Source organism: Mangifera indica, chromosome 8 (genome assembly GCF_011075055.1).
Source record: "Mangifera indica cultivar Alphonso chromosome 8, CATAS_Mindica_2.1, whole genome shotgun sequence".
Taxonomy (NCBI): Eukaryota; Viridiplantae; Streptophyta; class Magnoliopsida; order Sapindales; family Anacardiaceae; genus Mangifera; species Mangifera indica.
In genome coordinates this window covers 8,132,460-8,268,624 of record NC_058144.1, presented here as the reverse complement: position 1 = coordinate 8,268,624, position 136,165 = coordinate 8,132,460, and the positions used below count along the sequence as shown (strand labels likewise).

Here is a 136,165-nt window from a genome sequence, read left to right as displayed (position 1 = left end):
TTTGATGAAGGACACTTCCTCAACCTTGATCTCCTCTTCGAACCATTCTCTTGGACTAAAAGTTATACAGTTGTTTTAGAAATTTGGGATTTTTAGTTTTATGTGTAATCAAGATAAGACACAAAATTAAGTTGTTCTTTTTCATTAGAGTTTTGATTTGATAAATCGTTAAAAAACCATACATTTTTTTAGGCCAAAAGACTTATTGTCATTTATGTTTATTTTATTACTAAACTCTTATTATTTAATTTTAAAAATTTAATTACTTATTTATCAATTATTATAATTAATACAATTTATTAATTTTAAATATATAATAAAATCATTTAATTAATTTATTATTTAAAAAATAAATTTTATCATTTTTTTTTTTACTCCCCCACTCCACTCCCACATAGAGCTTCAATTTTTTTCTTCTGTTTTTTCTGCAACGGCTGACTTTGTCTTCCCACCCATCTTTTTCTCTGTCGTTCTCTCCCCTTTCTGAAGAATAGCAGCCAAGTTTGATTGGATGAAGATGATGAGAGTCAGCCATTGTTTAAATAATGCTGATAAGGTCAACCCTAGTTGTCTTGTTTGTTAGTATTAATCAAATTTCTTTCAAGGGTTTTAAATAGAGTAATGTAATGTGTATCTATTTTTTGTATATATTTTATATATATAATGATATATCATAATGTAATTAGGTAATTTTAAAATATGTGTTATCATATGATAAAAAATATCTAATCATATGATAATATCTTATCTGTGTATATAAATTATATACCAAAAATGGGTTTATATAGTTTTATTGTTTTAAATATATTTAACTTGAAGACTCCTAATCAAATAAGCTATAACTGTCATTCGTGTTTAATAAACCAAACTAAGCTTCAACTTCGTGGTTTACAAAACTTGGCTGTTGGCCTAACGTTTACCAGTCATTGCAAATTGACATCCTAAAAAACAAATAAAAAATAACCAATTCAATCCATCAAAATCATCAAAACCTCTCGAGGGTTTAGATGAAATTTTTTAATACATTTTGACTAATCTTAATCAAAATTAAATAACCTTGGTATCAAACAAGCTATGACTATCACATCTAGACACACCAAGTCAATTAAAGGCCGAAAGACTTGTTTTCACCCAAGGTATAACTAAATTTTTGTTAAAAATTTTATTTTTAAAAATTTTAGTTAAAATTATAATATAAAACCGTTATTTATTGAAAAATTTAAAGTTTTATCATTTTTTTTTTCAAGTTTTAAAAAACTTATAAGTTCTCTCAAACTCAAAGTTTGAAACAAATAAATATCTCCTAGGGTTTGTTCTTCTTCTCTCTGACACTGATTCGTCGTCTTGAATGTTGGTCATTCTTCTTCTAGTTTTATCTCTCTCTTCTCTTTTAGACTGTCTTTGAAAATATAAAAATGACGCATGACCTAAAATCGAAGATTAAAGATGGTTTATGTGTTAATATTTTGATAAGATTGAGAAGAGATGAGATTCGCAAAGAGAGAAAATTAAAGTGGGAAACAAATTCTTCCAACTCCACTGGTATCTTTTAGATTGCCAAATATTTAAAAACTACGCCATTATAATTCTAGAAAATGAGTATTTATTCGAAGAGAAATTATTCTAAAATTCCCCTGTTTACTTATTTCTCTAGGTAGATTCGAACAAAATAAATAAATTATTATCAACATCTTTGACAAAAGAGATTCAAATCCAATGAGATTAGTTTAGATATGATTGTAGTTAATTTAAGTCTAATTAAGTCTAGTTAATTAAGTCAAATGATATTAGACAAAGTAACCGGGCTAGTATTATTAGAGGGAATCACTTTTCCCACCCAAGGTTTAGCCTTAAAACCCTTTTTCACTTTTAATTTGCATAAATAACATTTTTACCCAAAAATCAAAGTATAAATAACAATTTTTCATCTAAAATTAAACTCTATAAGTGAAATTATAGTATTAATAAGTGAAATTATCATTTTATCTTTATTATTTTATTTTTAAATTATTATATAACTATAAATTAACAAAAGTTAAAATAACTTTTTAAATATGTAAATTTATAAGAAGCTGTTTATCTTATTTTTTTGTCTTATTATTTCTTTTATCTCTTTTTATAAATATGAGTGTTTTTTTTCTTGAAATTATATGTTTAAAAAGTAAATATAATTTTTAAAAATATTAAGAGTCTTTATGAAATTTTTAGAGGGTTATTAGAAATTTTTAAAAAGTTTGGAAGTCTTTCAGATATTTTTGAAATGTTATTGTACCGCTTAATAATTTTAAAAATAACATTTACACTCCCAAATAATGAAATAAAATACAATAGTGTTTTTTAAATATTAAATTATTATATTTAAAACATTTGACTCAAATAAAAAATTTTTTTATTTTTTATTTTAAAATTAATAAATATAATTATTATTTTACTCTTACACCATAAGTTTTTTAAATAGAGTTTGAGTTTACGTAAAATTGTTATTATTTGTACAGCTAAGGGTGTAAAAGGGTTGTAGACCAAACCTTGGGAGGGAAAAAATGTCATTTACTCTTATTAAGCAAGCGTTAGTCGTCCGTCCATCAACAATCGCGGGGTCCACCACCTCCCACGTAAGCCAGCCATCGCTTTGTCGTTATTACAGGTTAATCGGTACACGCTCTTCCAGATGGCTTTTGGAGTGCAGCGGAGTATCATGTGATTCTCCGGTTTCCCGCGTCCAAACCGTGGGAGGTGTAGCACACTGCCCTGAATTGGTATAAAAAAATTAAATTACCAAATATAACCATCATTTTCTCCTAAGTCTTTAATTATTTTGAAATTTGATTATAATTATTTAATTAAGATTTTTTTTATTAATTACTGGATTAACGCTCATAATTATTATTCTATCAATAATAGAAGAGTAATCGGAGTAATTAGTCTATTTAAACATGATTAGCGGATCCCATTACAAATTTAAATTTACCCTATGATAATAATAATATAATAAAATATTTAATTCATTATCCGAGACGCGTCTATGTCGCGTGAGTTACTCACGATGCACGAACTATATTAAGCATATCAACAGAACAGCACCAGCCCGTTGAGGGGAGCATGGAAAGTAGGTGTTGGCTGGCTGCGCCAATTTCTATAAATGGAATGGACCGGTTTAGATTTTAAGAGATAATTTCGGATTTAAATTTTGCTTAAAACTTGGGGGAGAGAGAGTGCTCAGGTTCTGATTCTCTCTATGGAGCCGGAATCTGGAATTTTAACTCCTCCTCGAAGCTCTTCTCAGGTTTTTTTTTTTTTTGGTTTCATTTTCGGTTACTTGAATTTTTGCTGAAGCTGTTAATTCGATTTTTGATGCTAGACTACTGGACTTTTACGTTTGTGATTATTATTATTTGATTGTTTCAATCAATTCATCTTAGTTACTCCTGTCTGAGTTAGTCTCATTAATCTTTTTGTAGTATTTTTTTTTTCTAATTTCTTCTTTGGAATTTTGGATTATTGGTCTGAGGTGAGTTGTATGTTTGAGTCTCTGTTCTTGCTTGAAGTTTCGCATAATTCCTCTGTTTTAATCGTATCGAGTGTGAGGTGTCATTCTTTACCAGAAAGTTTCATGTAGGTCTATAATCTATTAGCATGGAGCGAAACCTGAGTTTTAGATTAACATATGTAGAGTTTAAACTTTTATGAGAGGGCCTGGTATTTTTATAGGGTTATTGATACCAACAGACATCAAAATTCAAAGTTCATGACTTTAATTTAGTGAAATATAATATGTTAGCTTAGTCAATCTTTTGATGCTATCCTTCCTTGCATATGCTCAAGTTCATAAAGAAATTAAGAATCAGTCTCATCTGGTACTATTCATATATCATGTCTTGGAGTTTGGTGATATTTTTCTTTATTATTATGTCTAAATTCTGACTTGGTTTAGACTTTTTTGGTGTCCTGTATTTGAGGACTTTGTTTAAACTTTCTGTTGCATGGACAAAGAGTTGACTCTTCTTTCTTTGGTGCTTTTTTTCCCTTCTGTAAATAGTACTTTATTTGTATGAGTAAGAGAGTGCTTAAGTAACTGTTTTGATATGGATCCATACTTTAGACTGAAGATTTTTCATCTCAAGCTATTTTTTGGTTAATTATATTTTATAAGATTAATGATGGACTGTACTTTTGGTTATGGTGCATTTTTTGTTTTGATTTAATATGATACAGATTGAGCTTTGTGCATAGTGTGGACATGGTTATGATTGTTTACATTTTTTAAAAAATCTCTCCTGAAACTGCAGTTTCATAAGTGTCTGATTTGTGGAACCTTTCAATGGGTTTGTGTGGCCTTGCAGCTTTCCTGGGTGAATCTCTCCAGGAACCTAATATTAGCATACCAAAGTCTTGGTGTAGTATATGGAGATCTGAGCATTTCACCTCTCTATGTTTATTCCAGTGCGTTCATAGGGAAGCTGGATGACAATTGGCATGAGGAAGCAATATTTGGTGCATTTTCCTTGATTTTTTGGACCCTTACTTTAATACCCTTACTCAAGTATGTGTGTATTGTACTGACCGCAGATGATAATGGTGAAGGTCTGGTGATATTTAAACTTTTATAATTGGATTCTTTATTCGCTAATATGCTAGAGCTTATACATTCCTAATTCATTTCAGGTGGTACATTTGCTCTCTATTCACTGCTTTGTAGGCATGCAAAGTTTAGCTTACTTCCCAATCAACAAGCAGCCGATGAGGAGCTCTCAACCTACAAATATGGCCATCCAATGCAGTCTGCTACCTCTTCTGCTCTTAAGAGATATTTGGAGAAACATAAAAAGCTAAGAACAGCTCTACTTGTGGTGGTACTTTTTGGTGCTTGTATGCTCATAGGTGATGGTGTGCTCACTCCACCAATGTCAGGTAAGATCCTAAGATGGTGTTCTTAAAGTTTGATCTGACAAAACTCCCAGATGTGTCAAATTTATACATGCTGCAGTTATTAGTTGTTGAACTGAAATAGGAATCTATAGATGTATATTGCATCACTTTCTTATGATCATTTAAGGAACAAGCAATCTACTCTTCCAGCTTTTACTGTATAATTTGTTTTGCATGCAGGGCTTGCAATGAACTTGAGGGACCTGTTCTTATGTTATTGAATACAGTATTTTTTTTAACTAGTTTGTGAAATTTTTAGAGCCTTCTACCACCCTGGGCTGTCCAGGTTTTTTTTTTCCTTAAATGAGGTGTAATTTATAATTTATTATTAATTTGCATTTTTAGCTTGTTTGGTATTCCATCTTGGAAATTCTTCTTTCACTCCCTCAGATATGTGCGGTTTAATATATGACACGTTTTTATTTGCAGTTCTGTCATCGGTTTCAGGGCTGCAGGTTACAGAAGATAAATTAACTAATGGTAATTCGGTTCTCTTCTCCCTCTCTCTGTCACCCTGATACTTATGTTAAGTTTTTGATTCATGGTTTTGATGCTTTTTGATACTTTAATGTTCTTCTGGGCCGTCATACCTGTTTTTGACACAGTAGGCTCCCTTTTTTGTAGGTGAACTGCTCTTGCTTGCCTGTGTAATATTGGTGGGCCTGTTTGCTTTGCAGCATTTTGGCACTCGCAAAGTAGCTTTTATGTTTGCGCCAATTGTAATCATCTGGTTGGTTTCAATATTTTCTGTTGGTTTGTACAACGTCATAAATTGGAATCCAAAGATTGTTCGTGCAATCTCTCCACATTATATTGTCACATACTTTAAAGAGTGTGGCAGAGAAGGCTGGATTTCTCTTGGGGGGATCCTTCTTTGCATAACTGGTAGGTTGCATCTGTTAGAAATTATGTATTGTTAAATTTCTTTATGTTGTATAACTTATTGCTAGATTGTTTTGCAATTCATTTTATGAATGTGGTTGAGTTGAAGTTAGGGCTAGATTCGAATCGAGCTTGTTTGAGCTTGAGCTCGAACGAGCTAGCCCTAGATGAGCTTGAACGAGCTAGCCCTAGATGAGCTCGAGCCCGAGCCTACAACTTCGAGCTCGAACCACTTGTCAAATTCGTGAATGAATTAAAATTTTGATACAAAATGACGTCGTTTTGACCAATATGTATTAAAACGATGTTGTTTTAATAATAAGTTAGTTAAAGCTCAAGCTCCATTTCTACAAATCGAGCCAAACTCGAGCTCGGTTTGGCTCAAATCCAGCCCTAGTTGAAGTTATCTCTTGGTTGGTTAAGAAATTATTCAAGTTCTTTAGCTATCAGATTCCTCATTAAATCTTATATGTTGCCACTTTTGTGAGACTGACAACAGAGCATTTATGGTTCTCACCAGGTACTGAAGCTATGTTTGCAGACATTGGTCACTTCACTGCCTTTTCAATTAGAGTGAGTTGGACCCATCCTTTAGGAAACAAAGACCTGTCATTAATGTTTGTGCGGCATAAGTTTGAATGATCTTCTCATGTTTGCAGATTGCATTTGCCTTTGTTGTATACCCTTGTTTGGTAGTACAATACATGGGTCAGGCTGCTTTCTTGTCCAAAAACCCCAAGAAGATTCCGTACAGTTTTTATGACTCTATACCTGGTCAGTTCATTTTGAGATGAAGTGATTGTTTCAAAATTTCTTCTCAATTTTGGGTTGGTCTAATTTTGCTTTCTGTTGCTATGTTACAGATCCTGTATTTTGGCCTGTCTTTGTCATTGCCACCCTTGCAGCTATTGTTGGGAGTCAGGCTATTATCACTGCTACCTTCTCTATCATCAAACAGTGCCATGCCCTTGGTTGCTTTCCCCGGGTGAAGGTTGTCCACACCTCTAAGAATATATATGGGCAGATATATATTCCAGAGATAAACTGGATCCTAATGATCCTTACTCTTGCTATTACTATTGGGTTTCAGGACACAACCTTAATAGGAAATGCTTATGGTATGTTATCCTTCAAAGAAACCTCTCTTTCTCTCTCTGTATTAGTATGTATCTGTGTTCATTGTCCCAATGTTTGCATTATTTGTGTCTGCTCCTTGCCACAACCAGTTAAGTGGAATTTGTTTGATGCACATGTGCTTGCATGTATGTTTTATTTGCATGTGATTATGAAGTTGCATTTTTTTTTTCCTGGTACCAGGACTGGCTTGCATGACGGTGATGTTCATCACAACGTTTCTCATGGCACTTGTCATAATTTTTGTCTGGGAGAAAAGTATTTTTCTGGCTGCAATGTTCCTTCTATTCTTCTTGTCCATTGAAGGTACCTACTTGTCAGCGGCATTTACTAAAGTACCTCAGGGAGGGTGGGTTCCTCTTGTGCTCTCATTCATCTTTATGGTGGTTATGTACATCTGGCATTATGGGACTAGCAAAAAGTACAACTTTGATCTGCATAACAAAGTTTCATTAAAATGGTTACTTGGTTTAGGCCCCAGCCTTGGTATTGTCCGTGTGCCTGGGATTGGGCTTATATACTCAGAGTTGGCAACAGGCGTCCCTGCCATCTTCTCTCATTTTGTAACAAACCTTCCCGCATTTCATAATGTGCTAGTCTTTGTTTGTGTTAAATCAGTTCGGTCCCATATGTTTCACCTGAAGAACGGTTTCTCATTGGCCGCGTTTGCCCTCGGCCGTATCGCATGTATAGGTGCATTGTGAGGTATGGTTACAAAGATATTCAATGTGATGGTGATGACTTTGAGAACCAGCTCATACAAAGCATAGCAGAGTTTATCCTGATGGAAGCAGTCGAACCACAGCCCTTTAGTTCTGAGTCTTCCCTGGATAGAAGGATGGCTGTCATATGCACTAGAAATATTGAATCAAGCTCGACGTTCATAATATCTGAGCAAGAAGATATTGAGACGATTGACTCAATCCAGAGCAGCAAATCTGTAGCCCTGCAGAATTTGCAATCTGTTTTTGATGATGAGGACCCACAGGTGAGGAGGCGTCGGGTGAGGTTTCAGTTATCACCAAATCCTTCAATGGACCCTGCGGTTAAGGATGAGCTGACGGATTTGATACAAGCAAAGGAAGCAGGGGTCGCTTACATATTGGGACACTCATATGTGAAGGCTAGGAGATCGTCTTCATTTTTAAAAAGGTTTGTGATCGATATTGGGTATTCATTTCTTCGCAAGAACTGTAGGGGACCAGCCGTGGCACTAAATATTCCTCATATCAGCCTAATTGAAGTTGGTATGATATACTATGTTTAGTTAAAAAATAAAATAAAATTCTATTATCTATGAGCCACAGGCCGTAGTGTTGATGTTTTTGTACGTGAATAAGGAGGCATCTTCTGTCACACTCAGTGGAGTTGGAGGGTGTGTTTGAAGTACACATGTTAAATAGATTGTCCGTGGAAGCTGGAAATTTATGAAGAAACTTCCTGTTTCCCTTTGTACAGATGACATTTACCATAATTATTTTTGTTTTATAGACTCTTATTTAGGTATTTTCACGTGGATGAAAATTCAATGTTAAGTCACGATCACCTATATTTTATTTCTGTGATGGATAATTACGTAAATAACCTATCATTAACACATACTAATGGGTTGTTTGGGAAGTCATAATTTTATCTTTTAGTGGTGAGAAATTTCATCGGAATCAGAATACATTTTAAAATTGAATTAATCATATTGAATAAATAAAACTTTGGATTTGGATTCAGGTAATCAATGGATTAAGTCAATTTAGAGTATGACATTGATATTTTGTCGTTAGACTTGAATCCAAGTTCCTTTGGCATTCTTCAAACACCAAAAACAAAGCAAATACCATTTAGGGTGGCCTTGAAGTCCTTTTGCTCTAAAAGCAAAAATACCCCCGTCCCCACCCCACCCCACCCTTCCCTTGGCACTTCAATTCTGCTCCTATGCTGTTCACCACTTTCTCCACTCATAAGGTAGACCAGAAAAATATTGTGAAAATAAAATCAATTTAAAGAGAAATTTAAGCTGATTGTACTTCAGCTAGGATTATCATTTTGAGGGAACAGACTCCTGGCCACAACAGCGTCGCTTATCAAAGTCACGTAAGGATCACTGAAGTTGAGCATACGCCTTGTAGCATTCCCGCTCGTCCTGGAAAATAAAGACTCTCAACAACTTTATGGATTGTCAAAATGTCTATAGAGTGTGGACTTGAATATTAACATACCTATTTAAGCTCTCGTTAATGGCATCAAGTTCTTTCGATGGGCTTTGGTATTCACTACTACTCTGTCCAATGAATGCGTAATAGCTTTTCCCAACATGTGAGTTCAATGCTTCCTTCTGTGCACATGATACAGAGACAACACATTATGAATTATTATTATAGCTAAATTGATGCATGTTTGGGTGGGCATGGCGTAATTTCTAAGTTTTGGTGGTTGCATTTTGAGGGCAGAATTTTGCTTGCCTTTGATGGATGCAAAGGGGAGCTATATACATTCAGCATTGGAGACACCTTCTTTGGAGAGATATCAGGAACCCTTGGAAATAGAGACGGCCGTGGAGAAAGATCTATCGCACCAAAACAAACTGAGATTGTTTGCAGAAGTAATGCAGAGAAATATAGAAATATAAGCAAAAGGTAAGAGTAAACAAACCAGTATTACCATTGTCAGAATCAGGAACTTGCTTGGATCCAATCTCCTCCAGTAAATATTTAACATTCGGAAGAAATATTTCATTGTAAAATTTAATTATACTCACGCGATTCTCCCCATCTTTCTGTTTCAATTAACATCATGGATTTGTAACGTCCCTGGAAAAGAGCTGAAAAAAAAATTATGAATGTATAAACATACCCTGTTGCAGTGAGATGACCAACTAACAAACACCCAACAAAAATCTTGAGATCTGCATTGGGTTTCCTTGACATAATTTTGGGCGATTTCTTGGAAGGTTAGCTGTAATGGAGAAAACTGCACAATTTCCTTTTTCAGAATAAATAGGTATAAAATGAGGAAATATTTGACAGTATCTTCCAGGGGAAGTAAAGCTCTTACCTTTCTTACTACTAAATAGAAGCAACAAAGAATTATCTGCTCAATACGCCGGTTAAAAAAGAGAGATACTTTTTGAGTAAGTATCTGTTGGAAAAGCAAATAGATTTTCTCCCGTAGTTGTGGTAGAAGTTTCAGCCTTTCAGCCATAGAATTGATTTTGACAGCAGCTAGCTTGCACATCTGCACTGAAGCATGAGGATTAGTGAAAGTGAGAGAAAATTCTGAGAGAAAAATGGCCTTGGTCATATTGAGATACCTTGTTAAATATCAGAGTGATTGCTGCATCCATGTGGGTACTTCCTTTATTTGGTGAATTTGATTGTGTAGGGCTGAAGATAAACAAGCATATTCTAAGATTTTCAACAGAAGAAAGAAGATAGTAGTTGAATTAAGATGTAGAAGAGAATCATGCCTGACAAATGCTGTTTGCAGAGATGGTGATGACAATGGTGGGGTTGCTGAAGCAGAAGAATTATATTTTACCAGCTTGTTGCCATACTCATCACAGGTTCTCTTTGCTCCTGAAATGGACAAAATCAAGTTAATTAAGATTGAAGTTTGATTGGCCAAACAATACCTGAAAAAATGAAAGCAAACAACTGCAACCTGAAAACTTCAGGAGTTGTTGGTGAAGGAAAACTCCAGAAGCCACATGATTATTCATAGCAATTTCATCCAGTGATGGCATAGGTTCAGCTAGCAGATTAAGCCTCTTTATTTCATCAGAAAGAGATGGTTTTGCAACAATCAGAGCACTGTAAAGAGAAGAGCCCTTTTCCCACATAATGCTTTCTAACAATTTCTCTTCCAAAGAATTCAAGTGCCGCTTCAATTCTCTGGGGAGTGAATCTTCATGTTTGATGAAACTCTCTATCACTTTGCTCATATCAAATGCTGTAATCCCAGTTCTCTGCATCGCCACTGTCAACACTACACCAACTTTAATATGCACTGCAGATATTAGCTCAGCTGCACAAGCAAGCATGCATCTGTGGAACTTTTCATTAGTCAACAAACCACTCAAATCTCCTCCTCCACTCAATTTTTTAGCCTCTGAATTACAGATGGATTCCAAAACCTTATAGTACAATTTCATGGCTTCTTTAGTTTCCTCTCCCGTCCATAAATTGTCCATCAAATTGACATGCAACAGGCTCCAATTAACAATCTTTTGTCTACTGGGAAACAAGGCCTCTAGTATTATATTTGCTCTATTTACCACCTGATTGAGTATACTGCCATTACCCAATTGAAGAAATTTCTCCAATTCTGCTGATGGCTTTGCAGGAAGTGGAGAAATCACAGTTTGGAGCCAGGTTGCAGCATCCAATCCTGTTCTCACTGGTGTTGATGTCAACTTTACCAAGCCATGAGAAAGTCTAAGACTACTTCTTACAGGTGCAGGAGACCTCGGTGGAGTAGCCAAATCCGTAATTTTCATTGATGAGTCCATCCCGCAATTAATCTTCTGCAAAATTCAGTCTATTACACGTTTCCATCAACAGGGAAAAAAAAAATTCAAAGATTGTCTCTTTGCTGAATATATGTATAATTAATACCTTCATGCCAACTCCATCAAAATTCACCGTAGCGATCAAAAGTGCAGATATCTATATCAAGGTTTCATACAGGTTACTAGACCGAGATTCAGATCAAGAAATTATAAGTAATTATGAAGGAAACAAAATTTGGACGCAAGGAATCAAAACAAAAGAAGGACTAAATCAAAACTTTTGAAAAAGAGAATCAAACAAAAGAATCTCAGCCGGTGGAGAGCATATGAAAAATAATATATAGCAAAAGAATGAAAAATCTTAAAATCAAAAAATCAAGATATAAGGTTGTCGTTCTAGTTTCATGGAGAAGGGCGAAGGGTTCGCGCGCCAAAGTATAACGACAGTGGCAACGTCTTCCCGTAACGTACAAGGATTTTCCTTTATTGTTAAACACGTTTCTCCAAGGACTTTAAAAGCATTTCAAATACCTGTTTTGAAACAGGAAACATAGGAGTAATTTAGTGGCAACCATGGGGGTGCCCAACCAAGAAAACTACGGATTCAAAATTCACTCATAACCTTGGTTGTGAGATCGATAACTAGGCTCGAGATTTCATCTACTTCATTATTTGTTAAACAAAAAAAGAAAGAATAATTAATATCAAGCTAGTACAATCATTACTCATAATAAAATAATAATATATTGTACCCTTGAAAAATAGTTTAAGTGATAAAAAAATAAGTTTTTATGTATTAAAAAGTATAAGTTCAAGTCTCTTTTGACGATATATCAAGATCAAACTTTTAACTTACCTAATTCAATGGTTGTGAGGTCTATCAATAAACTCAAAATTTATCCTGTTCAGTGTGGATGATTCCTGTGTTGAAAAAGTTGGGGGTTTACATACATTAATCGAAGAGGATTAATTGAGGACCGTAAGTGATTATTAATTCTTTTGGTGTCCTTAATTATATTATTCCACAATTAACTAACCTTATTTTGTTTATTTTTACATGAAAAATATATCAATTTGCCTTTAAAATAATCTATCAAATATGTGCAAAATACAACAATTAATTTGTTTCCTTTTGGAGTTAAATTATAGATTACAATAGAATATCTAAATACACATTCTTATATTGACAAATTATTTATTTATCGGCCTAATAATTATTTCCTACCTAAAGTTTAATGAAATATTGTAGTCTTACTTTTAATTTTGTTTGTTAAATTTTTTACATAATAATTAAAAAGGCAAAAAAAAAATCCTTAACACTTTATACCTAAAATTTTAGTAATTATAATTTTTATCCATAATTTACATTAATTTTGATTAAAAATAATAACAAATTAATTTTCACTAATGACATTCATCACCATATGACATTGGAAATTTGTAACATCTCTCCCTAGAAGTATTATCCACCAAAGAAGAAATATTACGAATTAATATTCGGAGTATCTATTTTTTTTTAAAATACTTTAAAATGAACGCATCACTAAAAGTGTTCAGAAATTATTCTAAGAAAACTGAAAATCTGGAAGTGAACAAAAGATGTATATATCCCATATGAAAACTCATATAAAACATCTAAGATCATGAAGTAATCATATACATGCCCCTAGATACAACTATACAACTATCTGAATAGGACCAAAAATCAACAGTATTATATGTATGTAACAAAATCCATAGGTAACCAGCCCCAACCTAGGTCTATCTTTGCTGACATGACCTTGACTTGCAGCTATCTCAATCACATGTACCTGCAATCATGAAAAAAAATGAAGTGAGAGATAAAAACACTCAGTAAGGGGAAAGAATTAAGTAAACTATCTCCTTTCCTGTTTTAACTCACTCTTAGGACTCAACCTCATATCAGAACCTTTATAAGAAATTGAGGGGATAATCTAGTTCATTCTTTGTCCCATCTGGTGTTTATTTGATACTTTCTAGAAGCTAACTATAAAGATTTGACACTTTTCTAAGGTCGAGCTCTCTTATTTTCTCTCACTACACCATTTTTTAATTTGAATTGTGTTTTATTATGAGCATGCTCTATTGCGAGCAAACTCTACTGTGGGTCTATGTCCTACTACAGATGTGACCTATTGCGGGCGGTGTAGTATAAAGTGCCCCTTTATAGTTTATAGCATGCGTGCGTGCCTTACATCTTAGTAATCTTACTTCTATATAAAACTATTCATAACTCACTAGACTATACTTTTAGGACGATCCCTGAATCTTGAGCCTCAAATTCCTTTTCTTGCTTTGTTTCTTTTCTTCTTCTTTTTCTTTTCTTTCTTTCTTCCTTTCCTTTTTCTCCTCCTTTTCTTTCTTTCTTTCTTTCCAAAAACTGTGAACTATTGTTCATGGGATTGTTCATTTGGTAGGATAATGTTTTTTGTTTATACAATTTAACAATCCAAATGGTCTCTAATTTATACAATCTATATATCCTTGAAAAGAGAATTCAAAGAGCTTTCCAACAAGCTATAATAGCTCTCATGATTTATCCGATAAGTTAGTTAAAACGTGAGATGAATTCAGTGGCAAAAACTTATATTTCCTATTTATTTGGGTAAAATAATCTTTTTGGTTCATATAATAGTTAATAGTCCAAACGGTCTCTAATTCATACAAGCTATATATCATTGAAAAGAGGATTCAAAAAAATTTTCAACAAGATATAATAGTACTCATGATTCATCAGATAAGACAGTCAAAACGTGGGACAAAATCAGTAGTAAAAACTGTATTTACTGTTTATTTGGTAAGACAGTCTTTTTGTTCGTATAATTTAACAATCCAAACTGTATCTAATTCATACAAGGCTATATATTGTTGAAAAGAGGATTCAAAGAGCTTTCCAACAAGCTATAATAGTACTCATGATGCATCTAATAAGGTAGTCAAAACGTAGGACGAAGTCAATGGTAAAATGGTAAATATCATCCAACTCTCTGCCGTGAACAAATTAATACACATAGATACTCCAAATGGCAAAATAACATTTCTCAACTTCAAAATAATCATTTATAACATAGAACTAAAAGCATAAAACATGAAACATACTAATGATAACATCTCTTACCTTATTTTAAGCCAATATTTGCTAAATTGACTCTTTTTTTTTTTTTTGTCTTCCTTTTTTTATCACCAAACTCACATTAAATCAACATCAAAACACACTAACATCTTTATAAAATATGCATCCAATATATATAAACATAGGAAAAGAGAAAAAGAAAGAGATTTTTTGGTTATCAAAGCTCTAAAAGTATTTCCTCTTCTTTTCTTTTCTTACTTTTCTTTCAAACCCTTCAAATCATCCACTTTTCTTCTAAAAACAAAGAAAAAAAAACATGAAGAGGGCTACTTTTTTTGAAAGAGACAGAGAAGATGATGGAAAAAGATAGAATTACATTTTTTTTTGACTTTTCTCTCTTTATATATATATATATCTTTGTTTTTTTTTTTTATAATTGTTTTGTATATAACACACACACATTTTAACATATACATTTAAAACTAGAAATATCTCAAATTAAGATCAAAAAATACAAATATTTCTGAAACGTACCTAAAGGTATTACAAAATCGTATTGATTGATGCAATTATTAATTGAATTTGTATTGATCGATAAAATTTTGACTAAAGTCACACTATCAATTTAGTGAGATTTCAGTTGATTATCGATTTTGTTGATGTTGAGTGTTGTCAACAACAATTAATTTTTCTTAATTTATTTAGAATGAAATGAAAATGGAGAGGAAAAAGAAAAAAAAATTGGAGTGGGCTTCAACTTCATACCACTGAAGAATAGAATGAAGCTTCTCTTGATTGAATTGACAGTGTTTTAGGTCCAAATACAACTACCATTACCTCAACTAAAGTTGGAATATATATATATTTATATATAAAAGTAATTAATCTCAAGCCAATATAATTATTAATTATAATCAATACCATAATACACTATCCCTTGTAAAATGTTTTAGTGTCATTAATTTGTTAAAACTCTATCAAATAGGAGATTGTTATTCATATATGACGACAATCGAAGAAGTTGGGGGCTTGTGTATGTTTAAGATTAACAAGAATAATAATCCAATTAGTTATATTGATTAGCATGTGGGCTACATTCTCAATATGGGTTATTGAAACGTTAAACAGAAATATGTAAAATAATAAAATTATGTGTATTTAATTTAAATACATAAATAAATAAATATTTAATATATGTTATCCTGTAATTGAAAATTTTGAATTAATAATAAAATAATACTTAATCATGTGATAACACATATAAATATGTATTCATTTATGTATATAAAGTGGGTAAGCGTAATATTACTCCATTTATTAATTTGTTTCCTTTCGGAGTTGGATTATAAATTAAAATTGTATATTTAAATGCACACATTATTTATTAAATAGGTTGAATAGTTATTCCCCCCTTCGGTTTGACGACATAACTTTTTAATTTTGGGAAAATTATTTTTTCGCTGCCTGTTGAATTTGATTAATTTTTTATAAAATTAGTGAGAAGACCAAAAAAAAAAACTTTTAAAATAAATAACATTTTACTATTAAGATTTATTAAATATATTTTTATTTTTAATTAAAATTACAACTATTACATAAGTCAAAGTTTCATAAATGTGACAGAGGTTTGAATTCAGATTGAATTTTAAAAGTTTTAATACTTCATCAATTTTGTTAACTTTTAAAGTTGGTGATGTTTGAAGTTCACCAACATCTTACGTGAACAAAAGGCGCCAAGGCTCTCAGTTATATGGCATGAACAAAGAACCTTATGATTAGAATAAGCTATAAGAAAAAATAACTTGAACATGTGTAAATGGGTTGATCTTGGATTGTGTTCGCTAGTTTGCCTGTGGTATGCAATATATGGAGCTGTCATGGAAACACATTCAGACAACCTGCAAACATAAATCTGATGAAATGGTTAGCCACTGTGTATTCTTACAGAAAATATCTCTTCCAGATGGATTTTACTTGTTGATCTATGGTAGTTGTACGTACCTCTTAGTTTATTTGGAAGAAGATGGCTCAGTTTTAATTCTAGTAGCTTCTGATGTTACATATGATGCACTTTTTTTATGCTATGTGCTTCTTATAGCAACATTCGAAGTAGCCTGAGGAAACCATGGAGAAAATTTCAGAAGGTGTTATTAAGATTCTTATATGCACAAGTATAGTCGAAAATGGGCGTTACGTTCGAAATGCAAACACTATCATGGTTCAGTATGTTCAACAGTTTGGCTTAACGCAGTTTACACCAGATCCTTCTCTTTTGCCCTTTCCATGCACCTCAATTTTATTGTTAAATCTAAGTGTGAAGGATCAATACAAAAAATTATTTATCCTGAAAATGCACTTGGCAGTCATTGTCTCTTTATACCCACCAAAACCAAACCCTCCTCTCCATCTCAGCAGTACTCTCTTTTCTCTGATTTACTCCTATATTATTATGCTGAAGTGGTGGATATTTTTTTGGGAACTACATGCTTTTTGTTCTATTACTTAAATTTCTTAGGTATTCGGATTTAGGTGCACCTCTTAGCTTGCTGTCATGATATTGAGGCATAAAGATAACTTAAGTCGTTTTGTAAGTTGTTTTTCTTTTGTGTTTGTTGACATTGCTAAGATCATTTGATGCCCATAATTGTGTGGAAGGGTTGGGTGGGCAGATAAAGAAGCTCATGCCTACTTGTTTTACCATGAAAAGTCGCTGCTATCTGACCAAGCACTGGCATTTATTTTGGTTACAGACTTTGTTGATTCTCAGATCTGCTAAAACACGGTTTGTTAAAATAGAGCATTCATTATCATGGTTGTGCCTATAGGAAAGGCTTGCAGCTCTTTAAGAATGCCATGAACTTGGCCAAGGTTTCCAATTTGCTGAGAGAGATATGGGGATAAGAGGTTTTGGTACTACTTTGGGGAGCAATAGACTGGCGATGTTGGAAATGTTGGGATTGATCTATTCTTTGAAATGCTTTTTGAAAGCTTGTTGAAGGTACTTTCTGGTTCATGAGCCATTTCATAATCCTTTGCTGAGGAATCAACATCAGGTTGTGATGTGTTGTGTGGATTTTTGCAGATCTCGACAATCCACCTTGATGCCTTTCTATGTTTTAGGCCCCCTTGCTTTTTGTTCACTTCAGTGCATAAAATATATGTTATCACAGCCTTCTTACTTTCTCTTATGCCTTAACCATTAAAATTTGAACCCAACTGTTATGCACGTGCGCACACACATGCACGCGCACGCGCAGCCACAGATTTACAGACCACTGTGCTGGCTGTGTATATGTTATTAGTTTCCCTTGTTTTTGTTGCACTTTTCTGATTTTACTCATGATCCCTCCTTTGAATACAGTTTGATGAACACTGTGTAATCACTGTTCCTTACCAGTCTGCGCAGGTGGCTTTTTCTCTCTGGACCTTTGTTTCCAAACAATAATGAATTGTATGATCTGATGTTGAATGCTTATACATATAGAAATTGACATGCTAAAAGAGTCAATTATGTGTTCCTACACAGTTTTTGCTATACACAGACTATTGCACTTCTCTTGTTATTGTAAGGCTGTGATATCATAGCTTTGTTTGTAGGAGCAATTTCCATTTCACTAAACAAAGGCTTAGTGCGATATTAACCAGAATAAGGTCAATGCATGCGGCCAAGTCTCAAAAAGTATGAGTCCTAAGAGGGATTCCAGGCTAGGGGTAAAAATGAGGTGGGCCAAGTTGAGTATTGCTTAACTCAAGCTCAATTCATTGGAGTAGACATAGGGCTCGAACTCGGACATTATCCACTTGAGCTAAAAGTGAAGACTCGAGAAATTACAGTTAAACCTTATAACTTATATATTTTTAATCACCTCTTATATTCAAAATGAGAAAATAAGATTTTATATAAATACATGATTTTAAATTTTTATGGGTTTATTGATATTATACTTTAGTTCAGTCACGAGTTTGATCCTATAACTTTTATATATATTAATCACCTCTCATATTTAAAGTGAGAGAGTAAGATTTATATAAATGTATAATATTAAATTTTCAAGGGTTTATTAAAATTGTACTCGAATTGAGATGTGACTTCGAGCTCAGTTTGACAATAACTAAACTGCAAGTAGCTCACAAGCAACTGGCTCATTTGTAGCTCTATTCCAGGCTATGTTTTTTCTTAGATGAAATAATAATAGTTCACTTGGGAGTTAAACGCCTCAAGTAGCATTCACATAATATAATGTAATGTATGACTAAGGGTGTGTTTTCTTGGGTTTGGTCTTGATATCTATGTGTAATCCAGTTTGTAACAATATGTTCTGTTCATAAACTAAATCAACAAATTCAGAAATTTATAGGGCCGGGGAAATGCTGCTGAAATTGGTATGTGGACATTGATGCAATTCACAGAGTCTTCGGTACCAGTATGGAAAAGAGCCCTTCTCCATGGAAATTTTATTGACGAAGCTTTATGTAAGGAGAATAGCGGCAGATCTTGGGATCCCTAGAATCTATGCTTCAGAAAAGACTGTAGGTATGGAAACAAACATGAATAAGAAGGTTTTCACACAGACGACAGATTCCATGACATCTGATATTTACCAAAATTCTTTAGCTTTCGACAGAGATCAAACAAAAGGTAACTATACAACCTTCTTGCATCGTTTGCCTTTCTCCTGGTTGTCCTTCTAGCACTCATGCCATGAGCAATAAGATGGCATTGCAAATCAATACCTTTGACTCCATTCTCTTGTTGAAGAAGTTTCAGAAAAAGAAACTTTGATCCTTCAAATATGAATTATTGTGGCATGTAAATATAAGATAATAAAGTCCATTCAAATAAGCCTCGGAAAACCATTGGACTTTCATAAAATTGCTCCAATGATTGGAAACAAAATCAATCAAGAAGACTCATATTTTAGCGACCGATGGAGGGCAGAGGCCACGTTAGAAATCCCACATGATTTTTACATTATAATAAAATTATGTACATAAACAATATACATAACTTTATACATAACAATAATATATCACCGTATGATTAAGTATTGTTATATCTCTAATTTAAAAGTATCCAATCATATAATGACATGTCATTATTTGTATATAAAATTATGTATATTATTTGTGTATACAATATTATTCTCGATTCAACTTCATGATTTTCTTCTTGCGCTTATAAAGTATTAGTTATCTTAACAGAATGAAGTATATTGTACCAATCATACTGAACAAGTAAATCCCAAGTCTAAAAAATTAAGGATCCAATCTTAGTATGATGCTAACAAATCTCAAATTCAAACCTTATCTTTCAAAGATTCCACATCTTTTACCATTCAAACTACCTTTGGGCAATGTTTGCCCTATTTTGCATCAAATAGAAGTGGTTCACTCTGCCAAACTAGGACTTGCCTCTTGTTCTGCTTGTCTTTCTGCCATTTAGCCTTCACACTGCTGTCTTAATTTGCATAAACTGGTTGGAAAGGGATTTTGTACTTATACAGAGGCTATTTGAAGTTACTATATTATTATCTAATTCTTGAAAAGAAGGATGGTTACAAGTAATTTTGCAGAGAAACATTTATGTGAATTGCAAAAACAATATAATTTTGGGTATAAATATTAATATATTATTATATAATTAGATATTTTTTATTTTTTTATTATTAATTATTTAATTATATAATAATATATTATTATTATTTATATATAAAATTATATATAAAAATTCTTTCTTTGATGAAAGAGACGCAGTTTCTCATATTGAATTCGTCACATCAAACAGCTATTAATCTGGAAGCAAAACCCCAAAAAGCTTTTGTGGAGGGGATCTATTTTTGACTGGTTGTTCAGTTGAGCTCATGGTTTCATGGGATACGTGGCGCCCACTTCACAGTAACCTGCCGGCCTCAGCTTCTCACTGATGCAACACAACTTTATCTTTTCGCAACTAGACCACCCACTTCTTTCCCCCTGTCATCTTTGCACCCGCATAATGTACAGTTTTCTTTTTCATTAATTTAATCATGAAATGCACTTGATGCTTTCCTACCTTTCCCCCTTTCTGTTTCCCGGAAAAAGAACAAGGAAAGGAAATGAGCTTTCAGGATATACAGAATGGCGGAAGGCCGGCATCATCGTCAAAATCGACAGTGTCAAAGAGCCCATCACAAGCTGTGGCAGCCGGGATTTTCCAGATCAGTACAGCTGTTTCAGCTTTTCGGCGTCTTGTTGATGCCATCGGAACTGCCAAAGACACTCTTGATCACCGCCAGAAACTGTTTGTTTTTTCACTTTCTCATCTTCAATTGTTTTAAAATCTTTCTTTATTCTCTTGTTTAATCGATTTTTTCGATGGGTTCTCTGTCAGGCATAATACAAGGCAAAGAATTCTGCAGTTAGTTAAGGAAACTTCTGCTAAGCTCAAAACCCTCAGCGAATCCGATCGAGATGCTAACGTCAATGTAATTCTCACTTTACCAACTTGTCTATGTGTATACATAATCTCCTTTTAATTGAGCTAATTTTGGAGGGTTTTCTTCTTCTTCAGCCGAGTAAAAAAATTGAAGATGCTAAGCTTGCAAGAGATTTTCAAGCCGTCTTGCAAGAATTTCAGAAAGTCCAACAGCTTGCCTCTGAGCGCGAGTCTACTTACTCCCCTTCTGTTCCTCAATCAACACAAATAACAATGTATTGATCTGCACACTTGCTGTTTCTCTGTCTCTCTCTCTCTTTTTTGTAAATTTTTACTTCAAAGTTATCTGTCAATAATTTTAAAATTCTAATGTTTGTTGGGTTTTCTTCCCTTTTTTTTTTTTTTTTTTCAGAGAAAGCTCTGGCTCAGGCGAATATGTGGCGTCTGAGAACCAGCCGTTTCTTATGGAACAAAAGAGGTAAATACTTGTATTTCCATCTAGGAGAATGTAAATTTGCTCTATAGATTTATGATTGGCATTTCAACTTTTTTCGTTTGTTCTATTCAACAATTTCAAGATTCATATTTGTGTTACTACTGATAATTCTAGTGCTTTTATGAAACTACGGTGTTATGTTTTCTCCTTATATCGGCAAGAAAGTTGTTGTCCTCTCTCAAAGTACTTGTATTTAGTATCTCATGGTAAAAATATGTTTCCATTTCAATTTAACTTTAGACATCACTTATTTACATTGTCATTACCTGTGTTGAAAAGTTTGGAATTTTTTCATTTTCTCTTTGCAATGAGTCTTCTCAAACATATATATGGGTGCAGGCAGGAGATACTTCTGCTGGATAATGAAATTGCCTTCAATGAGGCCATAATTGAAGAAAGGGAACAGGGTCTGAGAGAAATTGAAGAGCAAATTGGAGAAGCAAATGAAATATTCAAGGACCTTGCTGTTCTAGTTCACGAGCAGGGTGTGGTTATTGGTAAGATGTTAGATACCAAGTCAATTATTATTTTTGTTTCTTATAGCACCATTTTGCTTACCACTTCTGGAGCTTTCTGAAGTTTCTTATCACTATTTTGTTAACTTGTTTCATTCCAATAGATGACATTCACTCAAATATTGAATCTTCTGCTGCTGCAACAAGTAACGCAAAAGTTCAGCTAGCCAAGGCTTCCAAAAGTGTGAAATCCAGAGCATCATGGGTAAGCAGCAGACACTTCAAATTCTACTAAGTTTAAGCATAGATTTGTCCTATCACAATATTTGACAACTTGTGTTTCCAAATTTGAGATGGCTGCTATTGTGTTTAAAATTTTCACTCTGGCTAAAGTCATAAAATTGCTCCTTGTCAAATATCCTAAATCATCTTCAGTTACTTGCATTCACAATCCGCTAACAAAACCAAGCATCCTACTATCTAGACCAAGGTCTTCATCCTATCTTCCTATGCATGCACATAAGATAGAGCTTAACTCCGAACCCCAAGCTCTGACATTTCTCTGCCCTCAGTTTTGTTGTTGAGGACAGTAGCTGTGAAGTGATCTAGAGAGACTTCCATTAAGTATGTGGGACTTAGGTGGTTCATATCATGCTTGCCAAAACCAATTTTTACAGGTGGTGTTTCTTATGAATGCATATTGATTTTGAGGGAAATTTAGGAAGCCAAACATATTCAAGATTTAGCTACATCTATGAAGTTAGAATTCGGACTTATATGGTTGGTTTGATAAGTGATACAATGTTTTTTTTTTTAAAAAAAAACTAACAGTGTGTGTGTGTAATGTTGTTAACTTCCAGAATCATAAATGAGTTTTTGTCTCTGATTTGGGTTGGTTTTGTGGACAAGGAACTCATTATGTTACTGGTGCGCATTGTTTTGCAGTGTTGGTGGGTGCTGGCAATTGTTGTAGTGGCACTGATAGTATTTTTCCTGGTGCTGCTTCTATAATAAAGTGTGCAAGTTTTCAGTGTGGGTTTGCTGGATTGGATGAAAACATTTGCTGCCGGTGCTTGGTATTCTTTTATTTATCATCATAACAACTATGCAGAGAGATGGCTATTTACGCGAATTAATTAGTTCTAGGGTTTGATCTTGTGTGCAATCGATCTTGCTAGCAGATAAACAATATGGGTTTTGTTTTTATTGTTATCTTTTGTTTTGCCAAGTAGTTTTTGTATGTGGATTGAGATACTGGGATGGATGTTGTTGATGGCCAAAAGTCAAATAGTTTCTGTATGGATTGAGAGATGGATGTTGATGGCCAAAAGTCTCACTTATGAATTATCAAGCTTAAGTGTTAAGTAAATCTGACCTAGTCTGTGTAAAGAAAAGACAAAGAAATTACATGTATGCTACATTTTTTTGGCAGCCAAAGACTTATTCCCACCAAGGTTTGCTGTATTTTCAAACTGCTATATAAAAGAATTCAAACATTTAAATATTTATTTATCATTTAATTTTTGTTAAAATTTTTTTATTAGGATTAAAGGTAGAATTATTATTTTACTAGTAAAATTAAAAAAATATAATTTTATCTTATTTTTCTCCCTTAAATTTTAAAAATTGATAATTTTACGCTAATTTCGTTTCTTTGTTAACGGAGACAAAAACACGTCTTCATTTTTGTTTGTTGATGAGGGAGACAGTCAAAAGAGAAGAAAAAGATAGAGATTGTGGTGGTTTGTTATCATCAGAGATGATAGTCAGAGAGAAAAGAAAAAAACTTTAAAGATGTGAGGGAAAAAATTAATTTTCAAAAATAGAAAGTTGAGTTTAGGGTGACATTATCAGTTTTTAAAACTTTAGATAGAGGTAGGGTTGGACTCGAGCCGAGCCAGCTAGAGCTCGAGCTCGGCTCGGCTCGGTTCGAGCCCGAAACGAGTCGGGTTCTGCTCGGCTCGATCGAGCTCGAGCCGAGTCTGAACTGGTTCGGTATATTTTTTTATATAAAACGATGTCGTTTTGATCCATATATATACACAAAACAGTGCCGTTTTAATATGAAAAACGAGCCGAGTCGAGCCAAAAACGAGCCGAACTCGAGCCAGCCATTAAAAAACTGAGCCGAGCCCGAGCTCGGCTCGGTTCGAATCCAACCCTAGATAGAGGGGATAAAATTATATTTTTTTAATATTATTGATAAAATAACAATTTTATCTTAGTTTTAATTGAAAATTCTAATAGAAATTAGATGATATTTGAGTATTTGAATTTTTAAAAATTCACAAATGAAAGTTTAAGAATACGGCAAACTTTAGTGAGAATAAGTCTTTTGGCCTTTTTTGGAAAATAAACTTAAAAAATGAAGGTATTTATTTGGCAATTGTAAGTTTGTTAGAGGAAAATATTATCTTTAAATTGTTTTAGTTTTTTTTAACAGTAATAAATAAAAATATTGTAAATCAAAATTACCATTTAATGGTGTGTTTATTTTAAATAATTTTTAATTATGATTATGGTCAAAATATATTAGATTAAAGATTAATGAGTAAATTGGTATGTATGAATAATTATTGTATTTATTATTAAAATAATATTTTATATTAAATAAATCAAAAATGTAAAAGACAAGAAAAAATTATATCTAATCAAAGGTGAGAGAACAGAGAAAAATGATAAAATAAACAATAATAAAACAAAAGGTAGAGGTTGAATAAAAATATAAAAAGAGTTTGACAACGAGTGCTTAGAGATTATTGTTGATACTCCCAACACTCATCGCATTTGTGGTGGTAGTTAGAGTCTCTTCCTCTTCCACCCACAATTGATGTCGTGAGAGCAAAGGGTCAATGAATCTTTGAAAGTGAACATTTTTAAATTTTAAGTATTCTGATCTTATCTCAAATATATATCATTTTTTCATCTCGATCTCACATAGAAATCTAAGACAAAATTTACAAGATCTATCACAAATAAATGAGGATAGTGCGACAAACTTTTTCATCTCAATCTTACATGTTAACAAAACTAATCATTTAAAGAACATAGAATTGACAAGCATATACTCTAGACAAAATCAACATTTTCTATGAACAATCAACCAGGATAGTAATTTTAATTTTAAAAAAAAGGTATATTTATCTTAAAAATTGAATAAGTGAGGGTAAAATTGTCATAAGATTAAGATTATTTCAGTAATTTTGTTTAACCCAACTGTGATAAAGTAATCTCATGAGTCAATTTTAAACAAAAATTAATAAAACGAAATTCAGATTTCTGGCCCACAAATTAGTGGGCCGGGTATGAAGCCCAAATTGAAATTTACATCAGTTGAATTAGTGTGGCGTTTCTGGTCATCTTCTTGAGTTGATTCAGTCTCGGAAACAAAGCTCTTAATCAATCAGTCAATCCATCCATCGATCAACCAAAAATTTTTACAATCAATGGCAGGTCTATTGTACGAACTCTTCTCCTCCTCAGCTCTTCTCTCAATTGGGCTCTACCACACGATCTGCACGAGTCGCAACTATCTGAAATCCCCCCAATCTTACTCTGCCAAACCCTACCATCCCCTCCCTTTACCTCAGCACCACCACCGTCTCAAACACCTCCAACTCTACCTCCTCATTCTCTGTCTTCTCATCGCCTTCGCTCATCAATGCTTCATTTCTTCCGATTCCGACCCCCTCCTCAAGGGAAGCACCCCCTGTCCACCGTTTCGGCTCTCTTCAATCAGCCCTTGTTATCTTCCTCTTCCTCCTCCTTCCTTTTGTATGCTAATCTCCGAATCCACGTCATTCCTCCCCTTCCCCTCTGATCTTTTCTTTGCTCTTGCCGCCGCTGTTTTTTACCTCCAGTACTCTGTCTCTTCCGCTGCTGCCGCTGTCCAGACCTCCGATCTGCAGGCCAAATGCGACACCGTTTCTGGACGGATTTCCTTTCTCTTGTCTTTGCTCTGTTTGGTTCTCGCTTGTCAGCCACGGTTGTTTGTCGCTGATGTGGCTTTGGGTGGGACCTTGTGTTTGCACGGGCTGTGGGAGTTGCAGACGGGGCTTTCTTTGTACGTGGATGCTTTTATTCCGGAAGGGTGTCACAAGTTGTTGGATGTGGTCAAGGGCGTGGAAGGGTCCACGAAATGTGATGCGGAGGTGTCGAAGTTGAGAGCTATGGCTATTTTGGATCTTTTGTTCTTGGTTCACGTTATGTTTGTTTTTGTTATTGTTATGGTTACTTATGCTGTGGTTTCAAAGACTGTTGCTAATCGGAGAATGGGGTCGTACGAGGCCTTGCCTAATACTTCTGACGCTAATAATCATATTCAGATGAAGGCATTGACTGGCACGCAGGCCTGACATATCAACTTAATCGTGTTCAAACTTTTCAGGGATTTGAGTCTTGTATACAAAGTATGTGCTTTCATTTGATTCTGTGTGTTTTGGCTAATGTAATTGTTTTGAGGAATCATTTGCAGTTAGATAATTGGGGTTATCATAGTATCTTGTTTTGATATGTTTCTGTATTAGTTCAGTCCCCACATCTAATTGTATCAGGCATGTTGTTATATCAACTGACTTTGTGACATTCAGTAGCAGTGTGTTGTTTTCGTGTAAAGTAATGTGATGATAGCTGGAAATAGTTCTAGATGAGTGTATTCTTCATTTCAAGTAGGCAATGTTGGTTAGCTATATGCTTGTAGAAATTTTATGAAGTGATATTAGATTCTTCATGGTGAGGTCTCTGGTCTAGTGCCAGCAGCATTCCTTCAACACAGTGATAGACGGGATATTTTTAGAGAGGAATTGGTGGGATAGAATAATCAGCATTTCCAAGGGGTTTTACTTCGGTTGTTGATATATTGGTCTTGCAATTTATGATTGTTAGGGATGCTAGAATATGGTGCGTAAGTGACTAAGCTCTAAAAAATATTGTTTGTTTTTCTTTTAGGATGGTGATGCATGTTGAAGTCTTTTTGTTGTCTTTCAGTTGCTTGATCAGTTTTCAAGTGGAGATGTTTTATAAAAGATTATTTAACAATTATTATAGTATACAATTAACCGGTTTTTGTTGCTTCTATGCATTGGTTTTTTCCTTGTACTCAGTATCAGTTACTGTTTCTTCCCTTCATCTTCTTCCCTTACTTCCTAGGGTACTTTTTGTTGTTTTATTAGTTTATGATATTCCCATTTTGACTAATACTGGTATCGATATTTGCTGCTACATGTCTCTACTTATTTTGCCCCGTGTTCATAGTTGGTCAACCATCATTTCTATCAAATTTGTTTTCATCCCTCAACATATTTGGTCCAATCTTTAATCCATCAGACTAAACATCATCTATCATTTGGACATGTTATTTCCTATTGCCCTGAATTCTTTGCTAGGGTGCATGGTTGCTGGTTTTTTAGTAATTGATAATATCATGAAATATTGTCATGACTTTTAGTACAACACATGAAAATTTGTAGCCACATAACAGCCAAATTAGATCTCTCCCTTTTTATTGACTAGATCTTTCCTAGTTGCAGGTGTGATTGTAGATTGCCCAATTATGCATTGAACAACTTTTCTAAAGGTAGTTTGAGGTAGGGCTGGAAATGAGTCGAGCCCAGCTCATTTTGGACTGGGCTCGGTTTGGGTTCAGTTCAGGCTTGCTGAGCTTGCTTAATCACATGTTCGTGATTGGGTTCGTGTTCATTGTGTTACGGCTTATTCGAGCTAAATTCATTTCTAGTCTGAACAAACTGCTTTGAATCCAATCATATTTTTAGGTAGGATTGGAAACGACATCGTTTCTTAAGGGTTCAAGTGAGTCGTGCTTGACTCGCGAGTCAAGTACAGCTCTAGTTCGAGTTTGGACTTGGGCTCGGGTTCGTTGTCTTGGATTTGTATTTGAACTCGTTCAAGATATTCTCGTTTCAAATTTAAATAAACTTACTTCGAATCTAACTCTAATTTGAGATGTGGAAAGAGAAGAATATATAGGGGGTGTTTGGTTCTGGGAATATTTTATTACTAAAATTGAAAAAATTACCTTGAAGATAGATTACCTCAAAGATTACTGGATATAAATTATTACTATGTTAGTAAAAACAAGTAGGTATAAATAATTACTATGTTTAATTAGAGGTAATAAAAGAATATTAATATATTATTTTACTTAAATACTTTTTGATATAATTATTCTAAAATGTTTTTTATATTATTTGTTATATTAATTGAAAATATGATTATTTTTGCCCTAAAAAATTAACAAACAAATGATATATTATAATAAAATCAAGAGTATCTTGGTAATATTTTAATATCTAAGGTAAAAGTGATAATCAAATTACTTTTTATGTTATTTGTCACATCACTATTGGTAATAAAATATTACTAAAATATTTTATTACTTTTAAACCAAATAAAGTAATATAAGTAATAAAAGATAGATTACTAGAGTAATCTTTAATCCCCCTAAACCAAATGCACCCTAAGTGTAGATGGTAAATGTTAAGGTTTCATAACATTTATGCTGAGGGATTTAGGTCTCGTTAACATGTTTGCCCTATATTTTAAAGAATGAAAACATGTACTACATGGATATTGTGACACCCTTAAATAAATCTTACATCGTTAAAGCACGAAAGAGATATTGAGTTTGTGTGTGCATCATACATATTTTGGGAATGTTTAGTTTAGATTGATTAAATAGTTTGTGAACTTTTTAACCGTTATAGTGCATTTTAGGTTGCAGAACTCAAAAGCAAAACTATGATAGATTGTGTATTCAAAATGGATAATATGTTTTTGTTTTGACTTGAAATTAACGTTGACATATCTGTGGAGTGTAAAGTTTTTATACTCAGTCAACGGGCCAGTCCATAGGTTAATTGGTTCAATAGATGATGTCAACATTACATGGTTCAAATTTTACAACTAGTTTTAGTTATATTGACATTAGTATGAGATCATGTTGATATTAATATGATGGAAAACCAGTTTAACCCTACGGTTGAATCTCTTCCCAATATGATTTATCTAGTTCAATCTTGGGTGAATGGTTAAAGCTCGTTTTAACTATGATTTGGACAAGATTTGTCACCAGTATTCAGTTAGACTAGCCAGTTCAATAAACACGAGTGGAGTCTAGAGTTGGGGAAATTAGCTTTTGCTCTTATCTTGAGTTCTGTTGGAATCCTTTTCAATTTTTGCTAGGAATTTTTTTATCTCTGCATCATTTGTCATAGATGACAGATGGTTTTTCTCCGCCACAGTAGCCATAAGAAATTTAATCAACTTTGTTATGTAATTGTACGAGAAATTCTGCTCATAACAAAGTCGGGTGAATTCAAAATTTCATTGTTTACTGTCTCCCCTCTCTCATGATAAATTTTTATAGGTGATTATGTATTACACTTTTTTTGGCACTCGCCGGCTATTTATGAACAAATCAATTCATGGTTTTATGACTGCATGTTAGAAAATCTAAGCATGGGATCTGAATAGACAAGGTAACTGTATGTTCCTCTGCATTGGTGTAGTGTCGAAGAAGCCACAAGGTGAACTATTAAATCTCTGCTTTTTAGTCATGATTATGGCGATTTAGCCATGACAAATTTACAAACTTAAAACAGAAGCTTTTTATAATTTGCTAGTGCCACATTTGTTATTCGGCGCTTTTCACACATCATTCTGGAGAACCAATGTGGATTACCCAATTGAAGCCCCGTGTATGAACAGATAATTATGACTTGAAAAGAGGCTAGCAGCATCTTTTTTTTCTTTTGGCCTGTTGGTATGTATTGTATATACAACATTTTTTATAACAGAAGAAAATTTTAAATTAAGAGTATGATTTTGAAATGTTGCTGGGGAACTTGAACTCATGCTTTGAAGTTTGGTATACCACTCTTTTGTTACTTAAATTACGTTTGGGGGTTTATTATATATATAAGGCCAAACGACTATTTCCCACCCAAGGTATGCTGTAATGACAAGTTTCCCCCCTTTAACTATGGAAATACCAAACACCCACCCATGGCAGTTAAAAGTAACGGGGTTAAGGGTAAAATTGTCATTTTCTCTATAATATTAAAATAAACTAAAATATAATTTCCTTTTGCCCCCTAAAGTTTGAAACAAAATTTTTCCCCAGCCTAAGTTTAAGAAAATGGTAGTTTCACCTAGGGTTTGGTTTTGAAATCTCCGGCGACCTCTCCGGCTCGTTGCCGACGGCTTCTCCCTCCGAAGAATCCTCTCCTTCGGTGATCGGTTTCCTCCCATTTGGAGGCCGATCGTCGCCGGAATTGTCTTCTTCTGGAAGACGATCGTCTTCCCAGACGAAGACGACGGCTTCGTCTTGTCTGGAAGACGAAGAACTTCGTCCTTGTCTCCCACCGCTTTTTCGGCGACGATCGGCCTCCAAATGGGAGGAAACCGATCACCGGAAGGAGAGGACTCTTCGGGAGGGAGAAGCCGTCGGCAACGGAACGGAGAGGTCGCCGGGATTTCAAAACCAAACCCTAGGGTGAAACTGCCATTTTCTTAAACTTATGGGGGAAATTTTTGTTTTCAAACTTTAGGGGGGCAAAAGGAGATAAAATTTCAGGCGTTAGGGTTCTGTTAAATTTAACTGGCCATGGGTGGGTGTTTGGTATTTCCATAGTTAAAGGGGAAACTTGTCATTACAGCATACTTGGGTGGGAAATAGTCGTTTGGCCTATATATAATTGCCCATTAGAGATCAAATTCCATTGTTATTCTGACCAATCATTTATATGCTGATTATACTGGATCATGCCTGAGTCCCACATCCACTCTGCACGGTCCCTGGCTGGGACTAAAAGTGATAATAAAAGGACAGATGAATAAATCCGGAAGCCTCAACTCAATTAGCCGACGGGTTCATAGCTTTATCTGCCTTCTCAACATGGAATTCTACAACAGCATTAGTAGCTGATAATGAAATTAAGACTGCAGGGCAAGGTAAGGGGAGATCACTATAATACCCTAAATCTTAACGAGATTTCTTGTTTTCATTTGAACAAATAGTTCCGTCACCTTTATTTGATTGGCAATTAATTTTTTAGATTCCATCTATCACAATCTAACGAATGTGTAAAATTTACCCTTTACATACACACGACCCACTTCTTTTTCTTGCCAGCTGCTATTTGCATACATATCCCAATAATGAAGAAGGTGCTTTGCATTTTCACTTTTTAAACTTTTATCCTCAGTTTTGTTGTGCATTCCATGAAGGGTCAGTTTGCGTAGGGCGATGTAAACAATAGACTGGAGTACATTGTTGGTGCCACCAATTATTGAAAATTTTGAGCAAGTTTCTTCTTCTTTGTCCCGAAAATATGGTGACTATGACTTTTTGGCCTTTTATCAACTCTCAATCCTATATAAAACCCTTCCACTCTGTTGCATTTCTTCCTCCTCCCATCTCCTTCATTAATACGCATGACTGTTTAACGGTTGTGGAGGCTCAACTTCTTCTAAACTCTCTCCCTCATAGGCTTCCAATGCTAAGTCTCGTTTCAAGTTTGAACCATTTTTCAAAGCACAGGATAGGGTTGGTAACCCTATGAGGGAAGAGCTTAGAAGAATTTTGGAACTCTCCCCACTAGTCTTTTCTGGCTGAATGAATCTTGCTATCAATGCTTTCTCTGCAGGGTTTTCTTTGCCATACTACTCCAGAGACTAGTCTCAGGATCCTACTTTCAATTACGAAACTATTTTAAGTTTTATTTTTGTTGCTCACCACAAGCTCTTCTTTCTGTCTAACAAGCTAATCTCTCTCTTTCTTTGGCAGGTGAGTAGATCATATGGAGAGCATTATACCACCTATATTGTCCATTCTTCTTTCCAATCTGTAAAAAGCAGCTCAATCATACAAGTTTTTGTCATCATGCCTATATCCATTATATTAAGTCCCACCAAAATATATATATATATATATATATATATATATATATATATATATATATATATATATATATATATAAGCCCTTTTTTTTCTTTATATACGTGACAAATAGACGCCATTTTGATAGGCCAGAAGAAACTTGTCAGTTCACGGAGCAGGATTGGATTAGTCTCCTATCTGGTGAGGCAAAAGCATGTGGTTGTGACCGGCTTTTTGTATCCATTCCTTCTCGCACTCCCGTCAGTTAGAAGTTGATATGAACAACCAAAGCAGTGAATTCTCTAACGCCGACTTCCGCAAATTTGCAATATAGGCCATCAATAACACGTAGACAATCAACATATTGATAAGGCTCTCCTGAGCTTCTGAAACTGAGCTTGTCCTGTAACTCAATTGCGGTTTGAGAATAGTGATACAGCTTTACTTGAGAATTTGCAAACTGGTTCTATGAAGTATCCTGTCTTGCTTTTCACTTGATTCAAGTCCCAGCCAGAATCACTTGGTTAGAAGTTTAACCAGTAAGAAATATTTCCATCAGCTTGATAATTCTCAACTGATATGGGAGGAAAATAAGTATCCATCTTTTATCTGAATTCCCAAGAAATCTACTCGGTATCAAAGAATATCACAACTCAAAATATAAATTCATATATGAATCAATTATGAATATTACGGTTCTGTCAAAGATGCAGTGTACTTTTAGCATTTTAATTATTCTTCTTGGAATTAACGCCTATGGATAAAATTTTATACACTAAAATTGAAACAAATTAGCAGAAGTTAGTGCCAATGATCAGTCATTAGCTCCGCAACCATGGGCACTCACACAACACTCAAAAAAATCCTATGTTCAGGAATTTTGGCTTCTGAAAGCAAAAACTGTGTCTACATTGGCCAATCTTGGGAGGGGGTGGGTGGTGTGGAGATCCACAAATTTATCTACTTGTGCAAGAATTTAACCTTTAAGCCACTCTCTGAAACAGGATTGCAACTAGTCTCGTTAGCAGCATTCCCTGTCGGGCCTCAAAAACTGGGAAACGGTAGAAGTTCGTTCATGATCTGGTCAATGAATATGATAAATGTAGATGATTCATGCAAAATACCAGTTCCATAAAAATTGTTTTTCCAATATGTAGATATGAATCAGATCCATATGTTCAAGAGTCAGACCTGAACAAAATCTCACAGCTCTGTGAAACTTAGTGCTGCTTACTATATGGAACTCCTGCAAAGATAGCAAACAAGTTTTGATGATCCACCATGCTATAAACTATTATGGAACAACTAACAAGTACAGAATAAGTCATAATTTGCATCTCACACCTAACCTAACATCCAGGATCTCAAGCAAAAAGAAGCAAGAACCCATGATAAACCAGTTCCACCATATTCAAGTCTTAACTTAAGTTACACATCGAAATCATCTCACCATAAATTGTAATATTGCCTCTATAGATAGGCTTAATGAAACTGAGTTGGTTCCACATACTCTCTTATTAAGTCCAACCTGAAATAAGTCAGAGTTAAACAAAAAATAAATAAATTTCTAAATCTTTTGGGCAATTGTAGAATCAAAATTAAGAAAGTTGAAACAGCATATGCTACTCACCTATTGGCCAAAATGCCAATACTGCTGCATACTGATTTGTGTAGGTCTTCACGTAATCCTTCAGGATATAGAGAACAAAAAAACTTCAAGTTAGTAAAATTGGAGATCAATTAACATGGAAAATATGTCCCTGTAGAAAACAATAAGGGAAAAGGGAAAGATTCAAAATCTAACCTAAAATCACTATGCCTCAAGTTTGAGCTTGTGTCAAGAACCTTCCAAGTCAGTGAGCTGAAGCTCAAATTTTGCCTAAATACAATTGAGTCAAACAATACTCAACTCCACACAGCTAAGCACATCAAGTACAGAAGTGTTTCGCTGTGTACAGAGACTCCCAGAAAACTCATGCCAATCAAAGGACTGCAAAACCCTTCTCCGTGGAAAATTGCATATTTTAACCCAAAACATTGTGAATGATATTGTTTAGCAAAATTTAAACCAATCACATTCCCACTGACGATAAAAGTTACAAGAACCACTCTTATGAGTAGCAGTACAAAACCGAGAGGTGCATGTAAGTAAATGTATGTTGTGAAATCAGGACTCATCTACAAGATGCAGTTGGGAACAGTCTAAAATACATAGAAGAAATTATACTAAAAGGTGAACATAAATACCCCTAATGCCTAAGAAAAAGCAAGAAAAGACACATTCTTCCCCAATGCTATATGCACCAACAATAACAAGAGTTCTGGATTGTTTCCCAAGAAAGTTTTTAGTAACTTTGATAATGGAAACCAGAAACAAGGAAAATATTACACAAATTATTTAAAGAAATATACAGAAAGATAGCATAAAATCCACCACTTAACAAAGTTCTCATAAGAAGCTGCTTACTTTTATTTTTGCGTTGCAATATGTAGTATCCAAGCAAAGCACATTAACTCGATGGCATACAAGCAGAGGGTAAGTTTACATCAGCTTACACGCCCTGAAATCACCAGTGTGCAAAACGCATTGTCCATATTGGAGACGAAAATTAATTAGAGCTGCACCTGGGCAGTGATTAGCCTCTAGCAATTTCACTTCGCTCCTTCAATAACAGTTCGGCATTCAATTTTAAAGAATTATTACATACATACATTCATACATACATACATATATACATACATACATATATATATATATATATATATATATATATAACGCCTAAAAAAAAAAATGAGCAGCCCTCAATCAACAGTCACCCAACTCATATTAACAAGTTCATTGATGAATCTAGATATATAAGGCCCTTACGCGGACTGACAGAGAGACACACCTTAACAAGGCGAGCAGTCAGAGGACTGCGATAAAGAGGTCCATGTGACCGTCATTTGCTTAGACCAACAAATTGATCATAGTGAAAATGACTACGAAAATAAGCAAAAAAAAAAGACCTTCTATTCCCCAATAGCGAAATGCATCAACAGTGAAAGTGCTCCTGTATAACCAAAAGGGATTCATCATCATTCATCACAACAAAGCAATAAACTTTAGGCTTAAGAATGGACTCTGAAAGCAAACAACGAAGCGGGTAGCAAAAAAATCCAACCAGGAATCTTTTTTTATGAAGGGCAAGGGCGTTGAACCCGGTTCTTCAAACGGGTACTTATGGATTTTGTTGCAGTCTAGAGTTTCTACCGGAAGGTGAAACGGAGCCATTGGCATCTAAATCTGATTATGATTCTGTGTTTAACCCCCATAACCCATATCTAAAACAAATTAGCCTGTTTCAAATTCCTTTTTGTTTGCAACAAACAAGACCAGTCGTTTCCGCACTGATAAAAATCAGACGCAAAGCTCTTTGCTTTCTCTTCTTCATCATCTTGTTGTAAGGGCGGGAAGCCATTCTCATCGTGGAGAAGATCAGAGGATTCGTAAATATCATCATCAAAATAAAATTTATGTAATTCTGCTTCAGCCTTTTTGGAACTTTCCGTGGAGGTGGAGGGAAATGGAAGATAGATAGATTTGATCGTTTTTGTTATTTAAATTATTTTTATAAATGTAAAAAATAAAAACATAACAAACTGTCTGAGAAGCTTAACAGGTAGAGCTTACCAACTTTGTATTTAATATCACTAATATATACTTACTTATTTTATTTTATTTTAAGTATATAAATTAATATATATTTCTATATTTAATTAAATAATTATTTATTATTTTATTTTTAATTTAAAATCAATCAATTATACAATAATATATTTATATATTTAAAATTGAATAAATATAATTTTATTATTAGTTAAATTTTAGTCATAATTTGTAATTAAATAGAAAGAAAACAAAAAGTCTCAATATAATTAATGAATTATTTATATATCTGAATAGTTGACTGATAAAATTAAGATCTACTCATTTGGTTGCTGTTTAAAGGGCAAACGACTTATTCTCAACCATAGACTGTTGTTTTCTCACATTTTTGTCTTTTATTTTTGAAAAACTATTTTATCTAATTATGAGTTGTTAAAATTAATCAAATTTATTAATTTTAAAAATTTATCTTTTTTTTCTTTCAAAACACTAAAAACGAATAATTTTTTATCATCTAAAAGTTTAAAAAATTATATTTGTCTTCTATTAGGTTTTAATTTCTTCTCTTCTTTTTTGATGATTAGAGCTGACTAAGACTCTCAACAGCCCACCCTCTTCACCTACGATCGACAACCTTGATTGAAGGAAGACGAAAAGGCAAATAATTGATCAACAACCGAACACAAATCTTAAGCCCATGGCTAAATCACCCATGATTCAAAGGCCTTCCCACCTTTGAATCATGCCAAATCGGTCGTCTGTGACCTTAAGATTTTTGTTCGATTGTCGACCAATTTGTCGCCTTTTTGTCTTCCTTGGTCAAAGTCATTGATGACAAGTGAAGACAGTAGGCTATTAAAGATTTTAGTTGATTTGATTGTTGGAAAAGAAAAGAAAAAATTATAAACTTTATCAAAAAGTAAATATAACTTTTTGACTTTTAAGTGAGAGAAACTGCTAGTTTGTAGGGTTTTAAAAGAAAAAATTAGAAAAAATTTTAATTTATTTTTATTATTATAAGTGAATAACAATTTTACTTTTAAACTAATAAATTAATAATTTATGAGAGAGTATAAAAGTCTTTGAAAATTAAATGAAAAAAACTTTAAAAAAAAAAAAGTAATTTTGAATTGAGAATAAATCCTTTGGCTTTGTTTAAAAATTAATCTTCTTATTAACTTTTATCACAAAATAAAATAATATATAGCTTAAGAGTTAGGGGGCTTTCAATTGGAGGGATCTTTTCCTTATAAAAAATAAAAGATTATTATAAAAATAAAGAATAAAATTATATATAAACAAATTTTTATTAATTTAATATAATATTTTGATTTAAAAATAAAAAATAAAAAGGACAAGTGAGATTTTTGTATTATGAATTCGAGATAATAAAGTGTTTCCTTGGTGGGAAATTAATTAAGGAAATTAATAATATTAAAGACAAAACTCAAAAGACATGGACTCATGTCATATCATATCCATGACTCATGTTTAGATGAAGACCACGGAAATTAGGTTAGACAGGGCCTTACTAGATTGCCCCACCCACAGTTGAGTACGGAGGTAATAGCGGTCGGTAAAGTATCGCGTTTTGGCTATTGACCAGACAACCTCTTTTACTTGTCATTTCTTTCTCTCTCTTTCTCTTCTTTTCTGTTTTTTTTCTTCCTCCTTTGCCCCGCATAACATAATCTCTATTATTCGATTATATTGGGGTTATTCAAGTTAATTTTCAGCCTTGGATCCTCTGTGACCCTTCAAGCTTCCACCTTTACGGATTTCATACGGTAAAGTTTACAATTTTTTTTAGTTTCTTACTGGGCTTGTAGCTTTGTACCTTGATATGATTTGATCTCAATTTAACGATTCGAGCTTGTTTTATTGTTCATTAATTCTTTTTCTGATTCTGGGTGTGTAGATCTATTGTTTATTTATAGTGTTTTGATTGTTTGTTTCTTAATGTGGGAAGATTTTTTTTTCCTTTCCGTTTTAACTTATAGACCCATTTTTGATTTTATTCCAAAAACATGTGATCAACTTGTGCAGGTCTATTAGTGCATTTTTATCAAATTAATATGCATATGTTTCATTCAGGTGGGTTCTGGTGCCCTCCATTTGTATTACATCTGGGTTTGTATTAGAATTGGTGAACATTGAAGGGCAGCTTCAAATTTTGGGCTGCATGTGCGATCTATTTCCAGGCTTTAAAGTTGTTAAGCCATGGGAGAATGGATCATTGGAGCTATCATCAACTTGTTCGGTAGCATTGCCATCAACTTCGGAACTAACCTTCTTAAATTGGGTCACACTGAGGTATGTGAGAATGTGCTTAGCTCAATTTATGTGGTCATACATTTTAAAACCTTTGTTTCCTTCTATAGTTGCATTGGTGTATTTGCATGATCCCTATGTCCTGCACTATGGACATTCTGTACATGTTTGAAAAGTTCTGGTTCTTGTTACATTGCACTTCAATGTTAGTCTTTATTGCTGCTGGGGTGTGGATAAGTTTAATTTTAGACCAAACACTAGTATAAGTTTCTATGTACAATTCTGAGGTCTCAAATTCAGTTTATTAGATTGATGCCCTTATTCTTTAGGACTTGTTACTTGTTCATTTGATTTTGGTTCTAGCTTGTTTGTTCACTTCAACATAAGTATTTACTGCCCTTTAGTTTAGACTCATGTAAAGATTGGCTTATATTAGTATAAATTCCTCAATATGGAGCTATCTACTGTAGTCCTTGTTTTTACTCTGGCACAGAGCATCTAGAAATAATTCTATTTGATGACAGCATTATTTTCCTGTTGGCATCATGTTGTTGGTGTTCTGAGTCTTGCTGAAATTGTTTGCAGAGAGAAAGGCATGCTGTACTAGACAGCGATGGAACAAATGGAAAGCATTCATTGAAGCCTATTATATACTTCCATTCTTGGAGAGTTGGTAAAGTCTGGTCTTATGGAGATTTATTCATTTCAGGAGTTTCGAATTTGGTGTGACTGCTTATTTTCAGTCTTAAGTTTGTGGCTCTTAGTGCAGGTGTTGTAATTTTTATTCTTGGAAATTGCCTTAATTTCATATCTTTTGGATATGCTGCTCAGGTCAGTATGGATGCAATCTTGTCATTTTCCCAGCTTTGTGATATGAATAGATTAAGCGGTGTTAGATGTTTTTGAATTTCAAATTTACAAGTGTGACTTTTATGAGGTTGAACAACATCATTGCTTTGGAGCAAGACTTGTTTTTTTCTTTTTAATCTTCCTCTTCTGGATTTGCAGTCCCTTCTTGCAGCCCTCGGCTCAGTTCAGTTTGTTTCAAATATTGCATTTGCTTACTTTGTGTTCAACAAAACGGCGACTGTCAAGTATGTTAACATCTGACGTGATCTAATTTTCAGAGCTATAACAAAGAGAGAGAGTGTGTGTGTGTGTGTGTGTATCATTTTCCTCGTTGCTATGTTAAGTTTTTCAAAATTGTTCCTCATGTTTCTTCTATCTCAGGGTTCTGGTTGCAACAGCCTTTATTGTTCTTGGAAACATTTTTCTTGTTTCTTTTGGCAATCACCAATCACCTGGTATCTAAATTGCTTTTGACAGTTTTCATTTCCAACTGCTACTAGCATGTCTATTTGTGCCTAGCCCTACTGTGTGATTTTATTTCATGGTTATTTAATAGTTATAATTCACCTCACAGTTTTCACACCAGAAGAATTGGCAGAAAAGTACAGCAACATTACATTTCTTGTGTACTGCCTGAGTTTGGTCTTAGTTGGTGCCTTGAATCACTACATTTACAGGTAAGATATGTGGCTCCATTTAAAGGTTAGGTTTGGAGATGGCTTTTCATTCATAAAAATGCTCTTATAATCAACTTGCACAATCATATTCAGGAGAGGAGAACTTATGCTTGCTGTTTCTGGACAAGATCTTAAAGATCTTAAATCCTATTGGCATATGTTGCTTCCATTTTCATATGCTATAGTTTCAGGTGCCGTAGGATCATGCTCAGTGTTGTTCGCAAAATCTCTGTAAGTTAGCTAGCTAGCTTAGACATTTTAAAATCTTTTACAGATGTTGTGCAATTTTATTTTTGTTTTAATAGCCTCTTGTGTTTGCAGCTCTAACCTTCTCCGGTTGGCCTTGTCTAATGGTTATCAGTTGCATAGTTGGTTCACATATTCAATGCTTCTTTTATTTCTTAGTACAGCGGGATTTTGGGTAAAACTTAGCAAAACTATTTCTTTTTGTTTTGCCTGCAATATGTTTTATTTCACAACTCAAGGAGCTGGTGATTTTACTAAACATCTAGTTATTCTTACCTCCTATTTCCACAGATGACGAGGTTGAATGAAGGATTGGCACTGTTCGATGCCATCCAAATTGTTCCCATGTTTCAGATTGCTTGGACTTTCTTCTCTATTTGTACAGGATTTGTATACTTTCAGGAGTATCAGGTCCTTTCTCTCATTTCTCTCATTTCTATAAGTTGGGTGCAACTTTGTAGCTTAGGTTCATAATCAATTCATCATAAAGAATTTTTAAGGTGGCATACATATAGTTCTGGATAATGCATTTTGGATGCTTTAGCATTATTGCATTTTTCAACCAGTGGCTCTCAATGTCGATCCTTCAAAACAGGTTTTTGATGCACTAAGGACAACAATGTTCATCCTAGGAATGGTGTCGGTGTTTGTGGGCATCTCATTGTTGGCACCTGATGACTGCAAAGGTATTTTTTATGTCCATTCTTTTTAAACCAAATGTACAAAGACGGTGAAAAATAAAAACTTAATTCTGTCAATTTCAGGTGGTGAGGGTAAAGATTCATCTTTGGTATCAGTGATGTCTTCAAGCATTTCAAATGAAGTGGATAGGTATAGTACAATGATAAATGTTAGTGCATTTGTTAAAGAGTGATGTGCTTTGATGTTGTCAGACAACCTACAAATTTCACTATTTCTTATCCACTATATTTATCTTTGACAGATTGATTGTGTCCCCTGAAAACATACAAAATAAAGAAACAAGACCATTTGTGCAAGGAAAGTTTATGAAGATTTCAGAGATGATATCCAAGGCAAAGGTGCTACAAACTTGCATCAATGAGCTGAATCCTATACTAAGATGGTTCATGAAATGTAGTGAACTAAAAATTTGAACTTATATGTTGTTGCAGACTGCCTGTTCATTATCATTAGGCTTCGGAGAGGATTCAATCAACGCATCAGCAGTTTTTGTTATGCCTATGGTGTCATCAAAGATCACAGGTTTCCGAGGAAACAGGCTTGACAGAGCTAAGATTTTGTCCTTGAGAAATTCTGGTTGGAGTACTATTTCAATGGATGGAGATGAGGCAGAATTGTTAGACACAGGCACAAAACACCCTACTACCCCTTGACAAGAGTATGTTAGCAAGCATTGAAATATTCTGACACTTTTAGTTCTACATATTCATTAGGATTTGATTTTTTTCTCCTTATGAAGTACATTGTTGTAATTTAAAAAAGAAAATGAAAAATATCACTCATTATACCGTTGTATATGTATAATCTTTCTCCTATTGTTCATAGGAAATGAACGCTTTTTCAATCAGCTGTTATTAAATTGGAGAAGCGAGAAAAAATTATCTTGACTCACTGCATGAGAATGAAGAGAAATCAGTTGTATGAGTGTGGTATCAATTTATATACGAGATTTTGTAGTTATATATATACGACCATCTGCTTCAGATGATGTGGATTGGCCATGCAGAAGCTAATAATGCTCCGTCCTGTACTGTGGCACTCGTGTCTCTTCTCTGAGGCAGCATTGGTGCAGACTCAAACCCATTACAAAACTGCGGTTATTGAAGCTGAAACATGCATTGCATTGATCAAGAAATGCCAAAGCCTCCGACCCTTGAAAGCCCTTCATGGGTTCATCCAAAGATCTCACTTTCACTTTCTTCATGGGGATCTCTTCCTCCTCACTAATCTCATCTCTCAATACGCCTCGTTGGGCTCTGTCCCCACCGCATTCTCCCTCTTCTCTTCTGTTTCACATTTCGCTGATCTCTTCCTGTGGAACGTCATGATACGTGCCTTCGTCGATAACTGTCACTTTGATAGAGCATTGCAGCTATACAATCAAATGCGTCGATTTGATGTCAAGCCTGATAATTTTACATTTCCTTTTGTTCTCAAGGCTTGTGGGTGTTTGCGTGATGTTGAATTTGGAATTAAGGTTCATCAAGAGATTCTTGATTTTGGGTATCAGTATGATGTCTTTGTTTGTAATTCTCTAATTTCTATGTTCGGTAAATGTGACCGCATTGATGTTTCCAGAAAAGTGTTTGATGAAATGCCTAAAAGAAATGTGGTTTCTTGGAGTTCAATGACTGGTGCTTATGCCCAGAATGGTTGCTTTGAGGAAGGGTTACTTTTGTTCAAGAGGATGTTGGATGAGAGGATTGGGCCTAATCGGGTTGTTCTTTTGAATGTGATGGCGTGTATTTGTAGAGAGAATGATGCTGATGATATTTGTAGAGTTGTTGTAGATAATGGACTTGAATTTGATCAGTCTTTACAAAATGCTGCTATGATAATGTATGCACGGTGTGGAAGAATGGAGATGGCAAGAAGATTCTTTGATAGGATTTTGAATAAAGATCTAGTGTCCTGGACATCCATGATTGAGGCTTATGCTCAGGCGGATTTGTCCCTTGAAGCCTTGGAGCTATTTAGACAGATGATATTGCAAAGGGTCATCCCTGATTATGTAACCTTTCTCAGTGTGATCCGAGCTTGTTCAAATCTAGCATCCTTTCAGCAATCACGTATGGTTCATGGAATAATAATCCGTGGTTGCTTCAATAATAGATTAGCCTTGGATACAGCTGTAGTTGATCTTTATGTGAAATGTGGGAGCTTAATATATGCTACAAAAATTTTTGATAGGATGCTTGAAAAAAATGTTATCTCATGGAGCACAATGATCTCGGGTTATGGAATGCATGGCCATGGTAGAGAAGCACTCTGCCTGTTTGATCAGATGAAAGCTTCAATAAAGCCAGACCATATCACATTTGTTTCAGTGTTATCAGCCTGCAGTCACGCTGGCTTGATTGATGAAGGATGGGAAACCTTCAATTCCATGCATAGAGATTTTGGGGTCACCCCAAGGCCTGAACATTATGCATGTATGGTTGACATGTTGGGTAGAGCTGGAAAACTAAATGAAGCTCAACAGTTCATCAAGAAAATGCCGATGAAGCCAGAATCTGGTGTATGGGGAGCACTACTAGGTGCTTGTAGAATTCATTCAAATGTAGAAATGGCAGAAATGGCTGCAAAGTCTTTATTTGACTTGGATGCGGAGAACCCTGGTCGATATGTTATCTTGGCGAATATATATGCATCATCTGGCAAAAGAGCAGAAGCTGATAGGATTAGAGCTCTAATGAAGCAGAGGGGAGTACGGAAAATTACTGGCCGCACAATTATAGAGATTAAAAACAAGGTCTATACTTTTGTTGCTGGAGACAGGTCACAGCCTCAAACGGATCTAATCTATTTAGAGTTGGCAAAATTGATGGACAGGATTCGACGTGAAGGTTACACACCAGATTTGAACTTTGCACTGCATGATGTAGAGGAAGAGACCAAGGAAAAGATGTTGTATATGCACAGTGAGAAGCTAGCCATTGTTTTTGGGCTACTAAATTCAGGTCCAGGGAGCGTTATAAGGATAAAGAAGAATCTCAGGGTATGTGGAGATTGTCATACTGCTACCAAGTTTATATCTAAGGTTACTGGAAGAGAAATCATAGTAAGAGATGCTCATAGATTCCACCATTTTAAGCATGGAACATGCTCTTGTGGGGATTATTGGTGAAGGTATCCATTGACAAATTTCAGATATTTCCATTGGATGATCACGGACAATTGATGATCATCATTGTTTTCTTTGAAATGGAACCAACGACAAGGTGAATATTGAAAAGAGAGCAAAGACCAGTAAGTCTGGTTTGTTAGGGCGAATGTAGTTGGAGTTGAATGTTAGTTGGTTATCTTGCCCATGTTGAAGTCTAATTTAATGGTAAATGCGAACGGCAGACTTATGTTGAATAAATATACATGACGCTTTGAGTATGGCCTAAGTATCAAAATCGGTTACGCGTGGGCTACCTAGGAAAATATTGATTTCTTCTTGCATCTGATTTCTGGAATATTCATGACTGATTCCAAAAATACAATCAGACGGCAGAAGGATATTCGGTGCCATTGATTTTGTTACCATGTCCAATGTTCCAATGGAATTGAGCTCCATAGATCTCAAAGTCATGTACTGCAAAGATCTGAAAGGGTTCAAATTCTTTCAGAAACTCACGGTCTCTTGCCTGGTTTCAATCATTAGCGACAATCCTGACAAAAAGCTGGAGCATAAGCAGCAACACCGGACTCCAGCAGACAAAGAGGGAGATGGGAACCCTGAATGGAAACATGAGATGCAATTTGATCTAAAGGGGATTTCGATTCATAATTGTGATCATCTCTTTATTCACTTTGAGCTAAAGCATGAAGGAGTCATGTTTGGAAACAAAAATATTGGTGAGGTTCGTGTTCCCTGCAAGGATCTTTTCCTGGACTCCAATGGCAACTTCAAATTTGTCAATTATGAGGTCCGAACTTCTGATAAAAAACCAAATGGAGTACTGTGTTTCGCCTACAAGGTGAATGGAATTGGGTTTCCAATAACTCATCACCATCATCATCCTCCTCAGACATCTGAGACTTCACATTCACCCTTAGATGTTCATGGCTCAAGACCAGAAGTTAATTCTGTTCATCCTCAGATATCTGAAATTCCATATCCCTCAACAAATGCTCATACTTCAGCCCCAGAAGTTCATCCTCAGACATCGGAAATTTTATATCCCCCATTTGAAGTTCATACTCAGACATCCGAGATTCTGAATCCCTCAGATGTAAACAGCACAGCCCCTCAAGTTCACTATCCTGTTCAAACCTCCCCACAATATGTTCAGTGTTCATCATCTGTCAGCCAGCATACACCCGAAGAAAATTATTATCCCCCACCGGGTACTTATTATCCACCACCCGTTCAAACCTCATCAACTGTCAGCCAGCATACACCCGAAGAAAATTCTTACCCCCCACCGGGTACTTATAATTCTGTACCGTCACTGCCACCGCCACCTCTTCTACCACCTTTTCCTCTTCCATATCCACCCCCTCCGCCACAGCCAGGTCCACCACCACCACCGCTACTACCGCCAATGGCACATGGGGCATTTTATCCTCCTCATCCATTACATGTCCATGGCTGGGAACATGAACCTCACATGGGTTTCTATGGCCCTTCTGCTGGACATTCTCATTCATTTGACCAGGGGCAGGATTCGGCAAACCGTTTGTCAGGTTGGAGAAAGGGCCGCTCGTCATGGAACGGTAGGTGAGAATATTTGGGCAAAGCATAGCATGTGATTTATTTAGAACCTTAAGCTCTGTTTGTGATGTTTATGTCAAACTTTTGTTCCTGTATTTAGATCAGTTTTTGCCATCCCCAGAACGCTATTATTGTTGATATTAACTGTAACAAAATAATAATATTTACCAAAGAAGAGGATACTGACGACTAATTCCAGTTTATGCATCTCTACTTTTACACCAAAACCCATCTCTTCTTATGAGGTTAAGTTGGAATGTCATCAGAAATACTATCAAACTATGCGAATACATTTTTGGTATACGATTTATATACACAAATGATATATTATCATATAATTAAATAATTTTTAATTAATTATAAACTAATACCCAATTATATGAGAACATATCATCTATATACATAATTTATGTATACATGATTTTATTACTAAGAAATATGATGGCAGCTTACTGATATAATTGAAATATAAATGGACATCTAATTTTATATTTTACGTTAATAGCATAACATCTGAAAAAAATCGTCAATCCTGGTTGTCCGCATAGTTGACAATGCACCAAACAAGGGATTGAGAATCCCTCCAAGCCAACCAATAAACAAAACTAACCAGATTATTTATTACAGAAGGCTAAAAAATCAATGGAAATTACTAAATAAAATGGGCTCATCAATCATTGGATTGGTTAATGTTAGCACTACAGCTCAATTTAGGGGTACTCTGTGTAATATACACAACAATAACATATATGTTATGAATTTAATACACAAATATAAAATGATTAAAGAAGAACTGAGGAGAGAAAGCAACTGAGAGAATTTTATTTCATATCCGGATGAAGAGAAGAAGAAGAAGAATTGTGTTATATTACATGAAGAGAGGGTGGGTATTTATAGGAGAATTGCCCCCCCTTCAGCCAATAAAATTGATTACTTCCAAGCTAAGTTTCTAAAATATTTAATGCGTTCCTATTCTCCTTTTGGCCAAAGTCAACAAAATGGGGTGGAAAAATCCACCATCTGCAATACTCCCCCTTGGATTTTCACCACTTACAGATAATTATATTAACCTTGCTAAGGAAAAACCCAGTGGGATAAAAACCAAAGCAAAGGAATATAATTATTAAATGTCTTGTAAGTTGGCGTTAGACGTGCTTAAACTGCCTCATTAAAAACTTTACTAGGAAAACCCAGTGGGACAAAACCTAGTGAAGGGAAAAAGAGTACAGTGCACCTTTTGTCCAATATTGGATAAACTTCAAAATTTTGCCTGATGAATGCTCCCTTTGATGAACGCTCCCCCTCTTTGTAGTAGGGTTAACTTGGTTGTTTGTTGAGCCGTCGCATACCGATATTATACACTAACTTCTCAAATGTTGATGTCGGTAGTGTCTTAGTGAACAAATCTGCAAGATTTTCACTAGATCTGATTTGTTTGACATCAATCTTTTTACTCTGCTGGAGCTCATGAGTGTAAAAGAACTTCGGTGAGATATGTTTGGTTCTGTCTCCTTTGATGTACCCACCTCTAATTTGGGCTATACATGCTGCATTGTCTTCATATAATATGGAAGGAGTGTTTGTTGTAGAAAGAAGACTGCATGCATTCTGAATATGATGGATGACAGACCGTAACCATATACATTCACGGCTGGCTTCATGGAGAGCTAAAATTTCTGAATGATTTGAAGAAGTTGCAACCAAGGTCTGCTTGGTGGAGCGCCATGATATAGCTGTGTCATTATAAGTGAAAACATATCCCGTTTGTGAACGGGCCTTATGGGGGTCAGAAAGATAACCAGCATCTGCATATCCAACCAAACTAAGATTTTTAGGGGATTTGACAGAATAGAATAATTCTAAATCTCTAGTTCCACATAAGTAACGGAGTATATGTTTGATTCCGTTCCAATGGCGACGGGTTGGTGCAGAGCTAAATCGGGCCAATAAATTAACTGCGAAAGACATATCCGGTCTCGTGCATTGGGCCAAATATAATAAGGCTCCAATGACATTAAGATATGGTACTTCAGGACCAAGTATCTTTTCATCTTCTTCTTTAGGACAAAATGAGTCCTTTTTTGGATCAAGAGACCGAACAACCATTGGGGTGCTCAAAGGATAAGCTTTATCCATATTAAAGCGTTTTAATAATTTTTCAATATACGATGCTTGATGGATAAGTATTCCATTTGAATTGTGCTCGATCTGCAGGCCGAGACAATATTTTGTTTTCCCCAAATCCTCCATTTCAAATTCTTTTTTCAGATATTCAGCAGTTTTTGAGAGCTCTTCAGGAGTCCCAATTAAATTCATGTCATCAACATAAACTGCTATAATAGCAAATCTCGATTCTGACCTTCTGATAAAGACACATGGGCATATAGGGTCATTCACATAACCCTCTTTTTTCAAATATTCACTGAGGCGATTGTACCACATACGTCCGGATTGTTTTAATCCGTACAATGATCGTTGTAATTTAATTGAGTACAAGCCTCTTGAATTGACACTTTTTGCTTCAGGCAATTTGTATCCTTCAGGGAGTTTCATGTAAATTTCAGTGTCCAAATTTCCATATAAATAAGCAGTAACTACGTCCATTAGACGCATATCCAGTCCTTCAGAGACTGTTAAACTAATTAAATATCTGAATGTGATTATATCTATTACAGGTGCATATGTTTCATCAAAGTCTATCCCGGGCCTTTGGGAAAAGCCTTGGGCTACAAGCCTGGCTTTATATCTAGCAATTTCATTTTTCTCATTTCTTTTTCTCACAAATACCCATTTATATCCAACGGGTTGTACGTCTTAAGGTGTTGGAACTACAGGCCCAAACACTTGACGTTTTGCTAGAGAAGCTAATTCTGTTTGAATTGTTTCTTCCTATTTAGGCCAATCATGTCTTTGTTTGCACTCAGCCACAGTACGTGGTTCAAAATCATCATCATTCAGAATTTCAGAAGCTACTGCAAATGAGAATATGTCATCAATTATAAATGTTTCACGATTCCACATTTCTCGTGTATGAACATAATTTAAAGATATTTCAATATTCTCATTTTCCTGTTCTGCAGGATTTTGTACCACTTCAGGGGCTTGTGCCACTTCAGGGGCTTGTGCCACTTCAGGGGCTTGAGTCTCTTCAGGGACTATAACCTCTTCTGGAGGAATATTTGTTTGATTATTTGCCTTTCTTTTTCGAGGAACAGTGTCCTTTGATCCAACAGGTCTACCACGCTTCTGGCGTGAGGTAGATAGATCAGTCACGGCTCGAATGGACTGTTCAGCAGTCACATTGATTCTTGTTGGTGTATTAGCAGCTGGAACATGTGATCTTGTCACTTTTGCTGTATCAACAAATGCATCAGGCATTTGGTTGGCAATAATTTGTAATCGCACTATCCTTTGCACTTCAGTTTCACTTTGGGATGTGCGAGGATCTAAATAAGACATGATAGGTATATACTAAGTAAGTTCATGTCTAACTTCAGGAGACATTTTCTTTTCCCCTAAAGATGGGAAAGTTGTTTCATCAAAGTGATAATCTATAAATCGTGCAGTAAAAAGATCACCTGTTAATGGTTCCAGGTACCTGATAATGGATGGTAAATTATATCCAACATATATTCTCAAACGACGTTGGGGTCCCATTTTTGTGCGTTGAGGGGACGCAATAGGAACATATACAGCACAACCAAATATTCTCAAATGAGATACATTAGGTTGGTAACCAAGAACCAATTGTAGGGGAGAATATTGATGATAAGAAGAAGGTCGCAAGCGAATTAACGCTGCAGCATGTAATATACCATGTCCCCACATAGAAGTAGGTAATTGACTTTTTAATAATAAAGTACGTGCAATTACCTGGAGTCGTTTGATAAGAGACTCAGCTAATCCATTCTGTGTGTGGACATGCGGGACTGGATGTTCAACCTCAATCCCCATAGACATGCAATAATCATCAAATGTTTTGGATGTAAATTCACCAGTATTATCTAGCCGTATTGACTTGATTGAATGATCTGCGAAATGTGCCTTTAATTTGATAATTTGTGCTAACAGTTTAGCAAATGCAACATTTCGAGTAGGCAATAAACAAACATGAGACCATCGTGCAGATGCATCAATTAAGACCATAAAATAACGAAATGGCCCACTTGGTGGGTGAATGGGTCCACATATATCCCCTTGAATCCTTTGCAAGAATGATGGGGATTCATCTCCAATTTTGGAGGGAGATGGTCTTATTACTAATTTACTTTGAGTACAGGCGGTGCAGAATTGTTCACTAGACAATAAAATTTTATGATTCTGTAATGTATGTCCATGTGAATTTTCAATAATCCTACGCATCATTGTAGATCCTGGGTGGCCTAAACGATCATGCCAAAACGTAAATGCTTTTGGATCAACGAACTTCTGGTTCGATACTGCGTAGGTTTCAATTGCCTTTATGGGTGTATAATACAATTCAGATGATAAAGCAGACAACTTTTCTTGTATAAGCCTTCTTCCAGAGGCATTACTAGTTATACAGATGAATTCTGCACTATTTTCATTCATGGTTTCAAGATGATAACCATTTTTTCTTATATCTTTAAAACTTAGTAGATTTCTTCTGGATCTACTTGAATATAATGCATCATTGATCCTTAATTTGGTCCCATTATTTAACATAATTGTGGCTCTTTCGGAGCCTTCTATCAGATCAATTGATCCTGATATGGTGGTTACTTTAGCTTCAATTAATGCTAAAGATTCTTTTCCTTAAGAATTGTGTGCGTTGTTACACTATCCACCAAACATATGTCTCCCACATCAGCTTTTGAAGTCAACGCTTCAATTTTGGAGTCCATTTCCTTTCATTTAAAAATTACGTTAGTTATAACGTATACAAAATATTGAAAGGAAGAGAACATGACAATAAAATACAAAATAATATGCATGACTCAAAAATAAATATATATGATGGATTTAATTATAAAAATTTTTGAGCATTTCATACTCATAATAACTACTTCTGGTAGTTACGTTCACTTCAGGGAACGATATATAACGAGAAAAATATTAATTCAGAATTTCTTTTCTGATATTGCTACTATAGGAGCAAAAATAAAATGTGGGGAATATTTTATCTACCACATTCAGGAAAAAATTCTGAATATTACAGATTTATACTAAATATAGAGTCATTGTATTCATATTTCGGCTTGTAATCCTTCAGGGATATGATGCCAAAAGATAATAGCCTCGTATTTGTCCTTCTGGGATATTTTATTTAGTTAGTTTTTCAAGGCTCACAAATTTTAAGTGGAGACTCATGTAAAAAGCCCATTTAATATTATCCATCTAATTTTAGGAACTTCAGGTTCAATTATTGTCATATTTACAAAACTTCTGGTTTTGTAAACAATATATATGAGTTAATCTTTGAAACTTCAGGTTCAAATATTATTTCATATTTACAAACAGCTGATTTTGTAGGAGAAATATTGGGATTAATTTTGGAAGCTTCAGGTCCATATATTATCCCATATATACAAAACTTCTGGTTTTGTAATTAGTTTTCAGAATATTATAATACGTATTCTGATTATGTTTTGGACTTCAAGTCCATATTTTTCACACTTTATGCAAACTTCAGGTTGCAAAGGTGATATCATTATTAAAATAAAGACTTTGATGAAACTGGGGACTTCCGGCCCATATTTATGAAACTAGGGACTTCCGACTCATAAACATGTATTCTCATGATTTTACAAACTTCAAGTTGTAAATCGTAAAACTCGGAACTTCCGGCCCATATATATGATTTTTTTCACGATTTTACAAACTTCAGGTTGTAAATCGGATATAAATAAAAATAAATATTCAAATAAATAAATATGCGAATAAATAAATATTCAAATAAATGGAATACAATAAAAATAAATATTTAAATAATATCAGGACTTCCGGTCCAGATTCTTGGTTTTGTAAGCTTCAGGTTACAAATAATATTTATGACTTCAGATCACAAATTTATAATTTCGTAAACTTCGGGTTACGAACGATATTCAGGATTTCAGATTCAGATTCATGATATTTAAGACTACAGGTCCAGATTCATAATTTTGTAAACTTCAAGTTACAAATAGGATTCAGAACTTTGGATCCAGATTTATAATAGTCCAGACTTCACGTCTAGATTCATAATATTGTAAACTTCAGGTTACAAATAATATTCAGGACTTCGGGTCCAGATTTATGATATTCCAGACTTCAGGTCTAGATTCAAGAGTTTCAGAACTTCAGGTCCAGATTTACAATTTTGTAAACTTCGAATTGCAAATATTGTATGATTATAAATAAAAATTACGCAGAAATATAACAGAAATTAAAAGTCAATTGGGATATCACAACTGGGATATCCGTATTTATAATAATTAAGCAGCATAACGACATAATATAAAAATATTATATACCTGAGCTGATCGTACTGATAACGTGTTATGAATTTAATACACAAATATAAAATGATTAAAGAAGAATTGAGGAGAGAAAGCAACTGAGAGAATTTTATTTCATATCCGGATGAAGAGAAGAAGAAGAAGAAGAATTGTGTTATATTACATGAAGAGAGGGGGGGTATTTATAGGAGAATTGCCCCCCCTTCAGCCAATAAAATTGATTACTTCCAAGCTAAGTTTCTAAAATATTTAATGCGTTCCTATTCTCCTTTTGGCCAAAGTCAACAAAATGGGGTGGAAAAATCCACCATCTGCAATAATATAAACATTTGATAGATTCCTATGATTCTATTTATTTTGCTAAAATCCCTGCAAGGGTTTGGGTTGTAATGGATGTGGAACCCATTTTCATAATCATGGGCTCTTGTATTACTAAAACATTTTTGTTTGTTGGTGGCTTGCTACCTGGTGGGCTTGGACTCCTTCCTACCAATAGAATTTGGATCTTTCGCGAAATTAAGATGCTATTTGGTTAATTAAAATTGATTTTGAAATTACCCCACAATTCATTTGTTGGTTCTTTTTGTTGTTTTAAGCATAATTAGAATCACAATGTCATTTTTGAAAAGCCCCCACCAAAATCAAGCACATTAGCACCAAGTTTTGAATCCAATGATGTCTCCTAATTGCAACACATTTTATTCTCAATATTCACCATACACCTTCAGAAAACAGTACACCTATCAAGAAAAGACTCAAACTTTGAAGGCCAGGGAAATTAATAAAAGAGAATTTACTTTCTGTAAACTCAGTTGCAGAGAATATAGAACATGAAATGGTCCATCTTTTCCATGTAAATAGATGAAGATTTATGGTGTTTGTTTACTTCAATAACTGCATACGGCTTTGCTTCCTTAGTTGTTCATAAAACCTTCTGATGAACTCCTCGGCTTCATCATCAACCTTGTCATTCCCGGCTATTTCATTCTCGTCTTCTGAAGAGTAATTCGAGATTCTTACATTGAAAGGTGAGGGGAGAGGGCTACGCTTCTCTCCGCTGGCTAATTCGGCAACGTCAAATGGGAAGTTGAACATGTACTCAGGTGTTCTGGGCACCAAAGCAACTGCCTCGGGCTCACATTCATAAACTTCTTCTCCTTCTTCAAAAACCTGGGGAGGCTTAATGCACGGAAAGTAATGGCGTTTGCGTTTTGACAAAACAGGATTGGGACTGTTGCTGCAAGAGAACTCGTACTCCTGTATGCCATAGCTACCATGTGTCATGTGTCTAGAACGGTGATGATGATGACGACACATGAGATTACTGCAAGACTTTCCCAAAAGCTTCCCCTTTTTCATCATCAAATTCATGTCCATAATCAACTTCCTCTTCAACCCCAACCCTTTCCTAATCATAAAGAAAGTAATTCTCAGCACATTCCATAGCCTCTTTGCAATAACAGAATTCTCATTACAATTTGCCTCCAATTCCATTGTATAAATTAAAGATGGTTCTCTTATCTATAATTGTTTTCTGGGTTTTCTTAATTCTGCGAGGCTTTTATGGACCTCGCAGGAGAAAACAAAACCCTGGTGAGAAAAAATTGAGAGAGAGGGAGTGGAAATATATAGGGAAGATGATGAGGCTAAAGGGTCATATTATATTATAAAATAAAGAGAAAAAAATAAGAAGAAAAGTCTTGATGGAAAATAAAAAGAGAAAATATTTGAAGGAGAAGAAGAGAGGAAATGAAGAGGGAAGTGCTAGGAAAGAAACATCATTCATTCACCTATATTCAAATCGACCCAACAACCCTCCCCCTGCATGTGTAGCAAAAACAAAAGTGTTTTCTATGTTATCTGAAAACAGACATAATTATTGTTAGTCCATTACAGCTAACACAGAAAAGTGTTTTAATAAAGAGAGAAGTGGGACTATTTGGTTGCTGGGAAGATTGAAATTAATCAATAAAAATGATTCACAATCTGATCATCGATCTGGGTTGGTAATTCTATTGCCACAGGGATTCTAGAACTAACAACAGACTGGCTTGTGTTCCCATTGAAGCTTAGCTTAGCTTAATGATTATCCTTTGACACCATCAGTAAGCAAGTTTCTGTCAACACATGTATTACTCATTAATCAACACATAATCAATGTATGATCTCATAATTAACATCATTTGACAATGAAATCAATTTGATGGACTGTCAAGTAATAGAATGCGAAACTTCTGCGGAAAAATGGGTGATTGATTGAGGTGAGGTGATAAAGCATGGGGCAAGTTCCTGAGTTTGTTTTTTAGCATTTGGCTTTTTTTTTTCATTTGAAACTATATGTGAAGTATGGCAAAAGTTGTTATCTCTTCTCTTTGCAAGCAAGCATTAGGAAATTGCCAGCCACTGAGTTTTAATTTGTTCCCTCACTTCAAAGCCTCATTTCTGCTAAAGCAAACCAAGAATTCAAGTAAAATTGGTCACAATACTTCCTCCACATAGCTTAAGTTGTGGAATTATTTCATTTTCATTGATATGTCTGGCCTTTATTGATTAAGATGGTCAATCTTAATCTTTGACACTGTTGGGAATAATTAAACATATCATGATCAAATTCTATGAATTTTGTAAATAAAAATTTGCATATCCGGAATAATTTTTAATGAAATTTCTTCGAATACGGCACGAAGTGTTGACGTCAGTCTATTTTCACGACGCCATTTGCCTACGTACTGATTTCTAATTGGGAGACAGGATCGGTGCATTTTTTGTGTTGTGTAGAGAATTATTCCCTTTTCATAAAATGACATATATGTATTTTGGGAGGCAGTTAAGACTTTATATAAGAGTCCAACTGTCACTTATTAACCACCAGTAACTGCCCTTTAACAGTTAACAAAATTAGGTAGGGTCGACCCGTCATGGGTGGACCCGTATCCAATAGACGTTTTAATTTATATTAATGTTCTATGTATATACTTTTTGTGCATAATTTAGATACACAAATAATATGTTATAATATAATTTATGTTATTTTATCTTTAATTTAAAATTATCTAATTATATAAAACTTCCTTAATATCAATTGACAAATGTTAGTATTTTCAAGTGTATTACTTAGCGGGCAAATTTAGAAACAATAATCATCTAACTTACCAATCATAACCTCGGTTAATTTAAAAACTCCTTTTTTTTTTTCTCTATGATATTCTACATGGGCCAAAAGACTTGTTCTCACCCAAACGTTAGGTGTAATCTGAAAGGCCCATTCTCTAATTTTTTAAAATTTAAAATTCCACCCATAAATAAAATTTTGTTAAAATTCTTAGTTAAAATTAAATGCAAAGCCGTTATTTAATAAAAAATTAAAAATAAAAGTTCTATTACATTTTCTCTCACTGATTTTAAAAATCCAACAATTTTTTCTCACTCAAAGTTTGAAAAATAACAATTTTCTTATTAGAATTTTAAAACCATTGTTGAAAATGACGAAGTTCACCTTCTTTGCATACATTCGCCCTCCTTTCTGGGTTATTTTTCTCTGTCGATCAAATATTTGCCTTTGATTAAAACAATTTCCTCTGACGAAGACGATTTCGTCTTCGTTAAAGACAAAGGTTTGATCGGTAGAGAGAGATAACCTAAGAGGAAAAGCAAACACAGTCGGTGACGATGCTTTGCCGTTTTCGATGACGGTTTTAAAACCCTAGAAGAAAATTGTCACTTTTCAAATTTTTGATGAGAGAAGGAGAATTGTTAGATTTTCAAATTGATGGAGGGGGAGAATTGTTAGATTTTCAAACTGAAGTAAGAAAGAATATGATAAAACTTTAATTTTTTTTAATTTTGCCCATGAATAAGACTTTAAGTTTTTAAAAGTTTGAAAAGTGAGGGTTTGAGATTACACCTAGCATTGGGTGAGAACAAGTCTTTTGGCCTTTTTCTTTCTTACCTTCTGAAACAACAAATTCATCAAAATAAATAAATAAAATCCATGCTAGCTAGAACTTTTTGGATTTCTGTCTTTACATGCAAATGAGGGGATCAAATGGAACATTGGATTGAGGGAGACAAGTCCAGGAGTATGTATGTTCTTTATTAACGAGGGTGATGAAAATTGGATTTAATTTATCTTTTGACACAACTATTTTAGATAGAGTATCAAATTCCATAAGAGATCTAGGTGTAACCATTTTCATTTGTGTCCATTTTTTGAAGTAATTGGTGTATGGATGATGCTATATATGTAATCCCTTCAAGTATAATAATTCCCGTCATCAAACAACAACAATATTTTTCCATTATCCTTTAAAAAGACCCAAAATTGAGACTTGTTTCATATTTTTATTATCAATGTTTTTATAACTAGATTGATTATCAAATCGGTCATTTTTTTTATTCACAGTTTGACTGGTTATCCTATAGACGCACTTCTCAATGACACAGTGAAATCCTTTGGGTCAAAAGACAACCGCACACAAAGCACATGTACAAACATCCTCCCCAAAAATAAAGTCTAAGATACATTGTATTAAATTGTTCTACTATATATTGAATAAAAACTAAAATATAAAAGGATTAATTAAAAAATAATAAAATATTTAAAAAGTTGATAAAAATTTAAGATTTATATTAATATTTTTTTATATATTTATGCTAATGATTTTTCAAATAAGGGTTCAACTAATTACATTTAACCCCTCTTAAACCTGTGTTCATATATTCAATAGTGGAAGATGTTGATTTTTCAAATATACACACAAAATAGTGATCTAAATTAGAACATAATAAAACTGGAAGATGTTGATCTTTAATACGAGAAAATGGAGTTTGGTAGTTAGGAAGCGTTTGCTTCGATACATCTAAAAATTACTTTAATAATCTATATTATATTATTGATATTATTTAGTTTGACTGTGAGATAATAAAATATTTTGATAATTTTTTATTATTACCAGTGATGTAACAGATAATATAAGAGATAATCTTATTATTATGTGTTAAAAAATTATTAAAATAATCTTGATTTTATTATAATTATATTCTTATTTATTAATTTTTTAGAGACAAAAATAACTTTATTTTCAATTAATACAACAATTAACATAAAAACTATTTTAAAATAATTATATTTAATAACTTTTAAATAAAATAAATATTAATTTTTTTATTAACTCTAATAAAATATAATATATAACTGAAAATACGAAAACTATAACTTTAAAAAGAGGTGTTAAAAGTTTAAAAGAGGCACTATGGAATGAAGAACGCAAGCAAAATTAAAAAGCTCCACAGCACCAAGAAGAGTTATAAATAAATATAATTGGATTTCCCCTGTCAATATGAGCTGCTGTTAGTGTCATAGCTTTTAACACTTTTCCACTCTCTTTTTCTCTTAATTAATTAAAAATATAAGTGAACTTTTCCACATGATATTCATTGAAACAATGTGCTTCAATATACCAAATTGCATGGCAAACGGTAATATTTCTGATCTAATAGGCCGGTTTTACTATCAAAATATTATCCACTTTAATATGTAGTTCATCATGGTTTTATTTTTGGGTTTGCAATCTAAAACATGTTTAACAGTTCAAAAAACTCATAGATTATTTAATCAGTCAAATATTTTCATCTTTAATCGATATGAGATATATAGACAAACCCAATATCTCTTATGTTTTACCGATATGAGAGTTGTTTAAGAGTATCACATAAACATTTTTTTTTTAAATTCATGCTAATAAAGTTCATTAACCGGGTTGATAATATAATGTTAGCACTAATTAAGAAATTAAATGGAGAGTAATCTGACAAGATATTTATATGTTGGACAGTGTTGACTTAAAGTTGTGGATATAAATATCTTCTTCAATCCAATTTAACATTATTTTTTAATTTTCAGATTTTAAAAATAATTAAGATTGAAAATTAAGTAAGAATTAATCAGTAGTTTGTTGTTGTGGAGGAGGGATGTCAACTGGGCAATTATAAAATGAGAAAATGAAATAATAAAACTAAAGACTTCGAGGCTAAGTATTGGAAAGGTGAAGAATGCAGTCAAATTAAGTGCAGAAGAATAAAATAAAGAGAAGAGACGCCGGCAGCATCAGATATTTTTGACTTGCAGAATTTCACATGGTGGAGAGAGAAGCCGCAATCCATTCAGGGTCGAAAATATCCAAAGTTCAATTAATTTTAAACCCTAATTTTCATAATTAAACCCCACTCAAGCTATCCAATCAGAGGCAGGGAGACCACAATTTGCTCAAATGATTAAAACCAGAAGTGAGTGGGTAGCTTTTGAGAGGCGTGTTATATTGAAAAAGCAACACAACCCAGTTAAGAAAAAGGAGAGATTGAGAGAAAGAAGACTGATAAATGGGGCATTGCACAGGCCAAGTACTGAAAAAAGTAGCTTCTGGCTTGTGCTTATTTTTGTCACTACCAACGTAACAAAACATGAAGCAAGCCAAGCACTTCTCGTGATATGTGGTGGCTTGGTCATCAGAAATTTTGTTGGTGGGCAATAGAACAAGTAAAACCCCACTAACAAAACTTGTGATTTTAACCAATAATATAATTTAAGTGATAAAAGATAAACTTTATATGTAAAAAATGTGAGTTTAAATATTTTTTTAATAATATATCAAAATCAAATTCTTAATTTATCTGATTCAGTCTTGTAATGATTTGATTCAAATACGGTTTTCGTTATAAAAAAAATTGAGGTTCAAAAAAAAAAAAACTAGCCCACCATTGTAGGATTGTGGGTGTGACTGGTTTCCCCTCGTTATTAAGAAAATCAGTTGATGTCAAGCGGGAAGTCTCTTTCAGGAGTTTGAGAACCGTGAAAAATACAACCGAATCTTAAAATTGCAAGCCAGCTAGTTCTTCTCCACTAAGAAATTTTATAATTTTACACTTGATATAACATAACATAACATAACATCTACCTGCTGTACCCCACTTTCACAGCTTCCGAAAACCCTTAAGCCACTTTTTGCTCCTCCAGTTTGGCCAACTGGCCCTACTACTTTATCGCTTTTACTTTTTTTCTTTTTGCTTCTTCCCCACTCTTTCTCTCTCCATTTTCTCCACCTAAATCCATTAAACTTGACCCCATTGGCCCTTCTCAACTCCATTATATAAACCACCCACCCATATGTTTCCTCCTTCGTGCCAAATCACTGCTTTTCATTCAACAAAGATTGATCGCACTTTGATCACTAAGTTCAATCGTGTAGATTTTTCTGTTAAGTAAACATGAAGAACAAGGCTTCTGTGTTCTTCAAGCAGATAATCTCAGTGATAACTGCAATCGCCAAGGCAAAGACCCTGGCTCTCAAGACCAAAACCAGGGCCATGAAGACCCGGTTGATTATATTCTCCTTGTTGAGGAACAAGAAGATTCTGATGAGCTCCATCTCAGAGAAGCTCCGAGTTCTGATGGGGCAACAACACTACGACAAGAAACAAGACGGTGACAATCAAGCCTCAGAGAATAATGCTGTTGTGCTCTGTAATGCCATGTCTCAGGAATCTCTTCCCAATCCGACACACACAGAGTCAATGGAGGATAATTATGATTATGATGATGATAATGAGAAGTATCCGGATCTTACCCACTCCCTGTTTGACGCTGAAGATCTCGATTTTGAGGATCCTGGAGGGTCTGTCATAGATTTGGTGAAGAACTCGAAAGCGGAAGGGGAAGAGTTCAAGCTGGAAGATGAAATAGACCATGTTGCTGATTTGTTCATAAAGAGATTCCATCGTCAGATAAGGATACAGAAACAGCTTTCTTTGAAGAGGTATCAGGAAATGCTTGAAAGAAGCACCTGATTTTCGTTATTTGATTCTTGTGGGTGCTCTAATTCTGTCTCAGGGAGATTCATTGAAATGGTGAAGAACGTTCTTTCTCAGGAAGAGCATATTTACATTCCAGTTAATATTATAATTATAGGTGAAACTGTACTTAGAACTGACGGTGTTAAGATTGTGACTCCCGGGCAAATAAGAACAGACCGCTCAATTTTATGAAGCCATTCGTGTGTATCATTTGTTGTAATGTTTATACAAATCCTGCATTTAATATATACTTTGTTTTTCCTAGGTCCATAATTTTCTCGGATAATACTGAGCTTGTAGTAATTTTCCTGCGATCATGGAGGATAATTTGGACAATTTCTCTTTTGTCTGCACGTTGTTATTTGTTTTTCCAATTTATGTATTTTTAAAATTTTAAATATTTCAACCGGGTCTTTATTATATTTATAAAATTTTATAAAAATTAATAAAAATATAATAAAATAAAGTTAAAAATATCTTCAAACACACATCAGTCCTCGACACATATTATATAAATCTTAATCTATCTAGATTTTGGCCAAAAATTATATGATTTTTGTAAAATTATAGTTTATATAGGATAATTTGATAAAATATGCGATAAAAAAGTCTCCCACAAAAGCGAGGTGCAGTTATTTTTGTGTGATCCCTTAAAAAATTAATTCTTTTAATTAATGTCTCTAATTTATTATATTATAATCTGTGGTTAACCATTTCGATTAAACCGCTTTGAATTGAGAAACGATGTCGTTTAGGCGCTACTAGAGAGTTAAGAAAAGCCGTAACGCGGCTTCTAGATTGCGCACAACTTCTGATTTCTGAGTTCTGAAGGGAAAATCAAAAGGCTTGGCTTGCAATTCCCGACCAGTTTAAGCGAATAGAATCGAACGTCTCTTTGTGGATGAAGGTTCCTTTTTTGCATCTTCGAGTAGATTTCTAGTATCATTTGTCGATCGAGTGCGAGGATGTAATTTTTTAGTTATTGAATAATTGCAATATATTTTTCGTAATTAACCCGTCGTATCAATCGCTGATAATGTTTTCTTCTTGTGATTTTTCAGAATTTTTTTGGTTTCTGTTGAATTGGGATTTTTATCGAGTTGATTCAAATCATGGAAAATAATCAATCAGTGGATGAAGTAAATGGTAATTACCCTGAACTTTTTTATTACTCATCTCATCGCATTTGATCAATCTTGTCTATTAGAATTGCACAGTTACTTGAATTTAGTTTTGTCTGTTGTAAAGCTTTTATATTTGCATTTTAAGATTATAAGAAATTTAATTTATGCATAAATGCGTTTCTCAAGTATCAGATGGAGGGTATGGTGTGAAAGAAAGCAGTAGGGATCAGAGAGAAGCTCTACCAGGAGAGCCTAAGTGTGTTATATGTGGCCGCTATGGTGAGTATATATGTGATGTGACAGATGATGATATTTGCAGCTTGGAATGTAAGCAAACTCTTCTTTGCAGAGTTGCCAACAAGGGCATGCGGGTTACTCCCGTTCCTCCTCAAAGATTGCCTGCCACTGATGAGTGCTATTACGTTAGGGAATCTGATAACAGTTCAGGATATCAAGATTATAGTAGTGATCAGAATGAATTGGTGAGAAGGAAACTTGACATCAATGTGAAGGGTGATGCAGTTCCTGCACCCATTCTGTCATTCTCCTCTTGCAATCTACCTCAGAGGCTTCTCCAAAATATTGAAGCTGCTGGTTATGGCATGCCTACACCTGTACAGATGCAAGCGATACCAGCTGCTTTGATTGGTAAAAGCCTGCTTGTTTCTGCTGACACAGGCTCAGGGAAAACTGCTTCCTTTCTGGTCCCTCTTATTTCTCACTGTGCAAATTTTCGTCTTAAGCACTTGTCAAAGCTGAAAAAGCCATTAGCAATGGTTTTAACTCCAACCAGAGAGTTGTGTATCCAGGTTGAGGAACAAGCCAAGTTGCTTGGAAAAGGTTTGCCTTTTAAAACAGCACTTGTGGTCGGTGGTGATGCTATGGCTGGACAGATCTACCGCATTCAGCAAGGAGTAGAATTAATTGTGGGAACTCCAGGCAGGCTCATAGACCTTCTAGTGAAGCATGATATTGAATTGGATGACATAATGATGTTTGTTTTGGATGAGGTAGACTGTATGCTTCAAAGGGGCTTCCGAGATCAAGTGATGCAGATTTTCAGGGGCCTTTTGCAACCCCAGATCTTAATGTTTTCGGCAACAATCTCACAAGAAGTGGAGAAAATGGTGAGCTCCTTGGCAAAGGATATCGTTTTTGTCTCTGTTGGCAAGGCGAACCGGCCAAATAAGGCTGTTAAGCAGGTGCCTATCTGGGTTGATTCAAAGAAAAAGAAGCAAAAGCTTTTTGAAATATTGATGAGCAAACAGCATTTCATGCCACCAGCTGTGGTTTATGTCAGTTCAAGACTTGGGGCAGATCTCCTGTCAAATGCTATTACAGTCACCACAGGAATTAAAAGCTTATCTATCCATGGGGAGAAGCCCATGAAGGAGAGAAGGGAGATTATGCAGTCATTTTTAGTGGGAGAGGTTCCTGTTATCGTGGCCACTGGGGTTTTGGGACGAGGAGTTGATCTCTTGGGTGTGAGACAGGTTATTATCTTTGACATGCCCAATTCTACTAAGGAGTATGTCCATCAGATCGGTAGGGCTTCAAGAATGGGAGAGGATGGTACAGCAATCGTGTTTGTGAATGAGGAGAATAAAAATTTGTTCCCAGAGTTGGTTGAAATCTTAAAATCTTCTGGATCTGCTGTTCCTCGGGAACTTATTAATTCACGATATACAGTGGGTTCATTTGGTAAGGGCTATAAAAAGAGGAAGCATGGTAGCTGAAATTTCCGGATATATGTTAGATTGTGGGCCAAATTGAACTGAGCATTCTAATACCTTCATGCTTTAGTCAGAATTATAACCGAAAGCCAACATAATTGCTTGTTTTCAGCTAACATGTCATTGTATTGGTAGAAGTTTTGTAGACGTGTTGTTAATTCCTCTTCAATGTAAGAAAAAGGTAACCTGCCTACATTAGAAATACCGATCGATTTTCATTGTTAAACTTCCCACTTCATCACTAAAATTTTGTCATTGGCTGAATGTTCGGCCAGATTTCCCAGTTCAAAAACCATTCAGTGCAACATTCATTCCAGCATCTTTTGAGGTTATTGGATCAATACAATGAATCAATACAGTGCCATAATTGAACTTGGGAACTTGGCTAGATCGGAAAGTAAAAAAGGACCCACGGTTTGGCCAATGAAAATGATGGTGAGGTTTTGAAAACAAGAGTAAGGATTCTCGGATAATTCGCCTGATCTTTATTGGTAATGGGAAGGCTCAACGACTGTCCGAGATTTTTGTCGGGTGAATCGGTGGAACCTGCAGTAAATCTGTAAGTACTTTCAGATGTTTGCGGAACTACCAATTTTGTACACTAAGAAGACATGGGAGATAACATCCCAGATAATATCAAGTTTTGAGGAAAGGAGACATATAAAATTAACTGATTTTGCTGTGAATTATGATGCTGAATGCGACTGAATACATAATAATCATGTTAATATTTCTTTATACGAACATTATTGATGCAGACAATTTTGGCTTCCTACAATAATTCCCAAAGTCTTGGATTCCCTAGAATGTCGGCAACTGTCTATTTATACTGCTGATGTGAAACCAAATATACAAAGATCATGTCTCAGCAGGAAAAACTGGGCATGTTGACCAATTTTCTTTTTGGACATCGTAGACAGATTCTGTAATCAAATGTGTACATGCATGGACAACACAAAAGTATACAAATTTTACATGGCCGGTGGAGGAAGTATAGTATTTGACTCGTTCATGGAGGATAGAGCGCAGCAACTCACTTTTTTTTTTAAGACGTAGCATTTCACATTCTCATGGGTCAACACGTACAGGGAACAAATTTTGCGCCTGTTTTGAGTACAATTGAATAATATTTAATTATAAAAAAGGTAATATTTAATCCAACTATAACATAAGAATTTATATCTATTTATATATTTATATATTTAATGTAAGTATGAATCATATTTCTTTGAAATTTATAAATAAAGAATAAAAAAGAGTAGTTGTGGGTTTTGGTTCAAGACCTTATCATATTTATGAAATTCTAAATTATTTAGTGTAACAATTATGAATTTGATTATAATATTTAGGGTTTGTCTGTGTAATTCATCTAAATGAGATTCCTGATTATAAAAAAAATAATGTTATATACATAAATAATACATAAAATTTTGTATATAAATAATAATATATTATTATGTGATTTGGTAGTTTTAAATTCAATAATATTATGTGTAAAACTTTAAACATAAATAATGATGGGTTATCATATGTTTGAATATTATTTTATTTTTAATTTTTAACTATCTAATTATATAATAATATGTCATTATTTATACACAAAAAAATTATATAAACGTTATTATTTTTTAAATTAACAATAAAATATCAGTGAGATATTATTGTTGGTGCACAAAACAAAAAATCGAAACGGCCGCGTTTCTGGGATGGGAAAGCAGCTGTCGCATTTCATAGAAACCACGAAAGGCGAACCACCAACGCCTGCCCAGTGAGACCACGTCAAGAACTTAGTTAGCGGAACAGTAGAACAAAATAAACAAGTAATAAATCTCGTTTCTTTTTCTCTTTTCAACTCCCACCATCACCAACCAAATCAGCACGGGGAAAAGTTTTGTGGGTTATTTTACTTTTAGAAGTATCTCTCCAAGTCCAATCCAAAATTTCCGCGTCTCAATCTTATTAACAGGTGAAATGCTTCACTCCTTTTCTTGATTCTTCCCTGCCTAAAGAATTTTTTTTTTTCTAATTCCTTCGCGGTAGCATCGGTTGCCTCTTGAATCTAGATCAATTATTGTTGTGGGTATGATTACCTAATGTTATTTTTTGGCTTTTATTTTGTTGGTTTTAATCCTCCTTTGATACGATCGATCTGGGGTCCATTGTGTTGTGTTTTCGGATTCATAATCGATTTACAAACAGCCCCTGTTTATGTTTCTTTTTTTTTTTTTAACCATTATTGGTTTCTCCTGTTGGATTGGATGAGTTCACATTGAGAAATGCCTTCATTGGATTGTGTCTATGTTTTATCAAATTTATTAGTAAAGTGATATGATTGAGAAGATTCCATCATCAGATGAATTGTTTTTGCAATTATAATTATTGTTAATATTTTAATGCTTATATTATGATATACCATATGCCTATTCTATTTATTGTTTGTCAACAATTTCAATCTGTAATATGTGACGATACAGTGAAGCTTTTAACTCCGGCATTCTGCTGTAGAGGGCCATTGTAGTTGGCGTTCACTTGAAGAAGTTAGCAGTACTTGCGTGGTTACATAATGTGGAACGGAACTCAGAGCGTTGGTGAATCTTCTAGCTCAACTTCCTTGAGCAGTCAGCAAGATGTGGAAGATGATAGAATGATTGCCTTTGTACTTTCAGAAGAGTATGCAAAGTTAGATGGTGCAGTTGCTAAGCGCCTTTCCAACCTGGCCCCTGTTCCTGTAAGATGCCTGATTTGTTATTATTTGGCTCATAGAACCAAATTTTTTTTTTTTTCTGTTGGGACAAACCTTTAATAAAATATGCCTTCACTCTTTCATCTAAAGAAGGTTCTTTTCTGAATTTCTCATCAAGCATTTCATGGAATTTCAGCATGTGCCTCGGATAAATACCTATATTCCCAACTTATGCGATGCTAGTTTGGATCACCAACGGCTTCTTCAGAGGTATATCTTGTACTCAGTCATTGGAGTAACTTAGTGTTTTTTTTATCTGAGAATTTCGTATGAGGTTTGAATTGATTTTCATCTTTATATTTCATGGTAAGATGTTAAAAGGTGTGAGCCAATTGTAAATCAATTTCTATCTTAGGTGCTCTGAATGAATTTATAAGTTAAATGCTGGTGCATGTTTCATTGGTGAGAGAGCATAAGGAAACAAATGTATGAAAGGATAATTATAAGTTACAACTTAGTAATCTTGTAAAACTGGGAAGACAAGTGCTGAGAATGATTCTCAACTTAGAAAACTTCATGGTGAAAACTGCAAAGCTGTCAGTCTTCTTTATGGGGAAAATTAATATCTTTGACTGTGATTGGGAAATAATCATCCTAAGTAGTTAATATCCCTCATGAACAGGTGTGCAAAAGATTTATCTGCCACAATTGATAAAACCTCAAGTTAAGCAAGTACCATTTGTCTGCATGTTTTAATTGTTGAAGTTACACTTTATTTTTTTGGTCTTTCTACTTTATACACATTTATTAGTATATAATTGGCTCAGTCTATGTTAGAAGTTTGATTTCGTTTTCCCTCAGGTTTAATTTTTCTTGTAGGTATTAAGTAAATTTCTAATCATTTTCTGTCAGGCTACAAGTCTATGGTTTATGTGAAGTGAAGGTCTCTGGGGATGGAAACTGTCAGGTATTGTCAATGTTCAAGTTAAGGGAGGAATTTTCTCCCTCTTCCTCTTATTGTTTGAGATATTCTTAAAAAGTTCCTTTCCAACCTTCTATTGCAGTTTCGTGCACTTTCAGAACAGATGTACAAGTCACCTGAGTATCACAAGCATGTTCGAAAAGAGATTGTGAAACAGGTATATTTTCTTTGAGACCATTGTGACCATGGGTGGATTGAATACTCAGACATTATTGTTACTAGCTTATAGTCATTATGAGTACTTCTCTTTACCATCCCTCCCACTTTTGTGCCACATCCATGTTTACTGCCATCACTGGATTCAGATTAGTATTGCAGCTGCTGCAACCTTCCGGTCTCTTTCTCATCCCCATATATTGTGATCATGATTTCAGTGGTCATAAAACCCGTCAGTGATCAGCAACTTCAAACTTTCAACACTCTCTAAATGCCAGTAATGTTAACCTTCATTACCTCCACTGCCATTGGTGCCTTAGTCTGATGAATTACCATTGAATCATTGCATTGATCCATAACCACCAGCAGTGGTAAGAAGCCATGAATATATACCCCCTATCACTGCAACTTGGATCAATTGCTGGCTGCTAAAATTCATGACTCCACTCTCTAGCATGCCTGACCAGCCACTATCAAAATTAGCTATCAGTTCCTTAACCTTCATTGTGTCATTTTCCTCTTGCCTTCCATCTCTATGACCACAACTTTATCTTTATAATTTAAAACTCATCGAGGAATCCAGAAAACTAGTTCATTCAGTTCTAAAATTTCCAACCTTGTCTAGAATTATAAGTCTCTGCAATATATTGAACCATAGTTGCTCTTGCAGTTTTCTTGTTATGAATCTTGAGATATCGAACTCGCAGGACTTTTATTTTCTATGCTGTTTAGGATGTGGGGTTGTTAGATTTTTTCATTATATATTTATTGCTATTGCTATTGCTATATCATCTCTTGTTAAATTAAAAGTTGCTCTGTCTGACCACAATGTTGTGTTCTTTTCTGAATGTTAACTGTTTATTTAATAAAATTGTCTCAATTAAGTACTTCTTTTTAAGAAAAACAATCAATGAACAAATATTTTCTGATAAAAAGAAAGTGCTACATGCTTTATGGATCTATGAAAAATATTTTCCAGGTAGTTGGGGACTTTAGTTTTTATTTACAATAATGAGATTGGCTGGTATAAAATTTTGCTTATTTTGTGTTATTTTCCTGTTCCAGCTCAAAGAATATCGCTCTTTATATGAAGGCTATATTCCAATGAAGTACAAACATTACTACAAGAAAATGGAAAAGTATGTAGGTCTATTTAGTGTCAGTACTTACATTTTTTTGGATTCTATAACCCTTTACTTCCAAGTGCAAGGGATACTTCTGCATTCTGGTTAATAATACTTCATTAGCAGTAGGGAAGGTCCTAATTTAATGTTTCATGCAGAAATGGTGAATGGGGGGATCATGTTACTTTACAAGCAGCAGCTGATAAGGTCTAGCATTCTCTTCTCAAACCATTATAAGTTTACTCTTTGTGCTGTGACTGTATTGTTAAATAACTGTGACACTTCATCTTAGTAACACTGCTCTTTTGAAAAATCGTTCTGTCCCTTATTCGTCACGGCCAATACCCTTATAGGGAAATATTTGGCTGGATATAAGCTATGGGCTTGATTATTCCAATAATTTTTGGTAGTGATTTTTTGTGCCATACATATATATATATTGATATTTAGTCATTTTATGATGATACAAATAATGTTGAATATACTTTCAAGGATAATGTTTGATTACAGATGCTTAGAAATCGTGTAGATGCATTCTAAGTTACACATGATAAATGAAATGCTGTAATACCTGCTTGTGCTTCATTATTGATCACCATGTAAGACAGTAAGCTTATAATGTCATTTCATGTATGCCAGTACAAGCACTGATTAGGCTGCTCTTTCATATGCAGTTTGCAGCAAAGATATGCCTCTTAACATCTTTCAGGGATACTTGTTTTATTGAAATTACTCCACAATACCAGGCACCTACACGTGGTAAGTAAGACTTTTGATAGTCCGTTTCATGCTGTCTTTTCAATAGTTTTGTGGACACATTCTTATATTCATCCTCTTTCTTCTTTGGTTCTCCTTGTGTATAAATGATGCAGAGTTTTGGTTAAGTTTTTGGTCTGAGGTACACTACAACTCACTATATGAAATCCGAGGTTTGTTTGATCTCTGATCTCATCATCTAGTTTTGACTTCTGGAGCTCTAAATAACATGGGTTGTCAAAGTAGAATAAATTTCATTTCTTATCTTTTTTGTAGATGCGCCAGTTCAACGAAAGCCTAGGAAGAAACACTGGTTGTTCTAGAGGAAGCGGATAGCTGATATCATCACATCAGTCATGAGATTGGATGCATTTTAGCACTGTGCATATTTTCCATACATACTATATTCTTGTTTTTTTTTTTTTTTTTTTAAATTCTTATTCTTTTCTTAATTCTTACTAATTATATTCTCCAGCGGTATTTTGATTTTACTACTATGAATACAATACAGTATTACTTAGATGTATCATGTTATTCATTTTCTTGCTTCAAGAGTGATTTGTCTTCCATTTGGTAGAAGCTTAGTTATTTTATCTCATACAATTTATAGTAAATAAATAAGCATATTTAGATTTAGTATCTTCAACTTTTATGGCTTCGAGGCTGGCTTGACTGTGAAGTTGATGTTTTGATTAGCCTGATGCATATTTTTGTGGATCCTATCTTCGCATCCCATGGGAAGAAATACCGCCACAACACCATAATTATGTGATCTAATTGATCTTTAGTTTTGCCAGCCATGAAAATCAAGTACAATACTAATATGTTACTGGCACATTCCCAACATTGATCTAATAAACTGTCAAATCTGGATGATGGAATCTTGTTGAACTGTTGACTTTATTGTCAGAAGCATTTTTTGGATCTCTTGCTCTCAAGTTGAACAGTTTAAGATTGCTGACGAATTTATGATTATCATGGCAGCCATTTCTAATCTTGATTTCTTAATTAATTCTTAATAGATTAAAGAAATCTTGGATTTGCTAACAGGATTTATATTGTAAGTTTATAGCTAATAAGTGAAGAAGGATATTACTGATTCTAATTGATATAATCCTATCCTTCAACAGGAGGAAGGTTAGACTTCCAATGAGATTATTTTCTGTTTCTTGATAATCTAAAATAATAGGAACCTCAGCTTGACCAAGTGGAAATCTGACAGCTACATTGACCTACGAAGTTAAAAAAAACATCATTAAAAGCCTAGATGGATCAAATTGTCTTAGAGATGCCCCTTGTGATTTCAAATTGTTGCTTGCTGGAAGATCTACTGAAACTTTAAAAGTTTTTTTCTTTTTGAAGCCCTCTCAGGTTTAACAAATATGGAGAGGATCCACACATTTCAAAAAGGTGCACATGCACCCTCAATGGTAGAGCCTTTTTAAAAGTAATTTTAAGAGTATTAGAAGTAACTTTAAAATGTAAACTATTAAAAATCTTTAAAAAAGGTATAGAGGGAAGGTAAGGGGTTTAAGTGTTTCTTCCAATGAATATAAATGTAGACGAGGAAATTAGATTAAACTTGCCGAGGTGATTTCTGCTTTTATCTATGGTTGTTGAGTTGTATTTAGTGTTATTCTTAATTCTCATCCACTTCAATAAGTTTTCAATAAAATCCCAACTCTACTTTTAACGCTACTGACACTGCAAAGCCTCCTTCATATTGCCATTATTCTCAATTCATTTGATTTCTCTGTCAGCATTGGCTCTCTTATTTTGGTACCTCATCTCTGGTAGGTTGACTAACTTAAAGCAAGCAATCAGCAATCTCTTGCCAATTTCTAGGCTTTAGCCATAAACTGCTGCAGCTTTCCCTGGCTTTGCTGACAGACTTGATGAATTATGAGATCCAAAGCTTCAACACTCCTTTTCTTAGCTGTAAACCGGGGTATTTTAGTGTCACAGCTTGGATATTAACAGACATCAAATATACTGAACCGGCAGATTCATATGATAATGATCTCTGACAGAAAATCAAATTGATCCATCAATTCCTGACTGTCAAATGCTTGTAATTCAATATGAGAGTAGTTGATTAATATGAAAATTATGAGATCCAAAGCTGACAGGCCTTTTAATATTATATAAACAATACTTAATAGCAAAAATCAGTACTCTGTACTCGATTGCTGGAGTCCAGCATCATCCAGCAGAAAGAAGAGATTTTCTATCTTTGGATGACTGGGTAATCCTGTCCGTTTACACCATATAGATAAGATAAAGTCCGAGATACTGTGATTGACTCGTTATTATTTCATCAAACAACTCAGGGTCTTACTTGGTTGTAACACCTTGAATGAAGAGATTTATAATAAATATATAAGCACACGTGGCTGGCAGCAAACCAGGCACATGCTTCCCTATCGTACCCAACCTAAATAAGGTCCCCATTAATATTGATATTGGCACCTAGAAGAAAGCTTTTTGAAGCCATCGACTTCAATGGAAAAAACATGTTCTTATGATGTACAAAAGAACCCAGTGCCACCCTTGCAGTGATCAATAAAGATCAATAATTTTACATGTTATTACTAAAATCAATTGCGTTCTGGGTTGTTCTTTCTCTTGCTGTGCATTTATTCTAGTAATATATATTTTATTATTTATATTATTTTATTTAATTGATAAATAATAAAATATTTCAATAATTTTTTATTATCAATTGTGATGTGATAAGTAATATAAGAAATACATTTTTTTCAATTAATTCAACAAATAACATAAAAAAAATATTTTAAAATAATTAAATCTAATCGTATTTAACTAAAATAATATATTAATATATTTTTATTATTCAAATCAAACGTAATAATTATTTATATTTATTCATTTTTATCAAATATAATAATAATAATAATAATAATTTATACCTTAAAATTTTTAAGGTATTATTCCAATTTTAAAGATAAAATATTTCCTAAAATAAACAATCTCTTAAAGTGAATATAGATTCCAATAATTCATGAGTGAAGTTTGAAGGAAATTAATGGGAAGGGGGACAGGATCGTTCATTGTGAAACCATCTGTTGTTTAAGAGACAACTGCCCCAATTAGGAACTATTAATTATGAGTTATCCCCCTAGGTTAAGTCCCTAAATAATGGCACGACAACCGGTGTAAAACAAGTAAACAATTAAGTGAACATGGTTTGTGTCAACCTAATCCTGTCCATGTGCCCTAACTTCTTCTCGTTGATCAAAGCATTATCACAACAGACGCACATGCCTTGCTCTTTCTGCTGTATTATTTTGCTATTTTTAATGCATTCCCAACACGGGCTTTACCATTTTATTATATCTTGGTATGTAGTTAAAACAAGGCAGTAGAGAAGTGTGGCCGATTCAATGTTAAAAGAGTAGGCCGACTAAAGCAAGGTTTCCTGAAATAACCCAGAATCTGCTGTATGAGTTAACTGTGTCCAATGGCATTGCACCGGCACTTAACCTGGAAAAGCATTCAAAGAACCTGAAACAAAAACATGTCAAAAGAAATGGGCCCTTGGATTGAAACAGAGAGAGACAGAGACAAAGAAATGGGGCTTTCTCTTTTATAGGCATGTTCCTACACGGTGAGAGGAATCCCCACAAATTAAATATCAAGATTATGCAAATCAGGCTTGTGGCTCAAGATTTCTCCGTGCACAGATTTCACTCTATGATTTTTTATTGCCTCTTTGGAAGACAACAAAATATAATTAATATGATGCACACATTATACAGTGTAATATCTGGCAGATTGTCTTGATTGTTATTTAATTATTTTATTATCACATACCTCGCTCTTACCAAATACTGAAGAAAGAAGGTGTCTGTATATACTATATATATGGGACTCTGTTGGACAATGGAACATGTGGCATCTTGTTGTGAAGAAAGATGGCTTCTTGTCTGTGGACTGTGTGCATGAGTTTCCTCTTTTTAGCTTCTGGAGTTACAAGCGCTGCTCCAAAGAAGCCTGTGGATGTGCCTTTCGGCAGAAACTATGTCCCAACTTGGGCTTTTGATCACATCAAATACAACAATGGGGGTAATGAAATTCAGCTGCTCCTGGATAAATACACAGGTATTAGCTGAAGAAACCCCATCTCGGATAAATTTGTGTTTTTGTTTCATTTATATCCTTTTCCATCACTTAAAAATCTTACTGTTTTGTTCTGTGTTTTTCACTTTTATAATAAAAATTAAAGGGACTGGCTTCCAATCCAAGGGCAATTATTTGTTTGGTCACTTCAGCATGCACATAAAAATGGTTCCCGGAGACTCTGCTGGAACGGTCACTGCTTTCTATGTAAGTGTTTCTACTAAAACTATTCAATAATGTAAGCCTGGAGAAAATTAGGCCTAAGCCTTAACCCATCTGCTTACTTTGATTGCTTGCTGTGCAGTTATCTTCTCAAAACTCAGAGCATGATGAGATAGACTTTGAGTTCCTGGGGAACAGAAGTGGGCAACCCTACATTGTGCAGACAAATGTGTTCACTGGAGGGGCAGGAAACAGAGAGCAGAGAATATTTCTGTGGTTTGATCCTACCAAAGACTACCACACTTACTCTGTCCTCTGGAATCTTTATCAGATTGTGTAAGTTCCATCAACAAACAACTCCATTCTTAGATTGTGTTATTAATCTTTAGTAACTTGTTATGAATATTGCAGGTTTTTTGTGGACGATGTGCCAATAAGGGTGTTCAAGAATAGCAAAGATTTGGGAGTGAGGTTTCCATTCAACCAGCCCATGAAGTTATATTCTAGCCTCTGGAATGCAGATGACTGGGCTACCAGGGGCGGCTTGGAGAAGACAGACTGGTCAAAGGCGCCATTCGTGGCTTCCTATAAGGGATTTCACATTGACGGGTGTGAGACATCGGTGAACGCCAAGTACTGTGAGACACAGGGCAAGGAATGGTGGGATCAGAAGGAGTATCAAGATCTTGACAGCAACCAATACAAGAGACTCAAATGGGTTCGGCAGAAATACACCATTTACAATTACTGCACTGATCGTGTTCGCTTCCGTCAACCTGCTCCTGAATGCAAAAGAGACCGTGATATTTGAAGTTGTTCTTGCTTGATGACAAGTAGCTTTGAGTTGTTTTCTTCTTCATTCAAACTGTTGTGGCAGATCCTCCTGTATATTTTTTTTAATCAAAACCCCACATCTATTGTATGTTTGATGTTCTTTCTCTGGACAAATAACATTTGCATGGAATGATATGTGCTTTAGATGGGATGCCTTTAAGTCAACTGTAAGATTTGAGAGAAGTTTAACACAAAACTATACTAAAGCAAAAGAGGGGAGAAAAGAAGCAGCCAAAAAACTCTTAGCCCATGGCAATCTCCTGCCTCCATCCACATTCCACCATGCCACCAATAGATCAGGCCATTGAGCTTAGAAATTTTGTGCCTTCAGGAATCCATGTTCCTTTGCAAATTTGAGAGACCTAAACATAACTCAAGATTTGAGAGAAGTTTAACACAAAACTATACTAAAGCAAAAGAGGGGAGAAAAGAAGCAGCCAAAAAACTCCTAGCCCATGGCAATCTCCTCCTCCATCCACATTCCACCATGCCATCAATCGATCAGGCCATTGAGCTTGGAAATTTTGTCCCTTCAGGAATCCATGTTCCTTTGCAAATTTGAGAGACCTAAAAATAAATTTTATAATGGGAAGCCTACATCTATGTAACAATATTTGAAGGCATTATATATTGTCCGAATTTGCATGTCTAAATACTCCTTGCTGGACTTATATGCATCAGCCGGTCAGGAAAGTCGGCATGACAAAAATCTGATAAACACATGAACCGCAAAAATAAGGAAATATTTTCAGTTAGCAAGCATAATACTTATTAACCAGCAAACATATTTGTTTTGCAGAATTTAAGGGTGGAATCTGAATATGGTGGGTCTGCTTAATCCAGAAATTCAGCACAGAGATTAAAAAAAAAGGTGAAAAGACAAAAGGTTCTCGGGTTTAGAGTAAATCAAAGCATTGCTAGAGCAGAATTATAGAGTAAGCGACACAATGAAGGGGGGTTTATATAATAAAATATAAGTTTAAATTCTAAGAATATTTTAATATTAAAATTTTAATTTATTTAGTATAATGAGTATAACATCGATTATTATATCTGAAATGTAAACTGTTTGCTGTGATTGATTCAATTTCAAAAAATTAATTCTATTCCAGTGAAGTTCCTTGTTCAAATTTAAAAAAGAAAAAAGGAACATTTTGAAATCTTCAGTGAATGGTAAGGAAGTAAGACCCCACCGCCTATCATCCTTGTAAGAAATAATATCAATGAATGCAGAAATTTTTTTAATTTCGGAAAAGTGACTCGATCTTTTCTGCAGTTCATCAAAGACCATAAGGCATATTTTACTAGTATAAAATACTAGGAACTGGATAGAGGAGTGGTGGTTATGTGGAAGGTTGGTTTTATGTTCAAGACAAGAATGTAGCAAACTTTTTACAGCAATATAATATAGAGAGAGAAAAAAAAAAAAAAGTAAATCTTGGAGTTGACATCCCATATGAGGCATCTGAAATTGTATCAGTACAGAGTGGATGCATGTGATCCCTGAGACCGACTGTCAACCCCACTGTCGACTTCAGTTTGAAAGAAAAGGAGATAACGTAATCTTATCCGGACCGGTTTTACCATGTAAAGATCTATGTGCACTGAACCTGCAGAATACCCTTTTTTATAGCCAATGCAAACTCCAGGATTGGTATAACATCAAGTACACAAATAGTTAGCGATTTGATTTCAAAAACTGATTAAAATTCAAGATATCACAAGGTTCAACTTACTTGGCCTTTTAACAACTTGTGTTCAAACAGACTTTACATTATCAAAACTTTAATTTATCATGTATATTCTCATAAACCTAATAGTTTCTAAGAAACCCAACTGACATCTTATAAGGATTCGGTTCCATCAGAAACCGAAACAAGCACAACTCTCATGGTTTTCACTTCAGATTATAAGGAAAAAGATTAGAAGCATCTTAATGAAAAAGAAGTTAGGTCTCACACTCAGACCGATAAGTGGAAGAAACTAAGTTTGCAGCTAACTAAATCCAGTCTATACCGATAATTCTTTAAGAAAAAAGCAGGTAAGCCAAACGAAAAAATCTGCGTATTGTTTCTAAATCAGTTTCTATAGACACTCATAGGTTGTAGTTCCAACTCTTAATTCAAATCACTCGATCACATAATGATATATCATTTAAATATTTAAAACTGAATGCACATAATTTTATTGTTTCAAATAACACAATTCTCTAAATGTCCTGGTTATTTGAAAATAAAAAAAGAATCCTCATAAAACCAATTTCTTTTTAAATGATATAATTAGCCACAATAATGGTCTTAAGGAAATTCTAAGATGGGCAATCTATTACCTATAGCAATCCAGATTTCAAAACTAAAAAATGTAGCCTTCTCCAGCCATCGCATGAGCAAGCAACATACTTTTGTGAGATTGCAAAATACAGTATAGTAACCGTAAACTAATGAAACTTTAAATAATTATTCATAAATAGCTTCTTAAAAGTTTTATAGCCCACCTAGTACTTCAAAATTTTGTTTTGAGGGGAGTAATTCAATCCACAAGATAAATTGAACAAATTTGTAATAAACTATAAGCTACCAAAACAAATCAAGATATTCGTACAACAACCTTGTTCTTCTTCCCAGCAGATAAAAGGAGAACTTTGCCATCCACAATGTCTTGAGCTTCAACCCTCTTACTCTCACTATCAACTCTGCTGTTGTTCAAGTAAAGTCCACCTTGCTTCAACAAACGCCTGGCAGCTGATTTGCTATCAAACAAACCAACAGAAACTGAAAGATCAACAAGTGAAATATCTAGAACTTGATCATAGGCTAAAGAGCAAGAAGGCACATCCTCAGCAATAGCCTCAATGGTCTTCACATCCAACTTGGTCTCAGCTCCGGGCCTCAAGGCTTCGGTAGCCTTTAGAGCCTCATTCAAGCCCTCTTCACCATGAACAAAACGGGTAACTTCCTGTGCAAGTCTCTTCTGCGCGGTGTTAGGAACGTAACAAGGTTTCTTCATATCCCTCTCCAGCTCATTAATTTCTTCCAAGTCCAAGAAAGTAAGAATTTTGAGAAACCTAATCACATCAGCATCTGGAACGGAGAAGAAATACTGATAAAACTTGTAGGGAGATAACATTGATGGAGAGAGCCAAATGGCACCATCCTCTGATTTACCAAATTTGGTACCATCACTCTTAAGTAATAGAGGGAATGTCAAGCCATAGGCCTCATTATCACTATCTGGTTGTAAAATCTTGCGTATAAGCTCGGTCCCAGCAGTTATATTCCCCCACTGATCACTTCCTCCAATTTGAACATTAACACCCTTGTTTTGAAACAAGTATAGAAAATCATATCCTTGCAATAACTGATACGTAAACTCAGTGTAACTCAACCCTTGCTCTGATTCTAATCTCTTCCTCACACTTTCTTTAGCTATCATGGTACCAATTCTAGCAAATCGTCCCACATGTTTGAGAAAATCCAGCAAGTGAATATCTTTCCACCAATCATAATTATTCAAAATCAAAACATTACTGGATTTAAAAATCGTTGAAATAGTATTAGTGATACCGAGAGTGTTCTTATCCAGTTCATGGAGATCAAGTTCCGGCCTTTCGAGTGACTTCCCAGATGGGTCTCCTATACGAGCGGTGGCACCACCTATCAAGGCGACGACTTGATGGCCGCAGCGGAGGAACCAAGAGAGAACAATGATGCCAAGTAAATTACCCAAGTGCAAAGACTCGGCAGTGGGGTCGAAACCACAATAGACTTTGAGAGTGTTATCACGAGAAGAAGCGAGAGACCTTAGATTGTTGCTGGTGATTGATTCAAGCAAGCCTCTTTTTTCAAGGATATCAATTACAGTGAAACGGTTGTGGGTTTGGCTTTGGATTTCTTGGGAAGATTGGAGAGAGCTGATGGAAGAAAAGCAAACAGAAGTCCTAACTTTGTTTCGATAATTGTTAAGAAAAAGGTTAGTAATCTTTGAACCAGCGGAAACTGGGGAGATAAAGAGTTTGTGATGGGAGCTGATGAAAGTCCTCGAAGCAGAAGCAGCCACGGCTGCCATTTGGGTTTGCTTACTAGCTTCACGAGAAAGGCCTTTGTTGATAAATAGTTCTACCCAACTGACATTTTTGGGCTTAAAACTCACAGCCAGTGCGGCTTTCCCTACTCTGGTGATGGTACCCTGTCTCGTATCTGCAATCGTTTTCAAGTTATCTTTTATGTGTATGTCATGTTTTATACTAAATTAATTGGCCACAATTAGCTTCTGAGGCAGCGAGAAGATCAAATAAAATTTGGCTTTGAAATGGAATCATGTTAAGCGTCTCACATGGGAAAGTATAGATGTATGTAAAGCATCATTGTCTAATTTTTCTTGTATTTACTAGGGTCTTATGGACTTCGTTTTCGACCCTGAATAATCTAGAAGTTAGGGTTTCCAACAAGATGAGCATCTTTAAAGTAGGCCCAAAAAAAAGAAAAATAGGCCCAAGTTTATAACAACCCAAACAGAAATGTGCTTTCACCTTTCTCTGTCTTTTTCTGCGTTTCACACTCACAGGCCCTAGGTGAACCAAAGAACCTATTCTCACTAATTTGAATTTCCACCCTAGAAAACTAGTAAGATCTAAACATCTTCTCATTCAATCAAAGGACATAAGAACTTTGACATGAACTTCAACAATGTGTACAATGGTGCCTGAAATAATGATACAAACATAACTTTCATTGCACTCGAGCTCTTTATGATACAGGGCAGCTATAGAATTTGAGTTTTGCCACCCCTTACCAAATAAAACCTTTATATCGTCAAAAGCTTTTCAAATCAGGAACAAGAAACAAAAATGATGCAAGAAAGGCGACTCTTTCCTAGAAAATAATAAACGTCTAGCTCGGGGATTGTTATTCATCAATGTGGGAGTAAGAATTTTATTGCACAATGACAAAAGAAATATGGTTCCATGATATAATTATACATTCTTGACCAAAATACAACTTCTACAGCAGGACAAGGAATGAGGCAACCAAAAATGAAAAACAACATTGCAAATTGCACCTCAACCCGGTCTCATTATTTCCACTTGTTGGCAACTATATCAGCCAAATCCACAACCCTTTGGGAGTAACCCCATTCATTATCATACCAGGCAATTACCTTAACCATGTCATCTCCCATGACTAGGGTGAGTGATGAATCAACAGTTGAGGATACATCAGAGCACCTAAAGTCAACTGAAACAAGGGGCTCATCGCAGACAGAAAGGATACCCTCTAGCTCCTTGTCGGCACTTTCTCTAAAGGCAGCATTCACCTCTTCTGCAAAGGTTTTCTTGGAGACCTGGACCACTAGATCAACAACTGAGACATTTGGGGTTGGCACACGCAGGGCAATGCCATTAAGTTTGCCTTTGAGAGATGGGAGGACAAGGGCCACAGCCTTTGCTGCACCAGTTGAAGTTGGGACAATGTTAAGAGCAGCTGCTCTTGCACGTCTGAGGTCACGGTGGCTAGCATCAAGCAGCCTCTGGTCACCAGTATATGAATGTGTGGTAGTCATGGTTCCCTTGATAATACCTACAAATTTTGTCCTGTTAAATTATATCTCAACACAAAAATAATCCGGTTAAACTTGTTGCCTCTTACAACCAATATACCATTCTTTCCATTTTCAGCTAATTTTGAGGTACTCAATTCAATCAAATGGGCCAAGAAGAAGTAAAAGTAGTAAATAAAGTAGCGTCAAAGTAATATACCAAACTTCTGGTCAAGGACCTTGACAAAGGGGGCAAGGCAGTTAGTTGTGCAAGAAGCATTGCTGATAATGGGCTCATCTGGGTTGTAAGCATCGGCATTCACTCCAATGACATAGGTTGGAATGTCACCCTTGCCAGGGGCAGTGATGAGCACCTTCTTGGCACCTGCCTGAATGTGCTTACCTGCACCATCCCTGTCTACAAACACTCCAGTTCCTTCGATAACAAGGTCGATGCCCAACTCCCTAAATCACAATCATCATTTCAATGAGAAAATCAAAACCATTATTAAATGAATTTGAAGCTTAATAAGTGAAAGCAGGAAAGAATAAACTAACTTACCCCCAGGGGAGATTGGCAGGGTTGCGATTAGTGACAACCTTGATGACCTTGCCGTCTACGGAAATAGCATTATCACCGACAGGTTTGACATCAGCTTCAAAGATGCCAAGAGTGGAATCGTACTTCAGAAGGTGGGAAGCTTGCTTGACACCTCCGGTGTCATTGATGGCAATGACATCCAAGGGGGAGTCCTTGCGTCCGTGCCAGCACCTCAAGAAGTTTCTGCCAATTCTACCAAACCCGTTTATGGCCACCTTTAGCTTTGCCTCAGCTGCACCTTTCCTGTATCCACTGTTTCCCACCTGCAGAATATTACAAGGCATGGTGCGTAAATGCCCCAAATCCCACATAAGAAAACAGAATTCAGACACTTATAGCAAGACAGATGTCCATAACATATTTCTGAATTTGAAACACTTTACATACATGAATAACTTTATCAACTTGAGAATACACACTTTCTCTTTTATGATGGATAACGAGTACAACAATAGAACATTAACACATTGACCATTGTTCACATGTAACACCATGTGATGAATTTTTGTATTAGAAACAGAAATTTGTCTAGACAGAATTCAATGTTCCAATGTTTATTCCAAGTTATCCAATCAAAATTATGATTAAAGGACTAGCGACATAAGAATGATGCCAGTGCAGATATTGGCAGCATATGCTTAATCCTGGAGAGATTCAGCTAGTATAGACCCTAATTGATATTCGATTCAGGGATATAGTGGCCATCATTTGATGTTTGCTCTCGCTATCTTGTGTTATAATAGTGCAAACAGTAACATAAGTGATGCCATAACACTTTTTAACTTAACTAAAATATTTAGTCTTTCAGTTTATAGTTTTCAGCTGAGACATGAAGTGGGAAAATATTTAGTCTTTCAGTTTATAGTTTTCAGTTGATACATGAAATGGGAGAAAACCTGAAAAAAGAGTAAAGAGTAGAAAACAAGTACACTCACCGCAGAGGTCTGGAAAGCAATGACTGAAAGGAAATCCTCAGAGGTTTTCCTGGAAAAGGGAAGGCTTGCTGAGTTGCGCAGACCAGAGAAATCTGTAAATCCCTTTCCATTAGCCTGCAACACATATAAAAAATATATTCACTTAAACATCATCATCCCACATAAGTAAAACGTAAAACTGATCAAACAGCAAAAAAGGGAACAAGTGAAGTGAACCTGAAGTGATGGTTTGGCTACAGAGAAAGTAGCCGAAGCCATGTTGATTATGGGAGGAACAAAGTTCAAAGTAGCTAGCAAGGAGTCGTATTAGGAAAGACAGACTCGAGAAAATGCTGAAAAGGTTATAATGTGATCAAGTAATGAAGTGGGTAGCAGTGAAGTGGTGGATGCGAAAGAGAGGATGAGATTTTGGATAGCCTCTCACTCAACGTATGGTTGTAGTTTGTGGCTAGTGTTGGTGTCTCTAAATCTCTCTAACTATTTCAATTTTCGCCGTATGACTCCATCTGTTAACCATTGTTTGGCTCTAGTGGGCCAACCTTACTCCCATTTCAGTCTGTGGATACAATTTCCTTCGCAAATATTAGAAAATTTACTCTTTACCTTCTTCAGAAATTCTACGTTAACCTTCATTTAGTCGATTGTAATTAACATAACTGTTTACAGTTTGACTATTATCTTGTTACTTATACGTTTTTATGTAATTCCTAAAGAGTTAAAAAAACGAAAGCCATTTTCCAGCGTTCGCATATAGAATATCCATTTCTTTTAATTTAGATCCTTTCGAAAAGTCTAATCATCAGTAAGTCCAACTTATGAGGTGACTTGTTAGAAGATGAACTTATATATGGCTACTTAATTCCCCAACCGTGTAAAAATCTCATGAGAGGCTATTGTTCATTTATCAAACAAGTTGTAACATCTCGCTTTGCAATCTAAAAAGTAACCTTGACAGGTTAAAAAGTTTACATCACTTAAACCTATTAACATGTGATTGGTTAAATAGTTTATAAATTTCTAAACTATCAATGTGTTTTGGGTTATAAAGTCAAAAAAACAAAACTATGATAAATTGTATATCTAAAATTACAAAACCATAATAAATTGTATATTCGAAGTGGATAATATTTCGACAGTAAACCGGATTATTGAACCAAAATTGTTACATAAGTGTGTATATATACAGTGGGAAGAAATTATGAGAAGTGAATGGTAAGTGCCTGAGTAGGATGAGGATGGATGGGATGAATGGCCTCTCTTTGTTTGGCCTGATATGAGCTTTTGGGTGTTGTTATCCTTCTTGACAACCACTTAATCATCAACCGCCATTTCTGCAAGATCTTCTGTGGTTATTTATCAAAAGCCAATTGAGGGCTATAAAAATCCCAACATTCTCCATTCTAATTGTGTGGCCATATGTTCAGAATATATAAGCAATTTGCTAGCTTCATTCTTCATGTATATCTCCGAGATATTGCAGAGACATCTGTATGAAGTTATAATATTCAGAGATAGTAGCACTATCTGTATGTCTTTTTGTATTTAAAGTTGTTTAATGATAATTATATTACCCTAATAATAATAGAATCAAGAATGTTTGCACATGCACTGGCTGTTAATTAAGCTTTCTAAAATATGCCTGATGCATTATGGAAGAAGCCTGATAACAAAGCAAGGAATCAGTGGTTCATTTTTATTAAATATACAGTCTAAAAGAAAATAAAATTAAAACATACAATTAAAAATTGTTAGTTTTTGATACTGATACAACACAGTTGAATATCATATTACTGGCCATTGCTGGTGTATGGTAGAGATTGAGTTTTGCAAAGAGAAAGAACTGAGGTCGAATTCACAAGAAGCAAAAATTGGGCTTGGCAAACAAAATTTTATAGCAGAATATTCAAGTAAAACCTAGGTGTCTCCCAAATAAACAAGAGACTTGAGTTGAAAAAGTGCAGTATCTTTTGAAAGGAGAGGTTTCTTGTCTCAACAAAAGCACATAAGGCCTACCCGGGATAAACAAATCGAACAATTGCTGGGTTAGCTTCAAATTCTTTTCATTTGTTTATTCACTGTTTGGGGTTCAAATACAACTGAACTTGTACTGCTGCATTTCTTTTGTTTTCTACAGGAAAATTTTATATGGCAATGAATCCAGGTGGATGGCTCTGATGGCTTCCCAACACAAATATCTGTCAAGGCAAAGAGTTTATTAAACATACAGCCAGTGGTTATGATTGATTTAATGTTTAATTAATACTGATTATGGGGTCCTTGTTGTCATTACTAAGCCAACAGTCGTACACAGGATACCCTTCATTAGTTTTGCCTTCTTGTTTATCAAATCAAACATAAATTATCAGCACTTTAAAGAAAGATAGACAGGTAGAACCTGCAACTTTACCTCAGTAAGTGACTCTATATGTTTGAAATCAAGATCAAACGCTATATAAAATTCTTTCTGAAATGGGATATGTTTATTATATTGGTATAGGGCGAAAGACTGGTACAGATGCATATGCTGAAATTGACAGTCATTTTCTTGCTGATTCTCAGAGCAATATCAAGTTTCTGGTAAAGAGCAACCAAGTGTTAAAATGCTTGATGTACCTAAAGGTACATAAAAGAGCATTTGTGAACATTCAAAGGAGAGTGAGGTTGCATTTTTTTGCTTGCAGAGAAAGCTGTCCCAAAATGCTTTTTGGGCTGGAACAACATTTAATATACAAAAAGCAAAGGCTATTAAACGAACTCCACTATGTATTGACCCTACGTTTAAAGATTTCTGCCCATATAAATACCTTGGAAAGGTGCACCAAGTAGTTGCAAAGAGAGCTTTTTGTTTTACAGTTTCCTCTCTCTCTTGGGCTCTTCTGCTTGCAGCCGCCCTTCGGATTTTGTAATTAAGCTACTGAGAAGCATGGCAAAAGAGGCCGACTTAAAGGTACCGTTTCCTGACTACTACTACTCTTAGTTTCTCCATTCTCTTAGTTTTTCTTCGTCTAAAACTTAAAGTTGCATTGATCCTTTGTTCCAGAAGATTGAACTGAGAGTTTCTGTCAACTGCTGCGACGGTTGCAAGAGGAAAGTTAAAAAGGCGTTACAGGGTGTTGAAGGTAACTACTACATGCCTAGCTTTCAGTTTCCCATTTTGTTTCTTTCTTTTTCAAGTACTAGAGGCCGCTTCTTTCCTTGCTAATTTACTTGGAAACAAATTTATCAGGAGTGTTGAAGACAGAAATCGATCCTGTGCAGCCCAAAGTGACTGCCTTGGGAAACGTTGATCCAAAAATTTTGATCAAAAAGCTTCTCAAAGCTGGAAAGCAAGCAGAACTATGGAGCAATGGAAATCAAAATGCTGCCAAGGAAAAGAAAGAAGTAGTAGACAAGCCCACAACAGAAGAGAAAGAAAAACAAAAAGCAGAGTGTGAGCAAGCTAAATCTTCAGACTCGTGTGCCAAAACAACTGATAAAGATAAAGCAAGTAAAAATGGCGGGGATGGAAACGGAGACGAAACTAGCAAAAGGGACGAGCAATACAAGGCAAAGGAAATCAGTGGAAATTCCCCAACTCCGGAAGTAACTAAGAAGGAAAATTCTGTTCCACCAAAACCAGAAATGAGTGGCATCATATATCCAAACACTTGGAATGATGCTGGTAATCTCAGAAGTGACAATCAGTGTTTTTACATGGTTGAAGCATACCCAATGGCCATACCTTACTATGCAATACCATCATACACAACTGATCCTCTCCCTCCAGCATGCTATGCTCAGCAATATTACTGCCCAGAAAGGCCTGTATTTCATCCCTCATTTCAGGCACCCACAACAGGTGTGGGGGATTACTTTAGTGATGATAACACTTTAGGATGCTCAATGATGTAGGTTCTGAGGTGGGGATTCAACTTCAATGGCGTAGTATTTATTTGTTCGATTATTCATTTTGAAAGGAGAGTTAACAGTTCTATTTGGTAATGGCCAAAACAACTATTTTCCACTCAAGTTTTAATATTAAGGCAAATACACATTCACAAAGTTTTAAAAACTTAAAGTCGTACTCATGAGCTAACTTCTATTAAAATATTTTGTTAAAAGGATGAGTAAAATTGTTATTTTATCAATAATACTAAAAAATATAAATTTCATTAAGTTTTCTTCCTTAAGTTTTAAAAACTAACCATTTTAATTTTGTCTAAACTTTTTTAATTTTAAAAAGCAATATTTTCTCCTCCAAAACTTAGGATTTATTTTCTTACCCTCTCCAGCCACCATCCCTAGCCACCAATAATAATTCTTAAACCCACATACCAACCACCATCTCTCCGATACAAGAAAGAGTTGTCTGAAATCGACCAAGCAACAAGGCCTCGTTGATTCGTCTAAATCGATGCATCTTTGTCGGACACCAGAGAGAGTAAGAGATGGTGATAGGTGTGTATTCAGCCAAAGAATTGTCGTCGATGGTCAAAGAGGGTAAGAAAATAAACTTTAGATTTTGGAAGAGAAAATGTTATTTTTAAAAGTTAGAAAATTTTAAACAGGGGTGTAAAATTGTTAGTTTTTAAAACTTTGGGAGAAAATGTAATGAATTTTATATTTTTCTAATATTATTAGTAAAATAATGATTTTATTCTTATCTTTAACTGAAAATTTTAACAACAATTCAATCCTATAAGCATGACTTTGAAAACACATTAAAATTTGGGTGAGAAACCGTCCTTTCGCCTTTGGTAATCGTCTTTGTTTTTTATTTTTCCTCCAGTAATTCATTCAATCTCTAATCTAGAATCCAGATTACTCTACCGCATTACTTGATTGACATCCGTTCTTTTGGCATGATTTACGTAGTGGGGGTCAAAGATTCCCAAGCCCAACAAACTTAGTGGCTCTGGTCTGGGTATTCTCATCCCATTTTACTCTGGCAATTTAACTCTTCAAGAAAAGCCTTGAATTTTCATCACTACAAATAGGGTCCAAACCAAACTTGCTCAGCTTGATTTAACACAGTTTAAATCCGTTTAATTCAAATTTAAGTTAAAAGATTTGGCTTGTTTTTTAAATGAAGCTAAACTTGAGTTAAGAGATATTTGGTTTAGTTCGATTTGATTTTGTGATTCAAATTGATAGTTTGAATTGGTGGTTAGAAATCATGGCTTAGTGTAGCTTGACTTCATTACTCTAATTAATGATTTTGCCTATTATTTGAGTAAAACAATATTAATTTGTCAATAAGTCTGAATGCAATTCGAATCATGAATATGCTCTAATCAAATTATGAATTCGAATAATTGATTCAAACTGTAAATTTAAGTCGAACTCAGATTACTCTCAATTTTGATTTAACAAAGTCAAATTAAACTTGAATTGAATTATTTTCTATTAGAATCGCACTTAAGCTAAAGACTGTTAAAACTTGATCCAATTCATATCCACCCCTTACTATAAAGCAAAGCACAGATGTTCCATAAACCTATTGGACGCCATATCAAACAAGCAAATGTCAAATTGACAGAAAAGCCTTATGGGTCCGATTCGGCTTGGCCGGAATCTTTTCAGTGCAGGCAACAAGTAGCTATGGTGATCACATTTCATGGAGGCTCCTTAAAATCAAACTATCAAATGGGCGGATGAACATGCCCACTTGGAATATTTTATTTCAAGGTTAGAAAATATTTTGAAGTGTATCGAAGACAAAAGTGGAAGAGTAAGTGGGATTATAAAATAACCCAGTCTTTAATAATGTTTGGTTAAATTATTGATCATCATTTTCTATAAAATTATTAAACTATTGTAAATACTTAATACAAATATCAATTAACAATGTCTTTATTTTATTAAAGTTACATAAATTACTTAAACTTATTTTAAATCTGAATTATAATTAAATTAATAGAATATGTTGGTATATAAATACATTCTAAAAACCTAGGTTAAACGATAAATTATCATTGTTCACACACTCTCTCTTTTTCCTTCTTTTACCTTATCTCTCTTTGAATTTAGGGTATATTCTAATTTAAAAATTACTTTATTAATTTATTTTTTATTATTTGAATTAATTTGTTTAATTTGTTAAATAATAAAATATTTCATTTTCAATAATCTTTTATTAGTAATAGTCTATAATAAATAATATAAGAAATGATTTTATTATTACCTTCATTTTAGATATTAAAAAATTATCAAAATAATATTAATTTTATTACTATTTTATCTTTATTAATTTTTTAAACAAAAATACCCTCACCGTAAAATAATAATTATATCAAGAACATTTAAATAAATTAATATCTTGATAATATTTTATTATAAAAAATTTATATTTAATAATTTTTCAAATAATATATCTTTATAATAATAAAATATTATCTCAATCAAATTTTAAATTTATTTTTTTTATCGTTCTCTTGTACATTCTACATACCTTTTAACGCTAACAAGAAAGGAGAGATTGATAAAAGAGAAAATAATGAAGAGAGAAGAAAATAAAAAAAAATAGAAGACAGTTTTTTTTTTAAATGAAGTAAAATTTATATTGTACACTTGCATATTTAATAAATACTTAAAAATATAGAATTTTAAAGAATTTTAGACAAAATAACCTTACAATTTTTTCATCATGGACAATGATAATTTTTTAACAATAAAATTTTCAAACTTAAATTAAAAAAGGCCAAAGGACTATTTTCTACTAAAGTTTTAATACAAAGATAAATATATATTTATGATATTTTAAAAACTTAAATATCTATTTATAATTCAATTTTTTTAAAAATTTAGTTTAAAATTAAAGATAAAATTGTTATTTATTTAAAAAAATTAAAAAGTTAAAGTTTTATAGTATTTTTCTCCTCAAATTTAAAAATTTAAAAATTTCCCCTCACCCAAAGTTTCCAAGTTTTCAAAACCCACCATTTCACCCCCTAATCCCTTGGTTTTCTTTCTCCCCTTCTAGCAACCATCTCTGACAACTATCTGAAAACGAGATGAAAAGTCAAGAACCATCTCTAATAGATGAATCTTCATCTCTATCAACAAATCTCTTCATCAACGAAGACGAAAAGGTGTCACCTCTTTGTTAATGGGGAGATGACGTCTTTTCATCGATGTTCAAGAAGAGGCAAAGATCTCTGTCTTTTCTTGGACGTTGATGAAGAGACCATGTCTCTTTGCCTTTGCTAAAGATAGTCACCAACTCTTTGTTTCGTCTTCATATTGTCGCCATTGTTAAAGAGAGGAGAAAGAAAATCTAAAAATGTAGGGGTAAAATAATCACTTTTCATTAATATAATAATCCCTCATTAGCTTAAAAAAGGGGTAAACTGACAGTGCATGTCTCACTCAAGATAAAAGAAATAGTGTCGTCAGCAATGAAATGAAATGAAATTTCCACTTTTCTCTTTTACTTTCCAATACCACATTTTCTAATTACTTGTCACACAAGATGACAAGTAATTCTCATTGTTAACGGTATCAAATAAAGGTTTACCCACAAAAGGAAACCACCAGCAAACCCTGCTTATGGCACTGGTAGGATAAATAAAGATGCATCGAAGCATATATATACAATAATTTTCGACAACTTACAACCATAAGACAGATAACAAAATTATACGCCGTATATCCATGATGAGAACTAACTTAGCCCTTACTAAACCACATCCAGTCCAAGTACTAGGGGTCAGAGACATAAACCTGTTCTCCATTAACAAGCTAATCATCAAACCAAAGTCACTTCTTTTGCCCTTTTCTTTCTACTGTCAATCACTTCAAAATCATTAACCTGAAAAACTTTCATTGACACATATAATACATAACCCTTTTTAATTACTTGGAAGTTTGCAACCCACAACCAAGTTCTATGGTCACCACTCTACTCCGCATTTTAAGCTTAAATTAGCAGATTATATCTAAACCTCATGAGCAAAACCATTCCTACTGTGTTCAACTGAATAAGTCCCTCTAACTTCCCATACCTAGGTTTAGTCTCATATATTCTGAACATCTAAGCTCTAACAAAAGGGATAGACATATTTGCATGCAAATAGACAAATTATATTGATCATCCAGTTTTACTCTCTTGATTGATCATTTAGGAATGAAATCCTCCTAACATTAGGAAACATGATTGTCCGCAAATAACAATATCTGGTCATACCCTAAGAATCTGAAGCTTCGTAGAGAACGCAATGGCAACCCAATCCGACTGCGAAGATGACCACTGCAGCTGCTCGATTTCAGCCCCTGCCGTGTACGCCAGAATCGGATCCAATCCACCCTCAACAGGTTGACCCATTGACGACAAATCCCATATCAACGCCTGCGAATCATCACCCGCCGTGCATATGTGGCACGAACTGTGCGGGGCCCATGCAATGGCGTTCACACTCGCCTGGTGGCGCTGAAGCTCCACCACCGGGAGCGTTGGGAAGCGAATGTCTAACACCACCACCTTCGCGCTATCCATGATTATCGTCGCCATGTACCTGGGGTCCTGTTTGTTCCAGCCCAGACGAACCAGCGGTGTGTCCGGTTCCGAGCTCTCGTAGATAATCGTCGAATGTTCTTTATCGCGCAAATCGAAAACCCTAACGGAACCGTCGGCCGAAACGGAAGCGAAAACGCCGACGCCGCCCCACGCTATGTCGTACACCTCTTTATCGTGAGCGATTAGCTGAGTATCAACCGCTTCTCTCTCGATATCCCAAATTGTACACGTGGTATCGATGCTCGATGTTCCGATTCGCTTCGGCTCCGCTTCGTTCCAGTCAAACGACGTCAACGGCCCACAATACTCACTGTTCTTGTTTCCATTCAAAAGGCTCTTAAGCTCGACGCGGCGTTCTTCGTCGGAGATCCGCCAGATGCGGAGGAAGTCACTGGAGGTGGCGAGTAGGTCGGGCTTCTGGCACTCCTTATCAGGGATGAAGATGGCCTTGGTGGGCGGATAGGGATGTTCGAAAGAAAGATTTGGGTCGGCTCGGATCTCGCCAGTGGAATCATCAAGCTGGACAATTTCGACCCGGTTGGGGTACTGCTCGAGGAGGCTGGCGATAGCGAGACGGTACTTCTTGTCGCGACGGACGCTCCAGTTCATGGCGTAGATGTGCCATGGAGACTCGTAGGTGTAGATCTCGGATCTTTTCTGCTGCTCGTCCGAACCGTCTGGATTCGGATCACTACTAGCACCCATTTTTTGGATACTTGTGCTGTGCTGTGCTGTGCTGTGCTCTGTGTTCACTCCGAAAGTGAGTTAGGGATGATGAGTTGGCGAGTGTTTCAGATAAGAATTGCGGAGCGAGTCAATGAGGTCAAGAATTGCGGCGAAAAGACTTGTTCCCACCAAAGGTTAAGAGCATTCTTGAACGCACATCCATAAATTTTCAAAAACTCAAATACATACTTATAAGTTATTAAACTTAATCAAAATTATTAGTTATAAGGGATAAAATTATTATTTTATTTTTAAATTATAAAAAATTATATTATTTTCCTTCTTTAATTTAAAAAACTAATATTTTTCCTCAAAATTAAGTTTTAAAAAATTTATTTTTCTCTCTAAGGTTTTTTCTTATTCTCCAGTGACTAAAATCCCTTCCCGCCATCAATCAGCGTTTCCATCATCTTCTCAATCTGCTGTTGGCCCTTCCATCGTGGCATGTTTTGTCTAACAAAGATAAATCGTCTCCATCTGGTCAATGGATCGACATTAGATGAATCTTCTAATCTCCTCTGACCAATGAATCAATATCAGACAAATCTTTTAATTTCGATTTCTGATATCGATTCGTCAGTCGAACGAAGTTAAATTATCTTCATATGGTCAAAGAGACGAAGACGATGAATCATCTTTATCTCTTCGTCTGACGAAAATGGTCTTTGTCCAACGAAGATGCTCTTCGTCTGACGAAACTGCTACTTTGGGAAGATAAATAACGAAATGAATTTCGATCCCCATAGAAAGAAAAAAAACTTTATAAAGAAATGTAAATTTTTCAAAACTTAATCAAAGGAAAAATTATTGGGTTTTCAAATCAAGGGGAGAAAAATAATATATTCTTTTAGAGTTTTAATGGTTTGAGTAGATGTTTAATTTTTTGAAACCTCACAAGCGTATATTTGGAAATAGATTAAACCTCAGGCGGAAAATAGTCCTTGGCCAATATAATATATTTGTAAAACTACTCCTAGGCCCCTCTCCCAAATTTTGATAAGGATTTTGCTATGTCATGTTACAATTTTGTGCTCTACTTCAACTAAAAAAATTTTTGCCGCTTTCATGTATTAATCATGGATTTTGTATTATGATAATAATTAGGCTCGTTGAGTATGAAGAATAACACTTTATGGATCAAGAGTTCGGGTTAGTGTAAACAAACCAAACTTGGATTGGGCTCACTAAACTTATTCGCTCAAATTTGGTTTTCTTATTACTCGTACGACGTTGTTTAAATTTTTTTTTTAATATATTTTAGTCCAGGTTTAGGCTTGAGTTTGTATATATTAAGCTTGGGTTTGGATTCATTCGAGCAAAACTCGTATCGAGCTTAAACAAGCTTGCTTTAGATCTAACCTTAACAACTGCATGCAATTCATATAATTAGTAGTTTCTTTGGTTTTACTTTCAAGAGTTTGACTAAAAAAGTGTTTGATTATATAACAATTGCCCCGAGCTTTTGGAGTACAAATAAGGCTTCAAGAGCTCTTCACCTTCTTACATAATGAATGACACATGGACAATCGAGATTTCTGTTTTGAAGTATGTCGTGAAAATAATGTTTCCACTTTCAATTTTAATGTATTACAACCTATCATATATGGCAGCTCAAATCACCATGACTTGTTATTGAGCATGATTTGTGCACCTCGTTGGATTGATGGCACTTGTCACTGACTTGACTTCTTTATCCCCAGAAGCTGCTTAAAACTGTTTATATCGCACTTATGGGTTCTTGTGTTTAGGTGGTTTATGAGTAGAGTTTCATCTTTGCATACTATCTTTTGGGTAGACATAGTTGTTGATAGTGCTTTAGGGTAAGAAAATACCATCGGGGTTATTGGTTTGGTTAGACTTGTAGCTAGTCGGTCATTGGTTGAGCCTTTCGCTAATTGATTGTTGCTCTTTCTTATTTTTAGATGTCTTCCAAAAATTCAACCAAATGATGGATTCAAGGGTTATCCAATTGGTTCAAAGGCATCTTCCATTAGTCTCGAAGTCCCTCAAGTGCGGTAGAGAAAAGTCACACAATTGGTCACAGTAGAGTAATCGATCGAGGTTAAAGTTAAGGTTTGTGGGATTAAACTTAGTGGAAAACATCATGAAAAAATTGAATCTTCACAAGGAGCAGAATCTTTGTCGTCTAACTTGGGCAACAAGAACATCATGGAGATTGAGGACACGAGGAGTTGTCCTCGATCACTACAATAAACATAAAGAGTTGTTACGGCATTCCTTTCTAACTACAAGAACCAAGGGACTATTTACACCATGCACCTCCTTATGGATGGGTAATGGTCTCAAAAGCCATGTTGTAATGCAATGTGATGCTTCCTCTGCACTAGTTCATGAAGGAGGTATTTAACTACTTCAAGTTGTGTCGTTCCAACTATAGCTGAACACACACCGTTGCACTCTTGGCAGGTACATGGCTTACATGGTGCAAGGACTTGGCGAGCTCATTATCGAATAGCTTGCCTACGCCTATTGATTGAAAGAACATGCCACAGAAGAAGGATTATACTACCTCTCTAAGCGAACAAAGAAGGAACTTAATTGAGTCAACATATGAGGGAAAATATGGGTGATCAGAGAAGCAAATATTTCTTCTTCCTTAGCTCGTGTAATAGACATTTTATGGTAGCAAGTGGGTTTTAGGTGTTGTTTAGTTGTCTGCTTGCATGTTGTCATTTCTAATCTTACTTATCAACTAACCTCATCCTTTTGTTTTTTTGTTTTGCAGTTAATTAACATAAGTCAAATTTGGACATACACAGTAAGTTTCTGTGAGCTTCCTAACAGCACTTGAGATGTCGAGAGTTATTCTTCAGTGCCAAGCTTCAAACATTCGGTCTAATCTCTTAGACTTCCTGCAACCTCTTGTCCAATGAGAAAATTCTCAAGTAAGCGTTGACTCACTCTTCTTCTTTAAGTGTTCTTTCTTGCATAAATAAGACTTGTTTTAAGCCATTCGTAGACCCAACCCCACTATGGGCCGGGGAGCTATTCCTTTGGTTTTTCCCTTTGTTTGTAGTGGTCAGTCGAGTAGGGGACAAACGAGCCCCCTAACCTAACGCAGATAAAAGAAAAATAGGAGGTGCAACGTTTAAGAAGTTGCGTATTGAAGCTCCTCCAACCGTTGTTGGTGAGGACAGAAAAAAGAAAAAAAAAAAATTTTATGTTTTGCACTTCTGTAATGAAAAGCTTTGGTCAAAATTGTAAATATCAAATGTTATTAAAAACAATGCAAATTCTGATTCACAGCAAACTTGATGGTAAATATTTATAATTACAAAATTATAATATTTCTTGGTGTTGGAAAATAATGTCATTTTTGTAATTATGTAAATTAAACAGTATAATTGTGTACCCAAAAGTTAACAAATCCATCGTTAAATTGATCTAGGGTTTAGGAATATTATTGGTAATTAGAATGGAGATAATAATTTGTTTCCCTGTGTTTTGCATTAATTGAGATAAGAGAATACAGTTTTGGATATTATATATATAAATTCAATCGTTCATTAATAATTGATATAATCGGATTAAATTAATCCATCAAAGGTGGCCTAAACCCGATACTAGATGTATCAAAATAGTAAAAACAAGCAACTATGTAAAACTTATTTATATTAATAATATTTTTTTATTTATATTAATAACTTTTTTTTTTAAAGCTATTTCATTATATGCGAGCGCTTGATTATTCTTTAGCACCTCAGGATTTTCACCCTTTCAACTTTATAAACACAAGAAAATATGTTAAAATTGACCCCCTTCGAAGGTTTGTCCAAACTGCCAATTAGCCGGCGCCACGTTGTAACTAGTGACAGTTCTACCGTCACTGGTGGTGACTTGAAAAGAGAGCCCTTGCCCGTAGAGGTATGAATTACTCTGCCAATTTTGGCCCCAGTTTCTTGACATGGGTTGCCACCCAGTTCTAGACCCTTTGATTGAAACTGATCGAACGTCTCCGGCTCCACCAACGTTCGTGATCAAAACCAAGTTGAAATATGGGTTCCCATTTATTGTAAATCTTATTCCTCCTTTCTTCACGCAAGGAACCCTGCCAACATCAACACAAATTCACAATTTTAGCAGACGAACTGCTTCAAAACTGAGACTCCTGCGGAACCCTGGGAGGCCATGCAGGTAAACCTAGGCAATTGGGGTGGCTAGGGTGCAGGCGGGGTAAAAACAGGTGCAAGTAAAAAATAAATTATTTTATTCAAGCGGTATTTTTTAAAACTCCTTTATCTATTAATATTAATTTTTTAATTATTTTAATAAATTTATTTAATAATTTTTAATACTTTTATTTTCAAATGCTTCGTAAAAATGGTAAGTGTAATCTTTAAATACACTATAAAAAGGATAAATATTACGTGAAGAAACTAAAATTTACCTCAAATTATAAAAATAATTTTTATAGATTCAAAGAATTTTAGTATTGAACACGAAATAAATATCACAAAAAAATGTTTAATGTTTAAATTCTTTAAATTTATTTTCAATATAACAAATTTTTTAATTTTATAGTAAATTGAAAATCATTTTATGTTAAAAAGAAGATAAAATATATAAAATTTGTGTTGAAAATATTGTAGATTTGATGTTGAGGAGGAAGAATAAGATGACCAGGAAAGAAATCATAGATGATTGTAGGTACGGGTCCAAAATCTAAAAATCATAGTCGTTTTTAAGACGGGTGCCCACGGGTGCCTATCCCATTTTATCAGCTTTACATGCAGCCATTCAAGGGGCTTCTGCCGCAGATTTTGTGAGAATAAACCACGGACTTGATCATTCAACAAAGTGGGACTACATATTTACAAAGATTTTTCTTCTGCATACCTTCTAAATGACACAGGCACTATTCCAGCGCGGTATTGTGCAATTTTCAAGAAAGCAGGCACAGACATATCGAAGTGTTGGCGAGGAGGATTACACCACCCTCCTTGGCCACTCGGCAAAGTATAGTTAGGTGGGCAAAAGTTTGTAGCAGTCACAATAACTGAACCAGGGAGGCACCATTGCGGATCATTTTCACATTTCAGTTCAAAACAAGCTCCACAAGTCGAACCGCTATTGAACAACGCTGTGCTTAGTGCTGTGGTGCTCGCCCCATATCCTTGATCGTATAAATTCCCATATCCACATGCTCCTCCTGCATATATATATATAATATAACTAATTAACTCCATATCAATACATGATGCAAAAATATTCACAACAGAATAGAATTGACGTATACTTACCCATTGTGCCACATGTGTCATTGCCGCCATAGAAGGTGGCGTGGGCGCTTTGCCAGCCGCCGTAATCAGCAGCGGTGCGGTGGAAGTAGACAATGAAGAGAAGAATAGGGAGGGAGAAGGCTTGAGGCGCCATTGAACTGGTTTTTGAAAGAGTTGATGTAATTAAACTAGTTTGTGTTATGAAATGGTGGATCAGAGAGTGTGTATATACATATAAGCAAATGGAGGAAAGCGTAGAAAAGAGGCGGCCAAGGGGCCTACCCCAACTGATGAACTAAGTGGGATCTCCACATCTATTTCTCAAGAGTTTGTTGAAACTTAGATAAATTAATAGTATGTTCTTTGCTGTTACTTTTTTTATTTTTATGCTCACTGATTTTTGGTTCCTCTTATTTTTAGTGTAGTCTTTTGCATTTGATAAAATACAGTGGCTTTGACTGGGAGGTTGGGTAGGTTAAGGGTGTAATTATAAGAGAAAATAAGATTATGTTTGCACATGGAGGATAATCCTAAAATGGTTGAGATCAAAGCCAACGGGCTTTATGGTTTCTTATTTGAGAAAATTGGAAACCAAAATAATGTGTTTGAGTTTGACATCCATGGATGTTCTTCATTGTCAAAACTTGTCCCCTTAAAACTCTTTATCTAGTAATTACCGACTAGGAATTACTGGAGATGAATTTGCCGATGTTGCTGAACCTTTGGATTATGAACAGTTGTGAAAGTGGCTGGATTTATGGGTTTAGTCCAGAAGAAATACTCTCAGGTATGAGCTGTGTCAAATTGTTCTTTTGTTCTTACTTGTGAAGGGATTTTGTAGTTGGTTATAGGGCAAATTAATTTGCATTAAGTCACATCAGATAACGTATGTTAACAACTTAATTTGTTCTACAAAGAATAAATATGATGATTTAGTTTTTATTATTTTTTCACGACACGACGTAACACAATACCAAATGATGTGATATTTGGTATCATGACACAATATTAAACGATATGGTATTTTATAATGCGATAAATAAGATAATAAATAATTTTACTATTATTTCAAATTATAAGTTAATCATAATTTTTTAAATTTTTTTATTATATTATTAATATTAAAAATATTTTAAAAATTATATAAAATAAATATTTAACCGAATACATATTAGTTTAACCAAATACAATATTAGTTTTTACCCAATAATATTTTGAAGATTTTTAAGTAACTAAAATAATTACTTATATATCCTAATTTTAACAATTATGTTGCATTTTATTTAAATAATATTTTATTACTAAAAGAAAGATTACATTGAAAATAAATTATTTAAAAATTAGTTTGATAAATTTTGATAAATATATATATGTATAAATAATTATTATATTTGATTAGGGATTAAAAAAATACTAGTATATTATTTTACTTAAATATCTTTAGGTATAATTATTATAAAATATATTTCATGTTACTTGTTATATTAATTGAAGATGAAGATATTTTTGTCTTAAAAAATTAATAAATAATAATAAAATTAATATTATATTTATAATCTTTTAATATCTAAGTTCAAAGTGATAATATTTATACATCATAACTATCTTTATGATCATTTTTCACTTTTAGCAATCAATTAAACTATACATAATCACCTTAAGCATATACTTGATATATGTTATTAAACGATTGGACAACTTTAAATTACAAATAAACAACACCCAATCAAATGATGACACACAAGTATATACCTATTTATATAATTAAATAAGTAGGTATAATATTGCTCTTTGGTAATAAAATATGAACAATGTTATATGTACATATTTTTAATATATAATTAAAGTACATAGATGATGTGATATCACATGATTAGAGATTACTCTATCTTTAATTTCAAATCATTTAATCACATAATGATATTTATCTATATACCTAAATTATATATAAAAAATATATGTATATTATTTTATTGATAAAATATTACTCGAATCAAACACATCTATAAAGTGCATGATCACACACATGTGAAAGCCATTCTTTTTGCTACTCTGAATTCATAGAGAGAGATTGCTCTGTGCAAATTTATGGCCATTGCTAATTTATGGTTGTTTTCTCATAATTCATGGTCAATTGAAGTTGAAGTAGAACATGGGGATGAAAATGACTATTTACCACGAGAAGGGAAAAAAAAAAGACGTCTACGCATACACAATTTAGGCATATGTATTTTGTGTTATTATATCATTAAATAATTTTAAATTAAAAATAAAATAATATTCAATCACATGATGACACATTATATATATACTTAAATTGTGTTCCACAAATATGTACATGCTCTTATTTGCACAAGCATATTATCTTTATACAGGTGGTTTTATTTCTAACACAATGAAACTGGCCACATTCCTCCAAAGTTGTTTTTATCAACAATAAAACTATATATATAATTTGGTATAAAAATAATGATATATTATTATGTAATTCAGTTTCGTTTTATTTTTAATTTTAAACTACTCAATAATATGATAACATAATATTATTTATATATAAAATTATATATATTATTATGCATATAATATTACTCATAAAAGTTTTTGCCTATTGGGAAATTTTCTTTTCTTTCGTTCCCATATAAAATAACAACAAAATGTTTGATAGGGAAAGAATTTACAATACATGTGTTATACTTTGAGAAAATTAAATTAATTGTCCAAATACAACTGGTTTAAACTAAAAATGCCCAAGTTTGACAAACTAAAATTAAAATGCTCAAAAGTGAAACAACTTAAGTGAAAATGTCCAACTATTTTTAAAAAATGCAAAAGATACCCAAATATAATAAGTGCAAACTTGAATAGGTTGAATTTCATGTCAACCCTATTAATTTGAAACTAGAACTAATTCCTGAGTATAAGATCAACACTCTATTGAATCTCATGTCCCATAAGTGAAGGAAGTGCCCAAAATACGTTCATTCAAACAACCTCAATTGTTGTTGTGTCAATGTAAATTTTATCTTGGATATAATATTTCACTACACATGCGAAATCACCTCTATCTAAAAGTGTTGTGTCTCATCAAGGATTCTTAATTCTCTCCTTGGGTCCTCACGTTTTCTTTTTTGAGAAATTTTCTGTTAAAATACTATTATTATCATGACAAATTTAATAAAAATTTCATAAATACAGACATAAAATTTGAAATCAATATGAAATGTATATTTATAATTTATTAATTTCTACAATAATTAGAAAAAAAAAAAACAGAACTCCAATTCTAATCTTATACATAAAAAAATCTTTGAAATGAAAAAAAATGAAAAAAAAACAAATCTGAAATTTGAAAATATATGTCCAAAGACCCTTAAAGTGAGAAAAATTGAAAAAAAATCTAGCATTCAAAAACTACACATAAAAAAACCCTAGAATAGAATAAATAAAAAATTGGACCTAAAATTTGAAAACTACATGTCAAAAAACTCTTCGAATAGGAAAAATTAAAAAAAAAACTAAAATTCGAAAACTACAAATGAAAAAACCTTAAATGGAATAAATAAAAAATTAAACCTGAAATTAAAAAATTGCACGTCAAAAAATCTTTGGAATGGAAAAAATTGAAAAAACAGATATGAAATTCTAAAACTACATATAAAAAAAAAAACCTAGAATGAGATAAATAAAAAATAAAGCCTGAAATTAGAAAACTACTTGTTGAAAAACCTCTGGAATAGGAAAAATTTAAAAAAAATGAATATGAAATTTGAAAACTACACATTGAAAAACCTTATTAAATTAAATATCAAACTTAAAATTAAAAAAACTATATGTTGAAAAACTCTTAAAATAGGAAAATTTAAAAAAATGGATTTGAAATTCAAAAACTCAACATCGAAAAACACAGTAATAAAAAACCTATCAATTTTCCCCCTTAAACTAGTGACTTACCCCTTTAAATATCGAAATTATTTAAAAACTCACAATTTATCTCTCCCTCAAGTTCCTTGAGTTTCACTGTATAAAAAATAAAAAATTCCCGCTATCCCACAAGGTTTCTCAAGATCACTTGGGACTCCCTCAAGATAGTTATTGTTTAAAAAATTACAATTTTCCCCCTCTCCCAAAGATTACCCGAGGCCTCACTCTCGAGGTGGAATATTTTCCCCCGAGATCTATATTTTCGGACCAAAATTTCATTTTCCAAATACTATTTCAATAAAAAGCGAATCTATACATGTTACAATATAACAACCCTTAATCAATTCATCCAAAACAAATAATAATTGCCTTTAAAATCAAATATTCAAAACTAAAAACTTTAATTAAAAACACTTAAAATCTTTATTCAATCGATAAAATCTCAACATCAAAATTATTAAAACATGATAAAAGACAATGTATTAATTTTTTTTGTCATTTTTGTTATCAAAAAACTAGAAAAATCATCAGAAAAAAGTCAATCTCACGATCCTCGTGGAAGCTACATAGCAAGCAAAATTTTTCCCCCGAATTTAGACAGTGATTTCAAAGAAATCATGTGTTTGTTTTATTTGTTTATATAAGGGTATTTTCATCCATTCATATAACTTTGGGTATTTTTTGCCTTGTATGGATAAAGCTGAGAATTTTTGTTTTCTTTCGTTAGATTTTGGGTATTTAATTTAAGAGTAATATTATGTGTACTTATTTTAGATACACAAATATATATATACTTATATGTGTCATCATTTGATTAGTTATTGTTTTATTCTTAATTTAAAATCATTCAATCATATGATAACATATATAAATATGTATATATTTGTGTATCTAAAATAAATACACATAGTTTTATTGTTAACTTAATCTCCCCATACTTTGTGGTTCAGTTATTATGACACCAGGATATGTTATTCATCTTTCCAAACATAACGAAGCCGTAGAACCGCACTGAAACTTCATGCCGTTACCACGATTATCCAGTTTATCGACTAATTAGACGTGCAAGCTTGCGGCCCAGAATTCTTCGCCGACCGGGCCGGCCGGCCGGCGTTTAAGCACCGCTGGAAAGGTAAACAAAGCTTCTCACACAACGTTTCTCGGAAAATTACGTCATTTTTATTCAATAATTATGGCGATGTGCCTTTCATTCATCCCTGACCTTGTTGCCCATAAAACCCCACTGAGCTTTAGCTCTAGACTGAGGTTTAATTCTCAGGAAGCTCTGTTTTTACTCCGTAAATGTACCACTTTTAATAAATTGAAGTCAATCCATTCCAGAATTATCCGCCACGGCCTTACTGACGATCAATTAGTTGTTCGAAAATTACTTGATATTTGCTCTTCTTATGGCAAAATGGACTATGCCCTTTTAGTCTTTCATCAAATCCAGCGCCCCCATGCCTTTACCTGGAATCTTATGATTAGGGCACTTACTAGGACTGACAGGTCCCGGCAAGCTTTGGATTTGTTTAACCTTATGATATGCAAAGGCTTTGCGCCTGATAAGTTCACCTTTCCGTTTGTTATTAAAGCTTGCTTGGCGGCTTTTGATGTTGAGAAGGGCAAAGAGGTCCATGGTTTGGCTGTTAAAACGGGATTTTCCCGAGACATGTTTGTGCAGAATACTTTGATGGATCTTTATTTCAAGTGTGGGGATGTAGATAGTGGAACTAAGCTGTTTGAGAAAATGCGTGTACGAAGTGTTGTTTCATGGACAACTATGATTACCGGCCTTGCTGCTTCTGGGGATTTGGATGCTGCCCGGGCTGTTTTTGAGCAAATGAAATCAAGAAATGTTGTATCATGGACAGCCATGATTAATGCTTATGTTAGGCATCAACAACCTCAGGAGGCCTTTGAATTGTTCTGGAGAATGCAACTTGACAATGTCAGACCAAATGAATTTACACTTGTTAGCTTGTTTCAAGCATGTACCGACCTGGGAAGTCTAAAATTGGGTAGTTGGATTCATGACTTTGCTCTTAAAAATGGGTTCAAACTTGGAGTTTACCTAGGGACTGCTCTTATAGACATGTATAGCAAATGCGGTAGTTTGGAGGATGCTAGGAAAGTGTTTGATGAGATGCGATTTAAGAACTTAGCTACTTGGAATTCTATGATTACTAGCTTGGGTGTGCATGGGTGTGGAGAGGAAGCCCTTGCTCTTTTTGTGCAGATGGAGAAAACAAATATTCAGCCAGATGCAATCACTTTTGTGGGTGTTTTATGTGCTTGTGTACAGACAAATAATGTAGATGAAGGTTGCCGGTACTTCCAGTATATGCGAGAAAATTATGGTATCACACCGATTTTAGAGCATTATACTTGCATGATTGAGCTATATAATCGTGAAAACATGAACGATGAGATTTACAAACTTCTGAATTCCTTGCCAGATAAGCTGGATGAGAATACAGTGGCAGCATTGCTGAGATTGAACGCCATGCCTGAGAAGCTCAATGAGAATACAGAGGCAGCGTTGCAAAGGCCGAATGTAATTCCAGAGAAGCTGAATGAGAATACAGAGGCAGTATTGCCAAGGCTGAATGTTGTGCCCAAGCTGAATGGGAATACAGCGGCAGCATGGTTTACACCAAGTCTTGACAAGAGAGTGGCTGATGTGGAGAAAAATTCTTTCCAGTTTACAAATCAATCTAACTGCTTGGGAGTGTTTACATGCTATGTCCCTCAATATCAGCTCCAATGCTTCAAGTGGGATGTGGGCTAACTTTAGTGGATGGTTTTCTGACTGTTTAATTACATTTTATATTGTACACATTGTAATCACCGAGGAAGGAGCCTTGTATCAAAGTAGAACCTCCAATCATACGAAACCCTGATTCTTATAAACATTTCAAGTAAAATAATTCAAAGAAGTTTTGTAGATTGAAATGATTCCTTTATTTTCAATCTTTCGTTTTTATGTTGAAAGAAAGGGGACTTCACCTACAGTTAAAATCTCAATTATTTTCACATTCTAATGAATTTTCTGTTTATTTTAAAATTTTTAAATTCTATTGCATGTGTCCACCAATTGCCAAACATCCTTGTGCTGTAAGGTTCAGCATGAAATCAGGAGATTTTATAATGACCAAGGCATGAGAGTACAAAAACTCACGTGGCAATCCCTGATTTAAAATAAATATTTGTAAAATTAACGCAGTGGAAGTGGTCAATGTGCCCATCCCTTTATGTTTGGACTTAGTAGGTGGAAAGGCCAATGAAAGGATGTCATTGCAATTATCGAAGCTGTGCTTCTGTCTTCAGGCGCATAGTGTCAATTTCCCCGCTGATGAGTCACTGTGGTGCTTGATTGGCTGATAGTGCTGTCATCTTTTCCCTTCTTCAATAAATCTGTTTATATTCTAGTACACAATCAAGGAGTAGTTTTGTCTTGCCAGAAAGCATGGACACAGGGTCTAAGCCCAACTGGGTTGGTACCAGAAATTATACCGAGAATCTTCTGTGCCATTACTTGTTCAGTGATAGCTCTGCTCAGTATGTTTTCCTGGATTTGGCTGATGAAGGGTCTGCTGTTGTGAACCGATCCCTGAGTTTTTGTACTTCAAGAAACGTACACGTTTGTGCTTTTGCCAGTGGTCTGCTTCTGCTGTCAAGTGTTCATAATAACCAAGTGACCTATAATCTATTCAATCTATTTTCTGAGCGAAGGGAGGTTCTTCCTCGACCCCTGATAACTAGACGTAGTATTAGAACAGGTTTGGCTTTTGATGGACTCCACTACCAAGTTGTACGAGTATTCAGAATTGAAGATGAAGAAGAATGTGTCCTAGAGTCGTCCTCATCATCGTCATCTGCTGTCCCTCCAGCGGGAAGTGGTGGTTTTCTAGAAATGGAGATCTTCTCATCTGAAACTAATATATGGAGACGATATAGGCCTGTAATTCGTCTACCACTTGAACTTCCCAAGCTCGACTCGTCCCCTCTCTTTGCAAACGGAGCTATTTACTGGGAACTGGGTGGATACTTACTCGTTTATCATGTCAATCATGGGCTCTGCAGGGTGATTGAGCTGCCAAATTATCCCCACAGATGGACCTGGAATTCTCTGACCTTTGGGCAATGTTTGTTTGAGTGTGAAAGCCGTCTTCACTACTGCTACTCTGACTCTGAAGGAATCCACATCTGGGTTCTCATCAAGGAACATGATCAGGACTTCTATTCTAACTATGTGTGGAAATTAGTTCATACGGCCACACACCAGAGCTTGATATCACAAAATCCTGATGTCTTTCTTCGTATTCAACAGAGAAACAATCTTTTCTCACACTGGGAGCCATACTTTTTATCTCCATTCGCTTACATTGGAAACTCTCAAACGATATACCTGCGGCTCCCTGGTAGTATTGTCGCCTACAATTTGAGGACCCATTCTTTAAGGGAAATCTGCACTTACGAATTCCCAAACATGAACTTCTATTGCTGCTTGCTCTTCCCTGTTATTTACGGTTTGCAGGGTGATTCTCGAGACTTGCAATCACATGGGGGCATCGGAGAGGTGGTTTCATTGCCTATACAGATGAGCTAGGAAAGCAAACAAAAAGCTGAATAAGCAAAGTCTCCACTGTTATCATGTATTTGTTTTCAAATCCCACACTACTCCAATATTATTTGAATCCAATACATTGCATTTAATAAGGCTGATTTCTTATTTAACAATGAAAAGCTAGTGTAGAGAACTCGTAAAAAAAAAAAAATGGAAGCTACATTATTAAGTTGAAATGAATTCTATTTACATTTCCAACGAGAATAAGGACTGAGAAACAAAATCCCAATGCTAAAAAGTATAAAGCTAAACATCCAATCTTCTGCTCCTTTCTGGCTTGGATTTGTAAGAATATTAAAACGCAAGGACTGGCTGTTGCTTTCTTGGTTCCAAAGCAGCAATCTCCTCAATAACCAGCGATTTTTCGGCTTCAAAGTCTTCATTCACCCTATCAATATTGAAGCTGCCGATGAACTGAAAAAGCTTGTCTTTATTTTTGAGGAGGACACAGGCGATCTCAGGAGGCTTATTTTGATTTTCAACAAACAAATTAAACACGTGAAAACTTTCCAACTGTATACATTTGTTTGTATCTCGAAGAAGATTCATCAACTCCTTGAAGTTACTTAATGAGCTCAGACACCTAACCCTCACACCAGAATTTGATTGACAATATAACAATTCTCCCAGCAACTTAACAGCCTGCCTTCTGGTCAAGTAATTATGAGATTCCAACAACTGTGAATTGTATTCCTCGAAAAACCATTCATAATTCATACTCAGAAACTGACCTACAATTGATTTATGCCTCGTCAAAAGCTGTTTAAAAGTCTATTGAGCATCTGAAGCCACATCAAAATGTGGGTTCTGAAAAACCTAAAAAACTTTCTCAAGTGTTGCGATTCCATCACATATTTAGCCACACTCTGATGCCGAATACATTCTGTTGCAACAGCACCATAAATAAGAACACTACCAATCCCGTCTTCACCTTGTTCATGTTCATACCCAGATATCAAAATTTCCAAAAGGTCCAAATTTTTTTCCAAACAGCCAGAAGCAATCAACTTGCATTCAACTTTTTGCCTCTGCAAATTCGCAATGATGAGAGCAGCATTGTGTCAAAACTCTAAGGGGGCGTTTGGTTTGGGTAATGTTTGATTACTAAAATAGAAAGATTACCTTGAAGATAGATTACTTAGAAGATTACTGGGTATAAATGATTACTATGTTTGATAAAATTTGATAGGTATAAATAATTATTGTGTTTGGTTTAAGGTAATAAAAGATTACTAGTAAATTATTTTATTTAAATGCCCTTGAATATAATTATTTTTAAATATTTTTTATATTATTTGTCATATTAATTAAAAATAAATTTATTTTTATTTCAAAAAATTAATAAATAATAATTTTTCTATAATAAACTCAAGATTATCCCAATAATTTTTAAATACCTAAGGTAAAGGTGGTAATCAGATTACCACCTATATTACCTGCCACGTCAATATTGGTAATAAAAGATTACTGTAATCTTTTATTACTGATAAACCAAACAAGGGAATAAAAGATAGATTACCAAGGTAATCTATCTTACCGCCAACCAAACGCACCCTAAGTCTAATCTCGGACGACAAACGATGCGAAGTCGGAAGGCGTCTTCCCTGTTAATAAAAATAAATAAAAAAAGTGAAATTCTCACTTTTATCTATATTATTTTATTTATCCAAATTATAGTATAATTCAAATTATATAATAATTAAATTAGAGATATTAATTAAAATATTTATTTATTTTATCTTTTATATATATGTATAACTATTTTTTCTTATTATATAAATATAGTTACTTTTTAAGTTAATTTAATTTTTAAAAGAAGAAAGTTATAAGATTTAAGATTGGTCGAATAATTAGTCAGATGGGTTAGCCACCCACTTAACCAATTTTTAAAAATAAATTGATTGGTCAACCAATTTTTTAAAAATAAATTGGATTTGGATAAGATTTGAGATTTGACCGAATGATTAATCGGATGGGTTGGCTACCCATTCAACCAATTTTTCAAAATAAATTGATTGATTAATCAATTTTTTAAAAATAAATTAGTTGACTAAATGTTTGGCTAGTCAACCAACTGGCCAACCATTCAGCCAATCACTAAGCCAAACACTTGGCCAACCTTCCAATTATCAAAATCATCAAAATTTTTCATAATTTTATCTTATTTCACTTCATATTTTAATTTTAATTAGGTGAATAGATGAATTTTATATCTTAATTAGGTAAATTTATACTTGATTAAGTAAGTCTTAGTTAGGTGAGTGTAAACCCTAATAATATAGAAAAAAAAAGTGATATATATATATATATATATATAAAAGAAAAAAATAAGTTATTCTACTCAATATCCCATCAAATTATATACAAACTCACGTAAAAGGGTTGCATTCGATTTCACTTATCATTTCATTTTTCTTCTCTCCTTGTAGAGTTAAGATATCAATGAAGTATATAATATATTTAGAGTTAAATTGAAATTTTTTCTTCTCTTATCAATGAAATATATATAAATTTAAAAAATATAAATAATTTAAAACTATAAAAATATATTAATATTTTAAATAAATATATTAATATAAAAAAACGAGGTCAAAGACGAAAATAAAAAGAGATATGAATTTTCATTCTCGATTGTCAATATTTTTTGTATCTTTATCTCTTTTCTCATTTTTATCGAAACATCTCTTCTTCGTTAATATTAAAAATGATTAAAATTTTAAATTAGGATCAAAATTATCACCATCATTGGCCAGTGGTGAGATTTACCTATGTAAACCTACCCGTTTGCATTGTATAGACATGAAAAAATGTAAAAAATATATTTCTCTCTACCTTGTGTTCTGTTTCTCCATCGCATTTAAATAGATTTCTTGCTTTCATATCTCTTTCTAATAAAATATAGGCTAAAGCACTATTTCCTACCCACGGTATGCTTTTTTTTTCAAATTCTCTCTGTGAATTTTAAAAATCTTATTTAACCACTCATGAGCCGTCAAACTTAACTAAGTCTGCTAGTCATATCATTTTTCTCTCCAAACCTTAAAACCTAACACTTTCCCCCAACCCAAATTTTTAAAAATAGTATTTTTCCTCATAGGGTTTTCAAATTTTCAGATCTAATTTTTTCGATGATGATCGATGATCTCCAAGTACCTATTCTTCCTCTCTAACGTCCTCTCTTTTCGATCATATACTTTTGACGCTATATGACATCATCATCGATAAAAACGATGCGTTTTCGTCGAGACGAAGATGGACAGAGACAAAAAATTAAAATTAAGTTTATTTTTAATATTACAAATAAAATGATAATTTTACCCTTGAATTTGTTAATCTAATATTTTTTTAATAGTTTATAAATAAGTAAATGAGTTTTTCAAAATTAATCGGAGCACTTTAATGGGAAATAGTCCTTTGGCCTAAAATATATTTATAACAAACTCTAAATTATATTATTAATCAGCCCATTTCAAACTCCTTGCTCTGCAACTTCAAGCATCACCTAGTGATCATCGCCGCCAACCTGCAAACGAGCTCAAGCTTTTTCTTTCATAGGCAGCTTTGACTTTAAGAGGGGATTTTCTTTTCTTTTTCTATTCCATCGTACCCGAACACTCACTGTGCCAGCCTGCCTGCGTAACAGGTTGGTTTTTTAATATATATATAATTATTTTAATGATAATTATGAAATAATATATAGATATTGAAAGATTGGATTTGAAGATAAACCCTTGTTGAGTTCGGAGTTGAAACGTCATCTCCTTCTTCTTCTCTATATACATTTAAGTGTTTATGAAGGAAAGCAACGGGTGGAATTGGTTAATCAGAAGCAGATCTGTCTTCTGTTTTTTCATTTGGTTTATTTATTTATAAAAATACAAATTAAAAAAAAGTACCACTAATAATTGATAAAACAATAGTGTGATGATGGGCAGCAATCCTGGAGTGGTTGGGAGTTACTATAGTAGTTTCTGTTTGAACGGCCTAGTTCTAGGTCGAGGAGGAAGAGGAGCTGCTTATAAAGCTCCAGTTTTGGTATCAACACACCAAGTCAAACAACAAAAACAATTTTCATTTTCCTTCACAACACCCTTCTCTTTATCCTCCTTGTCGTTTCTGGGTGCTGGCGGCGGTGGCGGTGGTTGCAGAAGACTAGTTGTGATGATGGGATCATCAGTTTTGAGGACATCAAATTACTTGAGACATGTGGAATCTTTGAGACGTTTCCCACCCGGGGCTGGTAATATTCCACAGTTGAACGCTGTAATATTGGGTGAAGCTCTTGCTTCTGAAGAGAATGATCTTATTTATCCTAGTGATGATTTCACTCGCCAGGCTTTGGTTTCGTCACCCGAGAAGGTTAAATATTTTCTGTCTTTTTAGCTTTAAAGGCTCTACTTTTTCCTTTTTATTACTCACACTGCCTTTACTTTTGTGGTATATGATCAGTATTTGGAAATGTACAATAGGTCCATTGAGGACCCTGCTGGTTTCTGGGCCGATATTGCTTCCCAATTTTATTGGAAGCAGAAATGGGATCAGCAAGTTTGCTCTGAGAATCTTGACATCAGGAAAGGCAATATCAAGATCGAGGTACATTTGCATATTTTCCAGATCAAAAGTAAGAGCATGAAAAAGAACATTTTATTTACTTGTTACGGACTAAGTTTGTCTGCATCTTCATTTTCTCAGTGGTTCAAGGGCGGTATCACCAATATCTGCTATAATTGCGTGGACAGAAACATTGAAGCTGGATTAGGTGACAAGATTGCTATTTATTGGGAAGGCAATGATCCTGGTGTTGATGACACTCTCACATACTCCCAGTTGTTCCACCAAGTTTGCCAGGTTTAACTTGTTTTGCTTTATTTGTCTTTTCCTAAAAATCAGTTAATTTCTAGTAGATCATATGAGCAAAAGCCAATGCTGATTTTTATGTTATCTTATTTACAGCTTGCAAATTATCTGAAAGATATTGGTGTTAATAAGGGTGATGCTGTAATTATTTACTTGCCCATGTTAATGGAACTCCCTGTAGCTATGCTTGCATGTGCTCGCATTGGTGCAGTGCACTCGGTAATTTTTAGTTATGTTTTCATTCCTCCAGTTTCCACTCACGTTAGTTGAATAATTAGCATTAGCTTTTCTTTGCCTTCAGGTTGTGTTTGCTGGATTCTCTGCAGATTCTCTTTCACAGAGAATCATGGACTGCAAACCAAAAGCTATAATTACATGTAATGCTTTTAAGAGAGGTCCTAAGATCATCCAATTGAAGGACATAGTCGACACCGCCCTTGTTGACTGTGCCAAAAATGGGATCTTTGTAGGTGAGTAAATTGGACTAATTGTTTTCTGATTTGACAGAACAGATATCTCACTGACATTCCGGTAACCTTCTCATCTGCAGTTCACTAAGCTTTTCATCTTTTTAGAAAAAAAAAATTCTGTCCTGTGATGGATATGCTAAACCTAGGATTCATATTGTGAAGAATGGCACATATGAATTTGTGTTTACTAGTACATAACCTAGCTGCAACTATTAGTCTATAGGTTACTTTATTATGATTGATTAGCTTTTTCACCCTATTGCTTGGGGGTATGCCAATGGGTTATAGTTATCAAGTATGCCTGCTTAAAATAAGGAGGCAAATCACTTTGCATTATTATCACCATCGTGGTCAGCCTGATTGTTTGACTTGCTGGTTTCTGTTGGTTCCATATCCATATGACTTGGCTAACATCAACCATCACTAACTATAGAAACCAATTATTAGTGCAACAACCTATCATGACAAATTAATCAGTTCCCTTCAATTACTCATCCTTTTTTTTTTTCTTTGGACCAGATGTGTGCTTAACTTATGATAACCAGTTGGCGACGACAAGAGAAAACACTAAATGGCAGGAAGGAAGAGATGTATGGTGGCAGGTTGGTATATTCATGAATTATTTGTGATGCTTTTAGTCTATTCCAAGGAGGCTTTTGGTATATGATTTCTATATTTTGTCACTTGATAGAAGTAGAAATAGTCATTGAACCTTATTCGTTTAAAATGACTTGATACGTTGAAAGCCTTTTTCGTGTTTGATAACAAGTGAAAAATGTGTTCCAGGATGTCATCCCTAAATATCCAACTACTTGTGAAATAGAGTGGGTTGATGCAGAAGATCCTCTTTTCCTGCTCTATACTAGTGGGAGTACTGGAAAACCAAAGGTATCTGTGACCTATATGTAAGTTAACTAGTTTCTTTCTTTGTTTCTGTATTGTGTACTAAATTAAAATTTTTCAAAAGGGTGTTCTCCACACAACTGGAGGATATATGGTATACACTGCAACAACATTCAAGTATGCATTTGATTACAAGCCTTCTGATGTCTACTGGTATCCCTGAAACTCAACTTTCTTATGTTGTAACTTTTGCAATTGGAATAAGCTCATTAATCATTGTTTTAATACTTGACATTTGTTTTTCTCATATCAGGTGTACTGCTGACTGTGGTTGGATTACGGGGCACAGTTATGTTACATATGGACCATTGCTCAATGGAGCCACAGTAGTTGTCTTTGAAGGAGTAAGGAATTGTATACTTGTCAAATTGTTCACATTTGATCTGGGAAATAGATTGTATATCTGAGAAAATAAATGTTTTAATTTCTTCTGGATAAACTGTAAAATTTAGGGCATAAGCTGTAAGAGTATGGTAGATTTTAAATTAAAGGGATCCTTTCTAAGTTTCACTGTGCTTGGACTTGAGTGGCACGTTAATAATGGCATGATCTTGTTTTCTGCAGGCTCCAAGTTATCCTGATTCTGGTCGCTGTTGGGACATTGTTGACAAATACAAGGTGTCAATACTCTATACTGCACCAACTTTGGTGCGGTCTCTCATGCGTGAAGGTGATGAGGTATGTAGATCTGTAGCTTAAAATGTTTGCTGCAATTATTTGTAATTAAGATAATGGGAAGGATAAACAGTCCCCTAACTTCAGACGAATAATTAAATGGGTTTGTCAGTATAATCAACAGTGACCTGGCCTGTTCTTTCAACCTGCATGTCTAAACTTGTGAAATGAAGATTTAGTAAACTGAAATTTACACTGATTTGAGAGCATTTTACTTTTTGGTTTTATTCTTTGAACAAGGTGTTCTTGCACTTACCAAGCAACTTATTTCTTTGTATTCTATAGTTCCATTGTGGCCTTTCTCATTTACTGTGTTTGCTTGTGTTTCATTGCATTGTTTTGGAATTATTTATCAAGGGAAAAACAAAAAATAATTGCATTTAAATTTGTAATACTCAATTTAATTGAATCATTTGTTTGTAGAAGAGATTGTCAAAGTTGTGATGGTATTTTATGAACTTTTATATATGTTCAGACACACAGAGAAAGAAAGAGAGAGCTCCTTTTTTAATTTAATTTCATTGGTTTCATATTCATTTAATTTATTTTCATCATGCAGTATGTTACCCGCTATTCTCGCAAATCCTTACGGGTTCTTGGAAGTGTAGGCGAGCCTATTAATCCAAGTGCATGGAGGTTTTTAGCTCTTTTATTTCCTTGCATGGAGAAGTCCATTTTTGTGTATATGTTCTTTAAAATCTTCTATTAACATCCTCCTGTTTCTTGCAGCTGGTTTTACAATGTAGTTGGAGATGCGAGGTGTCCTATATCTGACACTTGGTGGCAAACTGAAACTGGCGGCTTCATGGTAACTTTCTTTCTTCCTGTCTGAGAGCATTCATTTTGCATAGTTCTAAAAGACATATGTTGATCGATTTTTCATTGCTACCTTGCAGATTACTCCATTACCTGGTGCCTGGCCACAGAAACCTGGTTCTGCTACTTTTCCTTTCTTTGGGGTTCAGGTTTGAGATGCAAAAATTTTATATTAAATATATATCGGTTTGGTACTTTCCATTCATCTTGTGCTTACAATTCGTCATTGTACGTTTTGGGTGTAATTGTAGCCTGCCATAGTAGATGAGAATGGTGTTGAGCTTGAAGGCGAGTGTAGTGGGTACCTTTGTGTGAAAAGCTCATGGCCTGGTGCATTTAGGACTCTTTTTGGTGATCATGAAAGATACGAAACCACATACTTTAAGCCTTTTGCTGGATATTATTTTACTGGTGATGGCTGCTGCAGGTAATTTCCACTGGTGTTATAAAGCTCTATACATGATTTCTTTCTTCTGGGTTATTGTGATGCACCTTTCTGTTTTAAATCTAATCCATTAATTGTATCTTTATTCTGGATTTTTTTCCCTGTGTGCGCGCGTTAGTGGTTTAATGATTTCCTCTTTGAGATGCAAGACATGCTAAATGAGTATGATAATGATCTTACTGAGGTCTATGTTTCAGGGACAAGGATGGATACCACTGGCTCACTGGACGGGTTGATGATGTTATCAACGTTAGGTACTTTTTTTAATTTTTGAAAGTTTTCCAGCCGTAGTCCCATATAATGCATATTCAACATGCATGTGATATAATTGGACCAGTTCACTCTTATAATAGGATAAGTGATTTATACTCATTCCAGTAAACTGTAGTTTCTCTCCCAGAGAATCTTGCATATGTAAATGTCTTAACATAATTTTGTTACACAAATTTTCCTGACTTATATGATGTCTTTTATGTGTACAGTGGACATCGTATTGGCACAGCAGAAGTGGAATCTGCTCTAGTTTCTCATCCCCAATGTGCAGAAGCTGCTGTGGTTGGTGTTGAGCATGAGGTATATTTTCCACTTTCATATTTGATGCAGATGACCCTTTTCCTGTCTGATCGTACTAACTTACATCCTTGGTGTCATTAGGTGAAAGGACAGGGTGTATATGCATTTGTTACTCTTGCAGAGGGTGTTCCTTACAGTGACGAACTCCAGAAGAGCCTTATACTCACAGTGAGAAAGCAGGTTCGTACCAATCCCACCCATCTCCCTAGTATGATCATTTGTCTTTCAAGTACACCGTGAATGTCTCTATCAGAATATTGATTTAGTAGCACCAAGAGAGTTGTGTGCGGTAAAGATTGTGTGTGCAGTTTTTGTGTGTACACAAAAAATTTTGAGTTTGTTCCATGTTTCAGATTGGAGCATTCGCAGCACCTGAGAGAATTCATTGGGCCCCTGGCCTTCCAAAAACGAGGAGTGGAAAGATAATGAGGAGAATTCTGAGGAAAATCGCTTCCAGGCAATTAGATGAGCTAGGCGACACCAGCACGCTTGCAGAACCAGGTGTGGTGGATCAACTAATTACACTCGCTGATAGCTGACATTTATCATGGAAGCTCATCACTAGAGATTGTTACTTTTCTTTTTCATTGTATTCTTCCATTCAAGCATCATTTTGAACCTTCTAATCTGATGGAAATAAGCTAAGAATTCAATAGAAAGAGAGATAGTCTATAGAGAAGGATAGAAATTATGCCCACAGACGAAAGAAGAAGATGATGATAATGTTGTTTTTAGTAACATTCTGAAGTCACTCTGGAATAATGGTAAAACTATGGACAAAAATCAGCATTCATTGCAACCAAAAAACTCAGTATGCAAAAAGAAGATTCAATTAATAGGACAACTATAGCACAAATTCTCATGAGCAAAATGTCAAAAACGGTGAACATCTGAGATTATGTTTCGGAATCTAACATGGCAATAGCAACAAGAAGTCACACATGGTACATGGTTCAAAGTTCATCCTGCATCGGCAGTAAGCATTTGAATCTCTAATCAGATCCTCAAACCTCCATCATCAGATAATTCATCAAATGATCTTATGTCCAGCTGATAGCGAAGGATACCTCCAATTCTGCCAAATCCTCTGCAAAATTGTGATCCCTCTTGAGATTTGTTGGTGACAAATTCAAGTGTGCAACCAGATTTTTTGTATTCATTGGCAAACCACTCAAGCAAAGACATCTTTTCCTGAACTTCTAACTCTGCAGATGTGGCTGCGTCTCTGAAGTTTTTCGGAGAAGCTTCTTGATCCTTGTTCAAATGCTTTATAATAATTTCAGCGGTAACACTGTTTTTCATTATATACCGATTGATATCCAGATTTTCCCACACAAAAAGGATTTCTACAGCACCCATTTCCAGGGCCTTCAATGTGTCATCCACACCAAAGACATATTTTCCAGTATCCTGGTTGATCTCCTCAGTATTTCCCAATCAAACGTTTTTCCTGTATGATCTTTACATTAGATAGGATTTCAGCTGACAACTCAATAGCCTGATTAAAACCATTTTCCCCACCATATGAAACATCAACAACATTCAATATCTTGGCTTGCAATCGAGGATCAAACATATCTGATTGGCTCAGCTCAGTCAGTTATTTTCCAGCTCAGTTATTTTTGCCTAAAAAAATTAATAAATAAAAATATAATTATAATAAAATTAAGAGTACTTGAACATCTACAGTGTAAAAGGGTTTAGTTTTCTACTTTAACTTGTGTTCAGGTCTCCATCTTCCCTTGTAGTTATTGGGTTCAATCTTTTGAGCGTTAGATGTTTTGTTTAATGAGCTCAAACTCTATACAGGATTATGTTCTGTCATCTCATCAGGAGGGTATACTTTGGTATCTGATTTCAGTTGGCTTATTCAATTAATATGTCCATTTTCTTCCAAGGAACTGTGTTTCCTCTACAGAGGCATATAAGAGTGGAGAATTACAAGAATTACTAGAGAAGGCAATCTGCTCCTGAAACATTCTTAGGTTGGGGAAGGTTGTTGTACTATTTTTTAGAAATTTATTAACATGCGCTAACATTAATTATGATTTTGATTTAATAAAAAAGAAAAATTAAATAGTTCAATAACAATTTATAGATGAGTTTGAGTGATTAATAAAAATAAGTCAAATATATTTAAATAGATGATCTAAGTGAACAAAAATAGTATAGACTTTAAAGTTTATTAGACCTCTGATGAGATAATCAATTAATTTATTATATATCGGTTAAGTTCTTACTCCTAAATAGCATGGCGAGCCGTATGAAGTGGGAAACTCTCTAGTATGGTTCTAAGGAAAGGAATTGACCTGCCTATTCCGATCGAGGAGAACAGGCCATTCGACAGGGAGATTCTGAAATTGCGGAGGCTTGGTTCAATCAAGCCGCCGACTATTGGAAACAAGCTGTCGCACTTACTCCTGGTAATTATATTGAAGCACAGAATTGGTTGAAGATCACGGGGTGTTTCGAATAAGAACTCTCTAGTAATTATAGAACAAAAATTAGTTGGTTTATGAAGTAGAAGTTTACTCATATCGAAAAGTAATCTTACCAGTTTTACGAATTCAAATATTTAATTTAATATTTTATATTTGATGGGTAGATGTTGCATATGTTACTGTTTAGACTGATAATCATAAAAATATATACCGTCATTGCAAGAATTTATTCAGATTGGCAGGAATTTATGCAGTACAAGTAGCTCAATGCAGAATACATTGCAAGGGTCTTCCATGAGAGAGCCATAATACAGAGCTGCCAGCACCATCTTTCTCTGCTTCTAAGGAACACTGCCCAGCAAATCAAACACAATTTCATTAGCATGCATATTAATGAAATCAAAATCTAAATATGTTATAGATTGTTAGATTTATGCAGAATGCAAAGCACAGAAGCTCACGTGCTACAATCGACGTCCTTGGTGATGGGAACACCGATCTGAATGCCACACGCTTGTGGAAGTTGGCTGGCCTTGTCTGGCTGGATGCTGGGATAGCGACCCGCAGCGTCTTTCAAACACCCGCAAGCTGCTCGCCTATCGGCGGTGGTTGGAGTCATCGCTTTCAGATTTCCAACCCCGCTGCAGCATGCTGGCGAGGGGCCCAGTCCGCCACTGAGAAACTCTAAGCACTGAACGAGAGTCGACTTAACTTGTCCGCAACTTATGGCCTGGCCTGACTCCACCTTCAAGGTAAGCACGGTTAGCACCGCCAGTGCCGTCGCTAGAACTGCATCATTCTTCATCTTTGTTGATAAATTAATTCCAAGTTCCTTAGTTGATCTTTCTCAGTAAGCTTTGTTTATGATATCTTCGTAAGACTGTAGAGGTATTTATAGTGGCCTTGTTGAACAGAAATGGTGTGAACAACAAGCGCTACAAATGAAAAATTGCACCTTTTTCCTCTTTATCCGCAAATGTTACCTTCTGCGTAACAGGCGTTACAGTTTTTACATTTTTTTTTTTAATAAGAGAAGGGTGAAGACAACCTTACGGTTACTTTTAGTTAAAAAACATTAAAGGTTATTCTAGTAACTTATTTTTTATTATTTATATTATATTTTTTAGTTTATAAGTAATAAAAGATTTTGATAATATTTTATTATCTATGGTGATGTAACAGGTAATATAAAAAGGAATTTGATTATCACATTAAAAAATTATGAAAATACTCTTTATTTTATTATAACTATATCTTTTTTTTTAGAGCAAAAATACTCTTATTTTTAACTAATATAACAGATAACATAAAAAATATTTAGAAATAATTATATCCAAGAGTATTTAAGTAAAATAATATACTAATATTTTTTTATTACCTCTAACCAAATATAATAATTATTTATACTATCAAGTTTATTACACATGTAATAATTTATATATAATAATCTTTAAATAATTTATCTTCAAAATAATTTTTTAATTTTAATAATAAAATATTCTCGAAATCAAACCCCTCCTGAAAGTAACTAAGACAATGCTATGGCTTTAAGTTGATCTTGTTAAAATTAAAATTTTTTAACACAAATTATTAAAGATAAATCACGTACATGTGGGATTCCAACTCATAATTCTATATTATTTTATTTTTAGTTAAACAAATTTTTGATACACATCAATTATTAAAGCATTATTTTTAAGGAAAAAACTATGCTTCTTGCCATTCAAATCAACAACATTTCATTATCTAGAAGTATAGTTGATTTAGAGACAATACTTCATCTAAATGATAAAACATTGTCCTTTAGCATCTAGATGAGAGAGAATGTTTTGTCATCTAAACGTTGTCCTCACGTCGTCCTCCTGTCGTTCTGATTATCGACGATTCATCGAATTTATTTACTGAAAAAATTTTCAAACCTTAAGGGGAAAAATGAGAAGTTTTTAAAACTTAATTCTATAAAAAAAAATTATTAGTTTTTCAAACTATAAGACTAAAATAACAGTTTTTTTTTTGTTTAAGGTTTAATAATATGATGATGATTTTATCCTTGTTTATAACCGAAAATTTTAACAGAACTTAGACTATAAGTAAGTGTTTAGGTTTTTGAACTGATGTGAGTGTCATTTTGAGATAAAACTAAAACTTGAGTGGGAAATAGTTTTTTGTTCTCAATAAAACTATGTGTATTTATTTTGGATATGCACTTATATATATTATTATATGATTAGATGATTATGAATTAAAGATAAAATAATACTCAATTATATGATGACTTATATGAATATATATATATTTATATATCTAAAATAGATACACATAATATTACTTATTTTTTGTTATTATTAATGCTAATATTAAACTAATTTAATATCCGAAATAGACAGAAGAAGAGCAATTTTCTCCCGTTTGTGCTCCTTTATTTTCTTTTTCATTATTCGAAACATATCCACAAATTTTTATTGTTAAATTAAAATGTTGTAGCTTACAATATGCAATAATAATATTTTGTTGACATAATTAATTATTACTAATTAAGCTTCTCGACCACCTTGGGCCTCACACAGATCCTAATACTTCATGAAATATTAAAACTATGTGAATATATTTTTAGTTAATAATTTATATATATAAATAATATATAATTATATAATTTTAAATTAAAGATAAAATAATATTTAATCACATATAATTAAATTATATATAAAAAATACGTACACATAAACTTGCTTGTTCGTGAAAACCAAATCAATTGATAGTAGAAACATTCAACTTATATAAATTTAAACAAAAATAAATTATTTTAAAAATATAAATTCTTCTGTACATTCTTGCATTCAAATTCAAATGTTAAACGCCATTAATGAATGCTTCTAAAACATACATTTTCAGATCTGCCTGACTCTGCTCGTCGGGCGTTCGAATCTGCCTTCTACGGTTGATCTTTATTGGAGAAATGATAATGTTCAATTAATTGCTTCGATCAACAACTCTACGAGGCTTGCAGTGATTGAAGCGTTGAAAATAAAGTTTATGAGAAAGGATTGAATATGCCGGAGACCGATGAATATGATGGAGGGCAGTCTGTTGTTAGAGAAATTTCGGCCAACGGAAATCGCATGAAAATAACTGAACTGGAGGTCAAACTCGACCAAGGGAATATTGAAGAGGCTGAATCTTCTTTGAGTGAAGGCTTGTCGCTTAATTTTGAGGTTCTTTTGCTGCCGTCTTCATTTTCAATTTCCATCATTTTTATGCTGGTATCAACAAAATGTAGATCACGTGATTTTGTAGTTTGTAAAGTAAAAAAAAAGTTTAGATATATTTTAAGCGAATCAACATTGGAGCATTCTTTGAAGCCAAATGAAGTTCGGATTTCTAGTTTCGAATTCGTGTTAGCTTAAGCCGGTTCTTGTAGTTTCTGGACTATAGAATAGATGACCATTAATTTTTTTCCTGAGAGATAGTAAATTTCGGGATAGTTTCTTTTAGCTAACCATGAAGCCATTGTACATTTGTTTAAAATTTTAAAATGTCAGTTATGTGAGGCATAACTGTTGAAAAATGTTATCCAACAGGTTTTTTCTGTTAGTTATCATTTGAACAAATTCAATTCTAATCCATGGGGTGTTTGGGTAAGAGAGATGATATATTGATCCATGTCCCATTAAGAGGAGGTTATGTATGGACCCTAGCACTAGTGATCGAAAAAAGATTAAAAAGTATAGTATCATAGGATACTCATTTGCTTTCCAAATAAGTGTATAATTATAAATAATTTTTATGATTGGGAAAAAAAAAATCACTACATTGGCAATTGATAGAATTAACACATTGATGTTGATATTGTAATTTTGAATATACAAAACACTTGATACATGAGAGGATTGGGTGGATTTGATGACACCTTAAGCACTTTTGTGCATGTTGAGATGGCGAATGAGAAACATCTAAAGATCGAGTGATATCGGAATTATATTCAACACAACTCATACACAAACAGCTAAAACCTAGGGTACAATGAGCGAGACCTCATGTTTCATAATCATCCATCGAACGTGAAGAAGTCTTCCAAAAATGGTGCTAGAATGCTAAAACCTAGGAGGAGAAAGTGGTGTACGATATCAGATCGAGGCCAAAATCAAAGTTGTGGCACATAGATGTGAAGTTGCACCGATAGCTCTCCGACAAGATAAGTAAACTTTATCCAGTTACTTTATTTACTATTACATATTTATGTAAACAAAACTACTGTTGTTTTTATGTCAATCACCTTCATGTAGATTCATTGTTAGCACCATTGCGTCGATGCCAACATGTGGACGACGACCCACACTTTCTTTGTTGCACACATCCTGATAAAGTACACTAGGTAGAATGTCAACCAAATAGGTTAGTACGAGTGGCTTGAGCTTTTTACCAAATAGGTGGGCATTGAGTTTGCCCTTGAGTTATGTTTCAAACCATGAGGACAGGTGGATCAGACATTGTATATGCATGTTGGTTATAATTATATAAATAATTAACATGTATTCATTGTAAATTTTCAATTTTTGCAGGTTTTCATTCTCATTAACTTTACAATGTGCAATGGGTTGTAAGCATCCTAGATTTCAGGGAGTGGACGTTCATAGTGTATGACTTACAAAAGAGTTTTACTAATAACATAAATAAGTTTATGCGTAGGATGATATTGTATACCATCGATATTTCGCAGTTGCTAGGGGTAGTAGATTTTTAGGCTTCCAAAAATGGTGCTAGAATGCTAAACCCTAAGAGGAGAAAGTGGTGTACAATATCAGACCAAGGCCAAAATCAAGGTTGTGGCACATAGATGTGAAGTTGCGCCAATAACTCTCCGACAAGATAAGTAAACTTTATCCAGTTACTTTATTTACTATTACATATTTATGTAAACAAAATTAATGTTGTTTTTATGTCAATCACCTTCATGTAGATTCATTGTTAGCACCATTGCATCAATGCCAACATGTGGACGACGACCCACACTTTCTTTGTTGCACACATCCTGAAAAAGTACACTAGGTAGAATATCAGCCAGTTAGGTTAGTACGAGTGGCTTGAGCTTTTTACCAAATAGGTGGGCATTGATTTTGCCCTTGAGTTATGTTTCAAACCATGAGGACAGGTGGATCAAACATTGTATATGCATGTTGGTTATAATTATATAAATAATTAACGTGTATTCATTGTAAATTTTCAATTTTTGCAAGTTTTCATTCTCATTAACTTTACAATGTGCACTGGGTTGTAGGCGTTCTAGATTTTAGGGAGTGGACGTTCACGGTGTATGACTCACAAAAGAGTTTTACTAATAACATAGAGAGGTTTATGCATAGGACGATATTGTATACCATCAATTTATCGCAGTTGCTAGGGGCGGTAGATTTTTGGGCCATTGCAAGACGTACACCATGAGTTGATGATTTAGTGTTACATAAGGAGGTTGATGTGCCCCAACAAGGCTTATGCTCGAGGGATTGTGGTATATACATGCTACGATTCATTAAGTGTTTAGCGCTTGGTCAAAGTTTGGATTTTCTCCCCCAAGGACTCCAAACACATACCCAGACGTTTAGTCACACATTTATATTTCTATTACATCGAATGATTTTGCACATATATATTGACATGTCATTATATGTAGGTTACATGTAAGATTTCATGTTTTACATGTTTATAGTTCGACTTTTTTTATATGCATTGTTTATATATTTTCATTTGATATGTCCATTATCATATATTAATATGATGATGTTACTAATAACAATTTATCTAACAATTAAAAACAAAAAACAGAAATATAAATATATATGAATGAAATCAACATTAACATTAATATTACAATATCTCATTTTAATAAGTACATTGACAAGTTATAAATTAACATAAATAATACTAAATAGAAGGATGTTTGCAATTGCAGTAAAGAGTGTCATGATCTCCCGCATTTATCCCTTTTCGATGAACTAGATTGTATGAAACTAGGCATCAGTTTTGGGTTTCATTGATCTTTTAAACATGCCTATACTATGGTTTTATTTGATCTTTTAAACATGTGTGCGTAGGATGTATATAACGAAGCCTGAATAACTCACTGGGTACCATCCTTGTTGACCGTGCACGCCATGGGCATTGCTTATCTACGCACATAACCTCCCATCTCCCCTTGTCTGACTTATACACTTTATACTTGAATCATATCTCAAGCGCAAATTGACGCATTGCATCTTTCAAATGTTTTTTATCTCTGAATATGTCGCCAATTTTTAAAAAATTTCCCACTGTCACAAATCTTGAATTAGTTGATGTTGATGTTGATGGCTGAGGAGGAAAATCAGGTAACCACTTAAATGGATCAATTGGGACATTGTTAACAAATGGTCCAACATAATTGCCACCACCGCGTAAAGGGTTTGTGACAAAAACTGAAACACATTCCTCGGAGTGGATAGACAAGTCAATAAGAGACTTAACATCTTCATCATTTTTGATTTTGGCAGGGCATTTGATGTTGATCCATTTTGGTTGCATGCATAGTTGAATGTTATTCAAGGTCCGATCGATATGACATTTTTCACTTAACAATTGGAGTAATCCCTTAAGTGTCATTTTCTTTGAAATTTTGACCACTTTTCTATCACCTCCAACGTATTCCATTATGTTCTGATCATTTTCGATCCATTTTCCTCCATAATAAACTGAAACATAACCTATCATTTTGATCAATCCTGCAATGACCAATATTGATTACAGAATATATCAAAAAATTTAATATTAAATTATACCGATATAATCTCATTTATTTCATTAGCAAAAATTCAATTTACCAATTTTTATTAGGTAATATCGATTGTACTATTTTATAATTTCAAACTTCAAGCTTTAAAAGAGTTTGGATTATATGGGTTTCATGGTTTTAGAGATTTAGAATTTCATGATAAAATATTAATATATTATACTTACTCTAGTTACACATATTCCAAAATTCTACTAGAAATCATAACTAATAATATATAATATACCCCCGACGTCATATCTATTACACTCGTTCATAGATTCTCTATGTTTCATAATTAATAATACCTCACCTAAAAAACAGACAAAATTTGTCGAATATCAATTTAATCCCCTAATTTTGTAGTAAAATTCCATATATAACTTTTATTGGCAATTATCATTTCACACCCCACACATTGAATAATATTTATACCCCTCCAATATTGTAAAATATCATTTTACCCTTATAATTAATATACAAATCAAACACCCTTCTATATTTTCCTAACATTACAAATTCTATACATAATTCTAAACAAGTATTAAAACACCTCATAATTAAAAGAGAAATAAAGTTTTTCAATTAAGATTCATATCAACACTTCGATATCACAAACTGATTTTCTTCGCATCAAACTCAAATATTAAGTGAAAATAAAAAAGTGAAGGGTGAATGAAATGATGAGCGTTAGAGTTTTTATATAAAGCATGAAGGGAAATTTCGGTATTATTTAAAAAAAAAAAAAAGATATTTTCGCTTAAATGGTTTGAATTTTGGGCATTTGTGTTTCAGTATTTCAAAAGTAAACATTTTTGCTTTGCGCATTTAACTTTTACGTTTTTAGTTTACTAATAAAATAATATATATATATTTAAATATATAATTTAGATACACAGATAAAATATTTTCTTATAATTAGATAAATATGAATTAAAAATAAAATAATATTTAAACATATAATAATATATTATCTATATATTCAAATTATATACAAAATATATATACACATATAAATTGCTGCTAATTTAATTTCCCTTTTATGAATAAGACAACATAGAAAAAATTGGAAAAGAATACATTTTTACATAAGAAATAGAATATCAATACCCAATGGAAAGAAGAAGCGTAAATACCATCCAAATCAATTCAGCCAAAAAAAGATACTCTTAATCCAAGCGTCACATTAGAGCAAACTAAAGCTCTACATCTATCGTTGAAGGGCAGTTGAAATGAAATATCAAATCAGAAACCAACTAATCTGCCCAGGGAAGATCAAAGCATATTGGATATCTACTTCACAATCGAGTCTAACCCAGACTTAAGCTTACAGGCGCCATGAGAAATGGCGCGTGTATGCCGTCCAAATTTTTAAAAAAAAAAAATTTGATGAGATGATTCAAGTTATCATATGTTCAAGGAAATTATCAAAATAAGTAAAAAGAAGAGAAAGAAGTAACGGAAATAGTAAGAAAATAAATGGAAATAGTTAGAGATCGGAAAGCATACTAGTAGGGGTGATAACAGCGGCGGCAAAAGTGCTGCGTTGGTTTTCTCAGTCCCTCGAAGGGTTTCCTATTTGAAAATGTTTTCGTTTTGTCTCGACCTACGAAATACTCACTGCCTCAGCAGACTCACTCTTAATTACTTTATTTTCGGCTTTTATAAATAAGGCCAAACGGCCATTTCCCATTCAAGTTTAATCTCGAAAATATATTTATAATAAATATAAACACTTATTAAAAGTTAAATTTCTGTTAAATTTTTAATTAAATCTAAAGATAAAATTATTATTTTACTTATATAAATTTTAAAACCTTAAAAATTTATATCATTTTCTTCACTTACGTTGAAAAACTAACAAATTATTTAATGATTAAATTTTGAAAAATCATGTTTTCTCTTAGAGTTTCAAAATCTTCTCTCTATTTTCGATAACTAGCTCTAGCAGAGCCATCTTCTTTTTCTGCTGTCAATGATGAACGATGACACCTCTCTTTCGCCCTCTGATGACAAAGGTCTTCTCTCAAATGAAGGTTTTGTGTAAACAACAAATCTTTTGTCATCCAAACGGAGGATGTGATGCGTGCTGTCATTGGAAACATAACCTCAAAGACTACGAAGACCGAATTTTTGTCTATTCGACAACAAAGACTGAGAAGAGAAGACAACCAAAAATTAATTGCAACAATCATAGGAAAAGAAGGCAATCGAACAGAGATGGAAGGTTTCAAAAAATGGAAGGTCGGTTTTGAAACCCTAGGGGAAATGTGATTTTTCAAAACTTAATCTTAGAGAAAATGTGATATAAACTTTTAGGATTTTAGTGATAAAATAACTATTTTACCGTTACTTTTAACAGAAAATTCAAACAGAAATTAATTCTTAAGTAAGTGTTTGAATTTTTGAAATGTTGTAGATATGTTTTAAAAAATGGACTAAAACTTGGGTGGGAAATTTGTCCTTTAGCCTATAAATAAATCACAAAATAGATGTATTCTAAAAAATACTAAAACTACATATGTATGTGTGTGTGTGTGTGTATATATATATATATAAAATTCAACCATCACAGTCATATTTTTAAGAATTTTGACAGTTTTTATATTTTCTTTCGAAATAAAAATAAATGTATTTGTGTTATTTAGTAACAAGATAAAAAAAATATACTATCGATTTCAAATAAATATAAAAATTTAATTTCTTATATCTACATAAAGTGCTCGTATTTCCACATTTTATGCTATTTATGATTATTTAATAACTAATAGTAATTCCATGTTCATCTAGATTCAAAACAGGCTTAGACAAGCTTGTTTAAGCTCGAATTTGAAACAATTCATCTCCAAACCAATCATTCATTGTCCAGACAAATGAGCGACACTGGGAGAAATAGTTGAGAAAGAGAGATAGTATCAAAAAAGATGAGACATCGTCAAGAGAGCATAGGAGAAACAACTGTTCATCAAAAAATTCATTAAAAAATTGAAACCCTAGGAGGAGTGTATGACTTTTCAAAACTTAAGTATGAGAAAAAATATTAGTTTGTAGGGTTTAAGAAAAAATTAAATAAAATTTTATTTTTTTAATATTACTGATGAAATGACAATTTTATCTAGAACTAACAGATTTTATTAACTTTAATAGTCTACGGATAAACATTTGAGTTTTTAAAAGTTAATAAGTAAAAATTTGAGATTATACTAAACGTTGGATGGAAATAAGTCCTTTGGCTTAAGTGAAGGTCTTAAGTCATTTGTGAAATGTTGTGGCTTTAAATTGATCTTGCCAGGATTAAAATTTTTTTTAAAGCAAATCATAAAAGATTTGTGTATCAATCTGTTTAAATGCGTAAATTTAATAAAATTATGTTATTTTATATAAATATTAACTTGAGTATTAATAATAATTATATATTATTTTATTTTTAATTTAAAATTTTTAAAAATAACATTACACTGAGTTTTCAAAAAATAATACTACATTATATCATATATTTTTTATTTTATTATTATTATTTTTTTTTTTTAATAAAACCATTCAAATCAACCGTCATTTTTTATATTATTACTATTAATGCTAATGTTAAGCTAATTTAATATTCGAAAAGCCAAATCAATATTTTTCATCTAAAATTGGATGTAAACTTAATTTTTGGTTTATTAGTTATCAAAAATTTAAATATATATTCATCTATTAAATTTTATTGTTATTATTAAAAGTAAAATCGTTATTTAAAAATTTTATTTAAACTCATATTTGAGAATTATCTATAAGTTTTCAAATTTTTTTTTATCTCTTAAACTCATATTTTTCAGATTTAAAAATTGACTTTTTCTCCTCGTCCTTCTAAGTCTAAGATTGTAAAACTCCATCTTTTTGCCATATACGCCTCCCCCCTAGATAGAAAATTTCACCCTTGTCTTATTTTCTCTTTCTCTTCAGTGACCATTCATCGCTATCGGCCGTTAGTCACTCTCTCTCGCCTTGTCGATCGCTCTCCCTTTTCTCTCCAACTGTCTTTATTAGAGACAAAAGTGAAATCATTTTTGTTTGAGACGAAGACAATCGAAGAGAAAAAACCAATTTATCGAGAAGGTGAGAAAGAGAGAGTTAATGACTGGTGATGGTAGTTGGTCAATAGAGATGAAGATTTGTAAACTGAAGTTGAATAAGGGTTAAATTGAGAATTTTAAAACTCTGAAACTGGTTGTTTATGACAAAAAGATGATAGTTTTATAATCCTAGATTTAGAGAAAAAAGTCAATTTTTAAACTTAAAAAATATGAGATTAGGGGTAAAAATAAAAATTTTAAAACTTGAGAATAATTTAAAATTTAAAATTAAATAAAATTTATAAATAACGATTTTATTTCTGATAATAATAATAAAATTTAATATATAAATAATATTTTAGATATAAATTTTGAAAAGTTGGTTTTGCATCAAACTTTCCGAAATAGATAAAAGAAGAGCAATTTTCGCCCACTTATGTTTCTTTATTTTCTTTTCGCTGTTTAAACAGCTGTAGCCTGTAATGTGCAATAATTATATTTCGTTGATATAATTAATTATTTCTAATAAAGCTTCGTCGTCCACCTTGGACCACACACAGATCCGAATACTACGTGAAGACCAGATCAGTAGAAACATTAAACTTACAAAAATTTAAACCAAAAATAAAATTTTTAAAAATATAAATTTTTCTATTCAACTTCAAATGTTAAACGCCATTGATAAATGCTTCTAAAACATAGATTTTCAGATCAGCCTTTCTCTCCTCATCGGGAGTTCGAGCCTGCCTTCTACGGTTGATCTTTATTGGAGAAATGATATTATTTAATTAATTGCTTCGATCAACGACTCTACGAGGCTTGCAGTGATTGAAGCGCTGAAAATAAAGTTTATGAGAAAGGATTAAATATGACGGAGACCGATGAAAATGATGGAGGGCAGTCTGTTGTTAGAGAAATTTCGGCCAATGGAAATCGCATGGAAACAACTGAACTGGAGGCCAAACTCGACCAAGGGAATATTGACGAGGCTGAATCTTCTCTGCGTGAAGGCTTGTCGCTTAATTCAGAGGTTCGTTTGCTGCCATCTTTGTTTTCAATTTCTATTTTTATGCTGGTATGGACAAAATGTAGATCAAATGATTTTGTAGTCTGTAAACTAAACAAAAATTTAGATATATTTTAAGCGAATCAATAGTGGAGCATTCTTTCAGGCCAAATGAACTTTGGATTTCTAGGTTCGAATTCGGATTAGCTTAAGCCGGTTAGTGTAGTTTCTGGATTATAGAATAAATGACCATTGATTTTTTTCCTGAGAGATGGTAAATTTCGGGATGGTTTCTTTTAGCTGATCATGAAGCCAGTTTACATTTGTTTAAAATTTTAAAATGTCAGTCATATGAGGCATTACTGTAAAAGTGGTTGACCACAATGGTATATGAGCCATTGGCAAATCTTTTTATTAAATGAGGTTACTGAGAAACACTTGCACTCATTTAGAACTGAATCATGAGAGAAGCTGATTATTGTTTTCGTTATTTCAATAAGACAGAATGCAATTTAGTTGATAGGTCGATATCTTTGTTGGGAACCAAACTGAACATGTAAACTTAATTGAAGTTCTATTTGTGGACTACAGAATACAATTCTATATTGAAGTTGCTTATGGTTATTTTGGCCAATTTATCATGTAATATGCTAGTTTCGACTATTTTGTTTTCATATTTTTTTCCCATCGGTTTGCTCTACCCTGGGTATCTGGTTCACTGCTATAGATACTGCCACTGAAGTTTTCAAGCTAAATGGTTTCATTTAAATATACTGCTCATAATTATCCTTTGGGCCTATATATAATTTTTGAAAAAAGGAGTTGGCACTGGTCCATGTTATTTAGTATTTACTTTGTTGATATCTTTACTTGTTTCATTTTGAAGGTTCCATATGTGGAGAATTTTAATTGTAATATAACGTTATATTTTGGTATAACGGATGAGACACCCGTAATTTCACTGTGTGGTTATATTTACACTTCAAAACTAATCAACTTTTTCATATTTTGTGAAAGTTGTGAACTTTTTATTAATTATTATTTTTGGTTCAATCTTCTAACATGAGAAAGTATTTTTAATGTCAAATTGAATTTTGCTTAAGTATTTTCAATTAAGTGTTCTTCTTGATACACTAACAACTTATGTACGATTTTTTACTAATCTCAGCGTTATGTTTGGATGTTTATTTGTTTAGCTAAGAGCTCCTATTTGCATGCTTTGATGATATATCTTTTGAAGTGAAAAGCATTGTGCTCTTTGGAATATTATGTCTATCATATTGGCCTGTTTAACATAAATTTGTAATTCATTTATGTTAGTTTTGTAATAATTTTAATATTGCGGGCATGTATTAGATATTATGCTTTACGGTTATTTATGGAAAATACAGGAAGCAAGAGCTCTTCTTGGAAGGTTGGAATACCAAAGAGGCAATTTAGAAAGTGCCCTACGTGTGTTTGATGGCATTGATCTTGAAGCTGCCATACAACGGCTGCAGCCAACCCTTTCTGACAAGCCATCCAAAAAGGGCCGCACTCATAGTGACTCACCTAATACCGTCTCACAACATGCTGCCAGCCTAGTGCTTGAGGCAATATACTTAAAGGCCAAGTCTCTTCAAAAACTTGGGAGATTAACTGGTATGTTTTTTATTGAACGACTGAAAGTTGGGAGATTTCCTTAAATTTTTTTATAGATTATAATCTTTTTCTGACATTGTTTTTGGGTTGTTGCAGAGGCTGCTAATGAATGTAAAAGTGTGCTTGATGCTGTTGAGAGTATATTTCAACAGGGTATACCTGATGTTCAAGTGGATAGTAGATTGCAAGAGACGGTAAGCCGAGCTGTGGAGCTTCTTCCAGAGCTCTGGAAGCAGGCAGGTTGCAATCAGGACGCAATTTCTGCTTATAGGCATGCCCTTCTTAGTCAGTGGAATCTTGATAATGACTGCTGTGCAAGGATTCAAAAAGGATTTGCACTGTTTTTGTTGCACAGTGGAGTGGAGGCTGGTCCACCCAGTTTAGGTTCTCAGATTGATGGTGCATATGTACCCAAAAATAATTTGGAAGAGGCAATTTTACTTTTAATGATTATAATGAGGAAATATTTCCTTGGTAATATCAAATGGGATCCATCAGTGATGGAGCACCTAACATTTGCACTCTCTTTGTGCAGCAAAACTTCTATTATAGCAAAGCAACTTGAAGGGACGATGCCTGGAGTATATCCACGTTCTTACTGTTGGAATGCTTTAGCCCTTTGCTACAGTGGAGTAGGAGAAAATAGCACCGCCTTGAATCTTTTGAGAAAATCTCTACACAAACATGAGCACCCTGATGACCTTATGGCACTGTTGTTGGCTGCCAAGATCTGCAGTGAGGATTCTCATCTTGCAGCTGAGGGGGTGGGATATGCGAAGAGTGCTATCAATAATGCTAAGGGGAAGAATGAGCATTTAAAGGGTGTAGGCCTTCAGATGATGGGCCTCTGCCTGCGAAAGCAAGCTAAAATCTCTTCCTCTGACTATGAAAGGTCTCATCTGCAGTCTGAGGCATTAAAATCATTGGAGCAAGCACTATCTTATGAGCACAACAATATGGAGATAATTTATGATTTAGGAGTTCAGTATGCAGAGCAAAGAAATTTGAATGCTGCTTTGCGTCATGCAAAGCAGTTCATTGATGCCACAGCCGGCTCGTTATTAAAAGGATGGAGATTGCTTGCTCTAGTTTTGTCTGCTCAACAGCGATTCTCTGAGGCTGAGGTTGTAACTGACGCTGCTTTAGATGAGACCACAAAGTGGGAGCAAGGATCTATGCTTAGGTTGAAAGCAAAGCTGAAGATAGCCCAGTCACTCCCCATGGATGCTATTGAAACATACCGCTATCTCCTAGCATTGCTTCAGGCCCAAAAGAAATCTTTTGGTCCTTACTCCACTGTTTTACAGGTTAGATTTTTAATTGCTTTACATGCTTTTCTTTATCTTAAAGGCAGAAAATGTTTGAAAATTCTGATCATCATCACATGTCATCAAGCAAATGCAATACAATTCATTTCATTAACATAAAGCTTCTACAGTTTTGTAGGATGCATTGCTCTGAGAGCAATATTAAATGAGTTGTTCTTGCTTTCTAGTAGTAGTTGCATTTCCCAATCTTTTCTTTTTTATATTATAAAGTTTTTCTATTGGTTTTCACTTTAATTATGAGTTGATACTTTTTTTCTACATAAATGGAATAAAATATATATTGAATACTTGTGAGGTGCCCGATTCCAAAATTCATATTTCAACTTTTGTTATTTATGATAGCTTGACAATGATAAAGTCAATGAGTTTGAAGTTTGGTATGGCCTTGCGAATTTGTACTCGAAGCTTTTACATTGGAAGGATGTTGAGCTATGTATGGGAAAAGCAAAAGAGCTGAAGCGGTACTCAGCAGAAATGCTGCACACAGAAGGTAAGAACTGAAGCTAGGGCTAACCCTTCTAGGTTTGTGAAGCGTATGTAAAATTTTACTCTTTTAAGAGCCATCTACTTTGGAATGTTAAACAGCTTTGTTTGAATTGTTCCATTGGATTTCTCTCTCATTCAGGAATTACCAGCATATCATTTATGTGAACACCTTTTTATGTTGAAAAAATAACATCTCAAAGTGATGAGAGAATATGCTTGAAGCTCTACCTAGTTGTATTAATGACCTAAAGTTGCATAGATATTCAGTTGAAAAATTGTCGTTTTCTTATGTAATTCCGCCAGGTGTTCTGCATCAAGGATGTGGGAATATGGATGAAGCTCTATCTGGTTATATTAATGCTATTTTCTTGGATCAATCTTTTGTGCCTAGCAAAATACTGCTTGGTGATATTTTGTCCAAGAATGGCTCAAAGGCACTGCCTGTGTCAAGAAGCTTACTCTCAGATGCGTTAAGGATAGAACCTACCAATGCAATGGCTTGGTTCTACTTGGGGGTCATTCATAGGGATGATGGACGAATAGCTGATGCAGCAGACTGCTTCCAGGCAGCCACCATGCTTGAAGAAACTAACCCTGTTGAAAGCTTCAGTTCTCTTGTTTGATTGACTTCCATTAATCGAAGGTTTGCATATCTTATTGCATAGATGTTCATGAAAATGTGAGGGAAGAATGGAGTAAGTTATTTAATTTGATCTAGGGAAACAAGAATAGAAATGACATTAAAATTAGTTATTCAATCTGATTATAGCAGAGCTACTGGTAAAAAGGTTTAGACGGGGTTTCTTAATTATCTACCATATCGGTCAGTGGCCATGTAAATTTTGTTTTTTCAAAAAAGCAATTGCTGCAAAATATAATTACATATTTTTTTCACTTTTTTTATCTTATTAGTTTTTGTGATGTGATTTATTCATGTTGTACTATTTGTTAAGTTTATTGGTGTTTTGGAGTCAAAAGGTATCGCTCTTAAAACTGTATTTTGATTTGCTTAAATTTTAAAAAAGCCAATCAAACAATCATCACTACTATCATAGATAAACATGTTATTTGGGCTAGGTCAAAGAGAGGCTTGGCCCAAAGTTCATGAGTTGTCTCGATTCGACTTAATACTATCTAAAAATTAAAAAAATAAAATGGCGGAAGCTTCACTTACTTCTGCCACACGCAGAAGCCAGCTACTACATTGTTGTTTTAGTTTTTTATTTTTTATTTTATTTTTTCAATATAAATCAATCTAAATTTTTTTCATTTTAAATTTTATTTACAAACTTTTCAATCTCAATTCTTTTATTATATTTTTAATCTCATTTTCTTATATCAATTTTCTTGCAAAAGCTATTTAAATTCATAAATAATAATTCTTTATTTTTATAATTTTATTTTTATTTCAAATTTTATCATTATAAAATATTATAAATAAATTCAGAAATTTTCAGAAGCTATCTCATTTTCATGTTGGACTAGGACTGCAAATGAACAGAAAGAAGCCAGTGAAGTTGCAGGAAATTTGGATTAACATAAAATTTTCTTTTATTTTTACGTAAAATATCAGTTGCAGTCTTCATGTAAATGAAGTCATCATAGCCCATTGTGTCTTCTTGACTCTAATTATTTTGTCGTTGATTCTATGGGAAATGAGTCAGTTTTGGCCTGTGCGTTTATCGTTCCAAGTTTTGATGCACAGCCAACTGACATACATAATTTTCTACCTTGTAAAGACTTACTTTCTGTAGAATTTAGTCAAAAATAATATACTCTTCTTTCATTACTTAATTTTCACGACTGACCTCACTGTCACATCTGCAGAAACATGGGTATCACAGCTTAGAATAATGGCTTCAGTTGGTCACCGAGTCCAGGGTTTCGTCGTTTGCCGACTTCTGCACACGCTCAGCAGCTTTTACAACCTACAGAAACGTCATCAGCATGGAGAAATTGCTCAACTTCAACACATATATAATAGGTCACATAATTTATGAGAACCTGTAGCTAGCTTACCTCTGCATCCCAATTTGTTCTGGCTGTGATAATAATTAGAGTTAATGTTTGAAACAGAACTCCAATGATCAATCCCCACCATATACCCTGAAAAATGTGCATGCCATTGCAGCCCATTTTGTTAAACATGTATAGTAAATTACATTACGGAAGTAATGAAAGATCTTCAACTTACTGCTACTCCTAAAGAAGTTTTGAAGCCAAGGACACATCCAATTGGGAGACCGATAAAATAGTAAGTAGCTACGTTAACATAAGCAACTACAGATTGCCACCCGCTTCCAATGGCCACACCTGAAGTCCGAAAAGAGGGAAAATCGTTACTTAAAAAACAAGGGCGGCAATCCCATTTTGAGGGACTGCATTATCATTGTTAACTAACCTGAAAGTATAGGCTGAATTCCATTCAGGAAAACTGATATGGCAAGCAGTGGCGTCAAATTCGAAACTGCTTCTATAACCTCGGAATCAGATGTGAAGAGCTTACTCAATCCAACCCGGAATATTAAAACTATCGCACTGAAAACTATACTGATGAAGACGCTGGTCACGTTTACTACTACTACTGAAAATTTTGCTACTCTTGCATGTCCTGCCCCAAGTTCATTGCTTATGCGAATGCTGCAGTCAGTTTGAAATCAAGGAAATAAAAAATTTGGTGCCAAACACTGGAATGTCTCAATCTTAAAAGTTTCCCTAACCTGCATCCGTTGGCTAGGCCTAGCATAAATTGCAAGTCCCAGTTCAGGTAATTCATACTGAGAATATAGAACATCATAGCCATACGTAAGTATAAAATGTTTCTATACACTTAAATGTGGAAAGAGTGTATTTGGAAAATAATTACTCACCATATGGAAATAGAGTCCAGTGCGATTGTAGGATTTGAGAGAAGTCCAGATATAAGCACCAGTCCTTGACTGTACCAAATCTCCAAACTGAAAATGAAAAAGAAAAAGGTATGATATGCCAATGTAGGTAAAATAATACCGAAACTAGGAAGAGTGAGAGACAAGAAAGGTTATTGACAAACCAAAGCATCACAGCAGAAGCAACAGTAAGCTTGAAATAAGGCCAAATTCCTCTAAAAGCTTTGATGGACAAGCCAGTCCAGGTTTCTTTGCAAGATGGACTGAGAACAATGTAAAGTCCATTTATAAAAGAAAGCAGCCACCAAGAGAAGCTCAGTGTGAGGGCTGCACCAATTAGGCCATAGTCCAACACATAAACAACAATCCATGTTAACAGCATGTGCACCAAAAAGACCCCAACAGACATATATGCCAGAGGGTTCACTATGTTCTGTGCTTGAAGGAAACGTTGCATAGGGCAGCTCAGTGCAAATGCATAAAGCTGAGGGATCAGACCGCGGGCGAAAATTTGGCCCTGCTCGGCTATGCTTTCTGATTGGCCCATTGCTTTGAGGGCCGGCCCTGAGAACCAATACAAAAATGTGAGGAGTACCGCAGCCCCCACATGCAGCACAATTGCTCTTTGGCAAATGATGCCCATTTCGGAATATTTCTTGGCTCCATAAGCTTGCCCACATACGGTTTGGACTGCACTGGCCATGCCTAACTGTTCATGTAAAACAAGTTTTAAACATCCATAACAAGGACCCATCTAAAAGTTATTGTGAAGAAAAAACAGAAACATGGCAGATGACGACAAAGTAAAAGACAGGTGCTTCTTGTTCTCCATATGGTAATCAAATGTTTGTGTTTATTCTGCAGAAATTAATTTCTTGGCTGTATATAAAAGAAAAATCTAATTTGGGAAAGCTTCAAAAAAAACCATTGATGAAACTCATAGTTGGTTTCTTTCTATTAGTGGTGTGTGTAAGGCAGCTAGAAAAGACCAAAAGAAAAGTACCATAATTCCATACGCGAGGCCTTGAATTCCTACACTAGCAATGGAGGCCCCGGCGAGCTCTAAAGCGCCCAAATGTCCAGTAAACATTAAAGTGCCAAAACTAAGCATGTAGTTAAACACAGAAACAACAATAGATGACCCAGAGAGCAGCCAAAGCAGCCGTGACTCCCACCCAAAAAGACGGGGCCACCACCGCACCGCCGCCGGTCTCTGTGCCAAAAACTCCTCGATCGCCTCAGACGACAAGTCGGGTATCCTGGCGTGCGAGTCCAGCCCCATCAACAACGGCTGATACTCTGCAGACCCCATTTCACACACTCACTGAACAACCCTAATTTTACTCTAAGATTACCACAATGAAATCAATTGGTCGTTTGAAAAAAATTCATCGCCAGACACAGATATTTATGGAATGCATGCAATATTTTTTTTTATATTAATTTCACCTAACGGTCCATCCAACAACGGTCCATCCAACAAATTAATCTGTTCTTCCCATTGAAGAAAGGCAGGTGATGATGGCGTGACGGCCATACCATTCTAGTAATGTCACTCTTATCACCTAATCCTGACAAAATAACAGAGTTTTCAAATTAATTGACTGCAAAAATTTGTTGAATAGATAGTCATATGATTGGTGGAACACATGCTAATTTAAGGCAGAACAAATTTTTTGTTCAACTGGAGTAATGTGTTCTGGTCCTCTACCTTTGACAGTTCCTGGGATGTTGACATGGCATTAGGAAATTAATTGGATGAGAATTAAATACTCTGTTTTCTTCCCAGTTAAGAATAGCCCGTTCTGTTTATTAGGAATCGACAAATGTTCTAGACTGATTTCAATATCTTATTTATCCTTTTGCTGACATACCCAGTCATTGATCTAGGGATATTCCTAGGGGAATAATCTTGAAAATAATAATTGATGGAGATTTATGAGTAAATGGTACCACAGCCAAGATCATGGCAAGAACAAGGAAATGGAATTTGTGGTCCAAAAAAAAACAAAAAAAACCAAGTTGTCAATGTGGACCATCATGGCGATTAGACTAGGAGAATCAAGCTTTGCTGTTTCCTTGCAAAGGTAACCTTACCTTGACTTGGTGGCAAAACAGGAGTTTTAACTGACTAAACTCGAACCTCATCGATGTGATTAATTTTAGCCCTGAAGAGATAATCCGATTTCGTTGGAAAGAAAATCATCCATCACCACTCCAGTATGATTTACTGACTGTTATTGGGTCTATTTTACCACTGTTTCTCTGTAACGTAAGCCAAGTTTGATTTGTATCTGTACATCAATATCGACATGGTTAAAGTTAAAACCATTTTCTCTGTTATTTGAAATTTCGTCCTCTGTATTTACAGGGACCTTACAAATGCTCTGAAATAATTTAATGTTGTAGACTTCATTGTGAAAACGGCATTCTCATGATTTGTTATTGGATCAAACGTGTCATTGACTTGATATAAACAGTAAGCTCTAATTTTTGTTCAGTCTCAAATTGCTTATAAAGATGCTCTTGAACCCATTTTTAAACTTGTTCTTCACCCTAGAAAATATGAAGCCCTCAGATTCTCTTACTTTCAGAAAACCTTAAAATTCCTGTCAAAGTTAGCTCTCCAAAACTTTGGATCCTTCGAAAATTTTTTAGGGAATTTCCCGGTCTTCCCATCAAAAGTCTCCTTTAGGTAATCACACATGCGGGCCCTATACAGTAATAGAAGAGTTGGTGATAAGATTCCATCACAGTATAAGTTACCGGGACTTTGGTGAAAGATAAAGAATATTACCCTATAAATTCATTTTTTATTATTTATATTAATTTAGTTTATTTATAATTAATATAAAATTTTAATAATTTTTTACTATCAATAATATTATATAACAGATAATATAAAACCCTGTCTTAATATTAAATAATCTTTGATTTTATTATATTTTTATTTATTAATTTTTTAGATAAAAATACTCTATCTTTATTAATAAAACAAGTAATATAAATAATATTTTTAAATAATTATATTTAAATATATTCAAGTAAAATGACATTTTAGTAATATTTTATTACATCAAATTAAATATAATAATTATTTATATTTATCAAATTTTATCAAATATAATAATATTTTATATTCAATAATCTTTTAAATAATTTATCATTATGATAATGATTTATCTTTTTGTAATAAAACATTAGCCTAAGTAAATGCACCCAATATAGTGAATGATATTAATCTTGATTGAATTTATTAAAAATAACTGTAAAAAAATAATTTAATAAACTTAAAATAATAAATTATTCAGAAAGATTCTCTACATTAGGTGAAAGGACTATTTTTTTCCTAAATTTTAGTCGATTCTCAAAAACACATATACGACATTTGAAAAACTCAAACACTTATTTATGGGTTAATTTCTATTAAAATTTTTTATTAAAAATAAAGATAAAATTGTTATATTATCACTAAATCTTAAAACCCTAAAAATTTTTATCATTTTCTCTCTAATTTAGAAAACTAACAATTTCTTCTCATGATTAAACTTTGAAAAGTTGTATTCCCCCCGCCCCCCTCGGGTTTCAATTTTTCAAATAAATCTCTCCTTCTCTAGCAATCGACAACCTCTAGTCATCTCTCTCCTCTCTCTCTTCTTCTACTCTCATCCTCGTTAGAGAAGACAAATATTCATTTAGACAAAGACAAATCAACGAAAACAAGAAACCATCTTCTTCACTCAACGATTTCGATCTCATTGTCAATTCAACAAAAATGATTTATTATCTTCATTGATTCATTT

At 34.1% G+C, this 136,165-nt stretch overlaps 19 protein-coding genes, 1 long non-coding RNA gene and 4 pseudogenes across 29 annotated transcripts; 12 read left to right on the top strand and 12 right to left on the bottom strand.

Annotated features, from left to right (window-relative positions):
* Positions 1-3,081: 3,081 nt before the first annotated feature.
* LOC123223562 lies at positions 3,082-8,440 on the top strand (annotated as a pseudogene).
* Positions 8,441-8,843: 403 nt separating this feature from the next.
* On the bottom strand, positions 8,844-11,868 carry LOC123223563 (retinoblastoma-related protein-like). The gene is made up of 10 exons (XM_044646765.1): positions 11,550-11,868; positions 10,597-11,458; positions 10,403-10,511; positions 10,247-10,319; positions 9,991-10,170; positions 9,790-9,906; positions 9,598-9,712; positions 9,399-9,502; positions 9,156-9,271; positions 8,844-9,079 (listed from the first exon to the last, which is right to left on the bottom strand). Exons 1-10 carry the CDS (start codon positions 11,553-11,555, stop codon positions 8,965-8,967), a joined length of 1,797 nt encoding a protein of 598 aa, XP_044502700.1. The 5' UTR covers positions 11,556-11,868; the 3' UTR covers positions 8,844-8,964.
* Positions 11,869-20,404: 8,536 nt separating this feature from the next.
* On the top strand, positions 20,405-23,272 carry LOC123222643 (syntaxin-22-like). The gene is made up of 7 exons (XM_044645519.1): positions 20,405-20,817; positions 20,908-21,001; positions 21,088-21,227; positions 21,365-21,430; positions 21,788-21,945; positions 22,068-22,168; positions 22,849-23,272. The coding sequence occupies exons 1-7, from the start codon at positions 20,633-20,635 to the stop codon at positions 22,912-22,914; spliced, it is 810 nt and encodes a 269-aa protein (XP_044501454.1). The 5' UTR covers positions 20,405-20,632; the 3' UTR covers positions 22,915-23,272.
* A 1,978-nt stretch (positions 23,273-25,250) lies between these two features.
* Positions 25,251-26,517, top strand: LOC123222620 (annotated as a pseudogene).
* Positions 26,518-33,065: 6,548 nt separating this feature from the next.
* LOC123223501 (DNA cross-link repair protein SNM1) lies at positions 33,066-35,816 on the bottom strand. Its single transcript, XM_044646658.1, is given in 10 exon segments — positions 33,066-33,329; positions 33,432-33,489; positions 33,702-33,820; positions 34,036-34,075; positions 34,077-34,464; positions 34,634-34,803; positions 34,806-34,854; positions 34,966-35,081; positions 35,129-35,345; positions 35,800-35,816. Coding segments are annotated over 10 exon segments (1,284 nt in total). The 3' UTR covers positions 33,066-33,219.
* A 1,158-nt stretch (positions 35,817-36,974) lies between these two features.
* On the top strand, positions 36,975-45,104 carry LOC123223500. The gene is made up of 16 exons (XM_044646656.1): positions 36,975-37,237; positions 37,545-37,763; positions 38,307-38,394; positions 38,491-38,552; positions 38,730-38,815; positions 38,952-39,025; positions 39,145-39,247; positions 39,341-39,478; positions 39,569-39,668; positions 39,785-39,904; positions 40,089-40,179; positions 40,258-40,324; positions 40,437-40,533; positions 40,627-40,845; positions 41,184-42,523; positions 43,695-45,104. Exons 2-16 carry the CDS (start codon positions 37,671-37,673, stop codon positions 44,905-44,907), a joined length of 3,891 nt encoding a protein of 1,296 aa, XP_044502591.1. The 5' UTR covers positions 36,975-37,237; positions 37,545-37,670; the 3' UTR covers positions 44,908-45,104.
* Positions 45,105-52,237: 7,133 nt separating this feature from the next.
* On the bottom strand, positions 52,238-52,849 carry LOC123223499. The gene has a single exon (XM_044646655.1). The coding sequence runs from the start codon at positions 52,847-52,849 to the stop codon at positions 52,238-52,240; it is 612 nt and encodes a 203-aa protein (XP_044502590.1).
* Positions 52,850-58,618: 5,769 nt separating this feature from the next.
* Positions 58,619-59,197, top strand: LOC123223498. The gene has a single exon (XM_044646654.1). It carries the CDS (start codon positions 58,619-58,621, stop codon positions 59,195-59,197), a length of 579 nt encoding a protein of 192 aa, XP_044502589.1.
* Positions 59,198-59,938: 741 nt separating this feature from the next.
* LOC123224521 (DEAD-box ATP-dependent RNA helicase 41) lies at positions 59,939-62,286 on the top strand. 6 transcript variants are annotated; one of them, XM_044648213.1, is made up of 3 exons: positions 59,939-60,110; positions 60,265-60,349; positions 60,520-62,286. In XM_044648213.1, exons 2-3 carry the CDS (start codon positions 60,316-60,318, stop codon positions 62,061-62,063), a joined length of 1,578 nt encoding a protein of 525 aa, XP_044504148.1. In that variant the 5' UTR covers positions 59,939-60,110; positions 60,265-60,315; the 3' UTR covers positions 62,064-62,286. The 6 variants fall into 6 exon arrangements, with proteins under 6 accessions (XP_044504148.1, XP_044504146.1, XP_044504145.1 ...); XM_044648211.1 differs by having other exon boundaries at positions 60,514-62,286; XM_044648210.1 differs by having other exon boundaries at positions 59,939-60,170; positions 60,514-62,286.
* Positions 62,287-63,764: 1,478 nt separating this feature from the next.
* LOC123222717 (OVARIAN TUMOR DOMAIN-containing deubiquitinating enzyme 12) lies at positions 63,765-68,330 on the top strand. 3 transcript variants are annotated; one of them, XM_044645647.1, is made up of 10 exons: positions 63,765-64,026; positions 64,566-64,788; positions 64,940-65,013; positions 65,656-65,710; positions 65,808-65,882; positions 66,947-67,020; positions 67,164-67,212; positions 67,680-67,764; positions 67,878-67,934; positions 68,038-68,330. In XM_044645647.1, the coding sequence occupies exons 2-10, from the start codon at positions 64,624-64,626 to the stop codon at positions 68,082-68,084; spliced, it is 681 nt and encodes a 226-aa protein (XP_044501582.1). In that variant the 5' UTR covers positions 63,765-64,026; positions 64,566-64,623; the 3' UTR covers positions 68,085-68,330. The 3 variants fall into 3 exon arrangements, with proteins under 3 accessions (XP_044501582.1, XP_044501579.1, XP_044501581.1); XM_044645644.1 differs by having other exon boundaries at positions 63,766-64,026; positions 64,535-64,788; XM_044645646.1 differs by lacking the exon at positions 63,765-64,026 and adding an exon at positions 64,118-64,140 and having other exon boundaries at positions 64,535-64,788.
* Positions 68,331-71,614: 3,284 nt separating this feature from the next.
* Positions 71,615-73,041, top strand: LOC123222732 (probable xyloglucan endotransglucosylase/hydrolase protein 5). Its single transcript, XM_044645663.1, has 4 exons — positions 71,615-71,883; positions 72,008-72,108; positions 72,206-72,399; positions 72,475-73,041. The coding sequence occupies exons 1-4, from the start codon at positions 71,697-71,699 to the stop codon at positions 72,872-72,874; spliced, it is 882 nt and encodes a 293-aa protein (XP_044501598.1). The 5' UTR covers positions 71,615-71,696; the 3' UTR covers positions 72,875-73,041.
* Positions 73,042-75,329: 2,288 nt separating this feature from the next.
* On the bottom strand, positions 75,330-77,173 carry LOC123224274 (tyrosine--tRNA ligase, chloroplastic/mitochondrial). Its single transcript, XM_044647888.1, has one exon. It carries the CDS (start codon positions 76,960-76,962, stop codon positions 75,484-75,486), a length of 1,479 nt encoding a protein of 492 aa, XP_044503823.1. The 5' UTR covers positions 76,963-77,173; the 3' UTR covers positions 75,330-75,483.
* A 631-nt stretch (positions 77,174-77,804) lies between these two features.
* Positions 77,805-80,407, bottom strand: LOC123224567 (glyceraldehyde-3-phosphate dehydrogenase A, chloroplastic-like). The gene is made up of 5 exons (XM_044648295.1): positions 80,185-80,407; positions 79,969-80,082; positions 78,995-79,296; positions 78,653-78,897; positions 77,805-78,473 (listed from the first exon to the last, which is right to left on the bottom strand). Exons 1-5 carry the CDS (start codon positions 80,224-80,226, stop codon positions 77,971-77,973), a joined length of 1,206 nt encoding a protein of 401 aa, XP_044504230.1. The 5' UTR covers positions 80,227-80,407; the 3' UTR covers positions 77,805-77,970.
* Positions 80,408-82,802: 2,395 nt separating this feature from the next.
* Positions 82,803-83,941, top strand: LOC123224557 (heavy metal-associated isoprenylated plant protein 35-like). Its single transcript, XM_044648281.1, has 3 exons — positions 82,803-82,915; positions 83,009-83,087; positions 83,195-83,941. The coding sequence occupies exons 1-3, from the start codon at positions 82,892-82,894 to the stop codon at positions 83,857-83,859; spliced, it is 768 nt and encodes a 255-aa protein (XP_044504216.1). The 5' UTR covers positions 82,803-82,891; the 3' UTR covers positions 83,860-83,941.
* A 4,066-nt stretch (positions 83,942-88,007) lies between these two features.
* On the bottom strand, positions 88,008-89,291 carry LOC123224536 (WD repeat-containing protein LWD1). The gene has a single exon (XM_044648253.1). It carries the CDS (start codon positions 89,165-89,167, stop codon positions 88,127-88,129), a length of 1,041 nt encoding a protein of 346 aa, XP_044504188.1. The 5' UTR covers positions 89,168-89,291; the 3' UTR covers positions 88,008-88,126.
* A 3,513-nt stretch (positions 89,292-92,804) lies between these two features.
* Positions 92,805-94,816, bottom strand: LOC123223642 (expansin-A4-like). Its single transcript, XM_044646912.1, has 3 exons — positions 94,450-94,816; positions 94,046-94,358; positions 92,805-93,257 (listed from the first exon to the last, which is right to left on the bottom strand). Exons 1-3 carry the CDS (start codon positions 94,580-94,582, stop codon positions 92,954-92,956), a joined length of 750 nt encoding a protein of 249 aa, XP_044502847.1. The 5' UTR covers positions 94,583-94,816; the 3' UTR covers positions 92,805-92,953.
* A 4,458-nt stretch (positions 94,817-99,274) lies between these two features.
* On the top strand, positions 99,275-101,304 carry LOC123223640 (pentatricopeptide repeat-containing protein At3g26630, chloroplastic-like). 2 transcript variants are annotated; one of them, XM_044646911.1, is made up of 2 exons: positions 99,276-100,709; positions 100,809-101,304. In XM_044646911.1, the coding sequence occupies exons 1-2, from the start codon at positions 99,542-99,544 to the stop codon at positions 101,138-101,140; spliced, it is 1,500 nt and encodes a 499-aa protein (XP_044502846.1). In that variant the 5' UTR covers positions 99,276-99,541; the 3' UTR covers positions 101,141-101,304. The 2 variants fall into 2 exon arrangements, with proteins under 2 accessions (XP_044502845.1, XP_044502846.1); XM_044646910.1 differs by having other exon boundaries at positions 99,275-101,304.
* Positions 101,305-103,273: 1,969 nt separating this feature from the next.
* LOC123223496 lies at positions 103,274-104,040 on the bottom strand (annotated as a pseudogene).
* A 2,392-nt stretch (positions 104,041-106,432) lies between these two features.
* On the top strand, positions 106,433-112,501 carry LOC123223868 (acetyl-coenzyme A synthetase, chloroplastic/glyoxysomal-like). 2 transcript variants are annotated; one of them, XM_044647310.1, is made up of 19 exons: positions 106,433-106,622; positions 106,900-107,338; positions 107,429-107,572; positions 107,672-107,827; positions 107,933-108,055; positions 108,138-108,306; positions 108,826-108,908; positions 109,093-109,194; positions 109,274-109,362; positions 109,463-109,553; positions 109,774-109,887; positions 110,444-110,520; positions 110,614-110,692; positions 110,781-110,849; positions 110,952-111,127; positions 111,343-111,399; positions 111,628-111,718; positions 111,800-111,898; positions 112,072-112,501. In XM_044647310.1, exons 2-19 carry the CDS (start codon positions 106,904-106,906, stop codon positions 112,255-112,257), a joined length of 2,340 nt encoding a protein of 779 aa, XP_044503245.1. In that variant the 5' UTR covers positions 106,433-106,622; positions 106,900-106,903; the 3' UTR covers positions 112,258-112,501. The 2 variants fall into 2 exon arrangements, with proteins under 2 accessions (XP_044503245.1, XP_044503244.1); XM_044647309.1 differs by having other exon boundaries at positions 106,433-107,338.
* A 213-nt stretch (positions 112,502-112,714) lies between these two features.
* Positions 112,715-114,488, bottom strand: LOC123223495 (annotated as a pseudogene).
* LOC123224413 (non-specific lipid-transfer protein A-like) lies at positions 114,376-115,085 on the bottom strand. Its single transcript, XM_044648067.1, has 2 exons — positions 114,621-115,085; positions 114,376-114,510 (listed from the first exon to the last, which is right to left on the bottom strand). The coding sequence occupies exons 1-2, from the start codon at positions 114,962-114,964 to the stop codon at positions 114,501-114,503; spliced, it is 354 nt and encodes a 117-aa protein (XP_044504002.1). The 5' UTR covers positions 114,965-115,085; the 3' UTR covers positions 114,376-114,500.
* A 4,905-nt stretch (positions 115,086-119,990) lies between these two features.
* Positions 119,991-122,593, bottom strand: LOC123223556. Its single transcript, XR_006503813.1, has 2 exons — positions 122,468-122,593; positions 119,991-120,911 (listed from the first exon to the last, which is right to left on the bottom strand). It is a non-coding gene; the product is annotated as an uncharacterized LOC123223556 (long non-coding RNA).
* Positions 122,594-125,487: 2,894 nt separating this feature from the next.
* LOC123223555 (protein NPG1-like) lies at positions 125,488-130,368 on the top strand. Its single transcript, XM_044646756.1, has 5 exons — positions 125,488-126,043; positions 127,411-127,660; positions 127,757-128,967; positions 129,331-129,478; positions 129,778-130,368. The coding sequence occupies exons 1-5, from the start codon at positions 125,882-125,884 to the stop codon at positions 130,095-130,097; spliced, it is 2,091 nt and encodes a 696-aa protein (XP_044502691.1). The 5' UTR covers positions 125,488-125,881; the 3' UTR covers positions 130,098-130,368.
* A 639-nt stretch (positions 130,369-131,007) lies between these two features.
* Positions 131,008-133,769, bottom strand: LOC123223554 (protein DETOXIFICATION 41-like). Its single transcript, XM_044646754.1, has 8 exons — positions 133,366-133,769; positions 132,527-133,071; positions 132,345-132,431; positions 132,195-132,251; positions 131,876-132,114; positions 131,669-131,787; positions 131,494-131,580; positions 131,008-131,402 (listed from the first exon to the last, which is right to left on the bottom strand). The coding sequence occupies exons 1-8, from the start codon at positions 133,672-133,674 to the stop codon at positions 131,334-131,336; spliced, it is 1,512 nt and encodes a 503-aa protein (XP_044502689.1). The 5' UTR covers positions 133,675-133,769; the 3' UTR covers positions 131,008-131,333.
* Positions 133,770-136,165: the final 2,396 nt, after the last annotated feature.

Bases quoted from the DNA above. Each gene is read 5' to 3' on its own strand.
- LOC123223563 (XM_044646765.1), bottom strand. The intron at 10,320-10,402 runs GCATGATTCTCT...GTTTATCTTCAG, and splicing joins CTGCAAACAGCATTTGTCAG to CCCTACACAATCAAATTCAC. The intron at 9,080-9,155 runs GTATGTTAATAT...TTTATTTTCCAG, and splicing joins ATTAACGAGAGCTTAAATAG to GACGAGCGGGAATGCTACAA.
- LOC123222643 (XM_044645519.1), top strand. From the start codon at position 20,633: ATGAGCTTTCAGGATATACAGAATGGCGGAAGGCCGGCATCATCGTCA. The intron at 21,002-21,087 runs GTAATTCTCACT...CTTCTTCTTCAG, and splicing joins ATCGAGATGCTAACGTCAAT to CCGAGTAAAAAAATTGAAGA. The intron at 21,431-21,787 runs GTAAATACTTGT...ATATGGGTGCAG, and splicing joins TTTCTTATGGAACAAAAGAG to GCAGGAGATACTTCTGCTGG.
- LOC123223500 (XM_044646656.1), top strand. From the start codon at position 37,671: ATGGGAGAATGGATCATTGGAGCTATCATCAACTTGTTCGGTAGCATT. The intron at 38,816-38,951 runs GTATGTTAACAT...CTTCTATCTCAG, and splicing joins AACAAAACGGCGACTGTCAA to GGTTCTGGTTGCAACAGCCT. The intron at 42,524-43,694 runs GTTATCAGCCTG...ATCAGACGGCAG, and splicing joins CATATCACATTTGTTTCAGT to AAGGATATTCGGTGCCATTG.
- LOC123223499 (XM_044646655.1), bottom strand. From the start codon at position 52,849: ATGGAATTGGAGGCAAATTGTAATGAGAATTCTGTTATTGCAAAGAGG.
- LOC123223498 (XM_044646654.1), top strand. From the start codon at position 58,619: ATGAAGAACAAGGCTTCTGTGTTCTTCAAGCAGATAATCTCAGTGATA.
- LOC123224521 (XM_044648211.1), top strand. From the start codon at position 60,316: ATGGAAAATAATCAATCAGTGGATGAAGTAAATG. The intron at 60,350-60,513 runs GTAATTACCCTG...GCGTTTCTCAAG, and splicing joins ATCAGTGGATGAAGTAAATG to TATCAGATGGAGGGTATGGT.
- LOC123222717 (XM_044645647.1), top strand. From the start codon at position 64,624: ATGTGGAACGGAACTCAGAGCGTTGGTGAATCTTCTAGCTCAACTTCC. The intron at 65,014-65,655 runs GTATATCTTGTA...ATTTTCTGTCAG, and splicing joins CACCAACGGCTTCTTCAGAG to GCTACAAGTCTATGGTTTAT. The intron at 65,883-66,946 runs GTATATTTTCTT...TTCCTGTTCCAG, and splicing joins GAAAAGAGATTGTGAAACAG to CTCAAAGAATATCGCTCTTT.
- LOC123222732 (XM_044645663.1), top strand. From the start codon at position 71,697: ATGGCTTCTTGTCTGTGGACTGTGTGCATGAGTTTCCTCTTTTTAGCT. The intron at 71,884-72,007 runs GTATTAGCTGAA...TAAAAATTAAAG, and splicing joins GCTCCTGGATAAATACACAG to GGACTGGCTTCCAATCCAAG. The intron at 72,109-72,205 runs GTAAGTGTTTCT...CTTGCTGTGCAG, and splicing joins GAACGGTCACTGCTTTCTAT to TTATCTTCTCAAAACTCAGA.
- LOC123224274 (XM_044647888.1), bottom strand. From the start codon at position 76,962: ATGGCAGCCGTGGCTGCTTCTGCTTCGAGGACTTTCATCAGCTCCCAT.
- LOC123224567 (XM_044648295.1), bottom strand. From the start codon at position 80,226: ATGGCTTCGGCTACTTTCTCTGTAGCCAAACCATCACTTCAG. The intron at 79,297-79,968 runs GTGAGTGTACTT...AATATTCTGCAG, and splicing joins TTGCTTTCCAGACCTCTGCG to GTGGGAAACAGTGGATACAG. The intron at 78,474-78,652 runs GTATATTACTTT...CAAAATTTGTAG, and splicing joins GGTCCTTGACCAGAAGTTTG to GTATTATCAAGGGAACCATG.
- LOC123224557 (XM_044648281.1), top strand. From the start codon at position 82,892: ATGGCAAAAGAGGCCGACTTAAAG. The intron at 82,916-83,008 runs GTACCGTTTCCT...CCTTTGTTCCAG, and splicing joins CAAAAGAGGCCGACTTAAAG to AAGATTGAACTGAGAGTTTC. The intron at 83,088-83,194 runs GTAACTACTACA...CAAATTTATCAG, and splicing joins GGCGTTACAGGGTGTTGAAG to GAGTGTTGAAGACAGAAATC.
- LOC123224536 (XM_044648253.1), bottom strand. From the start codon at position 89,167: ATGGGTGCTAGTAGTGATCCGAATCCAGACGGTTCGGACGAGCAGCAG.
- LOC123223642 (XM_044646912.1), bottom strand. From the start codon at position 94,582: ATGGCGCCTCAAGCCTTCTCCCTCCCTATTCTTCTCTTCATTGTCTAC. The intron at 94,359-94,449 runs GTAAGTATACGT...ATATATATGCAG, and splicing joins TGACACATGTGGCACAATGG to GAGGAGCATGTGGATATGGG. The intron at 93,258-94,045 runs GTATGCAGAAGA...TGATGTTGGCAG, and splicing joins GTGCCTGTGTCATTTAGAAG to GGTTCCTTGCGTGAAGAAAG.
- LOC123223640 (XM_044646910.1), top strand. From the start codon at position 99,542: ATGGCGATGTGCCTTTCATTCATCCCTGACCTTGTTGCCCATAAAACC.
- LOC123223868 (XM_044647310.1), top strand. From the start codon at position 106,904: ATGATGGGCAGCAATCCTGGAGTGGTTGGGAGTTACTATAGTAGTTTC. The intron at 109,554-109,773 runs GTAAGGAATTGT...TGTTTTCTGCAG, and splicing joins CAGTAGTTGTCTTTGAAGGA to GCTCCAAGTTATCCTGATTC. The intron at 110,850-110,951 runs GTTTGAGATGCA...GTGTAATTGTAG, and splicing joins TTCCTTTCTTTGGGGTTCAG to CCTGCCATAGTAGATGAGAA.
- LOC123224413 (XM_044648067.1), bottom strand. From the start codon at position 114,964: ATGAAGAATGATGCAGTTCTAGCGACGGCACTGGCGGTGCTAACCGTG.
- LOC123223555 (XM_044646756.1), top strand. From the start codon at position 125,882: ATGACGGAGACCGATGAAAATGATGGAGGGCAGTCTGTTGTTAGAGAA. The intron at 127,661-127,756 runs GTATGTTTTTTA...GGGTTGTTGCAG, and splicing joins AAAACTTGGGAGATTAACTG to AGGCTGCTAATGAATGTAAA. The intron at 128,968-129,330 runs GTTAGATTTTTA...TATTTATGATAG, and splicing joins CTTACTCCACTGTTTTACAG to CTTGACAATGATAAAGTCAA.
- LOC123223554 (XM_044646754.1), bottom strand. From the start codon at position 133,674: ATGGGGTCTGCAGAGTATCAGCCGTTGTTGATGGGGCTGGACTCGCAC. The intron at 132,252-132,344 runs GTGAGTAATTAT...CTATATTCTCAG, and splicing joins CTGGACTCTATTTCCATATG to TATGAATTACCTGAACTGGG. The intron at 131,581-131,668 runs GTAAGTTGAAGA...CACATTTTTCAG, and splicing joins AAACTTCTTTAGGAGTAGCA to GGTATATGGTGGGGATTGAT.